This window comes from Ceratotherium simum, chromosome 15 (genome assembly GCF_057802395.1).
Source record: "Ceratotherium simum simum isolate JZ-2026a chromosome 15, ASM5780239v1, whole genome shotgun sequence".
NCBI classification, from domain to species: domain Eukaryota; kingdom Metazoa; phylum Chordata; class Mammalia; order Perissodactyla; family Rhinocerotidae; genus Ceratotherium; species Ceratotherium simum.
In genome coordinates, this window is record NC_141914.1 from 21,680,673 (window position 1) to 21,791,596 (window position 110,924).

General features: G+C 41.2%; 1 protein-coding gene across 1 annotated transcript; it reads right to left on the reverse strand.

The window, feature by feature from the left end:
* Positions 1 to 4,496: 4,496 nt before the first annotated feature.
* Positions 4,497 to 92,836, reverse strand: GPR156 (G protein-coupled receptor 156). The gene is made up of 10 exons (XM_087439663.1): positions 92,589 to 92,836; positions 63,374 to 63,837; positions 62,968 to 63,104; positions 29,552 to 29,687; positions 29,183 to 29,293; positions 22,743 to 22,868; positions 21,654 to 21,749; positions 18,115 to 18,351; positions 11,928 to 12,086; positions 4,497 to 7,630 (listed from the first exon to the last, which is right to left on the reverse strand). The coding sequence occupies exons 2-10, from the start codon at positions 63,539 to 63,541 to the stop codon at positions 6,281 to 6,283; spliced, it is 2,520 nt and encodes an 839-aa protein (XP_087295789.1). The 5' UTR covers positions 63,542 to 63,837; positions 92,589 to 92,836; the 3' UTR covers positions 4,497 to 6,280.
* Between the last annotated feature and the right edge of the window lie 18,088 nt (positions 92,837 to 110,924).

Genomic DNA, 110,924 nt, shown 5'->3' on the forward strand with positions numbered 1-110,924 from the left:
GGACTTGCTTGTTTTCGGTATCATGTGTATTTGGCACTGAACTTCCTGCAGGGGGCGAGAGTGACCAGGTAGCTTTGGAAAGCTCCCTTCCAGCCTCCAGGACGCTGTTCAATGACTCAGCAATGAAGAGTTTTGCAACAGGCTTACAGAACCAGACCAGCCTGCTTTTCCTAAGGAAACCTTGGTGTCCTAAGAAAACCTCAGCCTGGGTCCCTGGCCTGCCGGGTTGAAATTCCTCCTGTTTTCTGGTAGCACGCCTGCTGCACATGCTCTGGACCCAGCTTCGGGGAGCCCCCAAAGGGCTTTGGAATCCAATCAGATTTCACTTCAAACCCTGGCTCTGCCTCCAACCAGCTGTGTGACCTTGGGCAAGTTACTTAACCTCCCCCAGTTAGTTTCCTCATCTGTAAAAGAGAAACAACAACTACATTGCAGAGCAGTTATAAGTCTTAAATGAGATAAATATTAAGTGACACAAAATGGCAATATAAAATCCTATACTTTTTTTTTCATTACAAAGTGTGTAATATTTTGATACAGGAAATTAGCTGTGTCTCTTGGCTCCACCTGAAAAAAATCAGATTTCCTGACTTTCCCCCTGCTCCAATCGCCCCTTTCCTTCCAGGCCTGCCCTGATATTTGAGTCCTGTGAGTGGACATGCTCCCCACAGTAAGTGTAGCCTGACCTAGAAGGGGTTCAGGGAGGAAATTCTGTTGCCCAAGAAGTGGCTGAACCCAAGAGCTACCCTCACTTTGCCAGATCTATTAAGAAGACCCTTCCTTCAGGAACAAATTAAACACAAAGAAGGGGGATTTTGGTTTTAAACCAAGAAAACATGAAGAGGATTTCTAAATATAAATCTGGGTTTCCCAAACAACTCTCTAAGACAAACACACAATGTTTACTATGTGCCAGGCGCAGTTTAAACCAGTTTACAAATATTAATTCATTTAACCCTCATAACAACCATATAAGGTAGGTATTATTATCCCAGTTTACAGTTGGGGAAATTGAGCCACAAAGAGGTTATGCAACTTGCTGAAAGTCACACAGACATGTGGGTGACTTTAAGCCCGGGCATTGCAGTGGGGGTAGAAAATTATTGCGCACAAATCAGTGGAGAAGAGAGCCCATCTAAAATGGCTTCTTTTGAGAAAGAGTTCGGGTACTATCACAGGGATTCAAACTGAGATGAATCAGCAACGCTGAGATACCTGAGCCCTGCTCCCCAGGTGGCCTCAGCTCTCGTGAGTGGTCTCACTGGTGTCCCCCTTGACATGGTTCTGGCTAGGCCACTCTTCCTGATTTATTTCTTTTTTTTGTGTGTGTGTGTGTATGTGTGTGTGTGTGAGGAATATCAGCCCTATGCTAACATCTGCCAATCCTCCTCTTTTTTTGCTGAGGAAGACTGGCCCTGGGCTAACATCCGTGCCCATCCTCCTGCACTTTATATGGGATGCCGCCACAGCATGGCTTAACAAGCAGTGCGACTGTGCGCGCTCGGGATTCGAACCGGCGAACCTCAGGCCGCCACAGCAGAGCGCGTGCACTTAACCACTTGCGCCACCAGGCTGGCCCCCAATGATTTATTTCTTTTGACGAACATGTGCTGAGCACCACCCACGCTCCAGGACAGTGCTAAGGTGCTCTGGACACCAAGATAATTATAACAAGTTCCAGGCTGAGGAAGCTCCGAGTCCCACGGGCACGGTGGAGAAGTGAACCCACAGTCACATACACACTGCAGACAGGGCTCTGCGAGGGTAGCTCTGCCTTTCCTCCCAGAGTGAGGCTCACTTTCTCTTGGCTCCGAGCCGGAGCCAGCACGCTCATCACAAGAGAGGCAACTGCGCAATCCGTCCACTGAAGAAGCTAAGGGACACCTTTGTTCCTTTCTTCCTCTCTCCTGCGCCATGTCTCCCTCGTCTCTCTGCGTTCTTTGGACTTCTTGTCCTCCTTCCCTTCTTTTTTCCTGTCCTTCTGCTGGTCTCTTAGTCCCCCGCAGACCCTCCCAAGCACTTATTCTCTGAGCCTGCGGGTCTCGCTAGTATATTTAGACATCTAAAGGTAAGTCCAAGAATGAAGAGGGTTGGGAACACTGACGTAGATCTTGCTGAGCGCATAACTCAGGTCATTTTACCTCATGATTTTACCTCGTGACCCTGGCATTTCCTGTCCCTTTGTGACCTCAATAGTGAACTGAACATCCCAAGATGTTCCCTTATTCAAATGCATTTTGGCTGGGGATGCTAAGATCAGGAACACTCAGGGAGAAAGAGATCAGAGTGGGTGCCAGAGGTGAGGAAGAGCCAAGTCTGAGGACAAAGGGGCACCTCTCTCCTGCTTTCAGCCCCATAAACACCAGCTCTGCGCTAGACCTCCCTTAACAAAGCCCAGACCGTATTCCTGGGAAAAGTACAGCAGCCCGAGGGAACAGAGACACTGCTTTGTTTGGGGATCCAAGAAAGGGGACTCAGAAAAGTGATGGTGAGAAAGATGAACAGACTGTCCTCCTGCTAATATTGCTGGCTACTCAGTTACAAGCCTGTGATGAAAGCATCTTTAAGAGAAGACCTTTATCACAGTAACTTTCCTGCTTCTCCTCCATTAACTCTGTCACTCTACCTCACCTCCCTCTCAGAGACTTACAGGACTGTCATTTTCAGAATCCAGTTGCTTCTGGGTCTTTTAGTGATGTTTCTTGCTCTTAACACACTGGAAGCCAGACCGCTCTGCCTGCCTTTCTGCTGCTTTGGTAGCCCCAGAACAGGTTCTTGGCCTTTCTTTGTTTCATCCACTTAACTGCCCAGAAATCCATCCATCAGACATTTATTGGGCTGATACTTTGTGCAAACTCTCTGATGGCTACTCTAGAGGATGCAAAGATGCAGAAGACACACTCCACGTCTTTCACGAACTTGCAATCTGTGGAGGAGACACATTTAAATATAATAAAATAAATACACACACAGAAGAGATTCTGTGGAACTTGCAGTGACTTTTCTCTTTACAATTTTAGAAGTGATATGGTTCATTTAAAATGTGCCTCTTGGGCCTGGCCCGGTGGCACAAGCGGTTAAGTGCGCACGCTCTGCTGTGGCGGCCCGGGTTTGCAGGTTCGGACCCTGGGTGCGCACCAACGCACTGCTTGGCAAGCCATGCTGTGGTGGCGTCCCATATAAAGTGGAGGAAGATGGGCACGGATGTTAGCCCAGGGCCAGTCTTCCTCAGCAAAAAGAGGAGGATTGGCAGATGTTAGCACAGGGCTGATCTCCTCACAAAAAACAAAACAAAGCAAAACAAAACAAAATGTGCCTCCTACCTCTGTTGCTTTTTTCTCCTCAAGCTCCAGGAAGGCCAAATCGATCCTGTAAGGAAACAGAGTTTGGCAAAGGCCAGGAGACAGGGACAGACTTTGGAATCAGGGTGGACCCCAATATTTCAATCAGCAGGGCAACATATGCTTGGGTCAGAATCAGGCCTGGCTCCATGCAGAGACATGTATAGCCCAGATGACAGCACAGAAGCAATGTTTACTTCTCCAGGATTCGTTTGCACAAGTCACTGCCCTTTCTTCAAGAGCATAACAATCAAGAGCATGCCAAAAGTCATGGCACGCTCATTCCTTTAAGAATTTCATCACTGGATAAGCTGGTCTTGCGAAAAGGTCTAGGGAAGGAGCTGGTGAGGAATGGGGGTGGGGCGGTGCAGAGTAAACTATAGAAGTGGAGACAGGATTTTGGGGCAGGCAGTCGTGGTGTTTGGCACATAGTTTTTGAACCAAATGACAAATAAGGAAAATTTGAGGTAGATTCTCCATCTTTTCAACCAAGTCTAGCAAGGGTTACAAAGTCATTCTAGGTAAAATGGATAATAGAAGCCTCTGTATAACTGAGTTTGAAACACAGATCCCAAGACATCCTTTTTTTAAACTAGGGGATCAGTCAATTTTATTGGGAGGTGTTCAGGAAAGGCTGAAGACAGAATGCATGCTCCACCTGAGTCTTGAAGGATGAGTAATTCACAAGGTGTACAAAGAGGGGAAAGAAATTCTAGATAGAAGAGGGGTGGAGATGTGGAAGGGCTGGAATGGTGGGACCGAGGGTACAGGAGCAGAGGAAGTGAGAAGGCTAGAAGAAATGCCAGGTTTAGAGCCTGCACAGTCCACATTAATGAATGGGAGGCTGCTAGTGGTGACACACTGGGAGGAAAGGAGCCCAACCACAGGATGCCCAATGAGTGGGGAGAATCAAGGGTCTCCAGAGTTTCCTCTATCCACGGGGGCAGGTGTTTCTGGGATAGGAAGCTGCGCAAGGAGACCACAGAAGAATCTGTTACAAATGGAAGTCTGGTAGAAGATACACTCGGAACCCAGGGTCAGCCAGTGGCAACTCTGCTGGCTGCTGCATGTCCACTCCTGTGGGTGGTTCAGTCTTCTCCATGCCCCTCCCCCACAGCACGAGACTACAATTGCTGAAGACACTTGCCTTGGGAGCCATTTCTCTTTTATTAAGGTATCGTTTGGACGGCACAAGCAGAAACTGCAAACCCACATGCAGAATAAATTATGACATTTGTATTTAAAATTAAACGACAGAAGAAGCTGTGCTACCAGGAGGGCCTCCCAGTCCAGTGTCTGGAAATTCACAAGGTGTCGGCAGACCCCGAGAGTCCATGATAAATCTTCTGTGAAATATCTGGGGCCAAATGCCCCCCTCCAAGCATATCTAATGAGGCCCAAACTCCTGCACACAAACGTGTACACACACAGACACACATGCGAGGGGTGGTAGGGGACAGCCTGTAAACAACAACCAGCTTAGCAACAAGTGAAGTGGACCCAGCTGGGCCGTCCCTGTGGGTCTGGCGGCAGATGAGGTCCTGTCACTCATCCTTCACCACCTCCCTGGCTCCCTTGGGAGGTGCTGGTGGGCCCTTGAGGCAGTGAGGCAGTGGAGGGCTGCTTCCCAGGCGAGGAACCCAGATTTGTTATCCTGGGCTGCAGAGTGAGCACAGCTCGGCTTTCCTACACTGCCCCGATCTACTGTCTGGCCTGCCAAGCCTGCCTACCCCTCCCAGAAGAAGGAGTGAAGAGATGTGTCCCAAGGGAAGTCTGCCAACTTGGGGTCCCACGAGCTGTGGGTGAGTCCTACATGAGCCACTCTCTAGCAGTGTGATGTTGGGGAAGTTACCTCAGTCCTCTAAGCCTCACATTCCCCATATTCCCCATCTGAAAAAGTGGGAACGAGAGTGTCTACTTCACAGGGTTATCATAAAGAATTACTGAAATTTAATATTGCCTGGCACCATGCCAGACTCAAGTAAATGTTCAAGAACATGTTTTCTTTCCTGCCTTCTTCTCTCACATTTCTTCCTTTCTATTCCCCCGTTTTCTATTTCCAGGTCTATGTAGCCATCGGTGGTCACATAACCCCAACGGCACCAAAAGCATCTCTTGACCAACGGGGCCTACCCCACCCCAACAGAGATGGCTTCCCCCCAGTACAAAATTGCACCGCTGGCAGAGTCAAAGGGTTGGGCCACAGGACCAGGAGACAGTCTGGGCCTCAGGTGTCATCCGAGCCCAGGAGAGAGATCTGGGTAGCCTGTGAGCACATGGTGACCTGAGAGTCTCAGGGATGATGGTAAGGTGCCACAATGGTGGAAAGACAGGAACACCAAATACTGGTGCAGAGGTGGCTCTGAGCTGAGTCTGGCCAGAAGCTGGAACCTAGGAGCGGTGCTGTTCACAACCTTCAGCAGAAACAAAACCACCCCCTGCCACGATGGGACAGCCAAGCCCGCAGGAGATTTATCATCCTAGCAGATCAGTCCACCAAAAGGCCAGTTCGATGGGTCACAGTCCACAACTCCAGTTCTGCAGAAATTTTCCTTCCATCTCTCCATCTGTCTGTCCACCTAGCCATCCCTCTGGTATATATTAAGAGTTTTGTAGCATACAGGCTGACGGGGACAGAAACCCCTCTGTGCTCATTCAGCACCTTTTATCCAAAGGGTATCTTTTATGGTCACTCAACTGGAGTCTTTTACAGGAATGCTGTGAGGTAGTGAGAGGACAGGCAATACCCCTCTTTTGATAGATCAAGAAGTGCTCAGGGCAGCACAGTGCTCAAGCAGGCACAGCTGAGACATGGTAAGGGCTGGTCAACCGCAAGGCACTGGTCTGTTTCCCGAAGGCCAGAACGGGCCTTCCTCCTGGAGGCCTTGGTACGGCCTGTCCTGGACTGACCTCTATATCCAGACCTGCTCTGCTGCTTCTCACACCAGTGTGGGTTTCAAGTCATCTTTGAAGTTTACAATAGGCTTCGAGCGGGCCCACAGCTTTTCCCAGGAAGCCAGCCCCCCAGCAGGCTCAAGGTCGGTGTCTGATGAGCCAGTGTCACTGGAGTCAGAGGAACTCTGGAAGCAGATTTCACAGTAGGGCCGGTGGCAGCGGCAAAAGAACTCGTCTGAGCTGCTGGACTCGGTGTCAAGGTAGTTGCATGGAGAAGACAGGGAGAGACAGCCTGGGGACCCCGGAGGCTGCACCTGCTGCTGTTCAGGCAGGTCTGGTAAGGCTCTGGATAGGTGTGGGGCAGCGGGACACTGTGCCCGGCCAGAACCAGAAGGCTGGTGTGGAAACGCTACAGGGCTCCCTCCGGCCCCCTGGGGCTCTGTGTGGCTTTGTTTGCTGCCCTCCAGGGTGCACAGCTTGCCTTGAGGATCTGGGAGGAGTAAAGGCTTCCCAGAAGAGGGTCTTGGTACCCTGGAATCAGCAGTTTGGGGGTCCAGACAGGGGCTGGACCCGTTCTGCTCCTTTAGCCCACTGTGTGCCCTGGAAACAGTCCTATTTGCCCGATGCCCCACATATGAGGGTGCAGAGCCCGGGAAGAGTGAGCGAGCCCGCTGCGCTGCTCGCCTTCTCCTCACCATGTATGGGCTGAAGCCCAGCTCCCTGGAGAGGGGCATCTTCCTGGGGCTGGGGGCAGCACTGCCCTTCCAGGCCTGCTGGGGGCAAGATGGGGAAGAGGGGAGGGGAGCCTCAGCGCCTAGGCCCAGATCTTGTAGGACTTCCTGAAGCTTCTCCCTGATCACTGAATTGACTCTTGACAGCCGCTCTTGGCGCTCCTCTGAGTTCTGAAGCTGCCCCTGCCTCTGGGGAACAGGGCCTTCTCCAGCCGGTGGAAGACTCCAGTGGGGGGCCGTGGGTACCTGGTCTCTTCTTTCTGCACCCCGGCTTTGCCCAGCCCGTGGCTTCTGGCTGCAGCCCGAATCTAAATGATCAGAAAAGTCTTTCAAGTAAGAAATGTTCTCCTCCTGCCCCGGGGAGGGGCTGGCCTCCTTCACATGCCTCTCCAGGCTCGGCACACTCGAGGAGGGCACTGAGGTGCTCTGGGAGTCCTGGGCGGCCGCGCTGGTATCATTCTGAGAGTCTGCGAGGCATTCCGAAGGCCCTTGAGCCGCCAGGCCGCGGGCAGAGGCTGCAGCCAGGACGTCCCTGCTGTGGGAAGGGGCAGGTGGGACGGCCCACCCGCGTGGCTCAGGGGCGCACTCCGCTGACACCAGCCTCACCAGCTTCTCTTTGGCGTTGTTGACTTGTTCCTGCAGGCTTTCAATCATAGCATTTTTCTGTAAAATAAAAGCAAAACCATCAACAAAAGATGCCACTGAGGGTTTTCACACTGTCTCCCCTGTGGAGAAAGCGCGGCCTCAGAAGACCTTGGTTTAACTCCCAGTTCCTCCGCGTATTACCGGTGATCTCAGGCTCCGAGGAGGCGCCTCCATGAGGTGCAATGAGTTCACGCGAGTCAAGTGCGTGGCACGGCGACTGACACGCGGTGCTCACTCAAGTTAACCATGAGTTACTGTGGGAGGATGTTAGCCCCCCTCTGTCCCCAGACTGTGTGGCATTGTCTGAGAAGCGAGGTCAGAGGAGGCTCGTATAGCTGCTGGCTGGCTGCTGCAGCCCCCCTCACCTTTTCTCAGAACTGAGAGGCCCAGGTCACCCCGCAGGACACCAGTCTGAATAACGTTTGGGACGGCCCAACTGTGCGTTTATTACACTTTTGCAAAATACAGACAAATTTGAGGCCCATCTCAAGGGGATGAATGAATGGGGAAACAAATATTTTGCTTCTTGCTAAACAAACTAGAAAATGAGAAAAACAGAGAGAAGGATGGAGATTCCTGGGCCAAAGGGACAAGCCTGGAGCCAGGGGGGCCAACGGGAGTCTCAGGTTGGTGTTATTACCTCCCTCAGCTGGACCTTGGGGGTGGGAGGCCAAACCCGCCATGTGGCACTATCAGCTGTTGATATCTCCTACAGAAGCACAGGCATCGGAATTACTGAGAAGGTTTTTTTTAAAAAAAAATAGGATTGTTGGCACTAAGTCCCTGATAGCTTGATTCAGATCTTGAATGGAGCCCTGAAGATGAATGAGGTGGGGCAGTTCTGCTACTGAGCTGCCTACCTGCAGCATGGCTGTTAGCTGATAAACAGGCTGTGCCCGGGAGAGCAGGGAGGTCGGAGCTGCAGAGGTGCTTCTGTTCTAATTGTGAGATCACAGGGCAGGAAGTAGGAGGAGGAGTATTGGCGGTGGGTGTGCCCTGAGCATCCTCTGGTGGTACAGCAGCTGATTCTCTAGCTCAGACCTTATGTCCACCTTCTGAAATTTCTGATGCTCAAAGGCAGAGGAGCAGGGAAGGGAACTGATGGTCTTGGGGCAGATGACATGGAGTTGAGGGTTTGGGGAAGGTAATAATACAGCATCATGCTCTCGGAAGTGCTTGTCTGAAGACCAAAATGGTGCGTCTGTGTTGCCATCCTCTGTACAAGCTGAGGATAAGCATGTGGAAGTCCATTTATTATGCCCTAGAAATAGAAGGATGTCTCCCATCGTTAGGATACCTGAGAAAAGTTGCCTATGGACTGAACCTGTGGTCTCTTCTCACATTGATATGGGAGAGTTGCCCAGAAGTGACCCTTTAAAGGAGCAGTAACTTGAGTAAACTAGTCCAGCAATAGTCTTCTGGAAGCAATTCCAAGGCAGATCCACTGCTTCCTATTTATAAGCAGGAAGGTGATTTTTCTGATTACTGGTACTCCCAGTTTCATCCTGGTTTAGTCTACCTCTCTTGTCATCAGGAGAGAGTCCAGGACCAGTGAGTAATTGGTGAATAAGCGGAAGGGACCTGCAGCTGAGCACTGGCCTGCCGTCCCCGCTCTGCCTCACCTGCAGACTGTAAGGTCTGGGCGTCACGGGGGAGCGTAGCTGACTCAAGGGCTCCCCAGGAGCAGAGTAGATGAATAACAGGCAGACATTCATCCAGGCTCCTCATGATACCTGGGTGGTGCCAGATATCTCTTTGGGGATCTCCTAGGGGTGACTGTGCTGGCTGCACAGGAGGGACCCCAACTCTCTTCCTCCTCACCTGTCCTCCTCCTGAAGCGCACCCTGCACATTCTCACGCTGGCTTCAGGAGGCCTCTGCTGCCTCACAGCGTTAGGAGGAAGCCACCAGAGGATGACAACTCCCCCAGCTAGTGAATGCTGAGTGCTGCCTTTTTGTGCCTTATCCACAAATTCCTTTGAGTGTAGGAAAAGAGGATAAACACTGAGTTGGGAAGAATACTCTTCTCCCAGCAAACCAAACATCTGAAGCTGACTGATGACAGATTTAGAAACGCCAGCCTAAACAGTAAATTTCCCTTTTTTCAGAAAAGGAAGTGAGACTCTGTTTTTGCATGGCTGCATACTAATGAGAGGTGTGGCTTGAGGCGCGGCCATTGTGAGACCAAAATCGGACCTACCAGGCACGGCAGCTGCATTTAAATGAGTTTATTAATCATTACTTTTGGCACATCTGGAGAAGCAAAATGTCCACAGGCGTGTTTCATAAGGTGCAGGCCATAAGGAGAAATGGAACCACCCTCTTGGTTCTATAGTTCAAGGAAGAAAAGTAATTAGTAGGTGAGTTTCCTCTGCTGCAGTGTGCAGAAGGGAGGCTCTTCAACCTCAGGGAAGGTTCTATCTGCTGGCCTTCACACAGCCTGGGAAGTCAGTGATGGATGCTGCCCCAAACAGCCTCTCAGGGACCCGCAGCCAGAGGGACAAGGGAGGCAAGAATAAGAAGATGGACTGCCCAGATCATGGGACAGTAAGAGGAGGACACCAGGGCGGCAGAGGGGGCTGCGTAGGAGGGAACTGCAACCGAGAAGCTGGAGTGTGGGTTTGTGCACATATGGAGGCAGGATAGATACTGATATTTATCTACCGGGCAGTGCTGGGGCTGGGATTCAGACACTGGAAGCTCCCAAGGCCTGCCACGGGGCCCTGGGACCGGCTGCTGGTTCTCAGGCCTGTTCTGGGAAAGATGTTCCAGGTGTCGGGTGCGGGAGGAGGCCAGCATTTTACTGCCTGTGCATCTGCTCCCTGTTAGGGCTCTTCCTCTGCAGACTCAAGGCCCCTTTCTGGGTAGAGCAGGTTCAGTCACCGCGTGGGAAGCAGGGTAGCATGGCAGGAGTACAAAAAGCACGTCACAAATTACCATAAGGCGAAAGAGTCAGGCCACTTGGCTGTTCCAGCATTAGCTAATCATGAATGAAAACCATCCTGGCTGTTTTTGCCAAGTTTCTGGCCTTCTGTTTAGCTGAAAAAATGCTTCTTTGAAGACTTCACAGCGTATCAAAGGCAATGCTACTCCCTTGCCAGGTGGGAAGGAATCTGGCTTTGGAAGAAGGTCCTGAATGCTTCATAAACAGTAAAGAAATGGAGAGGAAGTACTACTCTGATGGATTAAAAGGGTCCAGAACTGACGGTATGTGTGAGAGACTAGAGGGGCACAGACAGTGAGCGTCTGGGGGCGCTAATCCTTCATCGGTTGTGTTTCTTAGGTCCCCATCACACCACCCTCGCACACAGGGACTATTGCCACCCAGGTGTCAGTCCAATTACAAAAAAGCATAGTTTCCCAAATTGCATCTACTCGGGTATGTTCTGGGCTGAAAAAAATATGGAACAGAATTTAGTGTGAAAAAACTGACTAATTCCTCTGGGCCCTGTGCCTCCTTTCTGTGGCAGCGCAGCCTCGGCTTTTCCACGTGCTTTCTTCAAGCCCACACCACACTGCCCGATTCTGGGAGAGGTGCCAACTCTGGCTCAAGAACAGAAGAAAGAAGGGCTGGGGGCTGCCTGGTCCCTGCTTGGTGCTACTATGATATTCAGAGGCCCTATTCAGTCCTCCTCCCCATGTTTAGACACTTCTTGACTTTCTGGATTGGTAGGATGATTGAGATTTCTTGTATCTCAAGTAAAGACAGTAAGGGGCCCTGTAAGAGCTTGGAAATGAGGGGACTACTCTATGTAAAGAAAGAATGTATCATACAGAAGCAGCTAGCATCCACTACTACTCAAGGCCTTTACAATGCTGTTCCCCCTGCTTGGAATGCTTTTCGCTGTACTCTTTGGCTGGTCAACTTGTACTTAACTTTCAGCTCTCAGCTGGGAGAGTCTTTTCTGACCACTCTAAATTAGGTTCCCTTGCCCTCACCACCCATTATTCTGTCTTACCACTCTGATTTTTCCCTTCATAATTCCTATCACAATCTACAGTTATATGTGTATTTGATCATATCTATTTCCTCCACTCGTCTGTGAGCTCCACGAGGGCAGGGACTGTATTTGTTTTGTTCATCAGCACTGAGCACAATGCCTGGCACACACCTGTCCAATGAATGGACGAAGTGGGTGAGGGTCAGCAGTGGAGGGTCACTGGGGAGATGCGGAGGGTTTGCCTGCTGCTAAGGGAGTGGCTGGGACGGGAGGAATGGGTGGAGAAGAAAGAATGTCAGCAATGAGACATCTGGGGCCCACCATGCGTGACTGGAGTTCTCTACAGAGAATCTGCCCGGCAGGGGTCTTGCTTACTTCTGTGAGGAGTCTTTCCATGGAGCTTTTCTCTCCCCTCGCATGGCAATTCTGTTCCACACTATACTGGGTATGGAAGCTTCTGCTGGGAGTGCTGAAGTATTTGGCCATGCGTCTGATTGTTTGGTTTTCCTCTTCAAATGCCTTCCATTGCTTCAGCTGTTAGATAAAAGAACACATGTTATTTATTTAATTACACACCCAGAAACACATTCTATCACTCTTTCTCAAAAACATCAAGGAACGACAGTGTCCCAGATACACCTATGTACAAGCCATTCTCTCCTTAAAATGTACTTTACTCTGGAATGTTCCATAGAAAGTAATGACAGAAGGTAAAGAGAATGTTAAGCACATATAGTTGAAAAAAACACCCAAAGAAGAAGATGACAGGTAGATGAAATAGCACATCCACCCACCCATTGCTGCACTGGTCAAAGAAAACCAGAGATGACGTATACTTCTAGAGCCATGTTCTCAAGCCAGAGTTTAGAAGTTATCACAGGGTTAAGTCATGTAAACACTGTACAGTATGTTTCAAACGAAACTGTTTTTAGTTGTATGTAGCTGTTCTTAATTATTTTCATTTGTTGAGTAATGGTGTGCTTACTGCTATTGAAAAACCAGTTCCTAGCTGAAGGATTTCTAACCCAAATCAATAATCAAGACTCAGACAGACAGAAAACCACAAATGTCAATAAAAATCAATAAAAATGATAGAACATAAAGCCTGAGATCTGACCGCTTTTTTTTCTTGACAAATGAGGGAAGACTCAGAAGGAGGATGACCTGTCTAGGCCCACACAGCAGTCAGCAGCAGAGCTGCAGCTGTAATGGGCGCTGTGCCACACCGCATGCCCTCAGCACGGCTGATGAAGAGAGAGACTGTTAACTGTGGGGGTCCTCGGGAAAGCTTTTCAGGAGAACCTGGTTTTGAGAAACAATCTGTGGGAGCATGGGCTGGTTTAGGTGAACAGGGATGGAACTGAACACAGGACATTCACAAAGAGAGGCATGCTCCTGAGCCTTTGGGACACTGTCTCTACGTAGTGAACGCCAGTCACGTGAATGCCAGGGAGGCCGCAGTGCTGGAAGCTTCTCTTTTCCCCTAGCAATACTCATAATTAAGAATCCCAGCGATGTGCGCTGGCCCTCTGGCACCTTAGCTCTAGAAATGCTGCTGAGGCGTCTGGAGAGAGCCTCACAGGGATCCTGGGATTTCTTTGCTCATTCGTCATTTATTTATCAAGCTGACTATAGAGTGTAACCCAAATTTGGTGAATCTCATAGGATTCTAAATCTCCCCACCAATTTCAATACCACATCCTCACCCAAGTCCTCTTGGGTCCTCTGTTGACTCAGCATGAGGCCTTCATGGTATCAGGAGTCTGTGTGACCTGTGCTGGGTCAGGCCAAGAACCTCCCCGCTCAGACGCCCTTTTCGAAGGCCCCCTCCCTAGGGTGCCCGCAGCTTACCACCCTACTCAGGAGTTATTGGAGCCCAGCACCACAGGGTCACTCTATGGCCTTGGGTGGATGGAGCAGACCTCCTGCTGTTATTTCCTACCACTGACCCTAGCAGTGTCACGGATCTCTGCTCCCTTCAGAGTCCCCTCATTTCCTTAGCAGGAGAGCTTTTCCTTTCTCTCCCGCAGCCCCTAGTCCGAGCTGTCTCTGCAGGGCTGCTGGAGGAACTGCTCAACACTGGTGGAAGCGTGCCGCCCGGGCTTTTGGTCTGTCTCCCCCTCAGATGGCAGGGTGGAGCCAGGGTGGTGCCCTGTGACTAAATCCCATGCCCCGCATAACTCCCCATTTGTGAAGATCCTGGTCCTTAAGACTTGACCCTTCAGGCTTTCTGGAATATAGCTATAAATGACCCTCAGGTCACAAAGTCAGGACCTCTCCATGGTCCTTCCTCCAGAAGGACGGGCATATTCTTGTTTTCTCAGCCTCTGGGCTATGTGGCTGTGGTGGGCTAAATAATGGCTCCCCAAAGATGTTCCCCTGCTAGCCCCTGGAACTTGTGAATATGTTACCTTACGTGGCAAAAGAGATTTTGTAAATGTGATTGAGTTAAGGATTTTGAAGCAGGGAGAGTATGCTGGATTCTCCAGGTGGGCCCAGTGTCATCGCAAGAGTCTTTATAAGAGGGAGGCACAAGGGTCAGAGTCAGAAAAGGAGATGTGACAATGGAAATAGAGGTCAGAAAGAGAGAAATCTGGAGATGCCACACTGCTGGCTCTGAAGATGGAGGAAGGAGCCATCAGTCAAAGAATGCAGGTGGCCTTTAGAAGATGGAAAAAAGCATGGAAACAAATTCTCCCCTCAAGCTTCCAGAAGGAACGCAGACCTACTGACACCTTGATTTTAGACAAATAAGACCCATTTCATATTTCTGACCTCCAGAACTGTGAGATAATACATTTGTATTGTTTTAAGCCACTAATTTTGTGGTGATTTGTTACAGTAGCAATAGGAAATGATACAGGGGCATTAAATCTCAAGTCTTTCACAGGATACAGCAGGGCCTTCAGCAGTTCACCCCATGGGCCTCTTTCACCTCCTGCCACGCTCCCCTTGTTTCAATTTGTGCTTTAAAAGGAGCACAGACTTGTGGTGCTCCAAATATACCCCATTCTCTCTCACAGTTCTCTGCCTCTGGTCACGGTGCTCCCACAAATGCCACCCACCACCCTTCCCCAATCTGCTCAATGAACTCTCACTCCTCCTTCATGACTGGGCCCAAATACCCCATTTTCTGACAAGGTGTCACCAAGTTCCCTGACAGGCCGGGGCACCCCTTCCTCCATGTCGTGTAACACGCCTTCCTCAAACACTTAACACCAGTTTATAATTCCTTTCATGTCAGCTCCCAACTGAGCCTAGAGGTGGGGCCATGTGTGTAACTGCACGTTCCCAGCAGTTCGTACGTGGATGGATGGACACATGAACGAATGAAGGAAGCTCTCTTTTAAGAAGCTCACCTGTCCAGGAGGGACACTGGGACATATACAGATAACTGTAAGGCAGAGTAGAACGTCGTAAGGACCCTCAGGGAGGAGCAGATGAAACGCTTTGGGGGTTTAGAGGAGAAAACAGTGTTCTCCTCACGACCCACCTGCCTCTCAGAGGTGGAGGGAGGGAAGGGGGAGTGCGGTGTCGGGATGGGTCACATCAGGTCACAAAAGCCGAGGCTGGCTCAATGCTGGTGATGACCTCAGTGTTTGACAGAAACACTTAGGCATCTGCTGAGGGCCTGTGTAGAACGCTACTCGGTTCGCTTGCCTCTTGAGTAACGTCACCCATTCCACCCAGCTCTCTAGCGCTGCCTACCTGCCCTTGAGGTATCTGTGCCTTTGCTTTCTTAACCCCTCCCACCACAGTCCTGTCAGAAGGCTCCGTGGGAAGAAGGAAGCCCCCCTCCCTGGTCTCTCCCCTCCCCACGTAACTCTCCCCACACGCTTGTCCAAATTTGCTCAGCTGTCCTTTTCTCCTGGGACTATCCAGCGCAGGTCTCACAGGGAGAGTCTTTCTTCTACCAAAGGCCACTGAGCTGGAGGGAAAATCAATTCAGAGGCACACAAAAAACTGACAGACCTCAGTTACTTTTATATTTTGAAAAAGAATTTACCTCCTAAACCTAAAACACAATAGACTATAAAACATATTTTTAGTTTCAGATCATGGTCAGTTCAAGAGGACAAAGAGCATGAGAGAGAAAATAGAAAAGACACAGTAAGAAGCTCAAGACAGGTAGGAGGAAAAGGGGAGTGAGACAGAGGAGGACAGAGAAAGGCCAACGCTGTCCATCCACCCAGATCCTGTACCCCATAAAATTTCCATTTCTACTCCCACCTCAACAAATCGAGTGCTTGTTGCTCAGTTCAAACCTGGAAGTCAGATTCCAAGGTGAACTTCACCCTGCATTTTTGTGTCTGTGTATAGATGGGAGTGCACCTAGATATCTCTACTTTCTCAGGTGCTGAGGATTCAAACACCAAGGAGAGCGGAAGCCTTGTGTCCGAGGCTTAGGAGGCAAGAGGCACAGAGGTGAGTGTGGAGAGAGGAGATATAAGCAGGGCCACATCATGGAGGTTGCTGATCCACTTGTTTAAGATCAGGAAGGATTTCCTCTAATTGTTCCTTGGTGATTACTTCGGCTCCAAATTATTGTGTTCTCTTTCAGCTCTAAACTGTATCCCTAGATGTGCTCTCCATGTTTTCTTACCTAGTCTCTCATTTTTCCTCTGTCTCCTTGTTTTCTGTTTCCTTAAATTAATTCAGTAATACAGTCTTTTGCCATGTCCAAATGTCTATTCAACGCTTCTACTGGGGTTTTAAATTCTACACAATATTTTTCATCCTTATTCAATATTTCGTGATCCAAGATTATGTCCTTTTTATGATGGTTTGCTTTAGCTGAAGAGAGGCAATATCCTTTAAATCACTGACAAGACAAATTAGATGTGTTCTAAAACCCTCTATTTTACTTCAGAGGAAGGTAGCTTCTCCAGATCTTCAGAAACTTGTGGTCCTCTTCTTGTGAACTGCAGAATCTCTTCATAGGTCCTTTACCCCTGAATTGTTAGTGTTACATGAGAAGAGCTATAGTTTCCTATCATAGTAAATACATTCTCTTGGCTTTTCCCTCATGGTCACAAGATGGCTGCTATAGCTCCAGGCATCACAAACATTCAAGGTAGGAAGAAGGTAAAGAGGTGATGCCAGCCACACCTATAGCTTTTTCAGGAAAGCAAAAGCCTTCTCGGAAGCCTCCCAGAAAACCTTTGGTGTCCAGAACTGTGTTACATGGGCACCTCTAGCTATAAGGGAGGCTGGCAAAGCAAGTGTTTAGCTCCTTCAGCCTATATAGAGGAGGTGAGCAAGGAAGAAAGGGGTTGGCAATGGGTGGATGGGTTACCAACCAACAACGTTGGCCATAAGCCTAGGGGGTGGGCTTCCCTCCCCACACCCTTTTCCCCATCTCCCAGGAGGAATAGCCCTTGCTTTTGATAGCCCTTTTCTGCTACATCCCAGACAAATAAGCCTCAGCTCTCAATGGCCTCCTTCAATCCAGTTCTTATAACATTAAGATTCAGCAAAAATTCCTCTACTTTCTGGCACAAAGGCAAAACCCATCCTTGGTTTTTAGTGCTGCTGCTACAGATTTCCCATATTTGTTTATTCTATTGAGTATACTAATGAGAATTTATGAAAGGGAAGAAGAGTAAAGGGCCTATGACCGTCACACCATCACGCCCCAAAGGGTACTCTTCCCTTTTATAAATACACCGTAACCTTCCATCTGCCAACACTTCAATTATCGGTTAGCGCCCTCCTGGAGAAGTCCTTCATAGTCAACTGGAAGCTGCAATGGGAATCAGGATGGGGTCTTGAGGGAGTAATGGGATGAGGGAGGTGTCAGGGGGAGGAAAAAGAGAACTAGAAGGGAAACAGGAAAAGTGTCTAACGCCAAGTTCATTAACTCGGATCCATGTGGCTCAGTGGTACCCTCGGGCATAAGAGGAATAATTTAACATCACACTCCGTTCAGAGTCTGTGGATTCCTTTCCCTTTCCCTCTGACTCCCTTTATTCCTCTCCGCTGTCTGGATATTTCTGCTTCTATCTTCCTCGCTCGTTTGATTTTTTTTTAATCCCCATAATATGAAACACATTTTTATTTAGTTTTTATTTCCCCTTGTTGTAAAAAGAAAAAGAATGTTCTACATTTTTCTCTAATAAAAAGAAAGGAAAAGCATTTTAAATTGCATAAAATTCCAAATGAGTTTTTCCTTGTATATCTGCCATCCCAAAAAGGAAAGAAAGCAAGCTTCCTCACTCCCAGGCGAGTGAAAGAAATGACATTATCAGGATGAAGGGGGCACAGGGGATGAGAGAAGCAGACTGGGGCGGGGGGTGGAAAAGTCGGTCTTGTGAGGCAGCCTCTCAGGGGTGGAAACAGGCTGCCACCACTGCTCGGCCACGCTGGACTTCCCTCCTTCAGGACAGTGAGTCGGGGAGAAGAGAGGGAGCCAGCTCACCAGGAACTCCGCCTTTCTTCTGACTCTCCAATAACATGTACCCAAAAGTCTCTGGAGGAAACAAAGCGAGCAATTTATCAAGCCCAGCGAAGCCTCTGGAGTGACCAGCAGGACTGGCCCTGTCCCATCGTCGCCAGAGCATACCTGGGGAACGAAGATGAAGCAGTTGATGGTGGTTGTGCAAACAAAGATGCCTCCAGACGTGAGTCCAAAGACCAGGTTGGGCCAGGAGTGCAAGTATCTGGTGACCACAAAAAGAAGCCCAGCAGGCAGCACCACGAGGTTGACCCCAACCATGATGGTTAAAGACTGATTCACTGGAGGAGAGCTGACGTGGTCCGTCAGGCCAGCCAGGTAGGCACCATACAGCAGCAGCAGGCCCTGGAGGCGGAGGGGAGACCCAGAGGCTCAGAGAAGTGGAATAACAGGCTCAGAGTCACAGAGCAGTAGGCTGGGACCAATTTCCTCATCCGTAAAATAGGGATAATAATACGGACTTTACAGGGTTACCAGGAGGATTTACTAAGATAGCACATGGGAAGACCCTTAGAGTGGCCCCTTAACCTAGTAGGCGCTTAATAAACTTTATTTTCCTTTCCTTCACTGATAATTGGTTGATCAGAGGTCAGCAAGTCAGCAGCCATCAGACAGGACTCTGCCAGGAGGAAGCACAGAACAGGATGGTGTAGCTGGGCTACCGGGCACTAGGAGGGCAGTGGGTGCATTGTGCAGCTGGTGGTGAAGGCTACTGCACCCATGTGGGGTTTCACAGTACACAAAGCTGAAGGGCATGTGGAAGCTGAAATAGCCCTGTGGTCTGCTTGTCACGCCATGTGCCACGCAGGGGCAGTGCCCCGAGAAAGGGGCTCTTTTTTCTAATTTTCCCAAAGGCACCATCTGCTTGCCAAGCCCTGCACCTGCAAGACTGCATCTGCCTAGAAGGGATGCCTTTTCTAATTTACACAAAGGAGCTCCATAGGCTAGCAGTGGCTCTGTGCCAGTGGGTGTTTATGGAAGATGCAGAGTGGAAACAGGAGAACAAAGGCAGGCTGGGACCTAGACCAGACTCTGGGGCAGGCCCAGACAGCAGAGGCTCCATCTCTACCCTTCACCCGCTTGGTGACATTCTCAGCCCCCACCACCAGGAACCCAGGGGCCTATTCTTTCCTCTTTCCCGTGAATATAAACCTGCTCTCAGATTTCTCATTTGTACTAAGGAGAAAATGACTCACAGCACCTTAAAGCCCTACCTCTCCTAGAAGGAGCTGCATTTAAAGAGAAATCAAAGCTTTAATCAATATCACATAATACTATGTAGATTCAACACATGTTCACCTGACTATATGCAAAGTATCCTACTCAGTGTAGGGCAGGAACCAGTGCTACAAAGAGGAATAAGTCATGGTCCTGCCTGTCAAGGAGCTCAGTCTGGTAGGGAGATTTAATAAGGCACGCACACAAATGTACATGTTCAATAACACAGAATGTGAAGATGCCATGGGGATGAGGTGGGGGTGGGAACTATGGGGATTCAGAGGGAGAAATAACAGTAACTAACAATAACCTGCCAGTGACCCTGAAATCACACGGCCTGACCAACTCCACCTGCAGAGACGGCCCTGAGGATAATTTTTTGGCGGCCTGGCTGTACCGACAGCGAAGGAGTCAGCGTGGCAGAGATGCCTTCTGGGTGCCCCTAATGCCTACTGCCCCAAAACAGGCCTGAGGGCGAAACGAGGCCACTCTGAGATCTCCAACGACCAGAAGACACACGAGTCAGGAGACCAGTGGGGTCTGACTTTTGGGGAGCTGACGCCATCAGGTGGCATTTGGCAGAGTTGGATCATTAGTAATTTCATCAGAGGTGAATGAAATTAATTCTATGGTTTTGAAATGTTCAAATCTGATTCTATTGAAATGTTTTAATTCTATTAAAATTCCTGCCAAGAGGGAACTAGGTTTGAATAAAGCCTCTATATATCCTTGACTCGTGTTTGAGGGAATCACATCCAAGACTCTAAGTCATTCGCCTCCACTGCTGAGAAGTGTGTGTGTGTGTGTGTGTGGGGCAGCTGACAGGCTCAGGTGGGGGGTCTGGAACTTAATGTGGAGATCTGGTCCTCCCAGGAACTGCTCCTTGACCAGGGAGCCCATGGCGTCCGGCTCAGTCAGTTTCCTGATGCTCAGCATTCTTTTCCCCTTTTATTTTCTTTGTCCTATGGAAAGATATTACAGTGAAATAAAACGGAAATGGGAGTATATAAAAGGCAATGGAGAAAATAAATCAAGTTGAGTCGCAAAGTGAGTTGCTATGGGGGAAGTGCTGAGTCTCTGTGCTGGGGAGGACATGCTCTTTACAGGGACTAGAGGAACCGGGAGAGGCACTGTGTTTTCCAGGACTGTCCAGGGGGCAGCAGAAGATTAATAATAATATCTAAATTTATTGAGCTCTGACTATGGGCCAGGAGTGGTTGAAAACTCTGAACATTCACTAACTTTTGAAACTCTGACCAGCTCTGAGAGGATATTATCGTCATCTCCATTTTACGTACGAGGGAACTGAGGCTCAGAGACGTTAAATGAGGTTCTGGGTCAGCCAGGAAGGGGCTGAGTTAGAATTCAAACTCTGTTCTGTCATGTGATGAAGCTCATTTTCTTAACCATTAGCAAGAAACTGGAGATAAGAGCTGTTCACGTCCTAGTGTTTTCTTGTAAAAATATTTCTGTCAAACTAATAGATGTACATAGTTAAAAAGCAACATTTCCCTGTCCCAGCCCTGCCCATCCCTGGGCCTATTTCTCAGAAGCAACCAGTTGAACATTTTCCTAGTGGTGAAATGAGTAAAGCTTACCTTTAAAGACCACGTATTTCTACGAAAACTCCTCCTCTGCCAGCAGTCAACCAGGCCTCTCTATCCTGAGAGTCAACAGGGGGCCTCCTGCCATGCAGGGCTTGCCCTGTTCATTGAAACAGGCCTGCCCTATGCACCCCCAAGCCAGAGTCTCTGTCCCTCCAAGCTGAAAACCAGCTGACAGGTATCTAAAGACCTCCCTTAGTGCCCTGTATAGGTATCCTATAACCTCTGGAAATAACATCCTACTTTTGCCATCCAACAGAGACAAATGAGTCTAATGATGGGAGATTCAGGGCAGTATGGGAGACACTCTGAGGCAGCTGGAATCACTCCAAGGATTCATGGCTGTTGTCATCTGTCTTAGGGCCAGCTCACCTCAAACCACAGTGAGAAAGTTAGGGGGTGAAAGGCAGCAGGATTCTGGACCCGAACCTTGAAGGAAGACACAGAGGGTTTTAGGGCACTTAAGAGAACAGATTAAGCTGGAGAGAATATCTCCTCATAATTCTCCTTGCAGGGAGTTGGGGAGAAAACTGGTATGGTCAAATTGATTAAAAAACCAGACCAAAAAATGGGAGAAACAGTGGATGAATTCCACTTGATTTGGGGGAAGAATGAAGGAGTCCAAAGAGTTGGAAAAGTGACCCCCAAAACAAATTAAAAGTAGAGAAATAATAAGGGTCATGGCTCTGAGATTATGCATCAACAGGACTCCTCTGGTTTCAAGATTCTTTGCAGAAATTATCTCGCTGATTCCTGTAATTCCCACTTCATATCCATTTTGTTGGTGAGAGAGAGACTGTACCCCAAGGAGATGTGGTTACCAACCTTGCATCCCAAAATGAGAGTAATCCAGACATCTGAGTACCGGGAAGCACAGAAGTGTGTGCTGGTCAGAGAGCAGGACACATCTCTCCCTGTCACCTAGGAGGGACACAGAGTCAGGGTTGAAGACACCCGCAATTGCCAGGAACACACAGTGGATCTTTGTGAACATCCTGGAATGTGAACTCCTCTACAGCGTATAAATTTCCCCTTAAGGGGAAATTTATGTGACTCCATTACAATCTAAATGAGAGTGACTATGAGTTGGAGGAAAAGACGATGAGGTTGGGCTGACATGTGCACCTTTGGTGGCCGCAGGGCTTACCCCTCTGTCATGTGCTTTGCTACCTCAACGATTCCAGTTGGTCCATCAGCAAAATTACAAATTATTTCACATCATGTTCCTGCTATTTGTTAATAGTTGAAACCTTAAATTTTAAATCTGCAACGTCAAGATTCCACTGTATTCCTCAGCCCCTCGTGAGGCTGGAGAAATATAATACTTCCTATTAACTGAGCACCACGTACTGGGCACAACTGAATACTTTACCTGCATTGCTTCCCTTAATCTTCACCAGAGCCCTAAGAAACAGGTAGTATTATTATTTTGATTTTACCTATGAGGAAATACAGACTTAGAGAGGTTAAATGACTTTCCCAAGGTCACATGGCTGGTAAGTGGTAAAGCTGAGGGATTTGAATCCGGGCTGACTGACTACAAAGACCGTCTCAAAATACTACCTTTCCCTCTCAACAATTAGAGGAAGGCAACTTTCTGTAGCTGAAAGTTCTCATTATTGATAATGTCGAGGCAGAGATAACTGCCAGGCAGACTCCAGTGTGCTAACATCTCAGTGGACGCCGATGGAAGACACTCGGAGTAGCAGTGGGAGGGCAGCCCTCCCTGCAGACATGGGGCAGGGCATTCACGATAGCCTCAGCTCCTGATTCTCCTTCCTCTTTGGGTCATTTATCTTCTTGTTGGGAGGATGACTACACAGTGATTGTTACTGGGAGAATGACCCCTGTGTACCCACAGAAGCCAGTCTCCCCATTTCAGGAATTAAATCCTCCAGGGATTGGGCCCCTTACCGTCATACTGACACCAAGAATCTGGAGGCACTGGATGGGATCAGTCAGTACCCATGTTATCAGCAGGATCACATCAGCTATCACCAGGGCGGCCACCAACCCCAGTAGCTGCAGGTCTTTGATTATCTGTAAAAGAGCCAAGGTCATAATTTTCCTTAGCTTGCTGGCTGTGTGACACAGGGGCTAGAGTGTCCTATGTGTTCTGGGCTACAGGCTTCAGGGTTAGCCCTCCCAGGGAGCTTCAAATCCATTGTTCAAAGATGAAACATATACTAAATATTTACAATGATTTCTATAGCCATATCATCATTATCACCATTAAACATTTCCATTTACTTGTCTTTTCCACATCCTGCCTTTTCCCACAAAGGATTCAAGGAGTTTTATAAAATAAATATACTATTATTTATACATATGTTTACATGAGCACATGGAGAGATGTGGAAGTTTTCATATAAAACTGTCAACATTCATTAACCTGGAGGGTGGGATTGAGAGATAAGGGTGGTAGGGAAGGGGGATTACTAGCATTTTCTTTATGTATATATGAATTATTTGCCTTAATACAAAGAAAATGTGTTACTTTTGTGACCATAAAAATAAAATTAAGAAAATACATATACTGCAACAGGATAAAAAATTGAAAAATATCAGGGAAAAGAGAAGATAAACAGAATTATGATGAAGGCTCAGGTGAGGAGCATATATAACATTCATGATTTGGGGCAGAAATGTGGAACTGAGTTTTTGTCAATTAATGAAAAGAAGGAAGCACAACCAGTTACATGATTCATGGTGTTTGTAAGATAAAAACAAATCAGTTGCTTAATCAAACTGCTCCAAATTAGTGATAAAGAGAAAATCTTGCAAGCAACCAGCAAAAAAAGACATATTATGTAGAGGGGAACAAAGACAAGGAAGATATCAGAGTTCTCATCAGATATAAGACCAAGCGAGAAGACAGTGGAAGAAAAACTACAAAGTACTAAAAGTAAAAAAGAAAACCTCAACCTAGAATTCTCCATCCCGCAAAAATATCTTTCAAAAACAAAGGTGAAATAAAGATTTTTTCAGGTAAATAAAAGCTGAAAGAATTCAGCACTAGCACACCTGCACGAGAATGTTGCTATCCATCAGTCAAAAGGAAAATGACACCAGATGAAAATATGGCACTATACAAGGAAATTAAGAACTCTGGAAATGTTAACTTCATGGAAAAATGTAAAATTGATTTTTATTTTTAAATATCTTTAAAAGATAACTAATTGTTTAAATAAACTATTGGGACTAAATCAAATTGAAAAGCTTCTACACAGCAAAAGAAATCATCAACAAAATGAAAAGGCAACCTATCAAATGAGAGAAAATATTTGCAAGTCATATATCTGATAAAAGGTTAATATTCAAAATATATAAAGAACTCATAAAACTCAATAGCAAAAAATCAAATAACCCAATTAAAAAATGGGCAGAAGATCTGAAGAGACATTTTTCCAAAGAAGACATACAGATGGCCAACAGGTATATGAAAAGGTGCTCAACATCACTAATCATCTGGGAAATGCAAATCAAAACCATAACGAGATATGACTTCATGCCTGTAAGAATGGGTGTCTTCAAAAAGTCAAGATATAATAAGTGTTAGGGAGGATGCAGAGAAAAGGGAATCCTTGTGAACTGTCGGTGGGAATGTAAATTGGTGTAGCCACTATGGAAAACAGTATGGAGCTTCCTCAAAAAATTAAAAATAGAACTACCATATGATCTGGCAAATTCCTCTTCTGGGTATTTATCCAAATAAATGAAAATACTAATTTGAAAAGATATATGCACCCCCATGTTCACTGAAGTATTATTTACAATAGCCAAGACATGGAAATAACCTAAGCATCCATCAGTGGATGAATGGATAAAGAAGATGTGGTATATATATATAAAATGAAATACTATTTAGCTATAAAAAAGAATGAGATCTTGCCATTTGTGACAATGTGGATGGACCCTGAGGGCATTATGCTAAGTGAAATAAGTCAGACAGAGAAAGACAAATATTATGATCTCACTTATATGTGGAATCTAAAAAAAAGAAAACTAAAACCATGCTTACAGAGAACAGATTGGTGGTTGTCAGAGGTGGGGGTGAGGGGTGGCGAAATAGGTGAAGAGGGTTAAAAGGTACAAACTTCCAGTTATAAAATAAATAAGTCATGGGGATACAATGTACAGCATGGCGACCACAGTTAATAATACTGTACTGCATATGTGAAAGTTGCTAAGAGAGGAGGTCTTAAAAGTCCTCATAATAAGAAAAAAAATTTTTATAACTATATGGGGATGGATGTTAACTAGACTTAATTGTAGTGATCATTTCACAATATATACAAATATTGAATCATTATGTTGTACACCTAAAACTAATGTTATATGTCAATTATACATCAATAAAAAAATAAGAATAAAAAATAAAATAATTACATGGGAAAAAAAGAATAAAAAAGATAACTAATTGTTTAAACAAAAATAAGAAAACTTGTGTGGGGCTTTTAACATATGTCAAAGTGAAAACAATAACATAGAGATTGGGAAAGAAAGAAACGGAAGCATACTGTTGTGAGATACTTATACTATGTGAATGCCAATTATACACAAACTCTTTCAGAAATTGAAGAAGAGTGAATACTTCCCAATTTATTCTATAAGGCCAGCATTATCCAGAAAAAGATTTTATAAGAAAAGAAAACGACAGAGCAATGTCCCTTAAGAACACATTATAAACAAAATTTTATGAAAATGAATCCAACAATATAAGAAGAGGATGATACATCATGATCAAGTGGAGCTTGTCTCAGGAATGCAAGGTTCGTTTGAGATCCTAAAATCATTTAATGTAATCCACCATAAGAACAAACTAAAAAAGAAAAACCGTATGATCACGTCAATAGACACAGAAAAAACATTTGACAAGACGCAACATCAATTGTTTATAAAAACTCTCAGCAAAATAGGAATAGAAGGGAACTTCCCTAACTAAATAAAAGGCATCTACAATAAAACTGCAGCTAACATCATACTTAATTTTGAAAGACTTAATGCTTTCCCCATAAGATCAAGAACAACTCAAGAATGTCTGTTCTCAGCACTTCTATTAACATTTGTTTCTAGCCAGTGCCATCATACAAGAGATTGGAAAGAAACTGTCTTTATTCACAGATGATATGATCATCTATGTAGAAAAACTGATGGAATCTACAAAAAAGCTACTAGAACTAATAAGTAGTTTAGCAAGGTTGCAGCACAGAAGATCAGCATACAAAAGTCAATTGTATTTCTAGCTATTAGCAACAAAAAACAGAAAGTGAAATAAAAAACAATAACATGTATAATAGCATAAAAAAATAAAATACATACGAATTCTAATAAAAGATGTGAAAGATCTTTACTGAAAACTACAAAAAACATTGCTGAGAGACATTAAAGATCTAAATAAATGGATAAATATAGTGTTCATGGGTTACAAGACAACATTGTTAAGAAGTCAGTTCTTCATAATTTGATCTATAGATTCAACACATTCTCAGTCAAAATCCTGGCAGGATTTTTGTAGAAATTGGCAAATTGATTCAAAAATTCATATGGAAATTCAAAGGACCTAGATTAGCCAAAACAACATTGAAAGAGAACAAAGTTGGAGAATTGGCACTTTCTGATTCAAGATTTAATATAAAGCTACAGTAATCAAGATAATATGGCATTTATGTCAAAATAAACAACTACGTCAATGAGACAGAGAAGAGTCCAGAAATAGATCCACATATGTACGGACAAATGATTTTCAACAGAAGTTCAAACATAATTCAGTGAAGAAAGAATAGTTTTTTCAACAAATGGTGCTGGAACAATTGAATACACATGTATGAAGAAATGAACTTCGATCCATACATCATACCATATTTCAAAATTAACTCCAAATGGATTATAGGCCTAAATGTAAAAACTAAAACTAATAAAACTTCTAGAAGTAAACACAGAAGAAAACCTTTTAGGGCCTTGGATTAGGCAAAAATTTATTGTATCTGATACCAAAAACATGATCCATAAAAGAACAAAGTAGTAAATTGGACATCATCATAATTAGAAACATCCTCTCTTTGAAAGACACTCTTAAGCGAATGAAAAGAAAAGCCACAAGCTGGAAGAAAACATTTGCAAATCATATGTCTGATAAAGAACTTGTATCTAGTATATAAAAAGAACTCTCAAAACTCAACAATAAGAAAATAAACAGTTAAATAAAAAAACGGCTGAGAGATTTAAGCAGATACTTCACCAAAGAAGATATATGGATGGCACACAAGCATGTGAAAAGATGCTCAACATTGCGTTAGGGAAATGCAAATTAAAACACAGTAAGATACTACTACACATGAGAAAGGCTAAAATGAAAAAGACCAACCAAGTGAAATGTTGGTGAGGATGTGGAGTAAAGGGACTCGCTATACACTGCTGATGGAAATGTAATATGGTACAACTACTTTGGAAAACAGTCATGCAATTTCTTAGAAAGTTCAACATACACCTACCATATGATCCAGCCATTCTACTTTTAGGTGTTTCATTCTAGAGAAATGAAAGCATATGTCTACACAAAGACTTGTACATAAAATGTTCATAGTATGGTTTATTTATTTATTTATTTTTTTGTGAGGAAGACCGGCCCTGAGCTAACATCCATGGCCATCTTCCTCCACTTTATGTGGGACGCCGCCACAGCATGGCCTGACAAGCGGTGCGTCGGTGCGTGCCTGGAATCTGAACCTGGGCCGCCAGCAGCAGAGCGTGCGCACTTAACCGCTACGCCACGGGGTGGCCCTGGTTTATTTTTAATAGCCCCAAATGGGGAACAAACCCAAACATCCATCAGCAGGTGAATGGATAAACAAACTGTAGTATGTCCACACATTGGAATACCACTCAGCAATAATGAGGAAAGAACAAATGATACACGCAACAACATAGATGAATCTCAAAATAATTATGCCACTTAAAAGAAGACAGATTAAAAAAAGAGTATATACTGTATTCCATTTATATAAAATTCTGGAAAATGCAAACTAATCTAGGGGCTGGCCTGGTGGCGTAGTGGTTGAGTGCCCGCGCTCTGCTGGGGTAGCACGGAGTTTGCAGGTTTGGATCCCGGGCGCGCACCCACGCACCACTTGTCCAGCCATGGTGTGGCGGCGTCTCATATAAAGTAGAGGAAGATGGGCATGGATGTTAGCCCAGGGCCAGTCTTCCTCAGCAAAAAGGGGAGGATTGGCATTGGACGTTAGCTCAGGGCTCATCTTCCTCACATACACACAAAAAAATGCAAACTAATCTATAGTGACAGAAAGCAGATCAGTGGTTGCCTGGGGACAGGGACAGGGGATGTAAGGATTGGACAAGAGAGGGAGATAACAAAGATGCATGAGATTTTGCAGATTATACATCACAATTCATCAGTGTATATGTATGTCAGAACTTATCAAATCATACACTTTAAATATGTGCAGTTCATTGCATGTCAATTATATCTCAATAAAGCTATTTTTAAAAATGGAATCACTGTTCTAGAGGAATGGATGAACTTCTTGTCCTTTAGGTAATCTTCTTCAAATATATGGTTACTCACAGCTAAGCTTTTGATAAATATTCACCAAGATTCAATAATGTTTGCTAAAAAACCCAACCAAACAAACCAACCATTATTCCAGAGAAATAAACTCCACCTGAGTGATATATTGGGTCTGGGCAGGGCCTATAATCAAGGAGTTTCATGATCAGAATTTGAGGTTTGGGCAGTTCTATCAGGGAACCTGATAAAATGGGGGAATGTGCTTAGGATGACATCTGACATCAGGGACATGAAGATGATCTGGCTGCCACTTAGCTTCTAGGGTTGATTCTATCTGCTGAATGGGTATCCTCTTCTCTGCCACTGCTCAAGGCCCATCCTTCTTAGTGCAGAGAATGGCCTTCTACATGGAAAAGAATTGGGCTCCAGTGAGGGAAGTAATTCTGCTTACTTGCTACACTTCTCTGTAATCACTCTCCCTCTGTCCACTTTCAGCTTACACCTGTGCCAAGTAACAGTCTCTCTGGGCATCTTGCTCTCCCTCACACATTGGCCAGCTCACACATCCCAGAGCAGTACCAGGGCCTGGGGTGCATATGAACTGGAACCTTTGCTCAAAGACCTATCTCCCAATAGCACTGACACACAGCCTTCCAGGCTTGGGGGTTTATGAGGCCAAACGACTCCACGGTTTGAAGTGAGGAGCAGGAACTTCAAATGGTCATAAAGGGCCAGATCCAGTAATCTGGCACAAGCGTCCCTATCTTTTAATCAGTAGTGAAGCTGCCATTTGCAATCAAGCAGTGTGTGCTTGCTGCCTACTCACCACTCTCTTGTCCGGGACCCTCTGGGTAAACACCTTGTAGAGTCGCCAGCTCTTTCCCAGAATGGGCCCAAACACAAGGGAGGTCCCAATGCACAGCATGGACAGTCTTATCTACAGGTGGAAAGGGACAGAAGCAAGAATCAGGAGAGGAGCCTTTGTTGGTTCTCCACACATTCTAATCTGCAAAGCCAAAGTCCATAGAGGGCATGGAGCAGAAAGTGGACCTCACTGACTAAGAGTTCCAGGTATCGTCTCTGAAAGTGCTCACGCCAAGGATAAAGGTAACCACCACCCACAGGAGCAGCTGATTTAAAAAATTATCAAAACATGGGCATTATATTCAAAACAAAAATTTAAGACTTCACCTACCTGGATCAGAGTTTCCATTGAGCTTCCCACTAAAGCATTTTTATCTTGAATCCCAAAGAGGTAAGCACTACTGTAAGTCAGACAACTGCCCAGTAAGGTCACGATGTTCAGATTGGGACTGGACATCTTCACAATCCTAGAAGGAGTCAGGAAGAAAGACACTTACGGTCATGACCCATTGCCCTGGAAGTGGACAGAGCTTCCTACTAGCATCCCAATGCAGCCTCAGAGTGAAGGACCACTGAGAAGAAACCACTTTACAGCCCTGTAAAAAACTGTTATGATTTATTTAAATTTATTTTAGAAAAGAACTAAATTCTGGCATTTCTTGCTTGTATAACTCCAAGTCTTTTAAAAGAGGGCCACCTTCCTACAAACAGGTGGTATCAGGGAAGAGTTAGGACTTTTCCACGAAGTTTATGGTTGCTAGGAGACTGCGATATGCAGTCTAGTGAATAAATAACTAGCAGGTAGACACCTACAGAGATGCAGCTTGGAGCCTTTAGAAATGAGCTGTAAAGTAAACTACTATTTGGAAAAGGGTTTGGAATTTTTTTTTACACACTATTTACTTTATTTGATATGTACACTGTTTTTCTCTCTCTGCTTGACCAAGAGAGAAAGAAGAAGCAGGGACCAAAAGCAGGAAATTTGGGAAGGGTCTTTTCTTGAGTAGTTTTAAATGAGGTTACAGAGCAATTCCAAGATTAGGAGAGGCTGGACAATCAGGGTCTCAGACAAAGCCTGGGCACCAAGAGAGGCTCAGGACAAAGTAGAAATGTGTGGACTGGGTAACCTAAGGGGAAAACCAGGCTTACACTGGACAGTGACTGATAGTTAAGAAGTAAAAGTAACTAGCAACAATTAAGAAGGAATTTAATTGTATTTAAAAGTGTGAGTCTAAATAGTGTATTCTATGTAAATGCAATATTTACACTAACAGTCATTTGATAATTGTACTTAGTTATACTTTTATTTTTAAAAACTAACTGAGGAGGAAAGCATTCTTATCTAATGTACCTGGATTACCCGGCTGACCATCTTAATGGCCAGAGTCAAGGCAAACCGAGCTACTTAGGGAAGCCTATTTTAACGAAAAGCAAAGTACCTAGGAGGCATTAAACAGTTTGGCAGTGTTGGATTTGCAAACGTCATAATCACCATTGACCCAGCTTGATTACCTTGTAGCTGGCAGCATAATCATGTCCACACACATAAGAAGACCAAGCCACTGCCCCGGGTCTCAGGCCCAAGTATGGTCACCACAAGCCAATGAGTCCAGCTGAGCTTTACCTTGTTTTGGAGCAAAAGCTTTGATTTTTTTTCTTCCTCTAAAAGTGAGAACAACTTTCATGTATTTCCCTTGTAAAATGGGGAATAATAATAATACCCACTCCCCCAAGAGCTGTGAGGATTCAACGAGGCAATAGAGTAGAGTGTGTGGCACAGGGGCTGCCACATAGTAAGCATGGTGTCAACATTAGCTGATGATATTATTAATCTCACCATCTGCCAGGCTTTAGAAAGCTAGGAATCACCTTTTCCTTCCCCTGTTTCTTTATTACCTATACGCAATCAATCACCAATTTCTTTCTCTTGTTATTTCAGAATCTCTCTGAGTTGTCCCTCACTCTCCATTCCTGCTACCACATTTATCCAGGAAACAATCACATTTGGAGCAATGGAACTGGAGTCAGGTGACAGATGAGAACCCCGGCTCTGCCATTCATGGCTGTGTGACTATAGGCAAGTCATTTAACTACTCTAGGTTCCTGTTTCCTCATCTGTGAAATGAAGATAATAGCATCTTTCATATCTACCCCACAGGTTATTGCAGAGATCAAATGAGGTGTGTCCCAAAACTCTTTGAAAACTCTAAGGTGATGCAAAAATACTAATTTTTAGAGTTTTAGTATAACTTTAAGCTCTCTAACACCCATTTTTCTCTGTCCTAATATATCCTGTACATTACTTTCAGATTTATTTTCTTAACATACTACCTTCATCACTTAGCAAGAGAGCTACCTGTATAAAGAACATTTTTCTATTGTTTACCTTAAGTCTTCTGTATCCAAACTTAAGATCTAGCCCTATTCTACCTATCCACTCATTCACTCAGGTTTGCCTCCTCAGTCATCATGTCTTCAAACTGTGGACTTACGGAGAGTAACCTTCGCTAGTTTCTTTGTCTCTTCCCATAAAAGGGGGGAACAGGGGGTGAATATTGACTACTGAAATGAGAACACTGCTAACCAGCAGCTTCACAGAGCATTTGTTAAGAAAAGTTATACATTTGAGAGACCAGTGCTGACATTGATTTAGAAAAAAGGGCACTGCTGACCTGGGGACTGGCCATGCAGTGCAGTCAGAAGCTTGGGCAGTGGTACACCCGCTGAGTGGGCTCCTGTAAGACCACTAACTGAGGCCATTCTTCCTCATGGCTTCTCACAAGCTCCTGGGTATGAGCCATGAACATCTGACGATGACCTCCTCACCAAGCAACTGCCCGGGTATCACAGCCACACGTCTGTGTTGTCTAGATCACTGATGGTTGGTTTCTTTCTTAATTCTTCTCTGGATCCATTTTATTTGAACACCACTACACAATCAGGTCTCCTTTCATGTAAATCAGTATGCATGAAATCCTGATCTAGAATTCCTCCCCCTCCTGATTTAGTTAGGAGGAACTCAATTTAGTTATTTTTGACAGAATATACATTACATAGTCTTCACATCTCAAAAGTTGATGCAAATTCATTCTTCAAATGGACATGTTCTGGACTTATATGTGTATATTTCGATATTTTTCATAAATAATTTTACTGGAAATTTGCCTCAGAAAAAAAATGAATGGAAAGTGATTTACCTATTATGTTTGGCCAAGTTAACCCCTGTGAAGTCACTGAAAGGTGAATCATCTCCAATTCAGCAGATGAATTAGTATGTCTGGGGATTGTCTTTGCTACTTTGATAGAAATTCAACCATCAATGTCATTTATATTTTTCTATTGAACTAAAAGATGAAACCTACGTATACTGAATATTTTAATCAACCACAAACATATAATTTCCACAAAGCAATTAGATTTAAATATTATATACTTGATTATAAATATCCAGTCCCATTTAGATTACTTGTGTTGCATTTATGAAGAGATAAAAGCTTGGACTGGGTTACTGGCAGTCAGAAACAAGGTTGGATTTTGTTTTAAAAAAAGGATTACATAGCTATCTCATTATCTTTTTTTTCTTCATTTATTGATTGGCAATGTAAGGCAAGAGCTTTCTAGATTTTTCTATCCTCAAATAAGGTCTCAATACATATAGATAAATATCCATCTACATCTGCAGAACCTGTATAAACCTGGATTATCATTTCAATAGTTAAATGAATTCAGATGTGTAAGTGACGTCTACCAGCTCACAGGTATTACATTTTAAATATCTTTATCAAATACTGATTCCTAAACTTAGAGAGTTATTATACTTGGAGTTATAGAGCAGTGACTGGTCATCCTATTGTTTCTTTTTAAAGATGGTTAAGGACTGAGTTTGGAAACATGGCCTGCAAATGGGGCTGAGGGTACTTCTTGGCTTGACGTGACTATTAGAAAACCTTCTCAAGATGTCACAGGGCCATGCTTTCTAAAGTGCTATATGAGTTGATATAAATAGTATCATTGAGCTTTAAACATAACTGAAACGAAATATGAATGTCTTTCCAAAAAGCTTTTTAATAAAACAATTAAGATTAAATAGTGAAGATTTATTGAATTTCTTTTTCAACCCACTGTTTTTGATCCAGGCTACAACAGGATCATAAATCTATCTCATCTGGATATGTTCCAACCAGCTTTATGGTGATATTGTCTGGTGTGTTTCAGCAAATATGGTCAGTTTTCTATCTTGCTTATTTCTAATGTATTAGGTTCAAAATCTGAGTCCAGTTCAAATTCTGTACACCTCCAACTAATATTTGTGTGATCTCTAACCATTTATGTTCAAACTTTGTATCATCAGGGTGAGAGCAGCCTGGCCTTGGTCCTTCCTCTGTTGCCTGGGCCACCATCCTAGGAGACTATCCTAGAGATTTCATTAACCTTTCACCCTCCAGAGTTCTAAGTTCTTTACTTATCATGACTTGACTTTATTCCACATTCAGACACCCATTCCCTAGGTCATACCCTGGGTCTTATGATCATTCAGAAATTTAAACACCAATATCCCACTCTCTGATCACAAGCTATCCAAAATTTTCCTCCTAGTCTTCCCCCTCACATTCTTCCCCAGTTCAGATAACGGCAACTGCATCTTTCTGTTTGCTTGGACCAAAAATCTTCGAATCACCCTTGACTCTTGCTCACCACCCACACCAAATCTGTCATGCAATCCCATTGGCTCTGTCCTTGAAATACATTCAGAATCCAACTACTTCTCACCATTTCTGCTGCCATCACCCTGATCAAAGTCTTACTTTGCATTTCTCATTTGGATTATTACAATAGCCTCATAATTGGTCTCCCTGCTTCTAGTCTGGAACCTCCCCATGTCTATTTTCAACACAGCAGCCAGAGCGATCCATTAAAGGTAAATCAGATTGTGTCCCTTTTCTGCTCACAACTCTGCAATGGCTCTCCATCTCACTCAGAGGAAAAGCCCGTCTTCACCAGGCTCCATGAGGCTTACAGATTTGGTCCCCATTCTCTCTCTCTCTCATTTCCTACTTCGTCCCCTCGCCCACTCCACTCTACACTGTTCGTTGAAAACACCAGGCACTCACACACTTCAAGGTTTTGACGTGGCTATTCTCCCTGCCTGGAATATTTTAATTCACACATCTGCATTCACACATCTAATGTATTACATTAGAAGGTAATGAATTTATTTACACATTTATTATTATTGTTTATTGTCTTCTCCTCCCAATTATAATTATTCATGATGTACTTCCAGCACTAGAATACTACCTCGTGTATTGAAGGTGCTCAATAAATACTTATGAATGAATGAATCAGTCTCCTATCCTCCAGCCCTCTCATATGCTTACTTCTAACACATTTGCTCATTGACAGGCTACAGACCTCCAATTCCTCGATTTCTCTAGCTTCCTCACAGTCTATCAGCCTCTCTTTCTTTCTCTACCCAATTTCAAATTTCTGGTTGGTCATCTGAACTGTTCTCTCAACAACACTCAATTCCCTTTCCAAACAAGCCCTTTTGCTGCATGTGCCTGACAAAACTCGCATCAAAATTACAATCCACTGTCTTCTTTTACATTCAGACAGCTGAGTGCTGGGGGAGAAAATTATACAACCTTGCAGATTGTTGCCACCAAAATCACTGGTCTCCAACATCAATCAGCCAAGCTTACTGTGCCACACAGTAAGTCAATCTTTTTATTTGTTCTGTGAGGTATTTCTTAACATTTTCTTTGTGACTAACTCACCTCATTGGATTCAAAGAAATAAGAGCATGTATCTGCCTAGATGATGCCCTCAGTCCAGGTTTGGTGTTCTCTGTGTCCTTACAACACCCCAGCTACAGGTGCTTCACTACAACTGTCATGTTATACTACCAGCTTTTTGTGTCTGTCTCACTAGACAGTTTCTACTCCTCAAAAGCCAAGCTGTTTCTTGTTTTTCTCTATCTCAGCCCCTAGCACAGTGTTTGGAAAATGGCAAGTGTTCCATAACTATTTACTGAATGAATGAATGAATTCATTAATGGAAATGGAAGGCCCATCTTTTCTTCCTTTGTTTGTCCTCTTCCCTAATCTCGTTTTTCCTTAGCAATGCTCTCCTCTGTTAGGTGGGAGGATGAAGGCTCTCATCCTTCCAAAAGTGTGCTTAATGGCTCTAAAGTGGCAGAGATCCCTGACAGTCAGAGGGAAAATCAAGAGCTGGTTCCAAGTCTGTGTGTTAAGACAAGAGAGGTATATTCTGGGTAATAGTAGGAGTTTCAGGGGGATCCTCTTGGTCCCTTGTGGTATGGCTGAGAACCCCCTGGCATTACCGAATTCAAAAAGGCAGGAGTTATTTTGGTGCCATGGACTTCCAAAGGGTTTTGGGTTTTGACCACTCGGCAAATCCCCATACCCCAAACCCTCATTGAAAAGCCTTGTCGTCCGAGTGAGCCCCTCCTTTGCTTCCCCTCTCAGTATGGTGCTGAAAGGAGTCTAAAAATAAATGAAGCTTTTGCTCTCTCATTCTCTTTGTTTCTAGGAAAGTGCAGCATCTTGGGGGCGTGTATATTCACATATGCGCAAGCACATATGTGTTTATTTGTCTCCAATGAAATCAGGCCACTTGAAAGATTCCTTTCTATTGGCTGAATTCTTCCTGGAGAATTCTCCCAGGAAATGCTTTTGTCCAATATGTCTCTTACATCATGTGTCAAAGGCCATGCAGGCCCAGTGATATGATGACAGCCCTTGTCGAGCAATTGATGGATGAGACCTCATCTTCACGACCACACAGATTACAGACTTTCAGCTGACATCCGCTCAGAGGTTAACAACATGCCCCCCACTCTCTGGCTTCAGAAAATTTGCTGATCTTGGACTGATTTGCTGCTTGCAGCCAGGCTAGGACGCATGCCTTCTCTTTACATCCTTGCAGCCAGTAAAGTATGTTTTGTCCTGAGCTGAAACACTCAGCCCTGCCTCTTGTCCTGGGTGGGCCTGGCCTCCCTAAATTCGCGTGCTTTCCTGTAGTCATAAGTGCTTGTATGGCTTTGTTTTTCACAGAGAGAGAGATCCCTACCTACTATCCTGTCAGTTCAGGCTACAGTCGCTGAAGCGGAGAGGAACTGGAAGAACAAAGACATTCTGCCTGCAGAATAGCTAAATGCTTAGTGGTGGCTGGACCTGATGAAATCTAAGGTTCCTTCCAGCTCTTCCCTTCTCAACTTATTCCAGAGGCAAGTTTCTTTTCCCTGCTGCTGGCTTATTAATAAGCCAGTCACACTTTGCATTTCTGCTTCTTTACAATAAGCAGGAACAACAGGCTGAAGTGATTACCAGAGATGCATTGGAATTTACATCCTAATCAGTCAATCGATGAATCAAAATATTAAGCTAAGTGCAAAAAAAACCTTGCTAAATATCCTGCCCCCAAATTCACCTTTAGCAGATGACCTCAGTGTCTCCATGTTTTATTAGTTATTATATTTTTAATGATCTTCTTGTGTCAGACATTAATTAATTCAACAATTCCTAAACACCTACTTGTCCAGGGATTAAGAAGAACTGGTGATAGGAAGGCAAATGAGATATAATTTCTTTCCTCAGCTCATTAGGACACCACCTCCCTGGTTTCTAACCTTTTCACTACAAAGACAATTTTCTTTTTTTTTTTTTAATAATTTTATTTATCTATTTACTTTTCCCCCAAAGCCCCAGTAGATAGTTGTATGTCATAGCTGCATATCCTTCTAGTTGCTGTATGTGGGACACGGCCTCAGCATGGCCGGAGAAGCGGTGCGTCGGTGCGCGCCCAGGATCCGAACCTGGGCCGCCACCAGCAGAGCGCGCCCACTTACCCGCTAAGCCACGGGGCCGGCCCGACAATTTTCTTTTTTTTTTATTTATTTTTTTATTATTTTTGTGTGTGAGGAAGATCAGCCCTGAGTTAACATCCATGCTAATCCTCCTCTTTTTGCTGAGGAAGACTGGCTCTGAGCTAACATCTATTGTCAATCCTCCTCCATTTTTTCCCCAAAGCCCCAGTAGATAGCTGTATGTCATAGCTGCACATCCTTCCAGTTGCTATATGTGGGACACAGCCTCAGCATGGCCGGAGAAGCGGTGCGCCGGTGCGTGCCCGGGATCCGAACCCGGGCCTCCAGTAGTGGAGCATGAACACCCAACTGCTAAGCCATGGGGCCGGCCCCAAAGACAATTTTCTTATTCTGTCTTTTCATCTTTTAAAAGAGAATAAAATTTTAATTTATTATTAGCAGTTATTTTCTCAGTACTCACTGGGACGTTTAATAAAATCTATGTATATGAATATATGTTTATTATAGATATTTATATGTGAAAATGCATATAAATTTTCAGTGTACAAATTTCAGAATGCATAGCTCTCCTGGACTCTGAACAGGCCTAAGGATCAATTTAAAAATGTATCCTTACAAATATTTTTAAAGCTGAAATGTGGAAATTTAGATACAAGAACAATACCCATTACTTCATTATACCAGCTCGGGTTTAGGACAGGAGAGAAAAATCAAACAGATGGATTCAAGATAAGCTGGTGTTGAGAAGAAAAAAAAGCCCCAATGGGCACCCTTACTAGAAGGAGCTCGTATGAGTTTAATCAGGAATATTAAGGCCACACTCCACATCAATTAAAAAAAAATTAGTTTTCAAATGTATTTTTGCCACGTCTCATGCAACTGTACTATATTTTAAATGTGTTTCTAAATGCCAGGGGAAAAACACTAGAAACACAAAAAATCCTCTTCTCTCATATAACCTTAGACTCTAGAGTGTGGGCACGTGTTGTTATTTATGAAGCAGTGATTTCAACTTCCCTTCTCCCCTTACAGGCAGGAGAAGGCCTTGAGCAATTCCTAGGAGGAGACCTGTAGCACTTCCCACAGGGCAGAGCAGATGCCCTGGTTTTAAGTGGAGCATAAAGCACAGCACGATTGGCCACATGAAACATCCAATCACAGGGCGTCTGCTGTAAACCAGAATATTATCACTTACCAGGTGACATGTAAATTCATCTCTTCCAGGCATGAAGGATTCGCCTGCCACACTGGGGAGGTTTCCTTCCCCACTCCCCTTTCTTTCTGGTCCTCAGGTCTGTGGCAGGAGAACTTTGGGCCGTGGTGAATCTGAGAAGAATCCTGAACAACTACAGCGGCTAGAATCATTCCCCACTGGGCCAGAATCTGGGAATTCCTGATGCTGGGACTGGGTTTTACTCAGCTTTGTCCCATCAGCACTTCCCACAGGGCCCTGAACCTAGTGGAAACTTATTGACTGTTATCCTGGCTAAATCGTTAGACTTAGAAGGACTTAGAGGTCCAGTACCTAGAAGAGATGAAAGGGAGATGCTAGAAAGGCAGGACCTGCTCCCTCCCCACCACTTTGCCCCGACGAATTGCCCAGGACAGGATTTGAGTCTTAGGGTTCTAAGCGACAGCGTAAACCAGTGATCAGACCTGACTCCCTCATTTTAAGATTGAGGGACCTGCATGCAGTTTTACAGCCAGATGGGGACCACACTGGGACAGCTAACCCAGATGTCCTGACTCTGGTTCCCTCCAGTATTCTTTCACTTCTCTGCTAGTTTACCCCTGCTGCCTGAGACCATGTGTCCATCCTGCTGATCAACCAGCTTCTGCTAGGGTTTCTAACGTCCAGCAATAGGGCTGGTAGGCCAAGGGTTTTTACCTGCCTCCTCAGCTGAGGCTCCTCAAAGGCCCTGTTTAGCTGGCATTTATCATCAAGAGGAGACAGAGAGGAAGTCCTGAGTCCCCTGGAATGCCTTCTTCCAGGCTTTGCCTGCCCTTTCCTATTCTGATTGCTGGCCTGGACCTTGGAGCTTGGCAGGTTCCCTTTATGACTCCTGGCTGGAACTGCAGACTGAATTCTTGCTACAACCGGCTTTGGGCTCTTGGTTTCCATCATTGTCTAGTGACTCCAAGTCTTGGCCTCAGCAATGGCCTGGAAGTGTCTGCCCTAGGCTGTGACAGGAGTTGTATATTCCGTCCTGTAATCTGATGTGAAAGGAACAACTATTAGATAATCTGTGTGTGTTTAAGCAGCTTTCATGGATTAATACTGAGGTTAATACTGAGGTAACACGATGTAGTGGAAAACGCATAGGCTTTGAAATCAGACTGACTAGATTGACTAGCTGTGTGTGGTGGGTGATTTGCCTAACCATGCTGAGTTTCTTCATCTGAAAATGGGGAAAATACATTTATCCTCCTGAGTGCTCTAAAACTTAGAGATAAGGTATCTAAAGTAAAAAGCACATGAGGCCTGTCATAGAAAGTAATAACCATTTTTAAGTTGTCTGTGTTTATACATGTAGGGACTAAATGCTGATTTTATGATGAATTTGAAGTACTGAAGAATCCTGAAGTACCTCTGAATCATCAAAAATTACATTATAGTCAGATACATCTGTGTGTATGTTTTTTCTACTTCTTAGAATATTAGTAATGATATGGAATAATATTAAAAAGAGTAGCCAACGTGGATTATATATTTAATGTGTGCTAGGCAGTTGCTAAGTGCTCTATATACACTCTCTAATGCAATCTTTGCAGCATTATGAAAGACATAGCATCATAATTCCTATTTTCAAATAGGGAAATGATTCAGCAAAGTTCAGTAAAGCAATCACGTGACCTGACTACTAAGTGATGGAGCTGGGATTTGAGGTGGACTTTGATTCCAGAGCCAGAGTTCTTACGCAGTTTAATCTTTCATTGTTCACACATAACCTTTTGTGAACATTGTTCAGGAGGAACCCCTAACCTCCCTCTCCATCTTCCCACCTAGGCCTGTGGAGGAAAGGTTTCCTCCCTCTCGCCCCATGTGGGAAACTGCTGAGGAGGAATCTTTCACCTCCCACTCCAACCAGCACTCACTTCTCCCCAAGCAAGCAGGAGTGAGCAGTCGGACTGGAAAGAGGCCAACAGGCCTGGGCCAAGTTCGACCAAAAGGTGTCCAAGGCAGGAATCTCCACTCCTCTTTCCTCCTCTCCCCTCTCCACCGGGCAGTGAGCTCTCCTCCACTTCCTGGGCCCCATTGGGGCATTATGTCAAGTAGTGCTTTCTAATTTAGCTTTCACCAGAAATCCCTGTGCTTTCTTTGTCTCAAAAAACTTATTTTGAAATTATTTAAGACTCACAAGAAGTTGCAAAACAGTATAGAGAGTTTCTGTGTACTTTTCACCCAGCTTTCTCCAAAGATAACATCTTACATAACTACCGCGTACACTATCAAAACCAGGAAATTGACACTGGTGGAATACTATTAACTAAACTAGAGACCCTATTCGAATTTCACCAGTTTTTACATGCACTCTGTGTGTGTGTGTGTGTGTGTGTGAGTGTGGGTGTGTGTAGTTCTATAGATTAATGTTACTACCACCATAATAAAGATACTCAACTGTTCCATCATGCAAACAAAACAAAACCTTCCTCAAAGTACCCCTTTATAGTCACACCCTTCCCTCAACTGTAACTCCTGGCAACCTCTGATCTATTATTCATCACTATAAATTCGTCTCTTGAGAATGCAGTATAAATAGAATCATACAGTGTGTAACCTCTTGAGTTTGGCTTTTTTTACTCAGCGTAACGCCCTTGAAATTCATCCAAGTTGTTGCATGTATTAATAGCTTGTTCCTTTTTATTGTTGGGCAGTGTTCCATTGTATGGATCTACCACAGTTTGTTTATCCATTCACCTGTTGAAGGATGCTCGGGTTGTCTCCATATTTTGATTATTAGAAATAAAGCTGCTGTAAACATTGTGTACAGGTTTTGTGAGAACGTAAGTTTTCATTCTCTAGGGTAAATAGCCAGGAATGCAACTGTTGAATTATACAGTGAGCATATATTCGATTTTATACGAATCTGCCAAACTGCATCCCAGAGTAGCAGTACCATTTTACACACCTACCAGCAATGTACGAAAGATCCAGTTTCTCTGCATCCTTGCCGACACTTGGTGTTGTCAGTATGTGTGCTTTTGGCTTGTGTGGCACATGTCAGCCTTTGAGAGTAGAAACCTCGGACATCGTTTGATCATCAGCTCTGTGTGTTTGTATGCACTCTAACTGGACTGAATCCTGAGGGGAGTGGAGTATACGTTTTAGGCTCCGAATTCTTATCAAGCATCTCCTGCATGCCAGACACTGTGGCAGATGCTAGGAAATACACAAAAATATTGTATTTGACTTTGAGGACTCAATATGTAGCAGAAGAGATGGATAAATAAATAGATAAATATGATTATGAAACAATGTAGTAATAGAGGTATAGGCATTGATATAGGAATGGCGCCTTAAGAACAGTGGTTCTTAAATTTTAGAATTGGTAGGAATCACCTGAAGAGCTTGTTAAACTACAGATCTGGTCATCATCCTGCAGAGATTTAGATTCAGTAGGGTCTAGGGTAAATGCCCCAAAAATTAGCGTTTCTAACAAGTTCTCAGATGATACTGATGCTGCTGGTCCAGGGCCCACATTTTGATGGATAAATGTTTGTCTTAAAGGATGAATAGCAGTTTGTCAGGTGAAAAATGAGAAGAGTCACAAAACAAGGAAGAACATGAACAAAGGCACGGTGATGCAAGTGCATGGTATGCTCGAGGATTGGCCACTACCATGTATGACGAGAGCACAAGGGAATATGCAGAAATTGTAGATTAGGGCCAGACTACAAAAGATCTTATTTGCTTACCCAAAGAGTTTTGTAGGCAGTAGAAGTCTCTGTTTGAAAACTAGGTCTGAGTTTGAAAAAAAATATGCTGGCAAGAGGGCAGTTGTTGAATTGGAAACAGGCAAGACTAGTTGGGGGGCTACTGTAATAATTCAGACGAAAAGTAAATCAGGGCTACACCTGGGCAATGGAGATGGACAACAGGAGACAGATTTGAGAGACATTTCAGAGGTTAAATATCTAAGGCGTGGTGACTAACTGGATATGTAGGGAGACAAAGGAATCTAGAACGAGGAAAGGATGGATGGTAGTGCTACTAACTGAGATAGGAAATACATGGGGTGCAGAAAGATTAGTGGTAAGGTATGAGTCTCATCAAATCTGAATTGACTGAGGAACGTCCATCTGACAATATCAACTATGAAGTTAGAAAATGGGATTCAAATGAGGCAGGGCGTGGGGATGTGTCGCAGGAGGCATTAAGACCAAGTGAGGGGTAGAGTGTAAGAAGTGAATCAAGACTGGAACCCAGGGTGATATCAACACTAAATGGGTAGGTGGAGTGCAGAAGCCAGTGAAAGCAGCTGGTAAGCAGCAGAGAGGTAAGACCAGGACATTCACGTATGGTCAAGTCAGGAAAAGAGAAGGTTTTGGAAAGGAGGAACAGACAACATGTTTAAGTGTTATATAGCTTGAGGCTAAATATGATGGAGTCTAAAAAGAGATCAGTTGGTTTAATGACCGTGGCAAGCATCATTTTGGTGGAATCAGGACATGGGTTGAAGAATGAATTGGAGGTGAGGAAGTGGGGGTGGCTAGTGAAGACCACTCTTTCAAGAGGCTTGGTGGTAATAGGAGGGCGAGGGCTGGGGCAGTAGCTTCAGAAAGAGGCATGACCAAGAGAAAAATTTCTTCCAGAGGCTTCAAAAGTCTCAAGAGGAATGCCAATAGTTTCCAGTGATTAATCAGTATTTATTTGTCTACTTGACTTGAAATACACAAAACACAGAAACTAGTTGATCAACTGCCCCCATTCCAGTGACAGGGGGCAATTTGAGCATGGTAATCACTCTGATATCTTTCTCAATACATTCAGAGGCACATAATCAGCTTAGTTTTATTGTCTTTGGGTCTCTGAGTACTCTCTGTGTCCCATTACTCTAGCTTCTTCCTGTTAATAGATTTAAATAATCCCTTTATGTGTTTTGGACTCTCTTCAAAGGTGCTTCTCAAAGTCTTTCTTCCTATTTTGTACCTAACCTGACAAACTCTGTGGGCTCCCTGCTCTCCTCTGGGAGCTTTTTACATTCTTTGAGTGATGTCCTTTTCCCTCCACTGTGACTGTCACATTTTTAAGTGCTTGGATTTTTTTTTTTTTTTTAATTCTCAGTTACTCTTTCCCTGTGCTTCCAATAAAGTCTCTTAAAATAGTCTTCAATCTTCTTATGACTTTCAAAAGCCTACCTTTCAATTTTCTCCTAGTTAATACTCATATTTTGCCATAGTTTCCTTTTGAACACTGAATAATTGAGATAAATTTTCTGGGCTTATGGATTTAATTGTGTCATGCTTACTCACATTAATTGGCTCACCCATGGTTACCTCTTAAGACTGACTCCTGGTCACTAGGCAAGAACCACAGCCAGGTCACTTTCTCTAACTGTCTGTGGTTTGAAACTTCCTGTTATAGGATAGTTCATCCTATCAAAAATCCCTATGAAAAAACTCTCCTCTACCTCTTGATCTGATTAGGCTTTTTATAATTCACGTTTAGTTCAATTTTTATACCTGGCATAATTTCTAAGTTTCTAAATCTTTAACATTTCTATATTGGTTTCATCAGCTTGGTCACCAAGTCTATAGCACTGGTTCTCAAACAGTGGAATCACCTAGAGAGTTAAAAAAATCGCTGCTGGTGTTCTACCCCCAGATATTTTGATTTAACTGGTCTGCGGTGAAGCCTGGGTATCAGGATTTTGAAAAGCTCCCTACTCGATTCTAATGTGAACCAAGTTTGAGAAATCACTGGTTTAAGGATATTCTTAAGACAAATAATCTAATTTTAAAAATTGTCAAAGAATTTGAATAGACACTTCACCAAAGAGGATCTACAAATGGCCAATAGGTACATAAAAAGATGCTCAACATTATTAGCCATCAGGGAAATGCAAATCAAAACCACAAAACCATTTTATACCCATTAGGATAGCTAGAATCAAAAAGACAGATAATAATAAGTATTGGCAATGGTGTGGAGAAATTGGAACCCTCATTCATTGCTGGAGAGATTGTAAAAAGGAGGGCCACTTTGGAAGCAGCTCAGCACTGATGCAAATACAGAGTCACGATATGACCCAGCAATATATACCCAAGATAAAGGAAAACACGTGTTCACACAAAAACTTGTACATAAATGTTCATAGAGCACATTATTAACAATAGCCAAATAGTGGAAACCAAATACCTATCAATTGATGAATGGAAAGACAAAATGTGGAATACCCATACAATAGAACATTATTCAGCCATAAAAAGGAATGAAGTACTGCTTCCTATTACAACATGGATGAACCTCGTAATCACGATGCTAAGATTATGTTAGGTGAAAGAAGCCAGACACAAAGGATCATTTTTGATTCCATTTAAATGTATTGTCCAGATTAGGCAAATATATAGAGACAGAAAGCAGACTAGTAGTTGCTAGAGGTTGCAGGGAGAGACGAATGGGGAGAGATTGCTAATGAGTATGAGGTTTCTTTTTGGGGTAATGAAAATGTTCTGGAATTAGATAGTGGTGATGACGGCCCAATCTAGTGAATATACTAAAAACTAGTGAATAGACACATTAAAAAGATGAATTTCAGGCCAGCCCAGTGGCGTCATGGCTAAGTTTGCCCGCTCTGCTTTGGCAGCCTGTGGTTCGCAGGTTCAGATCCTAGATGTGGACCTACACACCGCTTACCAAGCCATGCTGTGGCAGGCATCTCACATATAAAGTAGAGGAAGATGGGCACAGATGTTAGCCCAGGGGCAATGTTCCTCAGCAAAAAGAGGAGGATTGGCAACAGATGTTAGCTCAGAGCTAATCTTCCTCACCAAAAAAAAAAAAAAAAGATGAATTTGATGGTATGTAAATTATATCTCAAAAGAAAAGAAGAGTAAGTCTATTTCTACTATTATCTTATGTGTCAGAGAGATTCTTCCCCATGGAGACTTGAGAAAGACTCCCTTTGCCAATGACATTTCTATTTTACTATTGTTTGTTGTACATCTTACACAAAACGAGGCTACCTCTTCCTTTTCTTCTAAGAATCTAAAGTCCAGGGTAAAGTCTCAAAGTGTGCCAGAATGAAACATCTGGCTTTGGTCATATAAAGAAAATAAATAAATTCTTGAGAAGGAAAACTAGAATGGCAGGGTCTCTATTGAATGAGGACAGAACATTCTGCAGCCTGGAAAGGAGAAGGCCAGCGTGGATGTGATCAAAACCTATTAAATTACTAAGAGATCTTGAGTGTGGTAGAACGAAATTCTGGAATATTTGAAAGAGAGGATACCACTTAATGGTTCAGATGCAAATTTAGGACATGAAAAATAAAGCAACAACTCCACAAAACAGGTAGTGATTTAAGGATGATCATTATCTCCCAAGAGGTGGTGTAGGCATAAAATATAGTTTTAAGAAAATGGCCCCATAATAGACTATTTGACCAAAATGAATTACTACTAATAGGAGTTTTTGTTTCTCTTCAAAATTTTTAATTGTGGTAAAATACAATAAAATTACATACGATAAAATACCATAAAAATTACCATCTTAGCCATTTTTAAGTGTACAATTCAGTAGTGTTAATTATATTCACATTGTTGTGCAACCAATTTCCAGAACTTTTTCATCCTGCAAAACCGAAACTCTATACTCATTAAACAACAATTAACTGAACATTAAGTGAAACACAGTACCCATTAAACAACAATTCCCCATTTCTCCCTCCCCCCATCCCCTGGGAATCACCATTCTATTTCCTATTTTTATGAGTTTGACTATGCTTGATACCTCTTATAAGTGGATTCATACAGTATTTTCCTTCTTTGTGACTGGATTATCTCACATAACATACTGTCCTCAAGGTTCATCCATGGTGTAACATGAGTCAGAACTTCCTTCCTTTTTAAGGCTGAATAATATTCTATTGTATGCATCTACCACATTTGGTTTATCCATTCATCTGTTGATGGACACTTGGTTTGCTTGTTTCCCTTTTTTGGGAGATGGGCCCAACCACTAATCAGAGGATTAACCTGTCTTCTCCCAATAAGGTGCTTGGTATCACTATCAGAAACAGAAAGACTGACAGAATTGGGGCTCACATGGTGGCTGAAGAGGTTATGTCAGAAGAGTTTGCATTCAGGAGTCTAGGCAGACTCATAAGATTAAGACACATAAACCAGATGCCGGGAGCATGAAAGTAAGGACGAGCAGTGGTTACTTAGGGATTGAACATCCTAAGGATGTCTAAAACCAGGAGACCATTCTGAGGAAGAGAAATACAGAAAGAGTCAACAAAGGAGTAAACTGTGTATGAGAATCAAGCAGGGTCAGAGAGTGCAGCAAATCAGCAGAGGCCACAGTGAGTGAGGGTGGTACCGGAAAGGCCCTGGCTAGTCTAGATGTCTAAGCCTGAGGTCTAGGATTCTGGCAGGCAGTGGGACACCGGGAAGGAATGAACAGACTGAACAGGCACCGGCTGCTCTCCTTCAGCCTCTGCCCCAGGGCACGCTGACCTGATAGAGAGGGGAGGGAAAATGAAAATAGACAGACTAGACCCAGGATTTGTACTGGATTTTGGAGCAGACTCCCAACATCCAAAGAGGTGTGGCTACTTTGATTTCCATCCAGACTGGTGTCAGTATTGCCAGGGGTTGGATTTGGTGAGGCTGCAGGGATACCTATGTAGCAGGGATGCTTGGGGTCCAGAAAGTGTTAGTTACGGTCTGAAGCTTGTAGTGGGGCCTGCAATAAAATGAATTTAATACTAACTTAGAACACTTATTTTCTTATGCCTAGAGTCATAAGGGGGTGGGACTAAACTGACAGTTGGGAGTTAAGGGGGCCAGCTGCAAAAAGAAGGCTACAGGGCTTAGAAGACAGTTCTTGGCAATCCAAGGACACTGGTCCAATGTGAAATTTCTCAGGATGGGAAATAATTTTTCAGATGCTATATAGACCATATTACCACTTTGGTTTTTTTTTCTCTTTTTCTTCTTTTAAAGAGTTCAGAGTATACATGTACCGATATGTAGGAAAAAACAGCATGTTTCTAGAAAATTAAATTCACAGATAAGCTTCCCCAATTTGCCTCTTCTTCTGTGCTGAGGCATGTTTTCTAGCAAACAAAACGCACTAATAAATCTATCAGGGGCAGAAAGGCAGTGGGGGACAGCTGCAGCGCCGCGTCCAGGAGTGACAATGATTAATTCCTACATCTGCTCAGTCAGATAGAAACAAAGGTCACTGTGCATAGATTAGCATCCTGATCACCACCTCCTCCCAACACACACACACACACACACACACACAAACACATACACACATGCAAAACTAGCATCTTTCACCATCGATAACGGCAAAATTCAAAATGCCTGAAAAATGTTTACTATCTGACACCCCACTCCCAAAAAGCAAGCTCTTTAGTGTGATGGAGATGGAATAAGGTATAGAATAGGATCAAAACCTGATTAATGTCAGATTACTGTCTAATCTTGTTAGCATCCAAATTAAGAGCCATTTTGATGCTCAGCTACATTTATGAAAGCAAAGGTAACAGGAAATTTAAGAACAAACCTTGATGCAGTAATTTGATCAAAGTAAGAAAGGCTATTATGGCGAAGCAGTTGAACACGTGGACATTTGGTATTATGTAAAGAAGGTATTTGTCCTCATGTTCGACAGTCCCCTGAAGACAAGGCCACTTCCTATTCATGACTCCTACAAATGCAGGTCCCTGACAGCTTGACTTTTTTTTTTTTTTTAATAATCTTGGGCTAGGAAAGGTATTTTTTTTTTTTAAAGATTTTATTTATTTATTTTACCCCCAAAGCCCCAGTAGATAGCTGTATGTCATAGCTGCACATCCTTCTAGTTGCTGTATGTGGGACTCGGCCCCAGCATGGCCGGAGAAGTGGTGCGTCGGCGCGCGCCCGGGATCCGAACCCGGGCCTCCAGCAGCGGAGCGCACGCACTTAACTGCTAAGCCACTGGGCCGGCCCAGGAAAGGTATTTTTTAAGTGCACAAATTATAAATATTTAGCTCAGTGAATTATCAAAAAGAAGATATCTATGTAACTATCATCCGAGTCAAGAAAGAAAACATTACAACACCTCAGAATCCCCATTCACAATTATTACCCTTTCCTTCCTCCCTGTCTTGACTTTTAACATTATACTTTAGTTATGCCTGGCTTTGAACTTTATATAAGGGGAATCATATAGTACATGCTCTTTTGTGGCTGGATTTTTAAAACTGATGTTTGTGAGATTCTTCCATGTTGCTGGCTGTAACTGTAACTCGTTCATTTTCATTGCTGTGTAGTATTCCACTGCAAGAATATACCATGACTTACTTACTCCTTATACTACTGAAGGACATTTGGGGTGATTACAAATATTGGTACTGTGAATATTCTTTATACAACTCTCAGCATAAATGTGCATACACTTCTCCTGGGAATAATTTAGAAGTGAGTTTGTTGGCTCACAAAGTACATGTGTTATTTTAGAAGATATGCCAAATTATTTTCCAAAGTGGTTGTACCAATTTATACTCTCACCATGAATAGATGAGAGTTGCATAGCTTCACATCTTTATCTTAACATTATCTTTAAAAATTTAAGTCATTTGGCAAAAAACAGCAAATGTTGGAGAGGATGTGGAGAAACAGGAACCCTCAAACACAGCTGGTGGGAATGCAAACTGGTGCAGCCTCTATGGAAAACGGTATGGAGATTCCTCAAAAAATTAAAAATAGAAATACCCTATGATCCAGCTATCCCACTACTGGGAATCTATCCAATGAACCTGAAATCAACAATCCAAAGAGGCTTATACACCCCTATGTTCACTGCAGCATTATTCATTATAGCCAAGAAGTGGAAGCAACCCAAGTGTCCCTTGACTGATGATTGGATCAAGAAGATGTGGTATATATATACAATGGAATACTACTCAGCCATACAAAAAGACAAAATCGTCCCATTTGCAACAACATGGATGGACCTGGAGGGTATTATGTTAAGTGAAATAAGCCAGAAAGAGAAAGACAAACACCGTATGATTTCATTCATATGTGGAATATAAACCAACACATGGACAGAGAAAACTGTATTGTGGTTACCAGGGGCAATGGGGGTCAGGAGTGGACACAAGGGGTGAAGGGAGACATGTATATGGTGATGGACAAACAAAAATGTACAACCAAAAATTTCACAATGTTATAAACTATTAAAACATCAATAATAATAAAAAAAATTTAAGTCATTTGGTGTATATCCTGTAGTTTTAATTTGCTTTTCCCCATCATAGGCAACAACTAATCTACTTTCTGTCTCTAAAGATTTGTCTATTCTGGACATTTCATATAAATGGAATCATACAATATATGGTCTTTTGTGACTGGCTTCATTCACTTAACATAACGTTTTGAAGGTTCATCCATGTTGTAGCATGATTGAGGACTTCATTCTTTTTTATTGCCAAATAACATTTCATTGTATGAATATACCATTTCACTTATCCACTCATCAGTTGATGGACATTTGGGCTGTTTCTGTTTTGGGGCTATTATGAATAATGCTGCTATGAACATTCATGTACAAGTTTTTGTGTGGACATGTTTTCATTTTCTTGAGTATATACCTAGGCATTTAATTGCTTGGTAATAAGGTAACTCTACGTTTAACACTTGGAGGAACTGCCTTACTGTTTTCCACAGCAGCTGCACCATTTCACATTCCCACCGGCAGTGTATGAGGTTCCCATTTCTCCATATTCTCACCAACTCTTGTTATTCTCTGTCTTTTTTATTCTAGCCATCCTAGGGAGTAAAGTGGTATCTCATTGTGGTTCTGATTTGCATTTCCCTCATGGCTAATGATTTCAAACATCTTTTCATGTGCTTATTGGCCATTTGTGTATCTTCTTTGGAGACATATCTATTAAGATTCTTGGCTCATTTTAAAATTGGGTTATTTGTCTTTTTATTACTGAGTTGCAGGCATTTTTAATATATTCTAGATACAAGTCCCTTATCAGATACATAATTTGAAAATATTTTCTCCCCTTCTGTGGGTTCTTTTAACTTTCTTGATGGCGTTCTTTGAAGAACAAAAGTTTCTAATTTTGATGACATTGAATGTATTTATTTTTCTTTTGTTGCCTGTGCTTTTGGTGTCATTTACTGATGTTCTCTTAATAAACAGAAATTCCTAATGTTTTTACTATTATCAATGGTACTATGAAAAAAGTCTTATGCAATTCACCTTTGCATTTATAGTAAAACTATCCATTCTATCTTTCAATGTCCATGATAGTAAACCTTAAGGGAGAATTTTTTTCTGAAAATAATATTAAAAAATAGTTTTGTCTCCACTGATAAACTGATATATATCCTCTTTTTGGATGTTTCATTTTTGTCTTTTTAGGAAACTCAAAGATAATTTTTTAAATGTTTATTGAAGAAAAAAGTGCATAAAGAAAAGTGCATGTATTATACGTGTACAATTCAGTGCATTTTCAAAACTGACACACCTGTGCAATCAGCATGCAGGTCAAGAAACAAACATTACCAGCATTCCAGAAACCTTCCTCTTGCTCTCTTCTGTCACTATGCTCCCCGATCTCCCCCCTCAACCTCCAGGGTAACTACTATCCTGACTTCTAACATCATAGATTAGATTTACCTTGTTTTATACTTCGTATAAGTGGAATCATATAGGGTATAGTCTGTGCCTGGCTTATTTGGCTGAACAGTGTTTTTGTGAGAGTCATCCATATTGTTGCATGTAGTTGTAGACTGTTTATTCTCATGGTAGTGTAGTAGTCAACCACTGACTATACTATAATGTATTTAGTAATTAAACTGTTGATGGACAGTTGAGTAGTTTCCAATTTGGGCCTATTATAAACAGTGCCATTAAGAACATTCTAGTACATGTATTTTGGTGAATATATGTATGCAATTTTTGCTGGACTTGCTGTGACATAGGGTATAAATACGTTCAGATTTAGTAGATTCTGCTGAAGAGTTTTCTAAAGTGATTGTAACAATGTATACTCCCACAATAATGCATGAGAATTCCAGACGTTCCCCATCCTTCCCAACACTTGGTTTCGTCAGTCTTTTTTTATTGTAGACATTAAGTGAGTTATGTAGTATTATCTCATTGTGGCTTTACTTTGCATTTCCCCAAAGACTAATGAAGTTGAACACTTTTTCATTTGTTTATTAGCTACTTGGATATATTCTTTTGTGAAGCAGCTGTTTGTATCTTTTGTCCATTAAAAAAAATGTGTTTTTCTTCTTGATTCATAGTCCTTTATTCTGGATAAAAATTCTTTGATGATACATGCATTGTGAATATATTCTCCCATTCCATGGCTTGGTTTTTTCCTCTCTTAGTGGTGTCTTTTAGTGAACAGAAGATGTTCTCAATGTTTATGTAGAACAATTTAACAATCTTTTCTTTTATGAATAGTGCTTTTTGTGTTCTATTTAAGACATGTTTTCCTGCCCCAAGTTTATGAAGATATTTTCCTATATTACCTTCCCGCATCTTTATTGTTTGACTTTTGCATTTAGATCGATAGTCGACCTGCAAATGATTTTGTTAGGTAGGATTCAAGTTGCATTTTCCCCCCATCTGGATAGCCAACTGACCCAGCACCGTTTATTACAAAGTGTCCATACATGCTTGGCTCTGTTTCTGGATGCTCTCTGTTCTGTTCCATTGGTCTACTTCTCTATCATTGCCCCAGTAGCATACTTAGCACGTCTTAATTACTAGCTTTATAACAAATCTTAATATCCAAAAGGGTAAATCTTCCCACCTTGTCCATTTTTTCCAGGCTATTTTTGGCCCTTCAAATTTCCACATAAATTTGAGAATCAGCTTGTGGAGTTTTACCAGAAAAGAAAAATAGTTGTTGAAATTTTTATTGCAACTACATTGAATCCATATATCTATCTGGGGAGAAATTATATCTTTACAATATCGAGTCTTCTAATCTATAAATATAATATATCCTTTATTTATTTAGAACTTCTTTAACTTCTCTCAAAAATGTATATGATTTTCTATGGAGAGATACTGCATATCTTTTCCTAGTGTATTAGTCAGGGTTCGGTCGGAGAAACAGAACCAGTAGGAGATATATGGATTTGTCACAGACAATGGCTTATGCAATTTTGGGGTAAGCAGTCTTAAATCCCACTTTTAGCCATTTTTGTTCTTGAATTAAGGCACCCCAAGGAGTATGGCTTTATTTAAGCAAGTGCTATAAGTACTGCATTTAAATGTTAAAGGTCTATTCTCAATAAAGCAGCCAGTTTTCCCGTTAAATGTAACTCAAGTCATGTCATGCCACAGTTCCAAACCCTACAATGGCTCCTCATAACACTTGGAGTAAATGTCAAAGTCATTACATTGACCTATAAGACCCCTACATGATCTGGCCCTGGTCACTGCTATGACTTCATCTTCTCCTACTCTCTGCCTCATCTACTCTGCTCTGGCCAGACTGGCCTCTTTGCTTTTCCTTGAATACTAGGTATATTCCTACCTCAGGGCCTTTGCACATTCTGCTCCCTCTGTTTGGAATGGTCTTTACCTCATGACTTGTTTCTTATGCTTGTCAAGTATATACTTAAATGTTACCTTCTCAGTGAGGTCTTCCCTGGCCAAACTCTAAAATAGCAGCTACCACCCTGATATTCCCCATTCACTTTCCTTGTTTTACTTTTCTTTTCTGCACTTATCACTAACATTCCATATACTTGACAATTTATTTATTTACTGCCTACTTACCCCTCTAGGAAAGCAAGGTCCATAAGGGAAGACATTTTTTTGCCTATTTTGTTCTTTGACATAATTTCAACACCTAAAACAGTATTTGATACATTACTGACGAATTCAATAAATATTTGTTAAAAGGCACATTTGTAAGAACCTAATTATGAGAAGGCCTTCTGAAAGTACAGAACTCTGTGGCCAACAATGGTATGACAAGACTGAAAGGATAGTTTAGAATGAAGGGCCACAACCAGGAGGACTGGGAAACTGAGGCTCTGGATGTCTCCGTGGGCTCCTGGAGGGAGCAACAACCGGAGGAAGAGAGGAGAACAATGGAAAGCAATTGCTTATGTACGGCACAATTTTATGTAGAACTCATACTGCATTAAAGTTAAAGAGTGAAAATGTCCATCTTCTAAGAACTTACCTTTATCATCTTAGTCTATATTCTAGGCCATTTGATTTGTTTATTCAGGAAACATAGAGTATAGTCTGGGCACAATGGAGATACAAAGATGAATAAGATGTGGTCGTAGGGGTCAGCCCCGTGGCTTAGCGGTTAAGTGCATGGGCTCTGCTACTGGCGGCCCGGGTTCGGATCCCAGGCGCGCACGTACACACCACTTGTCCCGCCATGCTGAGGTGGCGTCCCACATACAGCAACTAGAAGGATGTGCAACTATGACGTACAACTATCTACTGGAGTTTTGGGGAAAAAAGCAGGAGGATTGGCAATAGATGTTAGCTCAGAGCTGGTCTTGCTCAGCAAAAAAGAGGAGGATTGGCATGGATGTTAGCTCAGGGCTGATCTTCCTCACATACAAAAAAAAATAATAAACATGTGGTTCTAAACTCAAGGAGCTCATTATCTGGTAAGGGAGACAGAGCCCTCCTCCTCCCAATCCAGTAAGCTGTGATGGGCAATGATGTGCTATCTGTAACAGTGGGTACAAAAAGGAAGGTGTGTCCACTTCATCTAGGGGTGATATTGATTTAGTCCTGACTGCAGGATGGACAAACAGCAGAGGACTGTGTAGAAACTACTCTTAAGCGTTAACCCTGATCCTGCCTCATTAACTTGCACTGACTCACCCACATTCCATCCCACAGCCAGTACCCAAGAAAGACCTCTTCTCTGTTCACAATCCTAGATCTTTTCACCTCATTTCTGCTTTACACCTCTTTTCCGGCCTCATTCTTGTGTGCCAATGACTTTTGACCTCATGATACACCACCTATTTTTGGCTCTATGCTCAATCTTTTGGCAATGATGACTGATACAATTTTCTCCAGCTATGAACCTCAGCTTTCTTTTTGGATAAGGCCTTGCAGGATCTGCTCCTGGCCACTCTGCCTCATTCAGTTCTTGGCCCTGCACCACTATCCCCAAATTGAGCTAGGTGGGAGGTATTTATTCTAGGCCTGACTAGCGTCCCTTCTTCCTTCTTGGCCAATAATCAATCATCAAACCAAAGATTATAGAGAAGATCCCAGAAATCCTTGTAGGGCACAACATGAGTGCAAACTTTCTCATAGCCAAAACGATCAGTACTGCTTTTCTTTCTTCCCATCACCTTTCATTCTGCTCTAATTACTCAAATCACAAAGAGGACAGACCCGAAACAATCAATATCAAAGGAGCACAGCTCCTATCTCTGCAGCAGGGCATCCTTTTTTGAAATGCTATTTTTAAAAACAGAATGTACTTTTTGGACTTGCTCATGTTTTCCACCCAGGTGATGCCTTTGAAGCTTCCAAGAACCCTTAAATCACATTTTACACAGTATCCTGAGCACAGTAGGTGTTCAGCTCAGTAAATACTGTTACTATTGATAGATGAATTTCACTCAGGTTTTTAGGAATGGAAATACAAGGCTATTAGGAATGGAAAGAATAAAGAAAAGATGAGGATGAGTTTAATCCTTCTCAAAAGGGTAGAGATCTTAAGGCCTTTTATAATGAAAACAATGTGAAACCTGGGGAGTCAGAGAGATTCTCAGAGGGGTACAACAATAACGTGGTTGAGAACCATGACTTATACAGTATGTTGGATTTTCTGAAGGCAGAGAGAACAAATAGAACAGGGTACATAAAGTATGTAACTCAATGCTGCTGGATGCTGCCAGAGGGCCTGCCTGAGGACCCTATCCAAGAAGGAAGATGTGGCAGAGTGAGGAGGCCACAGGGATGGACACATTTCAGCCATTCACCAGCATCTGGGTCTCCAGCTGCCACTCCAGCCCAGGGTGCAGGCAGAGGTGGCAGGTGCGTCCATGCACAGTTCCCAGGGTTGGGAAAGGCAATTTGCCATGTGCCCTAAGCAGCTCTGTACATTCTTGCTGGGTATGCCAAGAGGCAAGGCCCTGATTGCTCTTTACCCAGACCATTTCTTAGGGTTGTGTCTGCAGTGAGCAACCTTGAGGGATAAGGTAACATCTCCCCCCAAAGAACAGGCTTGTTACGACTCACTGTAAAAGGGGTGAATTCCCCAGGCTCAGGTTCCTCTCCTTTAATGGCAGGCCACTGTGTGTGCAAGCATCCATTATGGGCCCTGCATCATCTTCATAGGACTTGGGGGCATGGGAACCAGCACAAACCCAACATGAAGCTCTGACCACTGCTTTTGCCATGAGTAGTGAAGTACTCTGCCTCTGACCCAAGCATCTCATGTCTTTTGCTAGCATCCATAAAACAGTAACAGGTTAACTTGTTAACTTACAAGTAGTATAAAAGCTCATACCCTACACAATTCTTATTACTCAAACTTCTGGATTTCCCAGACAGTAAAATCCCAGATACTGGGAATTATTGTGAGAATGCCACTTTCAATTTTGAGAAATAACAATATGTAAATAACAACTACCATCTACAATCCTCACAGGTAATAGCGCGTAAGCTCTCAGAATAAAAGATAGTCGTTTAATTGAACAAGTTTAGCTTCATGCAGAACTTCTGATATTGCCCTTATTTTATGCATTTCAGAGGAGGCACCAGGAGAGCTACCCTTTGGGTCTGAAATATCCACTTTGCTCCACTTTATTATGGTCCTTTATTAAACTGCATGAGGAATCCAGAAAAAAAGAATGCATTCTCCTATATCCGTCATTAATATCTAGCAAAGTTATCAGATGGGTTTTAGGTCACCAGCAGGGCTCTTTGGAAAAGGATACCAGATATGGTGTATTTTTTTCCCCCATGAGAACCTTCTCACAAAAATAAAAATGTTTGTAGACTACATTTTAAAATAGCTTTATTGAGTATAACCGACATACAATAAACTATACATAAAGTCATGATTTGATAAGTTTTGATAAATGTATATAATGGTGAAACACCACAACCAAGGTAATGAACATACCTATTACCCCCAAAAGTTTCCACATGTCTCTTTCTAATCCCTCCTTCCTGCCCCTCTGTGCCACCCCCCACCCACCTGCATGCAACCCCTGATCTGATTTCTGTCATTACAGATTAGTTAACAATAGATTAGTTTAATTTTCTAGAATTTTGTATAATTGGAATTATATAGTATGTAATATTTTTTGTCTGGCTTCTTTCACTTAGCATAATTATTCTGAGGTTCATCCATGTTGTTCCAAGTATCAATAATTCATTCTTTTTAATGATGAGTAGTATTCTATTAAATGGATATACCATAATTTGTTTCTCCATTCACCTGTTGATGGATATTGGTGCTATTTCCTGTTTTGGGCTATTAAAATAAGGCTGTTATGGATATTGGTGTACAAGTCTTTGTACAGACATATAGTTTCATTTCTCTTAGGTAAAAATCTAAGAGCAGAATGGTTCGATGATATGGTAGGTATACGTTGAATTTTTAAAGAAACTATCAGACTATTTTCCAAAGTGGTTGTACCATATTGCATTCCTACCAGCAGTTTATGCGAAGACTTGATTTAGTCAGTTTTTTTAAAAAACCCTTTTGATACTTGTGCAGTGATATTTAATTGTGGTCTTAATTTGCATTTCTCTAATGACTAATGGTGTTGAACCTCTTTTCATATGCTTATTTGCCATCCATATATCTTTTTTGGTGAAGTGTTTGTTCAAATCTTTCACTTATTTTTTTTCTTTGGAACGTTTGTTTTCTTATTATTGAGTCCTTAGTGTTCTTTATATATTCTGGATGTAAGTTCTTTATCAGATACAGGATTCGCAAATATTTTCTTCCATTCTGTGGCTTTCTTTCCATTTTCTTAAGATTCTCTTTCAAAGAGAAGATGTTTTTAATTTTAAGTCCAATTTATCAATGTTTTCTTTTATGATTTGTGTTTTTCATATTGTATCTAAGAAATCTTGGCTTATTCCAAGGTCACAAAAATTTTCTCTTATGTTTTCTTTGAGAAATTTTGCAGTTTTAGGTTTTATAGTTAGGTCTATGATCCATTTTGAGTTAACGTCTGAATATGGCACAAAATATAGATCAAAGTTCATTTTTGTGTGTGAACATCCAGCACCATTTGTTGAAAAGACTGACTATCCCTTCTCCACTGGATTGCTTTTGCACCTTTGTTGAAAAGCAGTTTCCCATATACATGTAAGTTTTTTTCTGGATTCTATTCTGTTCTGTTGATGTATATGTCTATCTGTACCCCATATCAAACTGTCTTTATTGCTATAGATTTGTAATAAGTCTTGAAATCAGGTGGTCCTAGTCCTCCAACTTTATTCTTTTTTAAAGTTATTTTGGCTATTCTAGGTCCTTCACGTTTCCCTCTGAGTTTTAGAAGCAGATTGTCTATTTATACAAAAAAATGCCAACCGGGATTGTGACTGTGATTGGGTTTAGTCTATAGATCAATTAGGGGAGAATTAACAACATTGAGTCTTCCAACCCATGAACACAATATCTCTCCATTTATTTAGGATTTGTTTAACTTTTCTCAGCAATGTTTTGTAGTTTTCAGTGTACAAGTATTTCACATTGCTTGTTAGATTTATCGCTAAATATTTCATATTTTATGATGCTATTGTAAATAGTATTGCTTTTAATTTCACTTTTCAATTGTCTGTTTTTAGTAAATAAAAATACAGTTGAGTTTTGCATATTGATCTTATATCCTGCAACCTTGCTAAACTAATTTATTAGTTCTAGTAGTTTTTTAAAAAAATAGATTCCATTGAATTTTCTACATAGATGATCAGGTCACCTGAGGGTAAAGCCATTTTAGTTCTTCCTTTCTAAACTCGGTGCCTTCTATTTCTTTTTCTTACTGCACTGGCTACAATCTCCAATGTCGAATAAAAGCGGTAAGAGCAGACACCCTGTCTTCTTTGTGATCTTCATGGGAACGCAATCAGTCTTTTACCATTAAAAATGGTGGTAGCTATGGGTTTTTCATAGATGTACTTAGTTGGTTTAAGGAAGTTCTCTTTTATTACTAGTGTGTTGAGACTTTCTCAAGAATGGAAATTGCATCTTGTCAAGTGCTCTGTTTATTAAGATGATCATATGGGGTTTTTTTTTAGTTGGTAAATATGGTAAATTATAGTGATTGATCTTTGGGTATTAAACCAACCGTGCATCCCTGGGATAAACATCACTTTGTCATGATGCATCACCCTTTTGATACTTGGTTGGACTCAATCTGTGAAAATTTTGTTTAGAATTTTGGATCTATGTTCATGGGGGATATTAGCTTATAGTTAGGTTTTGATATCAGGGTAATGCTGTCCTCACAGAATGAGGTGGGAAATGCTCCGTTATTTCCAGTGTTATAGAAGAGTTTGTGTAAAACTGGTAATATTTCTACAACAATACAGGCACAGATTAGCCAGGTGCCTCTGGCTCAGGGTTTCTCACGAGAATGCAGTCAAGGGGTCAGCCATGGCTACAATCCTCCAAGGCTTGACTGGGGTAAAATCTGCTTCCAACCTCATTCATATTGCTATTAGCAGGCCTCAGATGTATTTTCAAGCTTACTGACGTGGCTGTTAATAAGTCTCAGGTCCTTGCTGGCTGTGGACTGGAAACATCAGTTCCTTGCCATGTGGGCTTCTCCACAGGCAACAGCTCACAATATGGCAGGTGGCTTCCCTCAAAGTGAGTGAGAGTGAGCATGTGAAATAGTGAGAGACATCCAAGATGGAAGCCATAGTCTTTTTGTAACCTTATCTCCAAAGTGACATCTTATTAACAAGCAAGTTAGTAAGTCCAGCCCATACTCAAGGAGAGGGGATTTCAAAAAAGTGTGACTATCACTTTTTTGTGAGGTAAGAATCATTGGAGAACATTTTAGAGCCTGCCTACCATAATTGTTCTTAACATTACCTTATTATCCTCCTAATATCTGTAGACTCACAAGTGATGTCACCTCACCCTCTCTCCCTTCCTTATTTGGGTAACTATATCTTCTCTCTTTTTTTCCTAATCACTTGAGCTAGACGTTAGTCAATTTTATCGAGCATCACAAAGGGCTTTGGTTTCACTGTTTTTTTCTGTTTTCTATTTTACCAGTTTCCACTCTGATTATTATTCCCGTTCTTTTGCTTACTTTGGGATTCATTTGCTCTTTTCTTCTGTTTCATAAAGTGGATCTTTCTTCTCTTCTAATATGGAGTTTAGTGCTGTAATTTCCCCCTCAGCACTGTTTTAATGGCATCCAACAAATTGTGATATGTTGTATTTTCATTTTCATTCAGTTGAAAATACTTTCTAGTTTCTCTTTTGATATCCTCCTTGACCATGAGTTATTTTAAGGTGTGCTATTTAGTTTCCAAATTTCTCAGGATTTCCCAGAGATCTTTCTGTTATGGATTTCAAATTTAATTCCATTGTGGTCAGAGAACATACTCTGTATGACTTGAATCCTTTTGAATTCAATGAGACTTTTTCTATGGCCCAAAATATGATCTATCTTGGTAAGTGTTCCATGTGTACTTGAAAAGAATGTGTATTCTGCTGGTGTCGGGTGTAGGATTATATAGATGTCAATTAGGTCACATTGGTTGATAGTGTTATTCAAGTCTTCTATAGCTTTACTAATTTTCTCTTGTAGACTACATTTTAAAATTTTATTAAAAATGCAATATCTGCAACTGAAATTGAACATTACTATATTATTGTTATTTTATTAAAATATTTTTCTTCCTCTGGCACACACATGCATGCACACACACACATGCAATCACAAACTTAGAGACCACAAAATTGGAATGAAATGAAGCATCTCATTGTGCTGCTGCACCTTTGAACAAATTTTATTATTTAATAAAGCACTTTTGAAGCTCGATTATTTTATCTTTCCATATCTGACCTTGTAAGCTGCTTAATTGCACAAGCTGTTTTTATTCACAGTGCCTCTTAATATTTTATTCTTTATGCCAAGTCATGCTCCCACTGCAAGCAAGACAGGCAGCAAAATCTTTAATAGAATGAAAGAAATATAGGTGCTTCTACATAACACTTACAAGTGTTCCTATTTTAACAGGATATATAAATGCTTTAAAAACCGTGCCTTCTACAAAACTGCGTATAAAAATAATGGGTTATGGGAAAAATAGTATGGGGTCATAACACTTGAAACATATTTAACTTTATAACCAGAATACCAATATTTATTTATTTTTGTGAGGAAGATCAGCCCTGAGCTAACATCCATGCTAATCCTCCTCTTTTTGCTGAGGAAGACGGCTCTGAGCTAACATCTATTGCCAATCCTCCTCCTTTTTTTTTCCCCCAAAGCCCCAGTAGCCCCACAGTTGTATGTCATAGTTGCACATCCTTCTAGTCGCTGTATGTGGGATACGGTCTCAGCATGGCCGGACAAGCAGCGCGTCGGTGCGCGCCCGGGATCCGAACCCAGGCCCCCAGTAGCCGAGTGCGTGCACTTAACCGCTAAGCCACAGGGCCAGCCCCAGAATACCAATAAAAATAATAATTATTCCAATTAAAATACGAGCACTCAACAAATGTCTACTACCCTTTGTACCCAGGATCACAGTTGATTTTTGCAGCCTTAAATCTGCAAGATGTAAGTCCTTGAGGACAATGTTATCCAATAGATAACAGTCATCAAAATTAAAAATATGCTCTGGATCGGTGCTTTCTTCAACAATCAATCATTTTTAAACACAAGGGAAATGTCTTCTCTGCTTCTTCATCTATTTCTATAGCTTCATCAGATAGCTTCGTGTTGTGGGTAAGACACCAGTTCTTGAAACCATTAAACCAGCTGCTACCTGCACCGCTGTAGCATTCTTAGCTTAAGGCTTTTTTCTTTTACTGTTAGAAAGCTTGCCCCCGAATGCTTTAAACCATTGATTCGCTGGGGAAAAAACTTAGATATAAACCAATTATATTATTTTCTTATTTGCCAATCAGGTATTAATTTGCATTATAGAAATGGGCTGCAGCTGAAAAGACTCTTCTCCATAGTTCTCTATCCTTGAAATGCGTGATTTTCCTAGTCATTTTCTTGGCAATAGCCACCATTAGGATTTAAATATTCTTCCTCGCAGGATCACTGAAAACATATTTACTGAGCATCTATTAGGTTCTAGAGTCTATTGTAAATGCTGGAAACAGTGGTGAGAACAACAAACTAGGTCCCTGTATTCAGAGATTTTACATTCTGGTGGGGGACATGGACAATAAACAGGTAAATCAATAAATATGGTAATATCAGAGAGTTATACTGGCTATGAAGAAAATAAAACAGGGTGATGATATATGGGATGAGACATGGGGGCTGGGTGGCCATTCAGTAAAGAGGCTACTTTAGATAGGATAATCAAGGAAGGCTTCTCTGAAGAGGTGACATTTGAGCCAAGACCTATAAGATGAGAAGGAACCAGTCACGGTTCTGGAGATCCATAAAGATCTGGAGAAGACTGTCAGGCATTGGGAACAGTAAGGGGACAGTAAGTCGAAGGCCTTGAGATAGGAGTAGACAGTATATTTGAGGAACAGAATGAAAAGTGGCTGGTACAGCTTCAGGGCTATACTCAGAATGGAGTGCCACATGTCACTGCCACACTGACGTTGACCTAGAAGACCAAGTCACTGCTGCTTAACAATTTCATGTCCTCCATGCCTCAATGGCCAATGGCACCCCAAAATGCCTGCTAAACAAATCCAACTGACTGACCTTCTGACTACCAAACCCAGGCAATGGAGCACAACACACTTGATCACAACAAAGTGTAAGGCTGGAGTGGGGCCGGACGAGTTCCGCCTCTCTGGGTGAGTTGCTGAAATCTGATGCGGGCTCCATCCAGAAGCCAGCTGCGGGTCAGGGAGAGAGGGCTGGAGCACAGCTTCTCAAGAGGCAGCCTGGGACAGCTGGGGCAGGGTATGAGTGTACAAAGTGTTGGAGTGGGAAAGAAGGGCTGGGCCCTGAGGGAAGGCTTGAATAGCAGTGAAGGCAGGATTCTGCAAGTCGCTTCAGAAAAAAGTCTTCAATTTTTTTCTTTTGCCAGCCCTGATAGCCCAGGATACTTACCCTGATGAACTAGTGACTTTCCAACCAGCCAGAATTGTCTAGCAGAACAGCCAGCTAGTAGGGTTCACTATTTTTGCAGAAACCTTAGCCCACCTAGATTGGTTCCAATTGTGCCGTCCATAAACTTTAATGTTGCTTTGGAATATTTCTCTACATGCTCTCTATTTTTAATACAAATACATCATCTTTTCCAATGGATCATACTCTCCTTTATGAGGAGAGACTCTTCATTCTCTTTGGGTATCCCTGTTAGCACCATACTGGGCTAGATCTTTCTCCTTCTCAAGAGGAAATTGTACTGCAAGGCCAGGACTATTTCAGGGGGGAACTTCTCACGTAGCTTAATGCCGCAGTAGGAGAAAAGATTTGCTGAAACCACCTAGTGGCTCATGGTGCCAAAGCGATACTAGCGCTCTGGGTTTCATGATTCAGACTATAGGAGATGAGAAACTAGGCATGGGGCTGCTTACCTGTTCTTCCTGCAGCGAATTGTGAAGCCAAGCAAGAAGACTATCAGAAGAAGTCCACAGCTGAGAAAAGTCCAAACAATACCCAGGAGGACAGGAGATAATGAAGAAATGGTCCTCCTGCTGTGGTGGGAAGAGGTCTGAGAATAGAATAAAGAGAGGCTGCTAGGAATGGAGGCTCTTCTATAGATCAACCATGAACTGCCCATCATCACCAAAGCTGGGAAATACGTATCCTGCACGAGCATTTCCTCCCCCTCCTCTTTCTCCTCCTCCTCCCCCTCCTCCTCTGCCTCCTGCTCCTCCTCTTTCTCCTTCTCCTCCTTCTTCCCACCACCACCATCACCACCACCACCACCACTAACATGTATATCTGAGCAGTCCTGACACCCCTTGGCTGCTCACTTACAATTGTTGTCCTGCAGAGATCATGAAGGGGTGTCCGATCCAGCTCCTGGCCAGAAAAACTGTCACACAATTCAGAGCAGTTTATTTCAGGCTCCATGTCATCACATGCCCCTCTTGGTGTGTGCTGATTCACAGTCTTGGTTACCCAGCACATCTTTGACGAAAACATAAGAGTAATTCAAATCTTTTCTTCAGAGGTGCCATTTTGGAGCCGGCTCCTGCCTCAGAATCTGGGATGAACGACCCGTTCAGGTGGAAGTGAAGGCTTATTTCACCAGGCTCCTTCATCAGACACCTTCCAGGCTCTCCTTGTGCCCTGCTGCCAGTGCACACCACGTGAGTCAAGAGTGGGCCTCTTAGTAACCATTAGGTTACACAAAGTGATGATTCTGGCTTGCCACCAGATGGCAGTCACTGCTCCAAGTACTCTCACACAGGTCCCAAAGGAAAGGAAAGCAATTAAACCTGTTAACAAAGAAATTATAAATATATTTTAGAAATTATAAATATATATTTTATATATATAAACACAAACACACATATACATATATATGTAAACGGTTTATTTATTACAGAGGTTTAAAAATATTTCATACATTTTAAATATACATAGTTATATTTTTTATTATATATACTTTATTATATATAACAAATGTTTAAAATATAATATATATTTAAGTAAATATATTTTTAACAAATAATACTTTAAAAACAAAGAAAAAGCAGATCTAACAATTTATAGATATAAAGCTCTATAGCCTCTCTTCAGATCCTTTCTATGGCCCAGCACTGGAAAAACTTTAGTTTATTCGTGTGAGGTGTATCTTCCTTTTTTCCCTCCTGGGAAATCCCCTGCCCTTCCAAGATCTTTTCACACAACTCATGGCTTAAGCTCTGTCTGATCCTGGGTGGGGTGGGCTCGCTCGGTTGCCCCATGCCGTCTGTGTGCAATGTCTGTCAGTCACTCCAGCTCCTGTTCTCTCAGGGAGTGGAGGGACACTCTCTGTCCCGTCAGCTGGGTCACAGAAGGATACGCAAGCCCTTTGCCAAGAGTTTGGTTCATCTTTAAACCATTAGACTACTAGACAGGTAATAGGGAGAGAAACGGAGCTGTAGGAATCCCCACAGAGTGAGTAAGTGGCTAGAGGATGGTGTTATTTCTCTCAGAAGATGCTTGCAATACGAATACTGTGATCTAAAGAGATGCTCTACCTTGCAGAACAAAAGTAGAAATGCAGAAAGGCTCAAATTAGCTCTGGCAGAAAAGGTAGACACGTCCCTAATTCTTTAAAGCAATTTATCCCTTAATGGAGAAAACAGATTTGAAATTTTACCAATGGGAATTTTACAAAGGATGCCACTGCTGCTTTGTGTTCTTGAAGCAGCTTAGCACAGTCTTCTTTTATCATGGAGGAAAATTGGAAGAGAAAAAATATCAATTATTATTATTTCAATAGCCACTGAACATAGGACTTGCATTTAAGCCAGAACAATGGTGACTGGTGTAGAATGCTGTCTCTGGATTCTGTGTGCTTAGGCATGAACAATATAGCACCAGGTGCTGCCCGTTTATTGGCTTCTCATATGTTCCTGAATTATTTACCAGGTTCATTACAATGAAATCCCAAGAGAACTGAAAGCCGCTATCTCCTATCAAGACATTTAAATTCTTGTGCAGTCTGGTCAGATTACTGAATGCAAAACTAAGAAGTAAATATAAACATTTGACTATTTGCATCCTAATTTAGTTGAAATTTTAATTGCTGAAAAGACTATTTTTTCTTTTTCTTTTAAATTAGACATCCTCTATTGTGCCATCTGGAATAGTGCGATATTGTGAGCCACACAGAGGACTGTACTATGTGATAGATTGGAAGACATATTTTTCCTATATTGCCCTTTTAATCATACCGACAAATAGGTACACTTATATTTGAGTCATTACTAAGCCCAAGTTTACATATCCTTACATCATTTAGAAGTACACCTGAGTGCGTGTGTGCTTACATAAAACCTCATTTAGTTCTCACTACAACAGTGTCACATGAGGTAAACGACATCAATCCCCATTTTCAAATAAGGAAACCGAAGAGCAGAGACGAGGAGAAACTTGCTCCAAATCTGCAGAGGCAGGACTTGAATCCAGGAGTTTACATTCCTAGGTCAATGTCCTCCCAATATACACCCTACAGGGGCAGACTCTCTGGACTGACCTCTCCCAAGAAGACACTAAGTGGCTTGTTGGATTTCTTCATGTTTAGTTCCCAGAGCTGCACTGCTGTGTGTTCCCTGGCATGTGGCACAGCACAGTGATTCTATACCAGTTGTTCTCAACTGGGGCAATTTTGCATCTCCAGAGGAGACATTTGTGGTTGTTAAAACTGAGAAGAGGGTGCTAGTGACATCTAGTAGGTAGAGGTCAGGGATGCTGCTAAACATCCTACAATTCACAGGATGGTACAAACAATTTTGCCGGAAAGAATTATCCGGCTCCAAATGTCAATAGTGCTAAGGTTGAGAAAGCCTGGTCAACACTGTGGATCCTAGAAGGGCTAACAATCTTCAGCCCGAGAATCATCTTTGAGAGCTTCTGTGAACACCATGTCCATCTGAACATAAATTCCTAGAGGATAAATTCCTGAGTGCATTCCAAAAGTCCCCTCGGACAGACTGAACTCACTGGCATGGAATTTCATGCCCTCCTTAGTCCATCCAGTGTAGAAACTTTATATACCATGATACTGGCTCCCCCATGGGGCAGGAATTCAACTCCAATGTTTGCACACATTCAAAGATTCACACATGAGGAGCTGGTGAAACAGTGATTGGCTTAGTCATTGAGAGGAGAGAACTGAATGATTTCAAAAAGTGTTGAGTGATCAGGAAAGTGGGTGAGGAGTAGTGTGTCACAGAGAGGGTAACAGGGAGGTGTCTGACCACAAGACAGATACAGAATCCAAGGCACAAAAAGAAAGGTCTGCCAGGCTCCTCCAAGAGCAAATCCTGCCCACCCAACCCCTTCCCCCACCTCTCAACCCCTTCCCCCACCTCTCAACGTACACACCAAGTCTCTAGAGGTAAACTGTCTAGGCCACATACAGTAGCAGACCGAAGACCACGCATGGAAGGGCTTACAATTTATTTGACAGAGATTACAGAATCCTGCCCAGTGATTCAGATCACAAAAACAGATACTGCATCAGCTACACTGTCCCCAAGTGCAAGAGGGTCTTATACAGGTTCACAACACTCAACAGCCCCATATCTTTCCACAAAATCTCCCCTATTCTTCTACATATTATTTCTTGCCATTGAAAAACTAGTCATAAAACTACTGTCTTAAAAAGTTGTTTTGCAGTTGGTAGAACTTCTGCTTCTGTTCATGAAGAATTAACTGCTATAGGAATTGTCTTCTCATTGTAAACAACTTGAAAACAAGACAAAACATATGAAACAACTCTTTTCAGACATTGGATAACATATCATAGGACGGTGGGAAAAAAATGAGGTGAATTCTAGAATTGATTGACATATATAAAATGGAATATAAATAAATATTCTTTAAATGACTATAATTGACCCCAAGTTACTGCCCAGAGGCAGTTTCTAGGCCATAGCACAGGGAGGGAAACCCAAACAGAGTCTAGAAGTGTTGCTGAAGTAAGAATAAATCGGAGTTTGGCGATGTTGAGGTAGGTAGAATTTGGTGGCAGAGTAAGGAAGAAGAGGGAGATACAGAGAGTGAGAGTGCTTTGGAACTCTGCGTGGATCCCCTCAGTCTTTTTCGGAGCATTCACCTGGGCATGAGTAAGAGGAAGCTGCTTGAAGTAGAAGAAATAACCACTAGTAGGCAGTAGCTGAGCAATTCTTGGAGCTCATACAGGGCTGGGAATACTTTGTGTTCCCACTAGCCAGAATGGAGAGGCCACATAATATACAGGACATTGGATAGAATCCTCAGAAAGGTCATATCTGAGTAGCGGAACTAGATTAACCCTAGACTAGAAGCTACTCTAGATCTTCCCTAATAATGCTTAGAAAAAAACCTCAAAAGGATCAAACTGATCCAGGAAAAACACAATTGCATTCCAGAACACCATACAATGCTCTTTAAAAGAATACAACAGAATCCAGCACTTAACAACATAAAATTCAAAATATCCATCACCCAATAAAAAATTACCAGGCATGCAAAGAAGCAAAAAATGTGACTTATAACCATACATTTTAAAAAAATTTGTTTTAAAATAAAAACAAATAGAGAAATAACAGAAATGACATAACTAGCACACAAGGACCTTAAAACAACTATTATAAATATGCTCAAGGATATAAAATAGAATACAAATAAAATGAGGAGAGAAATAAAAGACATAAACAAGACCCAAATGGAACTTCTAGAGATAAAAACATAATTCTGAAACTAAAAATACACTAGATTAAACACTGTAAAAATAAAATATTGGTTAACTTAAAGACAATGCAATAGAAATTATCCAAAATGAAGCATAGAGAGAAAAATGATTGATAAAAATGGACATAGCCTCAGTGACTTACAGAACAATAGCAAGTGGTCTAACAATGTAAGTGGAATTCTGGGGGAAAAAAGGAGATAAATAGAAAAAATATTTGAAAAAAATAATGACCAAAAATTTTTCATTTTGATGACAAATATAAACCTACAGATCCAAGAAGTTCAACCAACTCCAAGCAGAATAAACATTAAAATACTCACACACACACCAACGTGCATCATAATGAAATTGCTGAAAACCAGCGACAAAGATAAAATCTTAGGTGCAGCTAGATGATGTACAGAGGAACAAGAGTAAGACCTACAACAGATTTCTCATTTCAAATTATGTAAGCCAGAAGAGAAAGGAATGACATCTTTAAAGAGCTGGAAGAAAAAAAAGTCAACCCAGAATACAATAGCCAGTGAAAACATCTTTCAGAAATTAAGGTAAAAAAAAGACATTTTTAGACAAAGAAATCTGAGAGACATGCACTACAAGGAATGTTAGAGGAAGTTCTTCAGGCAGAAGAAAAATGATACCAGATGCAAATTTGGATCTATACAAAGGAATGAAGGGTGCCGAAAAATGATAAATATGTGGGTAAATGCAAAAAAATGTATTTATTATTTTTTAGAGCTATGCTCATAAGCATGTACCCATTGGAAAAATACACATATACTGTATTTTCCTTTACACCCATATCATCTATACTCTTTCATTTTTCAAACACCACTGCCTTGGTTCATATGCTCATTGCCAGTTGAGTTGGTGCCTGCATTACTAACAAAGCTGAACCATAAAAGGCTTCCAGGGCAATGAAGTGATGAGATGAATATGTAAGGAGATGATATATACACATTAATGCAAAATTCCGTGGCTACTCATTCCCTTTCCCCCCAAAACTCTGTTACTGCTAATATGCATTAATGAATATTTATTATTCATTAATTTTTTTTGAGCACCAACAATGTGACAGGCACTGTTCTAGGCACCTAAAATACGCTGGTGAGCAAACTAAAGATCCTTACCTTTACAGAATTTGCATTACGATGGGGGAAATCAAACAATAATCGGTGGACATAACGTAAATAAATTAAATAGTATTTTGAAGGTGTTAAGCACAATAGAGGAAAAGGTAGATCACGGCAAGAGCATTTGGGAATGTCAGAGGAGGAGTGAAGCAATTTTAAATGAGGTTGCCAGGTTTGGCATAAACCTAAAAAATGAAAGGCTGATTCTATAGTGAAAATTATGACAGCTGTCCACATTAATCTCTCTTATTGCGGGGAATGTGTAGTATTGACGATAAAAGAATAACTCTATTCAGTCATGTGACAATGACCAGCTAAGCAAACTAAATTTTGGGAAGACTGCTTCTTCCTTTTTCTTCAGCAATTTCTCACAATACAGGTAACCTTCTTAGAGTATTTAGAGCTCTCTGTTCAGACCCAGCTCCACTGCCTATAGAACTTTCCCATGCACATCCTCACCTGAACTTTCCTTCTTTAATCTAATTTCATTAGATTTTCATATTTCAGTGATTCCTGAGAGTTTTCCTTTGTTGCCCTGATGTGCAGTTGTATTTAAAATTGTTTTTTTAATTCACAGATATTTTAAAAACTCAGAGAAGTACAAGGAAACACCTAGAATTAAGCATTCAGCAACACCTTGATACATTTATTCCAGATTACCCCTCCCACCCACCAGCATCCCCTCTCCTGAGAAAAATCACTCTACTGCTTTTGTATAAGTAATAATTGGTTTCTAAAAATGAGGAATATCTCAATTTTTAAAAAAGGATGAAGAAATATCTACACTGCCATGATTTCTAGGATATATTGTTTAAAAAAGCAAGATGCAATAAAACATATATAGTATGCTACCTTTTGTGTAAGAAAGCAGATGAAATACATATAGATCACTGGCTTATTTTCAAAAAGAACCAATAAAAGGATAAAAGCATTATCTATAAAAGGAGGAAAAGAACAAGGGGGAGGGGACAGGGAGGCAATATAGACCTCTCAATGCTTATAGTTTTGACTGAAATCATGTAAATATTTTACATAATTTAAAAACAAAATTAAATCAAAAAGAATAAAATCACTCTCTAAAAATTAAAAACAAATTAAAATAAATTAACCTAACTATATCAAGTTGATGGTATAACCACATAGAGAAGAATTATTTTAAGTAACAATAATTTGGTTATATAACCTAAGGACAAGAAATATCCACAAGAAATCTTAAACTGCATTAAGTGAGTATTGTTCCTGTTTTATATACGTGGATACACAAACATATACATATATATGTATCTATTAGATAAAGCAAATAGGCAATTATGTTCACGTCATTGGGAACTAAGATTTTCAAAGTAAGAGAAGATATACATATAAAATAAAGTTAAGTAAAAACCTTTTAATCTTTAATTTAAATGGGAAATATCAGTATGGACTCAGGATTTATTTCTCTCTTTTTAAAACATTCATATTTCCTACTCTGTTAACTAATGCTTGGAAGTAATTACAACCCAGTAACAATAAACACTCCAAGTGCCCAGATGGAGGTCTCTAAAACCACTTTTCACTAAAAGGAATCAGGTTTCTTTAGTGAAATGGTCAATTTAAGTTATGGAGCAGGAAATATACAAGACGAACCTGGGACATCTTGTTATACTAGAAAATAAAAAAGTAGCACAGACTACAGAATCATGTCAAAAGGATGCATGAGTCAATGGGCTCCCACTGGCCAATGACAGGATAATTTGAGCATCAAAAAGGATAATAACGGCAATGCACTGAAACACAAATGGCACATAGTAGGCACTCAATAAATGCTTATTATGAATGGATTTAGCATTATAGGTGTTAACAAGATATTGTTGAGGATGTGGTCTACAACACTGACTTAGTGGCTCCTCCATGAGGACACACGGTATAAATTTCAATTCCTCTCAAATACTAGGAAAAGTTAACCTTTTCCTGGAACATTTTTACGTCGTGAATAGTATTATGTTTCTCTCTTTTTTGGCTACGGGGAAGCTCAGCATCAAATGTGTGGCTCACTTACAGTAACTGTGCAGTATTAAGTATCTCTGGATCATTTTATTATCCTATTACTATTTTCCTTTTGTCCTGATTTCCTTACCTCTTTATTTTTCATACAACTATATGCTTTATATTAAAAGCGGGAGAAGAGACAATTGGAGTAGTAGGGGTATTTCTACCCAGTGTGAACAAATAGATACATTATTTGAAGTACCTCAGCCTCAGGTTACCCACCAAGAGAGACAAGACAGAACCACAGGCAAATTCATCAACAATGCATCTAATCAAACCACCACCACCAACAGCATTGTACTAGATGTTCACTAAGGTTCCTTCTGCCACCAATATTGTCTGAAGTATCAGCTCTCCATTAACTATGTTAATGTAGGCAACACATACATGGATAATTATAAACACCAGGGAATGTAAAATGCATTTTTAATTGCCTTTGAATGCATTGTGTTATGTTCTGGTAGCAGATTTACAAACATCCTGAATATGGGTCACTTATACTAATAGGAAAATTCACTTCTATTCTCTGAGCATACAGTGCTCTTTGTGGGGGCAGCAGGCAGGTGCAAGCAGGGCAGCAGGGATTCAACCTCTCCTAGAGACCATCTGCCACACAGATGCTCAACACAGAAGATGGCTCACAGCACCTTCTAAGAGAGCACAAGCATAAGATTAGGGTGGGAAAGTGTTGCATATATAGGAACAGATAGTTCAGTCAGAGAAAGTAAGTGAGGTCACAGAATGGTGGAGCTGGAAGCAATCTCAGATATCAAAAAATCCAATCTCTTCATTTTATGGGTAAGAAAACTGCCCCACGGAGGGTGGGAGGCTCAGGATCACATAGTGAGTCTAGGAACCGAATCTAAGTCTCCCAAGTTCAGTGCTCTTGCTATACAACTTTAAAGGACCATTAAAGGAAGTCATGGCTGGCCTTTCATGCATTTGGGACAGCTGGGGCAAAGGCCTGGACTTGGGGAAGGGGGAAGGGAAGATGGAGACTGTGTATGTGTGTATAGGGGGTTGCTGGGTGGGAAAGGTAACTGGAAGGAAGGCAAGTTTGATTCAAATATACAGAATGTGTGCAGGAGCAGTGGAGGCAATTGGGACAGGCAGGGTTGTAGGGGTAACAGCTCTAGGGCTATAGTTAGAATTTGTGGAGGAGGTCCCAGAGAGAAAAGGAACACAGTGGAAAGGGAAAGAATATTCTCTTGGGAATGTATAAGTTTTGGAACTTGCATATTTTCTCTCTAACAGTGTAAAGTGGACTGAATTAATCTGCTTTTCAGAACTTCAGATTTGCCTTATAAAAGAGAGAGAAATAATAAAAGTTCCCTTTAAAGCCTTTGAAGTGTCTCCAATTAAGTTTTCCACATACTTCCAATGGTTTCTGAATAATCATCCCAAGGACCCTGGAGCACGGCTCGTGCAGGGAATCTTGATTCACTGGAGGGAAGAGCAGGGGGAGGAGAAATGGCTGCTCCAAACACGTTCCTCCTAGAAGATTTTAGAGGCAGAATGGAATCATTGGGTGTCCCTTGGCAGAGGTGGGAGGTGGGTGGGTTGCAGGGAAGGAGAGTGGACTTGATTCACTCCCTTAGGCTAGTGTGGAACTCAGAGAAAACAAAGCTTTGGGATCCTTGGGCTTTGTATGAATTCTTGAACTATACCACCATTACTTCCTAATCCTTGTATTCCAAAGCCTCCCCTCTCCTGCGCTTCCCAGTACACAGTCAGTGATCTTTCCACAATCTGGAGAACATTTTTGCTCAACATTACAGAAGGCTATGCTCAACCTTTTAGTCTCATATTATTTGTAACTTTTCTTCTACTAAACCTGACTTCTCCCTTTGCTGAACTTCTCCCTTCAGCTTAAAGCTGAAGCTTTAAATTCTTCTGGCTGCTTGGCAAAATTACAGTGAATCAGACTGGCTATTGGATTTGGTCCCCCACACGATCTAGGTAATAGTGTTGTAAACAATAAGTTTACTATAAACAGTAGATCAACTGAACACAGGGCACATCCCAGGTCCCCTGGGCCAATTCAGACCTTCATCCTAGTACGTGGAGTTTGGCTTCACTTCACATATCCTAGGACCATCGAGTGTAATGAGTGGCACTGCAATGGACAAAGCTGAGGCTGAATTTAAGTTTCAGCTCCCTCACCTTCTATTGGTGGTGCCCTAGGTTAGTCACTTAAGTTCTCCAAATAGCTGCCTCCTCAACGGAATGAGGATAATACTCTCTACACCTCATAGGTTTTGTTGGTGATTAAATCACGTGTTGTATAGGATGTATGCAAATGTAACCGATACATACTAGATTTTCATTAAATATCAGCTTCTTTCGTTTCCGTGATATAGAAAGGTCAGCTATATAGAAGATTTGGGGCACATAACTGACGTTATCCATCTTGTTTCTCTAAATTTCCTAACAGAATCCCAAGTTCTGAATCATTAATGTATCTTCTAACATGAAGAGCAATGATCTTTATACTGTATTTAAAATCAGATTGTAAGAATAATGAATTACAAATAGAAGAAAGGAAATAATAAGAATCAGAGCAGAAATAAATGAAATAGAGACTAAAAAGACAATAGAAAAGATCAATGAAAGTAAGAGCTGGCTCTTTGAAAAGATAAACAAAACTGACAAACGTTTAGCTAGACTCACCAAGAAAAAAAGAGGACTCAAATACAGTCATGTGTCTCTTAATGACGGGGATACAATCTGAGAAATGCATTATTAGGTGATTTCATCATTGTAGGAACATCATAGAGTGTACTTACACAAACCAACACGGTACAGCCTACTACGAACCTAGACTATATGGTACTAATCTCACAGGACCTCTATCGTATATGCAGTCCATCATTGACCAAAACATCATTATGTGGCACACAACTGTAAATAAAATCAGAAATGAAAGAGGAGACGTTACAAAAATACAAAGGATCATAAGAGACTACTTTGAACAATTATATACCAACAAATTTGACAATCTAGAAGAAATGGATAAATTCCTACAAACATACAACCCACCAAGACTGAATCGTGAAGATATAGAAAATCTGAACAGACAAATTACTAGTAAGGAGATTGAATCAGTAATCAAAAACCTCCCAACAAACAAAAGTCCAGGACCAGACAGTTTCACTGGTGAATTACAACAAATATTCAAAGAATTATTACTAATCCTTCTCAAACTCTTCCAAAAGTCAGAAGAGGAGAGAAAGCTTCCAAACACATTCTATGAGGCCAGCATTACCCTGACACCCAAACCAGACAAGCATGCCACAAGAAAATTACAGACCAATATCCTTGATGAACATATATGTAAAAATCCTTGAAAAAATATTAGCAAACTGAATTCAACAATACATTAAAAGGATCATATACCATGATCAAGTGGGATTTACTCTAGAGATGCAAGGAGGGTTCAATATCCACAAATCAATCAATGTGATATACCACATTAATAAAATGAAGGATAAAAATCATATATTAATCTCAATAGATGCAGAAAAGGCATTTGACAAAATTCAACATCCATTTATGATAAAAACTCTCAATAAAGTGGGTATACAGGGAATCACCTCGACATATTAAAGGCCATGTATGACAAGCCCACAGCTGACATCATACTCGATGGTGAAAAACTGAAAGCTTTTCCTCCAAGATCAGGAACCAGACAAGGATGCTCACTCTCCCCACTTTTATTCAACATAGTATTGGAAGTCCTAGTTGGAGAAATTAGGCAAGAAAAATAAATAAAGGGCATCCAAATTGGAAAGGAAGAAGTAAAATTGTCACTATTTGCAGATGACACGATATTATATACAGAAAACCCTAAAGACTACCAAAAAACCGTTAGAACTAATAAACAAATTCAGTAAAGTTGCAGGATACAAAATCAATATACAAAAATCGGTTCCATTTCTATACATTAATAATGAACTATCAGAAAGAGAAATTAAAAAAACAATCCCATTTACAATTACATCGAAAAGAAAATATCTAGGAATAAATTTCACCAAAGAGGTGAAAGACCTATACACTGAAAACTACAAGATATTAACAAAAGAAATTGAAGAAGACAAAAATAAATGGAAAGATATTCCATGCTCATGGACTGGAAGAATTAATACCATTAAAATGTCGATACTACCCAAAGCAGTATATACATTCAATACAATCCCTATCAAAATTCCAGAGGCATTTTTCACAAAAATAGAACAAATAATTCTAAAATTTGTATGGAACCACAAAAGATCGTGAATATCCAAAGCAATCTTGAGAAAGATCAAAGATGGAGGCATTACACTCCCTGATTTCAAATGATATTACAAAGCTATAGTAATCAAAAAAGTATGGTACTGGTATAAAAACAGACACACAGATCAATGGAACAGAATAGAGAGCCCAGAAATGAACCCATGCATATAAGGTCAATTAATTTATGACAAAAGAGCCAAGAATATACAATGGGGGAAAGGACAGTCTCTTCAATAAATGGTGTTGGGAAAACTGGACAGCCACACGCAAAAGAATGAAACTGGACCACTGCCATACAACATACACAAAAATTAACTCAAAACAGTTAAAGACTTGAGTGTAAGACCCAAAACCACAAAAATCCTAGAAGAAAACATAGGTGGTAAGCTCCTAGACATCAGTCTTGGCGATGATTTTTTAGATCTGACACTAAAAGCAAAAATAAACAAGTGGGACCACATCAAACAAAAGAACTTCTGCACGGTAAAAGAAACCATTAACAAAATGAAAAGGCAACCTACTGAATGGGAGAAAATATTTGTAAATCATATATCTGACTAGGGTTAATATCAAAAATATACAAAGAACTCATGAAACTCAAAATCAAAACTCATAGCAAAAAAACCCAATCTGATTAAAAAATAAGCAAAAGATATGAATAGATATTTTTCCAAAGAAGACATACAGATGGCCAATAGATACATGAAAATATGCTCAACATCACTAATTATCAGGGAAATGCAAATCAAAACCACAATGAGATATCACCTCACATCTGTTAGAAAGCCTATTATCAAAAAGACAAGAAATAACAAGTGTTGGCGAGGATGTGGAGAAAAGGGAACCCTTGTGCACTATTGTTGGGAATGTACATTGGTGCAGCCACTATGGGAAACAGTATGGAGGTTCCTCAAAAAATTAAAAATAGAACTACCATATGATCCAGCAATTCTACTTCTGGGTATTTATCAAAAGAAAACAAAAAACACTAACTCTAAAACATATCCGCAGCCCCATTTTCACTGCAGCATTATTCACAATAGCCAAGATATGGAAACAACCTAAGTGTCTACCAATGGATGAATGGTTAAAGATGATGTGGTATATATATACAACTGAATACTATTCAGCCATAAAAAAGAACGAAATCTTGCCATTTGCTACAACATGAATGGACCTTGAGGGAATTAATGCTAAGTGAAATAAGTCAGACAGAGAAAGAAAAATATTGTATGATCTCACTGATACATGGAATCTAAAAATAAAATCAAAAACCATAAACCAAGCTTATAGATACAGAGAACAGATTGGTGGTTGCCAGAGGTGGGGGATTGGGGGTGGGCAAAATGGGTAAAGAGGATCAAAAGGTACAAACTTCCAGCTGTAAAATAAGTCATGGGGATGTAATGTATAGCATGGTGACTATAGTTAATACTGTATAGAATATTTGAAAGTTGCTAAGAGACTAGATCTTAAAATTCTCATCACAAGAAAAAAATAATTTTGTAACTCTGTATGGTGACAGATGTTAACTACACATATTGTGGTGATCATTTTGCAATATATACAGATATTGAATCATTATGCTGTACTCATGAAACTAATATAATGTTATATGTCAATTATACATCAATAAAAAGAGGATAATGAATTCTAGATCCCTGGCAGTAGAGGCCATGTTCATTAATTCAATAAATATTGATTGATAACTACCTTGTGCTGGTCACTGTGCTAAGAGGTAAGGATGCAGCAGGGACAAGCCAACATGGTCTTGCTCTAGCACCTAGCACAGTGCTTGTACATAGCAGTTGATCAGTACATATTTGTTGAAGTGGACCCAGAGATGTTTAGAAAACATTATATGGTACAGGAGTCCTAGACTCCTGGGAATAATCCTCAGGACGGCTGGATACTCCTATAACTCAGAATAAGCAGGAGGCTTGATTCACGGAGGAGGGCTGGAACATCCCCCCTGACTACTGGGGGAGCATCTCCTGCTTTCAGAGACCTGTGCTGATGTGTTTTGCTGACTCCCTCTGTACTCTCAGGTATAAGCTGGCACAATCACGTGAACTGGGCTGTGAGTCACTACTGCCTTATAGACGGATCCTAGAGACCTGTTAATATTCCACACTATTGCCAGGGACTGGAGTTGAGAATTAAAAAAAAAAAAAAAAAAAAGCAACATACTCAAACCCTCACCAACTTCCCAGAGTTGCCCTGTTACCTAACAGCACTTAGGTACTATCATGCAAATTATACATGCATGATTTCCATAAAAAACAGTCACAAATGTCAATTAGTGCTCATTAATATGCAATAAATTCTCATTTGAAAACATATGAAGAGCCAGGAATGAATTACACTTGGCTGCCTTCCTTTAATGAGAACTGCTGTGACGTGCTCTAGCTATTTCTCATCAGCGAAACAGTAAGGCGTCAGGACACATCAAGCTTCAGGCAACAGTAGGAACAGAGAGAACGAACTTTTGAAGGTTTCAGAGGCTGGTTTTGGACAGCTTAAGTTTTATGCTGCTGCTGCTGCTGCTACCTCTGTCCCGTCGAGTACTCAGAACATAGGCTGAGTGAATTCTTTAACCTACCTTACAAATGGAGCCATGGTGATAACTGAGCACTCCTTTAAAGATGTTTGTGAGGGTGCCACACAGCTGGAAAAAGGTAAATAAAACTTGCTTTCTGAGGCTCAGTCTGTTCCGGAGACTGAATGTGCTACCCCTCAAAGGAAGCGGAGATCCAAGGCCCTTGGATTACTGGGGCTCATCCCTTAAAAGCCTCCTGGTCAGAATTTTTATGAGTGAACTTACATGCTGTGTCTCTAAATTCCAATTTCAGCTGGACGTCGGATTTCTCTAAACTGTTGTTCAGTGTTGCTGCACAACCCAAGACATTTGTGTGACAGTGATTTGGGCTCTTTGAGGATAAAGACATGGAAAACATGAGCTATCAACATTAAAATGTTCATTCTGCAGCCACTTCCGTAACAAACTCTCCTAAACTTGCTCTGGAAGCGGAGGGTAGAGGATAGGCTTTTCTAAATATAGTTTAACCCAGTGGTTATCAAACTCTAGTGCACATCAGGATCACCTGGAGAGCTCCTTAACAAACACTGATTGCCAGCCCCCACCTCCAGGGATTCTGATTGGGTAGGGCCTGAGAATTTGCATTTCCAGTTAATTCCCAGGTGATGCTGCACCTGCTGATCTGGGAATCATACCATGAGGAACTTCAACCCAGCTAAAAGAAATACAGGGCTTTTATCAGAGTTTGAACTGAACAAACCCTTGGAAAAATCCTTAACTTGGTACTCCAAGCTGCTGTGATGAGGCTCATGCACACATATATAGATCAAGTCATTTGAATCATTCTCCAGAAATTAATTTCAGAGAAGTACTATTGAGGAATTAGACACTTAGCACTCAATTTTTTCATTCTTCAAACCACAATTCTTAAATATTTTTTTGGAATGGGATACAGATGAAAGCTACGGACCCTCTTCTGAAAAACATATACAAATACATAATATTTTACATACAAAATCAAGAGGGGGTGATCACAGACCACTCATCAATATCCCCCCACCTCCAACACACACACAAACTCTACTCATCACAAGTGAGGAGGCTCATTTCAAACCACAACTCAGCTGAAGCCAGGGATAAAAAAAATTTTAAATTAAGTTTTTCTTTATATCATTCTCATAAATCAAGTATTTATTTGTGGCTACCCATAAATAAAGCATGGTGCACTAAGATGATGAAGGCTATGACAAACTCTGTCACAAATTATAATATTTTAATAATCATTTTGATACATTTATTCTTTAGTATAATAATCTTTGTCTTTTAATTGGAGTTGTCTATTCTTAAGATAATTACTGACACAAATGAGTTAAAAATCTATTATGTTACTATCTGTTTTATTTTTCCAACCTGTTCTATGTTCCTTCTCTTGTATTTTTTACTATCCCATTTTCCTGTTAGCTTTTTAAAAAACAGCTCTATGAGGTATAAATTACATCCAATAAACTGCACAAATTTACAGTGCCAATTTGATAAGGTTTGACATATGCACACACCTGTGAAATCATTCTTGCATTTGAAATAATGAACAGGTAGTGATAGTCCTCCAACTTTGTTGTTTTTTTTTTTAAGTTGTTTTGGCTTCTCTAGATACTGCATATTTTCCCATGAATTTTAGAATGAGGTTGTCATTTTCTACAAGAAGAGCATCTGGGATTTTGATTGGGATTGCATTGAATCTATAGATCAGTTAGGGGAGACTTGACATCTTAACAATATCGACTCTTTTAACCCATTGTCTTAGCTTGGCTGCTATAAGAAAACACCATAGACTAGGTGGCTTATAAAACAACAGGAATTTATTTCACACAGTTCTGGAGGCTGGAAGTCCAAGATCATGGTGCCAGCATGGCCAAGTTCTTGTGAGAGCCCTCTTCTATTTTGCAGATGGCTGACTTCTTGTTGTATCTGCACATAACAGAAAGAGAGCTGCCTAGCTCTCTGGCCTCTTCTTATAAGGGCACTAATCTCATTCATGAGGCCTCCATCCTCATGACCTAATTACCTCCCTAAGTCCCCACCTCCCACTACCATCACATTGAAAACTAGATTTCAACATACAAATTTGAGGAAGACACAAGTATTCAGTTCATAGCACCCATGGACAAGGTATATCTCTCCATTTATTTAGGACTTCTTTAATTTCTCTTAGAAAGGTTTTGTAGCTTTCAGTGTATAAGTCTTGCACAATTTTTTATCAGATTTATCCCTAAGTATTTCACATTTTTGATGCTACTATAAATTTTTTTACTTTCAATTTTGACTGTTTAACACTAGTATGTATATGCACAATTGAGGTGTGAATACTGATATTGTATTTTGCAACCATGCCTAACTTGTTCATTAATTCTAGTAGCTCTTTTGTAGATTCCACTGTATTTTCTATATAGATGATTGGGTCACTTGCAAATAAAGACAGTTTTACTTCTTTCTTTTCAAACTGGATGCCTTCATTTCTTTGTCTTACCTTATTGCAGTGGCTAGGACCTCCAGGACAATGTTGAACAGAATTAGTGAGAGTGGATGTCTTTGTCTTATTCTTTGTTTATTTATTTATTTGTGAGGAAGATCAGCCCGGAGCTAACATCCATGCTAATCCTCCTCTTTTTGCTGAGGAAGACCTACTCTGAGCTAACATCTATTGCCAATCCTCCTCCTTTATTTTTCTTCCCCAAAGCCCCAGTAGATAGTTGTATGTCATAGGTGCACATCCTTCTAGTTGCTGTATGTGGGATGCGGCCTCAGCGTGGCTGGAGAAGCGGTGTGTCGGTGCGCGCCCAGGATCTGAAGCCGGGCCGCCAGTAGCGGAGCGCGCACACTTAACTGCTAAGCCACGGGGCCGGCCCAGTCTTATTCTTGATCTTAGGGGAAGAGTATTTGGTCTTTTATCATTAAATATGATGTTATATGCAGGTTTTCCATAGATTCCCTTTATCAGGTTAGCGAAGTTCTCTTCTATTCCTAGTTTGCTGTGACTTTTCCTTTAACAGATCTGGACTTTCACCTTCTCTAATATTTCTTGAATGAACTTTGGTAGTTTGTGTCTTTTAAGGAATTTGTTCATTTCATCTAAATTGATGGAATTATTAGAATAAAGTTGTTTATAATATCTGTAGAATTTGTAGTGATGTGACTTCTTTAATTCATGATATTAGTAAATTGTGCCTCCTTCTTCTTCTTTTTTTTTTTTTGCTGAGGAAGACTGGCCCTGGGCTAACATCCATGCCCATCTTCCTCCACTTTATATGGGACGCCGCCACAGCATGGCTTGCCAAGCGGTGCGTTGGTGCGCACCCGGGATCCGAACTGGCAAACCCCAGGGCCACCGCAGCAAAGCACGCGGACTTAACCGCTTGCGCCACTGGGCTGGCCCAAATTGTGCCTTCTTTTTATCCTGATCAGTCTGGCTAGAGGTTTATTGATTTTATTGATATTCTCAATCAGCATTTTCTTTCATTGATTTTCTCTACTATGTTTTTATTATCTATTTTGATTTCTGCTCTAATATTTATTACTTCTGTCCTTCTGCTTACTTTGGGTCTCATCGGCTCTGTTTTGTTCTAGTCTCTTAGGATGGAAGCGGAGGATATTGATTTGAGACTTCTCTTCTTATAAGCCCTTAGCACTATCAATTTCTAAGTACTGCTTTTGGTATGTAACTTTTCATTTTCATTCAGTCCAAAATAATTTCTCATTTCCTTTTGATTTCTTCTTTGACTCATGAGCTATTTTGAAGTGCATTGTTTAGTTTCCAAATATTTGAAGATTTCTGTTACTGATTCTTAATTAATTCCATTGTGGTCAAGAACATATTTTGTATGACTTGAATCCTTTTAAATGTACTGGGAATTGTTCTATGGCCAAGAATATGGGTCTATCTTGATAAATGTTCCATGCGCAATTGAAAGGAATGCATATTTTGCTATTGATGGGGATAATGCTCTATAGAGATCAATGAGGTCAAGCTGATTGTGTTGATTCCTTCCTTTATATTCTCAATTATTTTCTATCTTCTTGTTACAGCCATTACTCAGAGAAAGCTAATGAAATTTTAGACTACAGTTACGGTTTTGTCTATTTCTCCTTGAAGTCATAGCATTTCTACTTCATGTATTTTGAAGCTCTGTTATTAGATGCATAAATGTTCAATATCGTTATGTCTTCCTGATAAATTGACAACTTTATCACCATGAAATTATTTTCTTTATCTATGGTAATGTTCTTTGCTGTGCAATCTACTGTATCTAATATTGCTACTCTGTTATATTTTTATTAGTGTTAGCATAGTAAATCTTTTCCATCCTTTTATTTTAACCTGTTTGTGTCTTAATATGTAAAATGTGTTTCTTGTACAGAGTATACCCTTGGCTTTGTTTTTTTTATCCTATCTGGCAATTTCTGCCTTTTGAGGAGTTGAGATCATTTATGTCTAAAGTAGTTATCGGTATATTTAGGTTTAAATGTATCATATTGCTACTTTTTGTTTTTTATTTATCTCATCACTTCATTTTCCCTTTTTCCTCATTTTCTGCCTTCTCTTAGGTGAATTGAATATTTTTATGATTCCATTTTATCTCTTTGTTAGCTTATTAGCTATACCTTTTTGTTTTATTTTCTTTGTGATTGTTTTCATGTTTACAGATACATCTTTAACTTATCCCAGTCTACCCTCAAGGGATATCACATCACTTCACATGTAATATAAGAACCTTACACGTCTCCACTCCCAGCCTTTGTGCTGTCATAGTCATACATTTCCTCTTACATATGTTATAAACCCCACAATACATTGCTTTTATTTTTCTTTAAACTGTCAATTATAGTTAAAGGAGGTTTAAATAATAAGAAAAATCCCTTAAGTTACAAAAGAAAAATCTATTACAGAGACTGGTTTTACTATCATTATTACTGGTCAGAGTGTATTTGAAAATTAAAAGTTTATGTAAAAGTATGTAACAACACAAAGGCTAATGCTTATTCTACAGGTTTATACACGTTCAAACTAAAGTTAAAATTTCTCCTTAGAAATTAATTGCAATAACCTCTATTCCAGTTTTCTTTTCTTCCTTTAGTTTTCAATCTAGGACATAGAAATCCATTTCAAAGCTACTGAGTAAAAATTGCAGTGTGTGATATACATATATAGAAGCCAATAGTAAAATGTCTGCCACAGGACTTCATAATTTCTTTCCCTCTGCTTATTTAATGTGTGCATTCTGAACAAAGACTCACAATTGAGTTTCTAATATGGATTAGAGATCACAGATTTCCATAAAGTGTACAATGAGCTCACAGGCCCACTGGTTACACAGCAGTCTTCAGCTGAGGATTTTAAAATCTCATTTACTTCTTGCTATTTTGTCAGTTCGCTGTTTATATTTCACTTGTTTGTACTCACCAGCTTTCCTAACGCTTCTCGGATATTTTCTCCAGCCCTGGTGTGGTGAGGAATCCCACTCCTCTCTGCTCTGGTAGACTAGACTGAAGTTTTATATCCCAACAAGAGCAAAACCGAAAGCCAAGCAGTCCTGGGAAGCTCGCTCCTAGTACCAGGTTTGTTAAAATCATTTGTTTAAAAATGTTCGCATCTGTTGCTTGGCACTGATCCTTAAGCTCCAAGACCCCTACCTTTTTAACTAATTATCCTCATGTCAAGTAATCAGTTGTAGTTGATTGACTATATACTCACAAAATTCCCCAAATCCCAAATCCCTCAAAATAGAGGGAGAAGATGGGGATGGAATCCAAGAAGTTTTCTCAATCCAACTATTAAAGAAAGAGCATAACAAAAAACACAGCAGATACGGTGTTGTGAGGAAGCACTGTAACAGCCTATTCCCTCTGAAAGCCGCCCCACTCCCCGCTGATCACGCTTCTCCTGCCACAGATGAAGACCATGCATAATTCCACAGCATGGAATAAATGAGCAAGGGGAATTATAAACAGTCTGGCCAACCAGAAGCAATAGAGACACAATGCAACGAGATACTGTAGACCCCGTTCCCCACTGAGCTGATGTAATCCACACTTGGCAAGACGAGTTCTCACTGCAGGGCTCTCCTGCCTAAATATACAGGCTCCCCTGGAGAAAGGCGGTAGGAGACGGGAGAGAAAGACAAAAGGAGGGAGAGAAACAACTGCTGTAGAGGAGACCCACAGTGAGCATCAAAATTGTGTGTATTCCCTTTGACCCAGAAATGCCAATGTTGGGAATCTTCCTGTGGAAATAAAAAACAAAATGTAAAGACAAATATAAAATGTTTACTATGGTGTAATTTGTTGTGAAAAAAAACTGCAGGAAAAACCTGAGTATCTATTAATAGGGAAATAATAAAAATTATGGAATTTCCTACAAAGGAATATTAGGTAGCTATTAAAAATAATAAATTGGTTCAATTATATGTATATATCTAGAATAACGTACATAATATTATAAAGTGAAACAAATAACAGAGTAACTGATATTATATGATCCCATCTATGAAACAGAGAATAACTCTACACATGCCTGTTTGCAAATAGAAAAGGAGTGAAGGAATTCACACTGAACTTTTAATAGTGGTTCTGTCAGGAAGACGGAGGGGAGAGGAGGTGGAAATCAGTTAGTAACATTTTCTTTATATACTGCTGTCTTACTAGACTTGTTACAATGAGTGCGTATTACTTTTATAATTTAAAAATGTAATAAATTTAAAATATAAAAAGAATTTATTGAGACTTTATAATTACAGGTAATACTAGACCCCAGAGTTCAGTGGGGTCTGTGGTTCTCTGGCATTTGTGTTAAACTGATCCTGGCAGGTAGAGGTAGCAACTTCTGCTCCTGGAGAGAGGCCTCACCTTGCATCCCTCAACAGAAGCCAATTAAAGCACAAGGCTTGACAGTGCCTCTGGAAAAGGCCGGTGGTTGTGAAATGAAAACTACATCTACTCTCCAAAGCCTCAGCCGCAGAGCCTCCCGACGGGCCGCCAAAGCCAGTGAGCAGCCAGCAGAGGCATGGATGAGACTAGAACAGGTTTTTGTCTGGGAAAATCCCGCTACTCCAACTATTGACAGCCTGTGTTGGCTCTTGTTCCATACTTCAGGGATGAGATGCACAAGACTGGCCCAGTCTCTGCGGGAATAAATACTAAACTCTGTGGGAAAGACGCTGCTGCCGAGATTTGAAGGGTTCTGTGTTAGCACTCGGGTGGAAGATTCTTTGAGGACCACTGGAAGCCAGTCGTGGGCTTTCCAACTGTTGCCCACAGGATGGGATTAAGGCCTTAGAGGTGTGACACTTGGTTCAGTATTTGCAACTTGATTTCATGCTAATAGAACCTTCCAGATTTTCTGGGGAGCAACAGATATACAATGTTCAATAATAAAGAAAAAATATGCAGAAGTTGGCAGCCTGTAAAGAATTAACTTTTTTGGTTATTCATTCATCTTCCAACATCTTTTTTCTTTTCTTGTATAATCCTGCTCTCCTCCATCATGCCTCTTCTATCTCGCTCCTTAACCTCTTACATTAGATTTTTTTACTTAATGTTTTCCTGATTATCATAGAAATCCATGCTTACAATAGCAATCATGGAAAATATGGATAAGTTTAAAAAAGAAAAGTAACGGGCCGGCCCCATGGCTTAGCGGTTAAGCGCGCATGCTCCGCTGCTGGCGGCCCGGGCCTGGATCCCAGGCGCGCACTGACGCACCGCTTCTCCAGCCATGCTGAGGCCACGTCCCACATACAGCAACTAGAAGGATGTGCAGCTATGACATACAACTATCTACTGGGGCTTTGGGGGAAATAAATAAATAAATAAAAATTATAAAAAATAAAAATAAAAAAAGAATTTGATTTAAAAAAAATAAATAAATAAAAATAAGAAAAAAGAAAAGTAACCATTTATAATCCCACTGCTGGTAATGTTTTGGAATAGTTTCTTTTTGTCTGTATACTTCCTTTTTTAAGGAGGTCTGCATTTGTGCAGTTTTGCAAGTATAGATGAGTGTCTCACGTATATACCTAATGCTATGAATGAATATGAGAGAATGTGTGGAAGTGTGAAAGGGGGTTAGCACAGTGTATTACTGCTGGCATCTGCACTGTTGTGGGGTGGCTATGTGTTCTGGTGTGTGAAGTCTGTATTAATATTCCTCTGACTGACTGTGATGGTAGCCTTCATGTCTCAGTCCTTCTTTTCTCCTCACAGCTGCCTTGAAAGTCAGCAATATTTGCATGTAAAGATTCCCACTGGTGGTTATTTGATCTTCTTTCATCTCAGTGTTTCACTTGCAGATAACTGGGTACCTATGACCCCAGAAGGTCACTATTCTCTTCCTTTTCCTGTCTCCTGTTATTATCTTTCCCTCTCCCTCTTTACTCCGATCTTCTGAGTTTATCCTAACAGCATCCAAAAACAGGCAGCCATCACCAGCCTGGCCACAATCACAGAGTCATCAAAATGTCCATTTGGAAAAGGCACTCAGTTAAGCATGCACCCTGTTAACCTGTTCAGAGTACATACTACAGCTAATGTGGCTCTTAAGAGACTCCACTTCACGTAGAAAATCAGAAACATCTGAGATTAAAGCCAAGAAATGCCTTGTTGGTCTGGAGTCTTGCCAGGTCTCAGGACCTTACCATTTCCCTAGGAAAGACATTTGATTCTGCCTTCTCTCTCAAGGTCTCCCCAGTTACCAATGGAAAATCAGGATGGAGAGCTGGCAGTGCCAACTGATAGTTTGACATTTCAGTATAGGCAGACAGCAATGGGAAGGCCCAGAGCATTCTTTCCTGGGTGTTTCCAGTGTCACTCTGGAACAGTCACCCATGGCAGCAGGAGAGCAATTCCAACCAGCAAGAACCTGGACAGAATCATGAAGTTTCTCTAAGAGGCCCTCCCATGCCCTTTCCTGTCCTCACACCAAAAACTCGCTTCTCCCCATCAGAACCCCACAGCTTTCTGGCTAATCTGTACATATGCAAAGCTCCTCCCTGCAGCACTGAAGACTGACTTGCCCGGAGCCATTACTTCCACAGTTACCTCTTCCTTACAAACATCATCAAGTGGAGATGACTGGGAGGTTTAACACCCCTCCCTCCGTCCCTATGTTTGCTATGGGTTAAAAAATAAACATCCTGGGGCACTTTTGAATAGGAACCTGCAATCTGAAGGGAGAACACATATGGAAGGCAGCTACGCAGTCCGGTCTATAGTTTATTAATCTGTATGACCTCAACCCTCTACTGCCAGTTGCCTCCCTAGTCATGCCCAGTAGCCTGGTCAAAGCAGGCCTGAGGTCTCCAGGAACTGTCTGCTCGCCTCATCACTTAGTCTTCTTTGCCTACCACATCTGAAGTATACTGACCCAGATTTGGGTTCAGGTAATAAAAGGGTACTTAGACCCTCTCAACTCCCCCCACTGAGGCAAAATGGCCATGAAGATCGGAGGATGCTGCATACAGCCTATGAATTCAGTTTGACTTGGAGCATTCTGAGTGTATATGTGATGGGGGCAAGAAGATGGTTGGTGAGACCTCTTTCTGGTCAGTCACAGGAGTATATTGAATGAATCTGACCTCCTCTTGTTTACCTCCCTTAGAGTAGACTGCACAAAGTCTCTAGACTGGATTGGACATGGCAGAATATTCTGGAAGTGCCTTGGACAGAAACAGACCTCAAGGCCTTGCCTGTGCTGGATGCACCTCCCAAGAACTGCTCAAAATCAGACCCAACTTCTGGCCAAAGTTACATGGTTCCCTAAAGCAGACAGACTAAAGTCCACACTCTTGTGTCCTTGACAAGCTGGCCTTTAGCTCTCCTGCTTTCTCTCTTACTGCAAACCTCCCCCGACCTTCCCCTTCCCCCCTGTTCACCTTACTCAAGCCACACCAGCACTTTGGCTCTGACTCAAATATCTGCTCAAGTTACTCTGTCTCTCTGGAATGGCTCTACCACACCACAGCTGCCAGTCGAAGAGCCACACCTCCTTCGGAACTCCATTCAAAATCCACTTCTTGGGGCCAGCCCCATGGCCTAGTGGTTACGTTCAGCGTACTCCACTTGGGTGGCCTGGGTTTGGTTCCTGGGCACAGACCTACACCACTCGTCGGTGGCCATGCTGTGGCAGCAACTCACATACAAAATAGAGGAAGACTGGCACAGATGTTAGCTCAGCGTGAATGTTCCTTAAGCAAAAAGAGGAAGATTGGCAACAGATGTTAGCTCAGGGTAAATCTTCCTTAGAAAGAAAACAAAAAAACAAACCACTTCTTCCTTGGAGGAATATAATGATTTTTCCTGAAATAGCTAGCTTTCTACCCTCCACCTGGAAGCCCTGGCTAGCCTCCACTCCTACCCCCATATTTTCAAAGCAGGTGTGATAACTTAATTATAGCAGTCAGCAGAGTTATCTTGTATAGGCCTCGTCAACATCAGTGTCAAAGGAACTGTGTCTTTTACAATGCTGATTCCTTCATTCTTCTATTTGGAATGAATATATCCCATCTTAATTAATCCCTCCTCACTCTAACAAGTTCTTTTCCACTATCTCCTTTGGATTCATACTTATCAAGCCATTTTCATCAGCACATGCAGTCTTTCTCCTGATCCAGATACTATCAATGCCCATTTTTCTGCATGATCATTCTCCCCCATCCCTAGAAAGTGGGATGCTCTGCAAGGTGTGGTTCAATAACACGGAACATTCTCTGGCTGTATCATCTTTCTCTGTCTGAGTACCTCATGTTATGACAAGTGTCTGAGAAAAACGCCTTAAGAAGTCTAAATGGAAACCAATGCCCCATGGAAACACATAAATATTTTATCAGGCTCTGAACAAGACTCTTGCTCATAAATATTTAAACTCCTCGATAGCACAATACTCAGTGGCTGATTAAAGTCAACTTGTACTGGAATGGGGGGGCTGAAAGGAGGAGGGGAATACAACAGCAATGGCAGCAGGCATTCTACAGAGTCTCTTTTAAGGATCTAAAAACACTTAAAGTGCACTCGAGGGCTGTCCAATTTGCACTGACACTCATTTCCCAAGTGTGCTCCCTCTGGAGCAGAGGTAGGTCAGCACCCAGTGGAGCTGTCTAGGGAGGGTGCTCACTGGGCTGCAGACAGGCTGCCATATCAGTCACAGCTCCCATAATGTTGCCAGACTTCTCTCAGAACTGGTGGCACAAAGATTTCCAAATAAAGTACACAGGATTCAAAAAGAGGCAGACCCTATAAGAATGTTCACGGCAGCTTTATTTAGAATAGCCCCAAACTGGAAACAACCCAAGTGTCCATCAATAAGAGAATGGAGAAACACATGGTAGACATTCAAACATTGGAATACTACCTTGGAATAAAAAGAAATGAATGACTGATATACTTAACATGGATGAATCTCACAGACATTACATTGAGCGAAAAGAAGCCAGACACAAAAGTACATACTGTGTGAACGCATTTAGATCATGTCCAGGAACCAGCAAAACTAATCTATGAAAATAGAAATCCCAACAAAGGTTGCTTCTGGATGGTGGCAGTAACTAGAAAGGGGCATAAAGGTAACTTCTGGGATTGAAATTTGTATATCTTGTATGGGATGTGGGTTTGTCAAAACTGGCCCAGCTTCTAACACAGGATTCAGCTTTGAAGCACTGTGAGGATAAAAGAGGCCGCTGATCTCCAGGATCATCATTTACCTATAAAATATTGATTAACTGAATTACCAAAGAGGACTTCTAGTATTTTACCAAGGATTCTGCAACCCTTAAGGGAGTCAATGCTTTGTGTCATTTAATTATCTACTTAACTCAATAATTATTTATTAATGGCTTACAATATGCCAAACAGGAACACAGGCATGAATACAACAAAAATTTTTTTGTCGGGGCTGGCCTGGTGGCATAGTGGTTAAGTGCACGCGCTCCGCTTTGACAGCCTGGGTTTGTAGGTTTGGATCCTGGGCGCGGACCAATGCACTGCTTGTCAAGCCATGCTGTAGCGGCGTCCCATATAAAGTAGAGGAAGATGGGCATGGATGTTAGCCCAGGGCCAATCTTCCTTAGCAAAAAGAGGAGGACCGGCAACAGATGTTAGCTCAGGGCTAATCTTCCTCACCAAAAAAAAAAATTTTTTTTGTCCTTATGGAGCTAACATTTGACGGGGGGATATATGGACAATTAACAAACAGATATACTGTATAATGCCAGGTAATGATAAGTGCAATGAAGAAACAAAGCAGGGTCAGAGGACAGGGAGTGACGAAGGGCTGTTTTGGATCAGGTGGTCAGGGAAGACCTGATTGAGAAGGTCACACCTGAAAAGAGACCTGAATGAATTGAGGAAAGAAGCAGTGCAAGTATCTGAGGGAAGAGTGTTCAGGCAGAGAGGAGCAAGGAAGACAGTAAGTGAGCAGAGAGTGATAGAATATGATGTCAAACAGGCCAGGCCACATGGGGCTTTGGTGAGTCCCGGTAGAGAGTTGGATTCTATTCCAAATGTGAGGGGAAGCCATTGGAGGGTGTTAAACAGGGGAGTGATATAATCCAACTGATGTTTTAAGAATGGGAAAAAGGAACCGATGAAGAGATATGCCCAAGATTCTTAGGGAAGAGTCAGAAGAATAAGATCCATATATTTTTCCTCAAAATGTTAATATCCTTCACACATTTATTTCTTAACCACCTTCTGATTCAAACTCTGTCCAGGGCCAGATTCATATAAGTCTGGATTCCAAACTCTGATTTTTATTAACAAGTTCATGTCTCAAGATAGTCATAAGTTTATAAAAAGAGAGGTAGGTAACTTTTCTGTATGTCTGAAATTTTTCATAATAAAATGGAGGAAAAAAAGACGTAGGGGTTTGCACTCTTTATCAGGCAAAATTTATCAGCAACTAAATATGAATGTTGTGTTTCTCCATACTTTTTTGCAAAATAAAGGCTCTGATTTTTCACTAAATGTAGAACCTTCCTTTCAACTCTCAAATCCAATTTCTCTGCCCAAGTCGGGTCTACGTTCCACTGCCTCAGTGGCAAGTCAGAGCCTTAAGGCTTCTATTCTCTCTCCCGGGCTCCCAATTACTCTCTGAAAACCTATAAGAGAGTGGAATAAAACACGAATTCAGGGGAAGGGGGTACTTTTCAGAGAAATCCTCATACTTCCCCAGCCCCATCTGGAAATGCCCTTCTGGTCAAACAACAAAAAAGGAAATATTAAAACCCTTAGCAGGAAGCAAACTGTTAAGCACCTACTGTCCTCCCCAGAGAATCTCTTTCCCTTGATAATTATTTTCCCATTCTTTTGAGAGCCTTCTAGCCTGGAAGTCGGTAGCTTCATCCCACCCAGTCCCTGGGTCTCTCCTGGGCCACAATTCTGCTTCCACTAGACTTGAAGTTCTCTGTCCCCAGGCTACCATAACTCTGCCTCTGACCAGGCTCAACTCTAGACTTCATTGAGGAACAGGGAGAACCTAAAAGCTGGACACAGAAGAGAAGGGTAAATACAGGGAGCACTCCAGAAACAGTGGTGGCCCTGAAGTGGAAATAGGCAGGCAAAATGGGTACCAGAGAGCCATCACCCCCCTCCCAAGAGATCCCTAACACAAGCAAAGCCTGCCAAGGCATTTTATTCTCCAGACTCAAACTGCCTTACACTACACACAATCACTTCCTCAGCCATTTACCTACACACCCATTTGCTCCAACTGCAGCAAAGGAAGAAACTACTGTTTTGCAACCCTGGCTGCTACCCAGCCTGCGTAGAGGCCCTCCGTGCTGCATTTTGCCATTGGTGGAGAAAAATTAGTTTTCCTTTGCAGGTCTTGCTGCCTAATACAACTATACCAACAATTTTTCCAGCTTTTAATCCCCACCTGAAAATCTTTCACTTCTATGTAGGGATGCAACAATTTAATGTTATCCTCCATATCCTGGTTTAAAGGACTACACCAGGAAAGACATTTCATTACAGGCTAGGACATAATTTGCCTATTATTCATGCATGCACGTACCTAGAAAACCAACAAAGGGAAGAGTAAGAGCATGCCGTGACTTCTCTCCCCACAGATTTCTCTTCTGAAATGTTAACAGCAAAACTCGATTTTAAAGAATAACCTTTAGTTCGGATTCTGCAGTAGCATACGTATACCTAGATATACACCATTCAAACACCGAGTTCTAACATGTGGCCTCTAGTTTCTAAGAGAGCTAAGCTGGAAACGGGTGTCTGCCAGGGTACAAGGATGCTGCAGCTCCCGGGCGACTCTGCCCAGAACAAGGCAGCTCGACAGCGTGCAATAAAACTGTCTATTCAGGACTTCACAATCCCCGCGAGGGAGCCCATCCTATCCGCCACCCTGCACCCCGGGGTGAACGTGCCCCTGCAAGGCAGATCTGGGGACCAGCTCGGTGAGGAGGCTCCGGGGCGTCTACATGCTGTGGGAAACTGTTCCGGGATCTCTCAATTTCAGCCGTCAGCCGCGCATTGAACAAAACAGAACAGCCACAGCCCCGCTTCCCCCCAAATACGGGACTCTCCCCCCAGTTCTCAGGAGACTGCCCCTGGCATCCCTGATGAGTGACCCGGGCTCGCCTGCCGTCTCTAAGATAGTTTCTTCACGGTTTGCAAAGAAACTGCTCAGATTCTGGAGGGGGAGAAAGCCCTTCCCCCTCCCCACTTTTTACTTTAGAATGAAGTGTTTGATGTTTTGTGGAGGTATAGCGTCCACAGAGAGGTCCTGCGAAATCCCAAAGTCGGGAGCCTCAAGGGCGCGCTGCTCACCTCACCAGGTCCCCGGCCGTCGAGAAGCGCCGAGCCCGCGGCCGGCTGCGGGACGCCCACGCTCCCCGGGGCTCTCGCGCCGTCGCGGGGCTGGGCGGGACGGGGAGGGGGGGCCGGGCCGGAGCCGCGCCCATCGCCGCGCCGGGAGCCGGGCGTGGAGGCGGGGGACGGCGGCGCCGGGCTCGGCGGTCTGCGCGGGGCGCGCGGGGCCCGGCGGGCGGCCTGTGGCGGGGCCGCGCCTCCGCCCCTCCCCTGGCGCCGCCCCGCGTGGCGCGCGGACTCCGCGCTCGGCCGGCCCGGGAGGACCGGGCGACGACGGCTCCCCGGCCGCAGCCCCGCTCGTCCTCCTCGCTCGGCCGCCCCGTCCCCTGGGGCAGCCCCGCCCGCGGCCGCCCCGCCCCGAGACCCTCCCTCGGTGGGCGCTGCCCGAGGAGCCGGCCCCGCGGCCGTGGAGCCTCCGGCTCGGGTCCCGCACGGGCCCGGGAACGAGAGTGGAAGGATTCCACGCAAATGGTCATTTTTACTTCTGAGGTGGAGTTACGCATTAGGGTTCTTATTTTATACTCTCTGGGTTTTCCAAATTCTTTACGTTGAGTTTGTACTTATAATCAGAAAGACAAGAACCTTACTTTTTCCGGGAATGCACAAACAAGATGTCCAGCCATTAAAAATATGCGTCAGCCTTTGTGTTTGACACCCTTAATAAGTCAGAATGAGCGATCTGGAAAGAGTCTTGGGAATCTCTTTATACTTTTTGTATTGTCATTTATTTTATCTTAAAATCTCAGACGTATCATGCTCATTGGGAAATCCCACGTTTTTACGTCTGCCTTGAGGAAACCCTTGGCTAGCGAGGGGGTAAGGGAGGAGAGCCGGCGGGGGCCACTCCCGCTCCTGCAGGACCGTAGTGACCTCCTTAGATGTCTTACATGTGATGTTACCCAAAGGTTTCTTTTCACGGAAAGGGCTCTACTGAGGGGGAAAATAAGAGGAAGAAAGAAGGATAGCCAAGGGTTTCCTCAAGGCAGTGAGCAAAAAGCTGGATATCCAAAGAGCAAGAATTATGTCGGGAGTCTTTGCAGATCTTTCATTCTATACAGCCAGTTTTGTTTGGAACATACAGAAACTGAGGGGGGCCGATATGATCCTCCTCCTTGGGGGTTGTCTAGTTAAGGAGGCTTGTGGGTTCATCTTGTCCGTGGGACAACTGACTTCAGAGACCAGAACCAGATCTTCAGTTCTGTAGTTATAGATTGAGGGTTTGCCCTTCTGATCCGTGTGGGGATTTTATTTTACCTCAGAATTTGTCCGTGCTCTTAGCCCATTATTCTCACCATCCCCTCTATATTCTGCAAGATACTGAAATCTTTCGCCCATCGTGGTTCACACCTTCAACCCCAGTGTTCTCTTTCTCAGATTGGAGTATTCCCAAACCCTCAGTTGCCAGGCACAGAAGGTTTTCCATCTTCCGCCCCAGGCCTGCCATGTTTACCTCAGAAATGTTTCTGGAATCTTGCCCATTCTTTGTGTTCCCACATGGCTGCTCCTGTTAGACTTTGATTACCTTGGCTTGAATCATTTAATAGTTTCCTAACTGGTGTTCTTGCCTCCTGTCTCTCCCCACCCCCAATATGGACCTAAGAATGTCACTCTCCTGACATAACAAGCAAAACATTCCTGCCACCTCCTGCCCCCCACCCCCACAGGTAAACCTGCAGTAACTCCCCTCTGCAACTACCTTCACAATTGAGAACAAGCTTACCTTTCCAACCTTCTGTTCACTCAACACCTGTGTTCCAGTTATACCAAGCTGGGCCAGTTGCCATTCTTTGAATACACCCTGGGTTTTTAATGGCATTTGTGTTTTGCTCCCTCTGTTCCCCTATTCTGGATTTCTCTTTATTCCCATCTTTACCTGTTGAATTGCTCCCGAGACTTCAGGATCCTAATCAAATGCCTTCTCCTTTAGTGAAGTTCTTCCAGATCTTCCCAGTCACATCTGTGAGATCAACTAATGTCACTTTCCCAGCACTCTGTGCTTCTCTTACAGCACTCACTAAGTTCAGGCTGTATGTTACAGCTGGCTGTGTCCTCCTGTCTCCCCACTGACTGTCAGGGCCTGCAAGGCAGCGTGTGTTTCTGACTCATCTTCATCCCCCATGGCAATTGGCCACACACACACATTTTAAAATAAATAACCATTCTTCAGTTGTATACAAACTGTGTGCTTACTGTAAAAATTCAAATACATAAAAGTATGAGCAAGGAGATAAACCCCTACACCCTGAAATAACCACTGTTGATGTTTTGATGATCATATTTTCACGCATGTCTTTATGCACATGTCCATCTGTATATGCACACAGGGAATCATTTCATGTATGCTGTGTTTTCCTTTGGACACTCTCTTTTCTAGTCTTGTCTTTTCTTACCTGACTCTCCCTCTCACTACTGTCCCCCACTCTCAACCATTTAAAAAGTTAAGCATGCTAATATAACTTTATACATATACATACATATATTGTTCTTCATTTTACAAAATAAGGTGTCGTTGTATAAACACTTCTGTATTTCTTTTTTTATTAAACAATAAGTCATAAAAATCCTTCTCGTTCAACTGGTATAGCTCTAATTTGTTCTTTTATTTTAGAGGCTATAATTTTCCACACTATGAATGTACCAAAATTTATTCGAGTGCCCCTATTCATGAAATTCTTTTTAAAAAATTGCCACTGCCGTCAATATTTCAAGAAACATTGTTATATGTATATCCAAATGCCCTGGTACTTTAATTTCTGAGGGATTGATTCCCAGATATGAAATTGGTTTATTTAAAATGTTAATAGATTGCCTTCTAAAAGGCTATATCAATTTGCTTTGCATAATTTAGCCACTCTAACAAGTGAATAGGGATAGTGTGTTGTTCCTTTAATTTGTAACTGACTTCTAGGGAAGCTGCTCATGTTTTCTCTTTTTTTCCCTCCTTTGGATTTTCTGTTCTGTAAATTGCTTATTCATATACTTCATTTTTCTTTTTGAGTTACTGGTCTTTTTCTTTCAAAGTGTAAGAATTTGTTGTATATTATTGATAGTAACTGTTTAATACGTTGTATGTGTTGCAAGCACTTTCCCCAATTTCTCATTTATCTCTTAACTTTGTTTGGAATTTTTTAAACCAACACAACTTATTCAGGTTGACATCAAGTTAATTTCACATGCCTTATAACTAGAGTCAATATGGCATTTAGGAAACAGATTTTGCAGTCTCACACTTCCTTGGGAAACCAATCTTCTATTTCAGTGTTTCATAACTTATTTCAAAATTTGACACGCCATCCTACTCCCTACTCCCATACTTAGTCACTATTAATCCACATTGTCCCATTCACAAACATATTTGTGTTTACAGTATAGTTCAGATTTTCTATATATTATTATCTAGCAGAGTCACATTAAATAGACCATGTTGATTAATCAAAATTCTAGTTAACAAAGTATTAACACACTTAGTAGTCATCATTTATTTTTTTCTGCCCCAAACCCATTTCTTTGGGAAAACGCCTCCCACTGTCCTTCCCATGCAAGTCTAGAGGTCTGCTAATCTTGGAACCCTGCTCTTCTGACCACAATAGTGGGCATGACCCACACTAGAACAAATAGACTCTCTGTCCCAGGAATTTGAGTCTTGAATTTTAAGACAGTGTCTTAAAACGATTGTCCTTAATCCCAGCCACTAGATCCCAGCCACTCAGATCTACCCTGTCTCTGTTAATTGTATATATTTAGTTATTTTCTTAGTGGTTGCCCTGGGCATTGTAATTAACATCTGAACTTAAAATAATCTAATTTGGGATCATACCAACTTAATTTCAATAGCATACAAAAAATTTGCTCCAATATAGCTCTATTCCCTCCTCCCTCCTTTATAGTATTATTTTCATGTAAATATCATTGATATTATTTTATACATTATAAGCTTATCAACACAGTTTTATAATTAATTACTTTGTCATGCAGTTGATTTTTAAATCAGGTAGGAGAACAGTTACAAACAAAAAACACATTGATAACAGTCTTTTATATTGACCTATGTAGTATGTTTACCAGTGCTCTTTATTTCTTCACGTGGATTCAAGTTACTGTCTAGTGTCCTTTTATTTCAGCCTGAAAGACTCCCTTTAGCATTTGTTGTGGAGCAGATCTGCTAGCTACAAACTCTTTCAGTTTTTGTTTTCTTGGAAGAACTGAATTTCTCCTTCATTTTTGAAGGACAGTTTTGCTGGATACAGAATTCTTGTTGACAGTTTTTTCCTTTCAGCATTTTGAATATGTCATCCCACTGCCTTCTGGCCTCCCTAGTTTCTGATGAAAAGTCAGCTGTTAATCTTTTTGAGGGATCCTTTGTGTGTGAAGAGCCGTTTTTCTCTTTCTGCTTTAAAGATTCTGTCTTTGGTTTTCTACAGTTTGACAATGATGTGTCCAGGTATGGATCTCTTTGTGTTTATTGTACTTACAGTGTGTTTAGCTTCTTGGATGTGTAGAATAATACTTTTTATCAAATTTGGGGAGTTTTAAGCCATTACTTTTTCAAATATTGTCTTTGCCCTTTTCTCTCTCTCCTCTCCTTCTGGGACTCCCATTATACTTATGTTGGCACACTTGATGGTGTCACACAGTCTTTGAGGCTTTATTCATTTTTCTTTTTTCTTCTTTCTGTTTTCTTCAGACTGGATTATCTCAATTGACCTATCTGCAAGTGTGCTGATTCTCTCTTCTACCTGTTAAATTTAATAATGTTAAGCCCTCTAGTAAATTTGTCATTTCAATTATTGTAATTTTCAACTTCAGAATTTCAACTTGATTCTTTTTTATAATTTCTGTCTCTTTATTGATATTCTCTATTTTGTGACACATCATTCTCATTCTTTCTTTTAACTCTTTACATGTGATTTCCTTTAATTCTTTGAGCATGCTTATAACAGCTGACTTAAAAACTTTTTCAAGTCCAAAATCTGGGCTTCCTCAGGAATGGTTTCCATTGCCCCTGTGTGTATGGACCATACTTTCCTATTTCTTTTTATGTCTCATAATTTTTTTGTTGAAAAATAGGGCATTTTAAATTATATAATGTGACAACTCTGTAAATCAGATTTCTCTCACCAACCTTAGAGTTTGTTGTTGTGTCTTTTTGTTGTTGTTGCTGCTATTGTTTGTTTGCTTGTTTAGTTATTTTCCTGGCCTTTTAAAATGAAATCTGTATTTGTTGTCCTTTGCAGCCACTGAAGTGTCTGCTCAGTTAACTTAGTAGTTAGCTAATGATTGAACAGAGATTTCATTAAATTCTTTGAACCAATATGTTTCCCATCCTTTGTTGAGGAGCTCTGTGTGTGTGTTTTGAGGCAAGACTTCAGTGCTCCAGCAGTTTACAACTCTGCTTTATCCTTCATCTCCTGCTTTGCAGAGCCTCCAGGTCAGCCAGAGGTGAAAGACTGGGGCCTTCTCAGATATTTTCTGGGTATGCATGCAGCCCTGCATGGGCACTTGGCATTCTATATTCCCAGGAACATGTCAGAACTTTTCAAATCCTCTTATGGACATCTCATTCTCCATATTTTTCTTTTTAATTTTTTTTGGTCAGCCTCTTATTTGCTCCAACTGGTATTGCTACCTCAGGCAGCTGTGATATTAAAAAATTGTCACTGATTGTTCTTGACAAATACCTTGGGGATAGAGCTTTTCTCTATGACTAAGGTCTGAGTCAGGTCAAATAAAGATAGGCCCTGTAAATGGGATATTTCCAGGGAGCTGCCACACAGGTCAAATAATGACAGTTCTCTGTGGATAGGGCATTTGGGGGAGCTCCAGATCCATTATGCTCCCTCCAGTGGCTGTAGACTGCTGTTTTTCATAGCTATCATATCATAGTCACAAGGCTGTTGATTTTGCAGACTAGTGAAGAACTGGGATGAGGCAGATGGGAATAGGGTAAGTTAAAATGCCACAAATCTTTCTGTTCTTGTCAAGATTCAGCCATCTTATTTGATTAAATGTTCCTCAGATTGTTGAAGGCCTTTGATTAATTTCCACAGTTCTGAAAAAGTTGATTTTGACAATTGTGTCAGTGTTCTTGTTGCTTTTATGAAGCTCTGGATTTTTGGAGGTCCTTACTCTGCTATTCTGGAAGCACTTCTTTCTTTCCAGTTAATTTATTACTAAATATTTTGTGGTTTTTGTCACTATTTTGAGGGGAATATTTTTCCCATTTACATAGCTTGCTTATATAGAGGAAAACAATTAGGTTTTAAAATTTATCTTACATCCAGCCACCTAATTTTATTTTAACTCCATAATGTTTTTTTAAACAGAATCTTTTGAAAATTCTAGTTAAACAATCACATCATCAAAATTAAGTAATTTAATATCTTCCCAGTATTTATAACAATTTAAAGTTTCTTTCTAATCTTATCGCCTTTGCCAGAATCTATAAAACAATGGTGAAAGACAATGATGTGGGAAATTTTCTGTTTCATGCCTGATTTTAACCAAAATGGCTTAATGGTTTCTATGCTTAGAATAATTGGTGTTGCTTTTTATTGATTAATTTTATCATATTTAATACTTTTCTTCCAGCAGTGAATTTTGAATTGAATTGAGCTCTTGGTTCACAAAGTTTTGGGGCAATTTTAAATTTAGGCCTTTACATTACTCTGGGCCATTACTTGAAGGTAACTTGTGAAGTGTCTCATAACCTGGAATTACTCAGGCAGCCAGCTGAATTATAAATTGAGATATTACTAAAGGGAACTTGAAGAGGGCTAGAGAACACACCATGCACATTTTAACGGAAACTTTCTGAAGATAAAATTTCTGCCTGAATCTTTTGTGACATTAATGACTCTACTCAACTGGAGTGGGGGAATTCAAGGTAGATCAGAAGGAAGGCCACCCCTGTGTCAGACTGGCAGGTGTCATGTTTTGGGATAGGTAGAGCCTTTGTTCTTGCTATAGACTCACCCGTGCTATTAGCTGAGACCTAGAACAGTGAATGAATGGACTGAAATTAGCACTGGAACTCTAACCAGGTTAAGCCCTAAAAGTACCCCCTTCCTGTCATTCATGCTAACGCTTCTCTTGAGAAAGGTAACCACTATTCTCCACTCTCTTGGCTCCTCATCTTTACTCCCTTTTCATTTTGTTCCACTTGGAATTTAAAATAAGCCTCCAGAATTTTTACCTTGAAATTGACCTGAAAGCCACTAGAATCCCCAGGCCTCACCATGTTTAACCAACTAGTAGCATCAGGCATTGAGACTCAGCACCTAGCTCAGGCTCCTGAGATGCTCCCTGCCTTGCCTCAAACTAGCCTCCAATGGCTGACTCCAACTTGCACCGCTACCTACAGAGCTGTGGCTGGTTTGTGAATGGTACATTCTAAGAAGGGACTGTTGTCCGAATGGCATTGATTCTTTTGTTATTTTTTCAACAAATATTTATCAAGTGTAGGGAATACCAACCTATTCCATGTTTTCTTGCCTTGGTCCAAAACAGAGTTCTGCTTTCTCAGAAGTGTTAGAGAGAAAACTGCAATTTTTCATTCTTTCACCTCCCACTTGTTTCTTATGGGAAGTAGAATGGTTTCTATGATTGTTGTTTTAGAAAAAAAATCATTGCCTTCATATGGCCATGCTTGGCTTTCTTTGGAATGATCCTGCCCACAGGAGATATGCATTCTTCTCTTCTTTGTATGGTAGACTAGCTGGAGCAGACCCTGCTTCTATAGATGGCCTGCGGTTGTATAAGTTTGCCTTTGTTTGGGTGGGTTAAGTTCACTTTGGGAGGAGGGAGTATGAAACTCATTTGACCTCTAATCCAAGCTCTGTTCTCCAATCTAGCATTACCATAAAAAGCTGATATTTGGATTATTGTCTGATTCCTGGATTGATATTTCCATTGTTCAGAACTCAGAGGTAAGAGGGAAATTCTCAAACTCCAATTATTGGTGTTCATTTTGTGCAATATAAAGAGCTGTGAGGAAGTCAAAGAGTTATGTTCATGGTCCCCGCCCTCAAGAAATTTGTAGTTTTGAGTGGAGATAAGATATTTACACAAATAACAACAATTTAAATGAGGATATCATCATCATATATTTTGGAATCATTTTCTGGTTTAAGTTTTTGTAAAAAGTACTAAGGATACAGAGATATGTTATAGTTTCTGTTCTCAGGGAATATAAGGAGAAATCTTCACAGAAAAAAAGGGAACTTGACCTGATCTAAGAAGGATAGGATTTCAAACGGCAGAGATGAGAGAAGATATTCCAAGAAGAGGAAATAGCATGAGCATGAGCTTGGAGGCGGAATCAAGGCAAGCAGTCCATTTTTATAGAACTGGAGGGATCTTTTAGGAGAGGTAACTGGACAAGTAGATTAGAACAAGATTAGATTTACACACTGCTAATCAGAGGCAGTAGAACCTGATGGTAAGTGTCAGTGACCCTGGGTAGAAAAAAAAGGGTCCTGATAGAGGCTAAACTCCTTAAAAGAAGGAAATGTCCTCCAAATAAATACTTTCCTCTATAATTTACTCGGTATACAGTCATAGAATATCAAAACTGGCAAAGACTTTATAGATATTCTAGTTCAACTTCTCGTTTTAAAAATGAAGATATAAGCTCAGAAAGATGAAGTGAATATTCATATCAACACTAAAAAACCTAAAGATAATGTCAATTTGAGAAATCCATCCAAAGAAATAAAAGCAGCAACAGCATCATCTTTGAACAAGAAGGGCAGATGTGCTCCAGAATTCCAATAACACAATGGGCAAGAACTGTCTCAGGAACACAAATTAAATAATTTCCTATAAAGTGAGTGGGAAGGTTTCTGATCCTTACATGTGTGGATACTGGTCTTGTGTGAACCAGAGGGACTGAGTCACAGTAATTTGTAGATTATTGTTGGTTCTTTTTTTTCATGTTACAGTCATGCCCCTAAATGACTCTTAGTTTAATTTTTCAACCCTCAGCAAGCCTTTAAAAAGGTAAGAGACATTTTTTGTTGGTGCTTGTTGGGATGATGGGAGGCTACTGGAAAGGGTTGCCGTTATGGGTCTTAGCAGGGAACCTCCCTCCTAGGCCTCACTTGTCAGACAGTGGGTTCCATGGGACAGGCAGGAACAAGATACAGAGGGGAACACCTGTGGGAAACAGAAGTAAACATTATATTAATAATAATTAAATTAATAAAATGGACATTCTTCAACCCAGTTTTGTCACCAAATGTTTCAAGTGCTGTGGCCCCACACAGCCAGAGGGAGAGTTTTAATGAGCAGCAGACTCCCAGAAACTAGATGTCCAGAATCCTACAGAGTTGATGCAAACTGCCAGTCCTCTGAGGTTGGGAAGCTTGCTGGTTGTCCAGCCCTTCTTGGGGATGGAAGTTGAGAAGGGCTTAGCCTTAGTGCTCTTAAGCAAATGTCTTTTTTGCTTTTTAAAAAAATAGGTTTATTTATTTATTCACATAACATACAATTCACCCATTTAAACTTTACAATTCAGTAGTTTTTAGTATATTCACAGATATGTGCAATTATCACCACAGTCAATTTTAGAGTAATTTTATTACCTCAGAAAGAAACCCTGGCTGGTGAGAATGAAATGTAGAATTACCATATGATCCAGCAATTCCAATGCTGTGTATATACCCAAAAGGATTGACAGCAGGGACTCATACAGATATTTGCATACTCGTTTTTATAGCAGTGTCATTCACAGTATGCAAAAGGTGGAAGCAACTCAGGTGTCCATCAAAGGATGAATGGGTAAACAAAATATGGTATATACATACAATGGAATATTATTCAGTCCTAAAAAGGAATGAAAGTCTGATTCATGCTACAACATGGATAAACCTTGAAAACATTATGCTAAATGAAATAAGCCAGTCACAAAATGACAAATATTGTATGATTCCACTTATATGAGGGACCTAGAGTAGTCAAATTCATAGAGGCAGAAGTAGAATGGTAGTTGCCACGGATTGAGGGGAGGGGAGAAGAAAATGTGGAGTTAGAGTTTCAGTTGGGGAAGATGTAAAAGATTTGGAGACAGATGGTGCTAATGGTTGCACAGCAATGTGAATGTGCTTAATGCTACAGAACTGAACACTTAAAAATGATTAAGGTGGTAAATTTTGTTATGTATATTTTACCACAATTTTTTTTTAAAAAAGAGGGGGCATCATAAAGGGGCCTTTGGGAAGAAAGATCATTTCTTAGCCCATCTCCAACACAAATAAAGATCAGTGGTCTTTTATGAATGGCCTTCTTTGTCTTTTTGTGCTTTTATTTAAGCTGCCCCTGCCTGGGAGAAGCTGCATTTCCACCATGGGAACATAGGAGCTGTGGGGAAGCCCTGGGCAGGGCATTTGGGATCATTAGGAATGAAAGCTAAATGAAAGTCCTAAAATTTAAAGCAGTTTTAGTTTTTCTTATTATAAAATAATATATTTATTATAAAAACTGAAAAAAATATAAAATACCAAAAATAACAGAATAAAAATCAGCTCTAATCCCTCCAGATGACAGAAATAACTACAGTCAACATTTTGATAAATATTCTTTCAGACTTTTTGTTATGCATATTATACTCACATGCACATATATCACATTACATATGTTTTTAAAAATCTTTTTTTCTGCTTATAAAAGTTTTAGATGCTTGTGTTAAAGCTATTGAAACAGCATAGAAATATAAAACTTAGAATGTACTTCATAATCCCTCCTTACAGGTATATCTTCACTTAAGAATATATTATGATATTTTTCCAGTTAGGTCATAAGAATTCATTTTATTCTTTTTAGTTGAAATAAAACTTTTTAGTTGAAAAAAAACTTTCAGTTGCTTAGTTGTCTATTATATGAGTGTGACATTATTTGCTTTAACATTCTCCATTGATAAAATTTGTGTAGCTTCTAATAATGACGCAATCAAAATATTTACACTTGTTTCTTTGTGCTAGTATTTCCTAGAAGTGGAATTGCTGGGTCAAAGTGTATGAAATACACTGTTGTGTAACCTTCTTTTTTTTTTTTTTAAACCATTAATATATTATAAACCTCTTTTCAGGTCATTAAATATTTAATTTAGCTGCCTAATATTATAATCTAATTTAATATTTAATCTATTAAAATTTATTTTCCCAATCTCCTAACAGTAGAAATTGAGTTATTTCTAGATTTTCATTATTATAAACACCTTGCAGCAAATATTTCTTTAGCTAAATCTTTGTGTGCACACAAAATTATACTCTTAAGATGAATTTCTAGGTATGGAATTGCTCATTCAAAGAGTATGCACATTAAAAATAATAACTTTTATTTTTTCTTATTACAGAAATAATACAGGGCAATCCTAGATTAGAAAATACAGCTAGGCAAGAAAACATGCATAACCTCACTACCCAGGGGTAACCATTGGTAACGTGGAGGTAACCGTTGGTAACTATTCTGTCTGTGTACTTTACCTATAATAAGCATTTTTTCACTTATCTCCATTATCATTTTTAATATCTGCACTGTATTATATCTTAGAGATGCGTCAAAATTTATTTGCATAATCCTTATTGCTGGGCATTTAGTTGTTAATATACATATTTTGAAAACTTTTTAGGTGAATGCAGTACATGTGGGGGGAATCATCTCACTGTCAAGAAGTCCTGAACAAAGGCTCCTGCCTCTTTGTGAACCTGTGGGCCAGGGGTGGGAGAGAGAGGGAAGGGCTAGTAGTGGAAAGGTGCTCAGTCAAAGTGGATAAAAGTGCCTCAGCCAAGGCCCCAATAAAGAGGGCTCTAAATGGAGGCAGCTGGTTTAGGACTGTAGATATGTATATAAGCATGGCTGGTTGGGGTGGGGAGAAGGAGGGCTGAGTCCTTGACTGCAACTCCCTCCAGAAAATTGCAACGCATTGGCAATGCATCAAGTCTGGTGTGGGGAGGGCAGCTTCTCCCCATGAGTTTTGCCAGGCAAAGCTTTGTAATGTCCTATGGGTCTAAAATATCACACATAGGATTTTGGCCTGGGGCTGGACTCCTCAATAAATAATAACAAATTGCCACAACTTGTCCAGTATCCCTTCCCACCAGAGCATGTGAGAGTGCCAGTAGAAATGGGAGTTTGTCAGGGACTCAATAGAGAGGATTGAAATAGTTTCTTTTGGGGTGTGTAAACTGACATCTGAGGGCAGGACAAAGAGTTCCAGCATGACTGGGCAACTGAATGAGCCCCAGAGAATCCTAACCAAGCTAGGCCAGGATCTAATGTAATAGGTCCCCTCCTTCTGGGACATCCCCATTATCCACTTAGCTGAGGGCTCTACTTTTTGAGTGAATCCTAAGCACATACTGGATGAATGCTTGGTTCTGCTCCATGGCCTCAGAAAGTTATGACAAACCCCCTAAATTTTTATTTTTCCTTTAGAAATAATCTATTTTGGTTTGTCCCTTTTGCAGTTCTTCTAAACTCTTTTGCTATTTTTGACTTGCACTATTTCATTGAGTAATGGATTCTCTCATTCTGTTACCCACTGGGTATACTGCTTGTATTAAATTTCCCTGCTTCAAAATTTAAATACTTTGAAATTGAATGGAGAGTAAGCACTCTCTGGTTACCTCATCCACACCCTTCAGATTTCATAAACTTTTATTCATCTCCTTTTAGTCTTCATTGTGTTGGCTGGTCTGTTCTTTTTTAGCCCATGAGATGGATGATTCTCAAGCCTTCTGACCATCATATGTGGACCTTCCTGAGTTTCATCAAATTATTATTGCTACTACTATTATAGTAGTAGTATTATTTTGAGTATCTGTCATAGGAAAGCACTGTTGTAGGTTCTCAGAGAGGGACACAAAGTTGAATAGCTTATGGTCTCTAATGAACTATTCTCTTCCCTTGACCTGTAGAAGTAGCCAAGTGGGCCAAGTCTTTAGAGCAGAGATAGGAGAGGACATTGCAGGTGGGCTATCTATTTGCTAAGCCACAGAGCTGTTTGACTCTTTAGTAATAAACATAGATGGAAATTAATTTTCTCAACTCTTTGTGTCATGGAAGTAGATTCTCCACAAGGGTAAAGGTGACTGGACCTTACAGTTCCAGCTTTTGCCTAGAGATTCTCCCTCCCTATAATGAGTTCTGACACCAACTACCCAGAGTTAGGCCAAACGTCACAGGTTAAGGGCACAGTCCTCCACAAGACTGCCCTCATTTCAGATGTCAGCTGCAAGTTTAGGAGTCCCCAGGCCACCTTCTGACCTGCTGGCTGCAAATTTAGGGGTTCCCATTGTCCTTTCAGGTTTGATACTATTCTAGAATGACTCACAGAATTCGAGAAAGTGCTATACTTACAATTACAATTTTATTATAGCAAAAGAATACAAACCAAAATCAGTCAAAGGAAGAGACATGTAGGACAAGGTCAGGGGAGTCTCAAAAACAAAGCTTCCATCACCCTCAAGGATGCACTGCCTTCCTGGCTGGCACATCAGTGTATGGTAATATACAATGCAGAGGAAAGCTTACCTGAGCTTTGGTGTCCAGACTTTTTATTGGAGTTTCATTATGTAGACATGATTGATTGAATCATTGACCATGTGGCTGAACTCAATCTCCAGACCCCTCCCCTTCCTGGAGGTTGAGCTGATAACACATTGCTTAAAACTCCAACCCTCTAGTCACATGGTTAGTCTTTCTGGCATAGATAGCTCTTATCCTGAGTCATCTCATTAGCATAAACTATCAGGTATGGTCTGAGGGGCTGAGGATGAATAACAAAGATACTCCTATCACTCCAAAAATTCCAAGGATTTAGAGGTTACCTCCCACAACCTGGGGACAAAGGCCAGCCAAATTTTTTTATTGTACTCCCCTTGGGTTCTCTTCCTAAACACCTCAACATTGGCCTCAAGGAGTGCTGGTTTCTCCTCTACCCTTCAGGCCCCATATTCAACTAGATCCACTGCCTCCTGGTAGTACTTGCTCTCAGGCTGGTAGAAGCAAGACATTACTCTGTAGCTAATTTTTAGAGGTCAAGCATAGCCACACAGAATAATCCCATATCTACACAGGAAATACTCATATGATAGCGGGGGGATTGGTGGTCTGCATTTCCAGTCTGGTTTCTTTTTCTTCCTGCTCCTGTAGAAGACAAAATAAACTGAGAGAGTTGGTTCTGCCAGAAAGTTCCATCTTCAGAGATGTTGAAGAGAGTGTTAGGGAGGGCTTGGGCAAACCAGGCATTCCATATGCTGTTGATGGTATCATTTTTTGGAGAGTAATTTGTAAGTAGCTAAATGCATGTAACGAGAAATTGAGAGAGACTTTTTATGTTCCGAAATTGCGTTTAAAACCCTAAGCTGACACCAGAAGACTTAGGTAACAAAAACTAGATATGTATACATTTTCAAGAAAGCCATCAACTGATCACCTTGAGATGGGTTCAGATCCCTTTCTAAGGCTTCTGGAAGGAAGCAAAACTGCCACTACTACCAGCAACACCACCATAACAACATGCTGAATTAATTTAAGAAGACTGGGGAGGAATAGGAGGAATGGTCAGTGGGGGTCTTGTGGAAAAAAGACTACAGTGATCATGGTGAGAGGCTTTTTTCCTTCTTCTTTGGGGGAGGGAAGGAGGGGTGCTTTCCCCTCCCTGAATCCAGGTGAATGGGAATGCCAAGAGAATCATTAATAAAGATTAGGGTTGCCAGCAGGAAAAGGAGGTAGATATTTCTTTCCCTAATGGAGGTCTGCTTAGGTGTAGACAGGTTTATCTCCCCCTGTACCTACCTGATATGGGAAAAAGAGTAGGAGACAGTGCACAGCAGCTGGCTTTCCACGATCTGGTGTGACAAGAACACTTGGTTGTCCTACGGATTGAGAGGACCCTACAGAAGGTATCTGGGCTTGAATTATCTTGCCAGTACTCCATCCAAGAAGGTTACCTATTCAAGGAGCAACAGCTTTGAAGTGAAGGACTCCAGTGGTCCAGTGGTGGGAGTAAGGTGGAGAGGCTGCGCTGGAGCACTATCGTCCACATAGGGGAACTGTGCAACAGAGAGGGAGGCCTCCTAAGACCCCTCCAGAGAAATCAAAATTTTGATACCTGCCACACAAATAAACATCAACCATCTGCCTGGGTTAGCCAGAGAAGCAGCACAACCAACAAGAGATCTTTAAATTCAAGAGATGTTTGCCTTTTCCCCCACCTCTTTTTCCTCCTCCATGTGTATTATTGAAAGAGCCCCTCCAAGTCTTTCAAGGGAAGAAGAGAGCTTTGAATCAGCTCTGAAGTTTCAAATGGACTGGAAAGTTATGGAATCCACTCAAGACAGCCTAGAGCCCAAAGTGTATTCAACATCACATAGTTGCAAGCAATGACTGGAAAAACAAAACCACTTCATGTTTATACTCTACCAAGAAGACAGTTCTTTAAAATAAACCAGTTACACACACATCCCCTTTGATCCTGCAATTCCACAGTTAAGAGGTGAGACTACAGATATAGTAGCTAATGTATGACAAGTTATATATACAAGGTGGTTATTGCAGCATAATCGAAATAGCAAAAACAACACTAACAACAACAATAAAACAATAGCGACAAAAAACTAGAAACAACATAATGCTATAAATAGGATAGGTTGAATCAATTATCTCATACTCACACATTTAAAAACAACATAAAGATTGAAGTAGAGCTGTATTCGTTGACATAGAAACAGCTCCAAGGTATTTTGTTAAATGAAAAAAGCAAGGGGCAGCACAATATACATAAATCTTTAAAAATAAAAAACTGCTTGCTTAAATATTTAAAAAATATTTACAGTATATGCCATATATACTGATATATAAATTAAAAGTATTTCTGGAAGCATCCACAAGAAACTTAAGAGAGATTTCCATTGAAATGAATGACTGGGAGACTTTCATTTTTCTTTGGTACCTGTAGGTGCTATTTGAATTTGTTACTAAGGGCATGTGGTTGTTTTTTTTTTAATGTAAAAAGTAAATAAATAGGTTGCACAACAATGTAAATGTACTTAATGTTACTGAACTGTACACTTAAAAATGGTTAAAATGGGAAGTTTTACGTTATGTATATTTTTGCACAACAAAGAAGTAAATAAGTATATGTAAATTCATTTTAAATAGAAGAGGCATCAAGAGGAGAATAAGGAGCTGCAGGAAGAGAGAGGGAGCGTGTGAGAAAGCTCTGAGGTGGCAGTAAAAACAAGTTCAATGCCTTGTCTGTGACTCTCACCAAAGGCTATTGCACAGGAGGCCTCCTGAGGCTTTTCTGGCGGGTTCAGAAAGGAGCCAGGACATGCATATATGTCTGGAATAAGTTGGGGAGGGGAACCTGGTAGGTTTTAATTTCCATTCGGTTGTGATGAGACTCTGCACTGTTGTGTGAAATTACAGAGCAGAAGGATTTATTGGGCAGTGTGACCAGTTTTCTCCCTGAGTAACTGAGAGTTTGACTTGCACAAAGTCCTGTACAAAACCTGGGCTGGATTCCCGGTGAATGAGACACTGTCCCAGACTCACGGACTCCCAGAATATTAGCGCCGAAAAGGACCCTGGGTATGCTCTCCTTTTCTGTGAGGACACTGAGACCCAGGGAGTGACACGTCCTGGTCCAAGTTGCACAAATGCAAAGTGACTGAACTAGGATCGTGACTCGTGTCTCTGGGCCCCTGGTCAAGTACTGTTTTTCTAAAAAATGTGATACCAACACTGTTCTAGTGATGGCTTGGCTATCTTCACTCAATTTCTCTTCCTGTTAATTGCCCAACTGCCCCTCAGAATTGAAGGTCTGGTGTTTGGTTCCAATACATTGGAATCAAATGTATTCTTTTGATACATTGCAGGATTCTGGTTGCTAAGACTTTATCTAGAATGTTCTGTATTCCGTATGTGAGAATCTGTTTTTGAGCTACCATTTTTCACTGATTCCATGATGCGTATTTTTTCATGTTTTAGTATCTCTGAAATCAGGATGCAGCTGACAATTGCTGTTGGCCAGGCCTAAGTCACAACATAGCTGTCATTGCCTGTGCCTGTGTGAACTTGTCTGAAACCTTCCATTGACACCTGCAGCAAGAGTGAGAAAGCTATGGCACAAAACTTGCCAAGTGAACGTCAGCAGTTTGGAAAAAAAAAATCTGGAGACAATACTGGACCCTCCTTTCAGGAAAGGCAGTATTACCAAATGCTTTTGATGGTACAGAGGACAATAGTGCATGGAAAACACAGACATCAGCAGCTTTAAATGGAAAAGTGATTCAGAAGAGCTTGACTTTGAGTATGAAGATGTTTTCTTTTTTATGATGCACAAGAGTGATAGAAGATTAAAAAAAATCTTTAAAAATAAGCCCTAAGCCGTGCTTTCAGTAAATTTAAAATAAAAATTCTAAGTGCTAACAAAATATTTTTGTAATGTTACATAAAATAATGTGAATTTTACAATCATTGGCATCTTAGATTAGAAGACATGTCAATTATATCAAGCTTTGATATTAAACCTTAAAATGAATTGAAGAGAGTCCCATTTTTTCGCTAGGCATTGAAATTGAAATAATATCAGAATTAACTCAAGATCAACTAACACTCAGCTATGAACCCATGTAATCTTGGGGTCATTTCCAATGCAAAGTTTTAAAGTACCATTTCAAGCTTTTCTATGCTAAATGGTCTATTTATGTTTTCTTTACTTCAGGATCCATTTTTGGTAAATAATTTGTATTTTTACTAGGAAATCACCCATTTTCTTTAGGATTCCAGTTTGTTGCCATAGGTTTCTCTTATGTTTTTAATTTCTGCTCTATTTGTCATTTTCTACAGAATTCTTAATTTCATCTACTTTTGCTCAGTTTTTTTCTTAATCAGGCCAGATCTTATTCATCTTTTGCAAAGGAGGGCTTTTATATTTATTTTTACTTTCTAGTTTAGCTTTAATCTTAATTCCCTTTTCCTAATTTCTTTTGGTTTACTTTGTTCCTCTTTTTTCTAATTTCTTAAGATAAAAACTAACTTTATTTTTGATAGTATTTTCTTTAATAATGAAAACATTTAACGTATGTATTTTCTTCTGAGTACAGTTTCCACTGTGACTTTGGGTTTTGGTAAAAAGCGTTCTCTTTTTCAATGCTTTACAGATATTTTATAATTTTGTTTTGATTTCTTCTATGTGTGGTTTCTGGTCATCTTTACACTATTTATTTTCAACTTTATTGGATTTAGATCAGAGAATGTGGTTTTTAGAATGTTAAGGTTTTCTTTGTG

Coding starts and splice junctions, on each gene's coding strand:
- GPR156 (XM_087439663.1), bottom strand. CDS start 63,541: ATGTTTTCGTCAAAGATGTGCTGGGTAACCAAGACTGTGAATCAGCAC. Junction 21,750..22,742: donor TTCTTGGTGTCAGTATGACG/GTAAGGGGCCCA, acceptor TGTCCCTCCTAG/GTGACAGGGAGAGATGTGTC. Junction 7,631..11,927: donor TGGAAAGACTCCTCACAGAA/GTAAGCAAGACC, acceptor TTTATTTTACAG/AAAAATGCTATGATTGAAAG.